The sequence below is a fragment of the Bubalus kerabau genome, chromosome 5, assembly GCF_029407905.1.
Source record: "Bubalus kerabau isolate K-KA32 ecotype Philippines breed swamp buffalo chromosome 5, PCC_UOA_SB_1v2, whole genome shotgun sequence".
NCBI lineage: Eukaryota > Metazoa > Chordata > Mammalia > Artiodactyla > Bovidae > Bubalus > Bubalus kerabau.
The window spans coordinates 9,389,405-9,513,978 of NC_073628.1; the positions used below are offsets into that span (position 1 = coordinate 9,389,405).

General features: G+C 38.9%; 2 protein-coding genes and 1 pseudogene across 2 annotated transcripts; all 3 read right to left on the bottom strand.

Annotated features, from left to right (window-relative positions):
* Nucleotides 1-10,734: 10,734 nt before the first annotated feature.
* Nucleotides 10,735-46,881, bottom strand: LOC129653607 (organic anion transporter 7-like). Its single transcript, XM_055583350.1, has 10 exons — nucleotides 46,480-46,881; nucleotides 45,089-45,192; nucleotides 33,622-33,776; nucleotides 33,352-33,520; nucleotides 29,372-29,495; nucleotides 16,660-16,775; nucleotides 15,780-15,994; nucleotides 12,465-12,573; nucleotides 11,800-12,003; nucleotides 10,735-10,892 (listed from the first exon to the last, which is right to left on the bottom strand). Exons 1-10 carry the CDS (start codon nucleotides 46,879-46,881, stop codon nucleotides 10,832-10,834), a joined length of 1,659 nt encoding a protein of 552 aa, XP_055439325.1. The 3' UTR covers nucleotides 10,735-10,831.
* A 16,703-nt stretch (nucleotides 46,882-63,584) lies between these two features.
* LOC129653608 (organic anion transporter 7) lies at nucleotides 63,585-87,761 on the bottom strand. The gene is made up of 10 exons (XM_055583352.1): nucleotides 87,360-87,761; nucleotides 86,571-86,674; nucleotides 76,900-77,054; nucleotides 76,629-76,797; nucleotides 75,292-75,415; nucleotides 67,441-67,556; nucleotides 66,558-66,772; nucleotides 65,136-65,244; nucleotides 64,253-64,456; nucleotides 63,585-63,645 (listed from the first exon to the last, which is right to left on the bottom strand). The coding sequence occupies exons 1-10, from the start codon at nucleotides 87,759-87,761 to the stop codon at nucleotides 63,585-63,587; spliced, it is 1,659 nt and encodes a 552-aa protein (XP_055439327.1).
* Nucleotides 87,762-89,214: 1,453 nt separating this feature from the next.
* LOC129654136 (solute carrier family 22 member 10-like) lies at nucleotides 89,215-111,726 on the bottom strand (annotated as a pseudogene).
* Nucleotides 111,727-124,574: the final 12,848 nt, after the last annotated feature.

Consider the following 124,574-nt stretch of genomic DNA (forward strand, 5'->3'; position numbering starts at 1 on the left):
AACCATTGTCCATCACTTTTAGTTTCTTTTTTCTCAGTTTGAGATCTGAGTTATACTCTTTTTCCTGCCTCAAGATCTTTGGTGAATCAGAGACCAGTACTTCAGGCAGCCCCCAGACCAGTTCAGTTCAGTTCAGTTCAGTCGCTTACTCATGTCCGACTCTTTGTGACCCCATGAATCACAGCATGCCAGGCCTCCTTGTCCATCACCAACTCCCGGAGTTCACTCAAACTCATGTCCATCGAGTCAGTGATGCCATCCAGCCATCTCATCCTCTGTCATCCCCTTCTCCTCCTGCCCCCAGTCCCTCCCAGCATCAGAGTCTTTTCCAATGAGTCAACTCTTCGCATGAGGTGGCCAAAGTACTGGAGTTTCAGCTTTAGCATCAGTCCTTTCAATGAACACCCAGGACTGATCTCTTTTAGGATGGGCTGGTTGGACCTCCTTGCAGTCCAAGGGACTCTCATGAGTCTTCTCCAACACCACATTTCAAAAGCATCAATTCTTTGGCACTCAGCTTTCTTCACAGTCTAATTCTCACATCCATACATGACCACTGGAAAAACCATAACCTTGACTAGACGGACCTTTGTTGGCAAAGTAATGTCTCTGCTTTTCAATATGCTGTCTAGGTTGGTCATAAGCTGGAAGCACAAGCCGGAATCAAGATTGCCGGGAGAAATATCAATAACCTCAGATATGCAGATAACACCACCCTTATGGCAGAAAGTGAAGAGAAACTAAAAAGCCTCTTGATGAAAGTGAAAGAGGAGAGTGAAAAATTTGGCTTAAAGCTCAACATTCAGAAAACGAAGATCATGGCATCCGGTCCCATCACCTCATGGGAAATAGAAGGGAAAACAGTGGAAACAGTGTCAGACTTTATTTTTGGGGGCTCCAAAATCACTGCAGATGGTGACTGCAGCCATGAAATTAAAAGACGCTTACTCCTTGGAAGGAAAGTTATGACCAACCTAGATAGCATATTCAAAAGCAGAGACATTACTTTGCCAACAAAGGTTCATCTAGTCAAGGCTATGGTTTTTCCTGTGGTCATGTATGGATGTGAGAGTTGGACTGTGAAGAAGGCTGAGCACCAAAGAATTGATGCTTTTGAACTGTGGTGTTGGAGAAGACTGTTGAGAGTCCCTTGGACTGCAAGGAGAGCCAACCAGTCCATTCTGAAGAAGATCAGCCCTGGGATTTCTTTGGAAGGAATGATGCTACAGCTGAAACTCCAGTACTTTGGCCACCTCATGCGAAGAGTTGACTCATTGGAAAAGACTCTGATGCTGGGAGGGATTGGGGGCAGGAGGAGAAGGGGACGACAGAGGATGAGATGGCTGGATGGCATCACTGACTCGATGGACGTGAGTCTGGGTGAACTCTGGGAGTTGGTGATGGACAGGGAGGCCTGGCGTGCTGCGATTCATGGGATCACAAAGAGTCGGACATGACTGAGCGACTGAACTGAGGTTGGTCATAACTTTTCTTCCAAGGAGTAAGGGTCTTTTAATTTCATGGCTGCAGTCACCATGCAGTGATTTTGGAGTCCCCCAAAATAAATTCTGACACTGTTTCCACTTTTTCCCCATCTATTTCCCATGAAGTGATGGGACCAGATGCCATGATCTTAGTTTTCTGAATGTTGAGCTTTAAGGTAACTTTTTCACTCTCCACTTTCACTTTCATCAAGAGGCTTTTTAGTTCCTCTTCACTTTCTGCCATAAGGGTGGTGTCATCTGCATATCTGAGGTTATTGATATTTCTCCTGGCAATCTTGATTCCAGCTTGTGCTTCTTCCAGCCCAGCGTTTCTCATGCTGTACTCTGCATATAAGTTAAATAAGCAGGGTGACAATATACAGCCTTGACGTACTCGTTTTCCTATTTGGAACCATTCTGTTGTTCCATGTTCAGTTCTAACTGTTGCCTCCTGACCTGCATATAGGTTTCTCAAGAGGCAGGTCAGGTGGTCTGGTATTCACATCTCTTTAAGAATCTTCCACAGTTTATTGTGATCCACACATTCAAAGGCTTTGAGCATTCAAAGTAGAAATAGATGTTTTTCTGGAACTCTCTCGCTTTTTCGATGATCCAGACCAGTTAGAACATTGCAAATAAGGTCTTCTTGTCTCTTTCCTGTTCTGCTGAAGGGATTGGAGTCTGGGATGTGGCTTCCCTCAGGTTATCACTGTGCTACCCTGGGGAAAGGATGGAGTAAATGTGAGTAAAAGTTTCTTAACCTTTTGAAAGTGCTTTTTTTCTTGATTGGTGTTCTCTTGGTTGCTGCAGTCCTTTGTTTTCCAGATCTCTTGTGAAATTATTTTATCCGGCCTCTGTAGTTTTTTTTTTTTTTTTTTCTTCTTGGAATATCTGTTAAATCTTTTGTTTTTAATTTTTATTTTTTAGAAATTAATTTATTTTAATTAGAGGCTAATTACTTTACAATATTGTATTGGTTTTGCCATACATCAACATGAATCCGCCATGGGTGAAATTAATGTTACCATTGGGGAATGAGTGCTCTGTGTTTCCTAGTTTGCCATCTTTCTCCTTCTTATTTCATATATTTTGAAAGTCTCTTATTAGATGTGTAAATGTTTGTAATTATTAGATATTCTTGCTATATTGAAACTTTTATTAATATAAAATGTTTTATTTTGCCTCTTGTAAAGTTTTTGATTTCGAGTCTATTATGTCTGTTACTGGTATAGCCAACCCAGACCCCATTTGCATTAAATATCTTTTTCCATCTTTTTGCTTTTAATCTATTCATGTCTTTGGCTCTGAAGTGACTACTATAAATATATTAACCCACTGCCTTTTTACCCTTGTGCCTTTTGCACATTCCTACTATAGTTTGTCTGTGCTTCTTTGTCTCCTGGAAGGCATTTTGCAGGTGAAAAAAAAAGTAGAAAAAGCTTGTAAGACTGATTGACTTTGTTTTACAAATCTGAAGTCTATAGGGATAACTAAAAGGTCTCAGGAAGAAGAAATGAGAGAAGAGGAAAGACTTTGAGTGTTTGAGATGGGTAGAAAATGGGGGATGTTTTGTGGCTTATGGAGGGGAAGGGTCCAGTAGGTCCTGGGGAAACAACAGACCCATAACATAGTGGCTGCATAAAGAGCAGATCAGTCAGACTGGGAGCTCCGGATTCTAGCGTCTGATGTGGTGGTGACTGGCAAAGTGGTAGTAACCAAATGCTTACAGGACCAGTACTAACAGATAAGGACAATCAGCTATCTTGTTTTTATCCCGTCACTGTGGCATTGCCTATGCCCATGAGATCTGGAAGTTCAGGTAGGGAAGGATTATAGTAATAATCCCCTAAACTAACTGACTTGTGATTGACTGCCAACCTAGAGGAACAGGGAACTTAAAATTATGTTCATCTGTATAAAATAAAGATGTGAGACCACACCTGCATCTGTTTTGTGCCCATCTTTTAAATTTCATCTGTGTATGCAGATTGCTTGGGCTTTGCAGGTTGCTCCTGCCAATGCAGAAGCTGCGGGTTCCATCCCTGGGTCGGGAAGATTCCCTGGAGGAGGGCATGGCAACCCATTCTAGTATTCTTGACTGGAGAATCCCATGGACAGAGGAGGCTGGTGGGCTACAGTCTATGGGGTTGCAGGGAGTCAGAAATGACTGATCATGCATGCATGCATGCATGCAAGTATGTAGATTGCTTATCTTGGTAGTTATTATGTGCTCAGTAAACAGCTGCTGGATTAGCAAGTTTATTTTAAAGCTCTTGATAATGATGCCAATTCTGTGTCTTTAGCACCCATCTAGTATGAATTATTTTATAATTCCACCATCAAATAATACATTTCCATTGAACTGCATTCTCACTAGCTTGACAATAAGAACACTAATTTTGGGCCATTTGAAAATATAAGTTGATATTTCATTTTAACTTGTATGTCTTCTAATTTCCAGTGGGTTTGTATAATTTTTCATACATTTATTACTCATGTGGCTTTTTTTTCTTAAAAATGATATGGTCTGGATTTTACATGTTTCTATTAACTTATTTTACTATCTTTTTGGTAGGTATTTATGACAGAATTCTATGTATTAAAAGTACACTTTGAAAATTGTTTATTTTGTCATTTGTTCTTTCATTTCTGACACCTTATAATATTTTAAAATTTTACATATACCTTGACTAAAACTTTGAATACAGAAAATTACAAAGAACAAAGTGAAAATCACTTAAAAGTCCACCATTAAAAGTTAATTGTTTTTATCATTTCGGTGAATGTTTTTCTAGCTTGCTCTGATAAATTGCTAGAATTTTGCCAAACATAGGCTTTAAATGAGTTATCATTCAGCTTGTTGTTCGTTGTTGTTCAGTCCCTAAGTCATGTCTGACTCTTTGCAACCTCATGGACTGCAGCATGCAAGGCTTTCCTGTCCTTCACTATCTCCTTGAATTTGCCCAAACTCATGTCCATTGGATCGGTGATGGCATCTGATCATTTCATCTTCTGTCACCCCCTTCTCCTACCCTCAGTCTTTTCTAGCATCAGGGTCTTTTCCAATGAGTTGACTCTTCCCATCAGGTGGCCAAAGTATTGGAGCTTGAGCTTGAGCTTCAGCATCAGTCCTTCCAATGAATATTCAGGACTGATTTCCTTTAGAATTGACTGGTTTGATCTCCTTGCTGTCCAAGGGACTTTTAAGATCTTGAGAATTATTCAACTTCAACTTATCTGTCTTTAAATTTCTGGCATTTGCTTTACTATTCAGAATATTTTTAATTCCAAGGTTTTCACAATGAGGTACCATTTCATGCCAGTCAGAATGGCTGCTATTCAAAAGTCTACAAGCAATAAATGCTGGAGAGGTTGTGGAGAAAAGGGAACTCTCTTACACCGTTGGTGGGAATGCAAACTAGTATAGCGACTATGGAGAACAGTGCGGAGATTCCTTAAAAAACTGGAAATATAACTGCCATACGACCCAGCAATCCCACTGCTGGGCATACACACTGAGGAAACCAGAATTGAAAGAGACACATGTATCCCAATGTTCCTTGCAGCACTGTTTATAATAGCCAGGACATGGAAACAACCTAGATGTCCATCAACAGACGAATGGATAGGAAAGCTGTGGTACATATGCACAACGGAGTATTACTCAGCCATTAAAAAGAATACATTTGAATCAGTTCTAATGAGGTGGGTGAAACTGGAGCCTATTATACAGAGTGAAGTAAACCTGAAAGAAAAGCACCAATACAGTATACTAACACATATATATGGAATTTAGAAAGATGGTAACAATAACCCTGTATGCAAGACAGCAAAAGAGACACAAATGTACAGAACAGTCTTTTGGACTCTGTGGGAAAGGGAGAGGGTGGGATGATTTGGGAGAATGGCATTGAAACATATATAATATCATATAAGAAACGAATCGCCAGTCCGGGTTCGATGCAGGATACAGGATGCTTGGGGCTGGTGCACTGGGGTGACCCAGAGGGATGGTATGGGGAGGGAGGAGGGAGGGGGGTTCAGGATGGGGAGCACGTGTACACCCGTGGAAGATTCATGTTGATGTATGGCAAAACCAATACAATATTGTAAAGTAAAAAAATAAAAATACTTCTGTTATTTTTAAAAAATTCCATGGTTTTGTAGCATTTTCTATTGAAAATTGTGGTTTATTGATTCCATTTAAGTTTATTAGACTCTTTTTCTGGTTTAGGGTATGGAGTTACAAAGATGGAGAAGCTCTATACAGTCAGCAAAAACAAAACAGGGAGCTGACTGTGGCTCAGATCATGAACTCCTTATTGCCAAATTCAGACTTAAATTGAAGAAAGTGGGGAAAACCACTAGACCATCAGGTATGACCTAAATCAAATCCCTTATGATTATACAGTGGAGTGAGAAATAGATTTAAGGGACTAGATCTGATACAGTGCCTGATGAACTATGGACGGAGGTTCGTGACATTGTACAGGAAACAGGGATCAAGACCATCCCCATGGAAAAGAAATGCAAAAAAGCAAAATGGCTGTCTGAGGAGGCCTTACAAATAGCTGTGAAAAGAAGAGAAGTTAAAAGCAAAGGAGAAAAGGAAAGATATAAACATCTGAATGCAGAGTTCCAAAGAATAGCAAGGAGAGATAAGAAAGCCTTCTTCAATGATCAATGCAAAGAAATAGAGGGAAACAATGGAATGGGAAAGGCTAGAGATCTCTTCAAGAAAATTAGATTGCTTCCATGTCCTGGCTATTATAAACAGTGCTGCAATGAACATTGGGGTACACGTGTCTCTTTCAATTCTGGTTTCCTCGGTGTGTATGCCCAGCAGTAAGAGGGATGGTACGGGGAGGGAGGAGGGAGGGAGTTTCAGGATGGGGAACATGTGTATACGTGTGGCGGATTCGTGTTGATGTATGGCAAAAACAATACAATATTGTAAAGTAATAAAAAAATTTTTAAAAAGTGAAAAAAATAAAATGCAAAAAAAAAAACAAGGAAAAAGAAAATTAGAGATACCAAGGGAATATTTCATGCAAAGATGGGCTTGATAAAGGACAGAAATGATATGGACCTAACAGAAGCAGAAGATATTAAGAAGAGGTGGCTAGAATACACAGAAGAACTACACAAAAAAGATATTTATGACCCAGATAATCACGATGGTGTGATCATTCACCTAGAGCCAGACATCTGGAATGTGAAGTCAAGTGGGCCTTAGGAAGCATCACTATGAACAAAGCTAGTGGATTCCTCTGATAATGAGTGATGTTGAGCATCTTTTCATGTGTTTGTTAGCCATCTGTATGTCTTCTTTGGAGAAATGTTTATTTAGTTCTTTGGCCCATTTTTTTATTGGGTCATTTATTTTTCTGAAATTGAGCTGCAGGAGTTGCTTGTATATTTTTGAGATTAGTTGTTTGTCGGTTGCTTCATTTGCTATTATTTTCTCCCATTCTGAAGGCTGTCTTTTCACCTTGCTTATAGTTTCCTTTGTTGTGCAGAAGCTTTTAAGTTTAATTAGGTCCCATTTGTTTATTTTTGCTTTTATTTCTAATATTCTGGGAGGTGGGTCATAGAGGATCCTGCTGTGATGTATGTCGGAGAGTGTTTTGCCTATGTTCTCCTCTAGGAGTTTTATAGTTTCTGGTCTTATGCTTAGATCTTTAATCCATTTTGAATTTACTTTTGTGTATGGTGTTAGAAATTGTTCTAGTTTCATTCTTTTACAAGTGGTTGACCAGTTTCCCCAGCACCACTTGTTAAAGAGATTGTCTTTAATCCATTGTGTATTCTTGCTTCCTTTGTCAAAGATAAGGTGTCCATAGGTGCGTGGATTTATGTCTGGGCTTTCTATTTTGTTCCATTGATCTATATTTCTGTCTTTGTGCCAGTACCATACTGTCTTGATAACTGTGGCTTTGTAGTAGAGCCTGAAGTCAGGCAGGTTGATTCCTCCAGTTCCATTCTTCTTTCTCAAGATTGCTTTGGCTATTCGAGGTTTTTTGTATTTCCATACAAATTGTGAAATTATTTGTTCTAGCTCTGTGAAAAATACCATTGGTAGCTTGATAGGGATTGCATTGAATCTATAGTTTGCTTTGGTAATTCTTAAAGAGACTATCAGAACACCTGACCTGCCTCCTGAGAAACCTGTATGCAGGTCAAGGAGCAACAGTTAGAACCAGACATGGAACAACAGACTGGTTCCAAATAGGAAAAGGAGTACATCAAGGCTGTATATTGTCATCCTGCTTATTTAACTTATATGCAGAGTACATCATGTGAAATACTGGGCTGGATGAAGTACAAGCTGGAATCAAGATTGCCGGGAGAAGTATCAATAACTTCAGATATACAGATGACACCACACTTATGGCAGAAAGCGAAGAGGAATTAAAGAGCCTCTTGATGAAGATGAAAGAGGAGAGTGAAAAAACTGGCATAAAAATCAACATTCAAAAAACTAAGATCTTGGCATCCATTCCCTTTACTTCATATAATTTGCAAAGTCCAAGTTTTTCACGTCTTCATTCTGTCTTATTCCTTTTTTGCTATTACAAATGAAATTGTTTTCTTAGTTTCTGTCTTGGATAGTTCATTATCAGTGTATTGAAATGCAACTGATTTTTGCTTATTGAATTTGTATCCAGCAATGTTACTGCATTTGTTTATTAGTTCTCACAGTTTCTTTTTTTTTTTATTGTGAAGTCTTTAGGGTCTTCTACAAATAAAATCATAGTCATTGAAATCATACTAATTTTTTTCTGCAAGCACAGTGAAATAGAACTATAAATCAATAATATGAGGAAAACTGGAAAATTCATAAATATGTGGAAATTTAACCAAATACTCTTGAACAACCAGTGGGCCAAAAAATAAATCAAAAAGGAAATTAGTTAATATCTTGAGACAAACAAAAATGAAAGTGCAAGGTATCTAAACTATGGTATGCAGCAAAGTAGTACTAAGAGGGAAATTTATAGTAATAAGTGCCTTCACTAAAAAGAAGAAATATCTCAAATTAAAAAAAGTTTAAAAACAAAATAAAATTAAAAAAAAAAAGAGTCTTCTCCAAAAAAAAGAAAAAAAATCTTAACTTCACACTTCAAGAAACTAGAAAAAGAAGAAACTGAGCCTAAATTAACAGGAGGAAGGAAACATTAAAGATTAGAGCAGAAATAAATGAACTAGCAGACACAGTTTAAAAAACCCAAAACTAAGTAATGTTTTGGAAAAAAATAAAACCGATATTTTTTCACTAATGCAAAAAAGAGGAGACAAATAAATGAAATTAGAAGCGAAAGAGAAGAGACATTACCACTCATGCCAGAGAAATTAAAAAGCTCATAGGACACTACTATGAACAATTATACATCAACTAATTGGGTAACCTATAAGATATAAATTCCTAGAATCTGGAAGAAATAAAAAAATTCTGAACAGACCAATAATGAGGAAGTAAATTAAATCATTAATTTAAAACCTCCCAACAAAGAAAATGGTGCATGTGCCCTCAGTTGTGTCCAACTCTTTGCAACCCCATGGACCCCTCTGTCCATGGAATTTCCCAGGCAAGAATACTGGAGCGGGTTGCCCTTTTCCACTCCAGGGAATTTTCCTGACCCAGGGATTAAATTTGCATCTCCTGTATTGACAGGCAAGTTCCTTATCAGCTGAACCACCCAAGCCTCGGTGCCAGACTTCTCGGATGGCTCAGTGGTAAAGAATCCACTTGTCAACGTGGAAGACTCAGGAGACACGGGTCAGATCCCTGGGTCAGGAAGATCCCTTGGAGGAGATCCCGCTCCAGCATTCTTGCCTGAAAAATCCCATGGACAGAGGAGCCTGGAGGGCTAGAGGCCAAAGGGTTGCAAAGAGTTGGACATGACTGAGCACATACGCACTTTGTTATAACAAAGAAAAGCTCAGGACTAGATGGTTTCACAGATGCATTCTACCAGACACTTAAAGAATTAACACAAGTTCTCAAAACTCTATCAGAAATTGAAGAAGAGGGAACACTCCCAAATTAATATTTTGAGGCTAGCATTATCCTGATACCAAAGTTAAAGATACTATTAATACAAGAAAAGAATGTTATAGGCCAGTATTCCTGATGAATGTAGACACAAAAATTCCCAACAAAATGTTAGAAAATAATTTGACAGCTTGTTAAAAGGGTTATACATCATGACCATGTGGGATTTACCCCTGATATGTAAGGATGGTTCAACACATCAGGTCAATAATGTGACATGCCACATTAACAGAATGAGGGATAAAAATCAAATGATCATCTCAATGAATGCAGAAAAGAATTTCACAAAAATGACACCCTTTTGTGATAAAACACTAATAAACAGGAATAGAAGGAAATTGCCTGAACATACTAAAGGCTATCTGTGAGAAGCCTACAGCTAGCATTGTACTTAAAAGGGGAAACTGAAAGTGTTTCCTTTAATACGAGGAATAGGGCAAGAATGTCCACTCTTGACACTTCTATTCAACATAGCACTGGAAGTCCCAGCTGGAGTAATTAGGTAAGAAAATGAGATAAAAGTCATTCAAAACAGAAAGAAAGCAGTATAATCATCTCTCTTGTTTATTTGTTCCATTTAACTTTATTCAGGTAGATTTTTCTGCTTTACTATGTGATCAAATTATTAGCAACTTCTAACCACATGGTTAATGTTATTTTTTTTTTTTTGCACAACAGTCTATTTCCTCTAGTGACTTATGCCCAAATTATGATATATTAAATGTTAAAATACTATGGTCTGTTTCTGGATTTCTTTTTATTTGAAAATGCATCTGCTATTACTATTTTTTTGGTTTACTATTATAGTTTACAAAATTAAAGACTTGCACATGCTTCTCCACTTAACAAGCAGCTCAATCCACTCTATAATCCTCTTTTTCTGAATCATCTTGTCTACTATTAATTTCTAAATATATTTGGAACAAGTTTTAATATATCAAAAAATATAGGTTTTTTAAAAATTGTAATTCTTCTACCAGTTATTCTACCAAGTAACTGCAAAATACACTAGTGCTTTTAAGACTAATAATTTTACTATCTAGAAGCATACTAGGTTTCTACCATTGCATAAACATTTTAATATAAATATTTTTATAGTTCTATTTTCTTTCATACCTCTTACAATGATTGGTTGTAGGTATTGAATATTTAGCAATTAGTACAACAATAGTAAATGGATCTATGTTTTTATCATACAGTTTGTTTTATTTATTCTTCACATTTTGTTAATATTTAGGAAAGACACCAATTTTTTCTTCCTCTTTGATTAACAGTTCATTCCTGGAATCCCTTAACACTGTGTCACTTTCATGAAAGTATCTTCCTGCTTTGTTTTTCTTGAGCTTTTTTCCCTAGGACAAATACAAATAAATCAGTAAGCAAACACAAAAAATAAAAAGACATGGAAGAAGCCTATATGCCCTACATGTTTATTTTTTTAGAATAAGCTAATCTTTTGTCTACCAGCTTGGCTGAAAACTGTGACCTCAGCCCTGAGAGTTGGAATGAATCTTGTGAAGAAAAAGACCAAACTCCCAGAGCAAACTTTGGGAAGGCAGCCTCAATAGTTTCTACTTTTACTTTTGGACACCATTGCATTGGTCAAAAGTTTTTGGAAAAGGCAAATGGAACACAGAAAGTCATAGAATCCTTTCCCAGTCATCACTTTAAAATCCCAATATTTACTACTCTTCTTCTCTCTTTTTGTAACATTTCATTTCCAGGGAAAGTCAGATGGTCCAAATCTCACAGGCAACACAGTAGGACTCTTTCCCCCGAGATACATTGCCATCTGTGGGAGGGGAGGGGCTCTGGTCTTCTTGGTCTCCCTCAGGTCTTCAGTGACCTGGGCAGGTCACAGACCTACAGACACCAACAATCTCAGAGAGCTTACTGCCCTCTCTGGGCTGAGGTCTGCCAGGGTCTGAGGGATGAGAATCCGGTGTTTGGATCAGTGCATGTTTGTGAAACACCTTCAGGGGTGTGTATGTCACACCAGGGCATCTAATTTTGGCTTCTTCACCACTAAACCTACTGGTGCATACTGATGTTGGTCTGGGTGATCCAGGGAAGCTTGGGGGAGTCTGAGGTCACTGTGGGGAGGGATGAGACTCTAGCTAAACCAAAGGCATGGATCACCTGGAAATAGCTTAGATCTTAGTTTGTTTGGGGGACAGTGTCTCAACTCATGTTTTGCCCTCCTCATCACAGACCCTGAGTGCACAGCTCCCCCAAGGGACACTTAGAGGGTGTACTCACTCATTTTCCACATCCTGGATGGAATCAGGCAGAGGCTTATTCCTGGTTTCAGGAAGGAGTGGGACAACAAGACCAGCGAGGATGGGTAAGACTCCATAGATGATCCAGGGCAGGTGAGGGGAATACACCGTTAGAATCATCAAGAGGGGAGCCAAGGCTGCCCCAGTATTAGCAGCAATTCCCATGATTCCCACAGATGTTACCCTTGGGGTATAAACAATAATACAAGAAAGTCAAGTACAAGTCTACAATATAATTTGTGATTTATTATTTTGCTTTGATTATGGGAGATAGCATAGCAGTAGACATATGCTGACGACATATGCTTGCTTTTGAAATTTTCTGTTAGTCATAAGCGATTTTTTCAAATTCAAGTACATTAAGTGCATTAAAAAACAGTTTGATCATTAAAAAGATACCATTACTCATGCCATCTATCCTTTGTGTGGTTCAGAAGACTCTATAAGATGATGCATTTAAGGGCATCACCCAGTGCCCAACAAAGTCTGCTTTAAATAAATTTGCTTATAAATTGCTGGTGTTTTGTAATTATAATTGATTGCTTTGATAACTAACCAATCTTCTTTTCTTCCTTCAATAAATGTCAGTTAACTCAGAAAGGTCTGTTTTGATCCTGAAAGAGTATCCACGAGATTTCAGTATACCTGAGCACAGTAGGGATCAATTCACTTCCATGGCAAAAATTACTGGCAAATGTGGCAAAAGAAACTCCTGTTGCTAATGCTGCCAAAGCCATACGCACGGCCTGCATTTCTGGAGAGAGAAAGACCAGTGAGGCTCATGAAATCTGAGCTGAAGCAATTGCATTCCTGTAATTACAAATGGAGAAGATCTGAATGGAGGTGTTTGCAAGTATACATTGCAGAGAAGCTGCACAGGGGTTGAAAATGTGCAGTGTCTAATAGGCTGAGAAATGTGACTTATCTACTTTTTAGGACTCATGATGAATAAAAGGGTCTGGGTTATTTCATCAATTCTCCTTGAATGTCTGAGATTTGCAGAAGAGGAAAAAGAAGGTGAGACCAGCAGGTGTTCTCTGGCACTAATTCTGTTCTGTGTCTGCTCTGGCCTTGAGGTAGAATGTAGAACTCTTGTTGGCAGTTTCTGAGGGGCATGATCATCACTTAAATCCTCATGAGTTTGAAACATTAGTGCATATGCAATATTTACAAGGGACTTATATTGCAGAAGAATATAATAAAAGGGCAGGGCTGCTATGTTAATGAACAATTTGAAGAGCAACTAGATTTAGAATAATGTTAGAAAATCAGGAGTAAGGACCTTCACAAAGGAAAGAATGCTAGCCCTCAGGAAACACTGAAGGCAAGGTTCAGTCAGTTTCCACCCAGTTACAGAAAATCTCACAAGAATATTGCAACATTGGAGTGATGTTGATTGTAAGGCAGCAAACTTGCTCTGCTGATGCTGTTCAAGATGAAGAGAGGAGCAAGACTAAAAACAGAGCTACCATATGACCCAGAAATCCCACTACTGGGCATATATCCTGAGAAAACCACGTGTATAACCATGGCGGATGCATGTTGATGTATGGCAAAACCAATATAATATTGTAAAGTTAAAAAAATAATAATAAAAAAAAATAAAAGCACATCTACTCCAATTTGATTGCAGCACTGTTAACAATAGCTAGAACGTAAAAGCAACCTAAATGTCCATCAGCAGACAAATGAATTGATAAAGAAGAGGTGGTACATATATACAAGGGAATATTATTCAGCCATAAAAAGGAATGAAGTTGGACCCTTTGTAGTGATGTAGCTGATCCTGGAGTCTGTCATACAGAGTGAAGTTAGTCAGAAAGAGAAAAACAAGTACTGTATATTAATGCATATGTATGGAATCTAGGAGAAGACTCTTGAGAGTCCCTTGGACGGCAAGGAGATCCAACCAGTCCATTCTAAAGGAGATCAGCCCTGGGTGTTCTTTGGAAGGAATGATGCTAAAGCTGAAACTCCGGTACTTTGGCCACCTCATGCGAAGAGTTGACACATTGGAAAAGACTCTGATGCTGGGAGGAATTGGGGGCAGGAGGAAAAGGGGACAACAGAGGATGAGATGGCTGGATGCATCACTGACTCGATGGACGTGAGTCTGAGTGAACTCCGGGAGTTGGTGATGGACAGGAATGCCTGGTGTGCTGCAATTCATGGGGTCGCAAAGAGTCAGACACGACTGAGTGACTAAACTGAACTGATGGAATCTAGGATTAACATATATATACACTACCACGTGTAAAATAGCTAGCTAGTCAGAAGTTGCTGTATAGCACAGGAAACTCAGCTCAGTGCCCTGTGATGAGGTAGATGGGTGGGATGGGGGTGGGTAGGAGGGAGCTCCAAAAAGGAGGGGATCTCTGTATACACATAGCTGATTCACTTTTTTCGTACAGCAGAAACTAACACAATATTGTAAAACAGTTATGTTCCAATAATAATAATAATAAAAAGATGAGGAGTGGAACCTGCTAGTCAAGTATCATGTAAAATATATAACTGCACACTGGGAGTCACGTGAAGCATGGTGACCATCTGGGTTCCCCTATTTATTACACATGATTGCTTAATTCAGTGAAATTGAATCTAAGAGAGGCACTTAACTACAGTGACTTGTTCCTAATGGATATTTCTTCTCTGCCTGAAGATAAGAAATTTTTGTTTTCTTGAGGTCAAGACCACACCCCTAAACCAGAGTTGGAGAATGTATATACATTCTGGAGACAGAATCATGGAATAAAATGTCATGCTTCACTGCATGAAGCAGGGCACTCAAAGCCGGTACTCTGGGACAACCCAGAGGGATGGGGTAGAGAAGGAGGTGGGAGGGGGGTTCAGGAAGAGGGACACATGTATACCTGAGGCTGATTCATATTGATGTATGGCAAAAACCATCAAAATATTGTAAAGTAATTATCCTCCAATTAAGAAAAATAAGTTAATTTAAAAAAGAGAGAGAGAGCCTGAAGAGAGAAAGTGACAGTTTCGTGTCCTTGCACGAGATGCAGTCACAAGGTCTAGACCCTCCAGGTTGTTGTTGTTTAGTCGTTAAGTCGTGTCCAACTCTTTGAGATCTCATGGACAGTAGCTCACCAGGCTCCATGGGGGTCTCCAGGCAAGAATACTGGAGTAGGTTGCCATTTCCTTCTCCTGGAGATCTTCCCAACCTAGGGATTGAACCCACGTCTCCTGCATTGCAAGCAGATTCTTTACTGCTGAGCCACCAGGGAAGCTCCTAGACCCTTCATACTTACTATAAAAAGGCAGGGCTTCCCTAGCCATCCAGGGGTTAAGATTCCGCACTTCCACTGCAGGGGGCCTGGGTTCGTTCCCTGGTCAGGGAGCTAAGACCCCTGCATGCTGCACCAAATGGCCAAAAACAAGCAAGCAAGCAAACGCCCAAATGAAGCATGACTGGGCAAAGCCAAGTGATCAAATGCTATCTTAGAGAAACTGCCAGTAATACATGGTATCAGTTTCCAGATACTTCTTGGACATGATATCAGAGCCAACCTTGACGGGTCTTTGGCCCTTTTCCCAGCAACTTAATAGTAGAATATGTACTAAAAACACCTGGGGCTTCCTAGGTGGCGCTAGTGGTAAAGAACCCGCCTGTCAATGCAGGAGAGGCAAGAAACGCAGGTTCAAACCCTGAATCAGAAAGATCCCCTAGAGGAGGGCATTGCAATCCACTCCAGTATTCTTGCCTAGAGAATCCCATGGACAGAGGATCCTGCTGGGGTACAGTCCATAGGGTCACAAAGAGTCAGACAAGACTGAAGTGACTTAGCATGCACATGTACTAAAACTCCAGATTGGTTTCGGGGAATCGTTAGAACCCAATCTCCATTTTCTTCTTGCTTGAAATAGGTGTGACCAGTACAATTCATGAGAAATGAGGGCGGGGAAGACATTTTCTTTCTTGAATATTTGGCCTTTTCTTACCTTCAGACACACATGTGATGGTTAGAGTGGAGACTGCCAGCAGAAATATGAAAAGCATCTGGGTTATTCGACGGCCCAGGTGATTCAGTGCCAAAAGAGCGGCGTAATTAGCTGGGATGGTGACTATCCCAAAGAGAATCTGGAACATGAAAATATTACTCCCCAAGTGCTGGAGGTGGAGAGTCAGGCCAAAATGGGTCAGCACGTTTGCAAATCTGTGGTGAACAAAGGTGAAAGACACATAAGTTTAGACTATAGGCCCTACAAATCACAATAATATTGGCCCAGACAGGCAGTGTTGGCGATAAACTATTAAGGAATGGTCTATTTTGTGAAATATTTCCTTGAAAGATTATCACTTTAAAATTATCTAAAATGATTGTATGATGATGGAGGTCACAATTATTATTACACTTTCGGGGAGAGAGTTTTGCTGTAGAGGAGATATGATGGAGCCTTCTAGAATTTTAGCTTTTTTTCTATACCTTGATCTGGGTGATGGCTATCTATATATGGAATTGTTCATTGAATAGCATATATTTGTTCATTTTACTATTTGTAGTTTTACTTTAATTAAAATTAGAACAAGTGAAGAAACTTATAGCCAAGATACTCATAGCCAATCATGTGCCATGATGGACATTCTCAGCATCTGCAGTGATGAGCCTGGTAGGGTGGTGTGACAAACAGAACTCCTCATTGTATAATTACTTCTGTGCTTGCCTTTTCATAACTTTTCACTTTTAGCCAAACATAGCACCATATTCTTCCTCATACTTTGTCTCAAATCTGTCCCTCTAGCGTGTTATAGATGTTGAAATAACAAATACAATCACATCTCCACTATTTTAACATCCCTCATGTACTGTGTGAAGCCCACCTCACAAAGGACAGGAGACAGATCCTTTTACGCAGGTTGGGTGTGCGGAACAAGTCAAGCACAGAAGGTTTGGTCTCTGCTGCCTCCAGCTCCTCCTGCATGGCGGATCTCAGGACCTTCAACAAAACAAACTGTTCAGTGGTCACACAATTGTAGGCTTTGTGGGGTTCCCAACAGAGGACCAGGTAGATGACTTCCCTTTGTTTCTACTGGAAAATACAGACACTGAATATGTAATGACAGGTGTACAGTGTTATGAATGGAGAATCATGGAGTTAAAGGGAAATTGTGTAGTAACAATGGCATTTTGGCATGACACTCAATTTGCCTGCTGGGAATCAAAAGGGGTGTCAAGATTGTAGATTTAGGTCAGGAAGGCACTAATTGAAGAAAAGTTACTTGAATTTAGGTCCAAAGCTTCATTTTTATGAGAGGATCCTGAAAGTCTGGCAACCTGAGCTTGGTTCTCAGTTGGCTGCTCTTGGTAGAAAAAACATTTTTTTCAGGAAGGAGACTAATTCTCCTGACAGCCTTAACTTTGGTCCATGAGTCAGCCTCTTTAAGGGAAATCCTAGCATGTTGCGTCTTCATGAATGAAATGCCTGGCATTAAATCTAAGGACAGAATCAGAGGAGATCTTGGAGTAGTAGATTTTACGCCCAGACTTTATTACCTGGTGTTATACAATGGCTCTGCCATTTGACAGGTATGTACCTTGAGAAGTTAATTGAATATCTTTTAGCCTCAGTGTCCTTGTCATTTAAAAGAAGAATAAGCAGATGAATAAATCAGAGAATCAGGATTAGGATATTAGGAGAATAAAAAATAATGCCTTTATCACAAAGATTTGTAGTCACAAATGTGCGTATCAGCTTACATCTTGTACAGCTGTGACCTTTATTAACTTATTAAGTAAACTTTTTATTTATTAATTTTTAATTGAAATACAGTTGATTTATAATATCATGTTAGTTTTGGGCTTACAGCAAAGTGATCCATATATATATTATGCATATAATCATATGTATAAAAATTTTGAGGTTATTTTTATAATGGGTGTTATAAAATACTTAATATTATTCCCTGTGTTATAAAGTATACAGTAAACCCTTGCTGATTACCTATTTCATATATATTAGTGTTAGTGTTAGTTGCTCAGTTTGTGTCTGACTCTTTGAAACCCCATGGACTGTAGTCCACCAGGCTCCTCTGCTCATGGGATTCTCTAGGCAAGAATACTGGAGTGGGTTGCCATTCCCTTCTCCAGGAGATCTTCCCAACCCAGAGATCTAACCCAGCTCTCCTGCATTGCAGGCAGATTTTTCACTGCCTGAGTCATCAGGGGAGCCCATATATAATAGTGTGTATTTATTAATTCTATGCTCATAATTTACACCCCCCCACCTCACCTTTCCCCTTTGGTAACCATAAGTTTGTTTTCTATGTCTGTGAATCTGTTTTCTAAATAGATTCATTTGTATTATATATACAATATTGTAAAGTAATTAGCCTCTAATTAAAATAAATAAATTTAAATTAAAAAATGTTTAAAAAAACAGAATTTATGTATAAGTGATAAGTAGTTTGTCTTTCTCTCAGTTACTTCATTTAGTATGCTATTTTCAGGGTCCATACATGTTGCTACAAATGGCAATATTTCATTACTTATGCCAATATTCCATTGTGTATATCCCACATCTTTATTCATTCATAGGATGTAAGTGTATTAGTCACTAGTTGTGTCTGACTCTTTGCAATCCCATGGGCTGTACTCCTCTGTCTATGGCATTCTCCAGCCAAGAATACTGGAGTGGGTAGCCATTCCTTTCTCCTGGGGATCTTCCCAACCCAGGGATCAAACCCAGGTCTCCTGCATTGCAGGTAGATTTTTTACCATCTGAGCCACCAGGGAAGCATTCATTGGATACCATTATCATTAGGTGTAGTCACCATGCTGTACATTAGAGCCCCAGACTTATATCTGAAGGTTTTTACATTTTGACCTATGTCTCCCCATTTCTCCTTTTCTCCAGCCCCTTGCAGCCACTATTCTGTTCTGTGTTTCTAAGAAACTGATTTTTTCTTTTTTTAAGATTGCACATGTAAGTAATATCATAAAATATTTGTCTTGCTTATTTCCCTTAGCATAATGCCCTCCAGGTTAATTCATGTTGCTGCAAATGGAAAGATTTCCTTATATTTTTAAAAGTCAGAATAATATTCCATTGCATATGTCTGTGTATCTCACACTTTCTTTACTCATTTAACTTTTGAAGGACATCTAGACTATTTCTAAATTTTGTCTATTGTGAAAACTGCTAAATTAATATGGATGTGAAGATTTCCCTTCAAGATACTGATTTCATTTCCTTTGGATATACACCCAGAAGTAGAATTGCTGGGTCATATGGTAGTTCAATTTTTTAATTTTTTGAGAAATTACCATAGCATTTTCCACAATGGCTGTACCAATTTACATTCCCATCAACAAGTGTGTAAGGATCTCCTTTTTCAACATCCTTGTGAACATTTATTATCTCTTATCTTTTTGACAATAGGTGTGAGATAATACTTCATTGTGGTTTTAGTTTGCATATCCCTAAATTATGCTGAGCACCTTTTTACATACCTATTGGCCATTTGTTTCTTCTTTAGAAAAATGTCTATTCAGATCCTTTGCTCATTTAAAATTGAATTATTTGCTTTTTTGATAAAAGTTAATAGTTTCTTTATATTTTTTGAATATTAACCCCTAATCAGATATATGGTTTGACACTTATTTTTTAATATAAATTTATTTATTGTAATTGGAGGCTAATTACTTTACAATATTGTAGTGGTTTTGCCATACATTAGTTTCTCCCAAGTTGTACATTGCCTTTTCAAACCATTGTTTTCTCAGTTGTGCAGAGGCTCTTTAGTTGATGCCGTCTTACCTTTTTATTTTTGCTTTTGTTGCTTATGCTTTTGGTGTCTTATTCAGTAAACATTGCCAAGACTCATGTCAAGAAGCTTTTTTCGTGTTTCTACCCACCCCCGCACCTCCCCACCTCAGGAGTTTTATGCTTTTCAGTTCAGCTCAGTTCAGTCGCTCAGTTATGTCTGACTCCTCATGACCCCATAAATCGCAGCACGCCAGGCCTCCCTGTCCATCACCAACTCTCGGAGTCCACCCAAACCCATGTCCATCGAGTCGGTGATGTCATCCAGCCATCTCATCCTCTGTCGTCCCCTTCTCCTCCTGCCCTCAATCTTTCCCAGCATCAGGGTCTTTTCAAATGAGTCAGCTCTTTACATCAGGTGGCCAAAGTATTGGAGTTTCAGCTTCAACATCAGTCCTTCCATTGAACACCCAGGACTGATCTCCTTTAGGATGGACTGGTTGGATCTCCTTGCAGTTCAAGGGACTCTCAAGACACTTCTCCAACACCACAGTTCAAAAGCATCAATTCCTCAGCATTCAGCTTTCTTTATTGTCCAACTCTCACATCCATACATGACCAGTGGAAAAACCATAGCCTTGACTAGATGGACCTTTGTTGGCAAAGTAATCTCTCTGCTTTTTAATATGCTGTCTAGGTTGGTCGTAACTTTCCTTCTAAGGAGTAAGTTTCTTTTAATTTCATGGCTGCAATCACCATCTGCAGTGATTTTGGAGCCCAGAAAAAGAAAGGCAGCCACTGTTTCCACTGTTTCCTCATCTATTTGCCATGAAGTGATGGGACCAGATGCCATGATCTTAGTTTTCTGAATGTTGAACTTTAAGCCCACTTTTTTTTTTTTCACTCTCCTCTTTCACTTTCACCAAGAGACCCTTTAGTTCTTCATTTTCTGCCATAAAGGTGGTGTCATCTGCATATCTGAGGTTATTGATATTTCTCTCGGCAATCTTGATGCCAGCTTGTGCTTCTTCCAGCCCAGCATTTCTCATGATGTACTCTGCATATAAGTTAAAAAAGCAGGGTGACAATATACAGCCTTGACATACTCCTTTTCCTATTTGGAACCGGTCTGTTGTTCCATGTCCAGTTCTAACTGTTGCTTCCTGACCTGCATACAGGTTTCTCAAGAGGTAGGTCAGGTGGTCTGGTATTCCCATCTCTTTCATAATTTTCCACAGTTTATTGTGATCTACACAGTCAAAGGCTTTGGCATAGTCAATAAAGCAGAAATAAATGTTCTTCTGGAACTCTCTTGCTTTTTCCATAATCCAGTGGATGCTGGCAATTTGATCTCTGGTTCCTCTGCCTTTTCTAAATCGAACTTGAACATCTGGAAGTTCATGGTTCACATATTGCTGAAGCCTGACTTGGAGAATTTTGAGCATTACTTTACTAGCATGTGAGATGAGTACAATTGTGTGGTAGTTTGAGCATTCTTTGGCATTGCCGTTCTTTGGATTGGAATGAAAACTGACCTTTTCCAGTTCTGTGGCCACTGATGAGTTTTCCAATTTGCTGGTATATTGAGTGCAACACTTTCACAGCATCATCTTTCAGGATTTGAAAGAGCTCAACTGGAATTCCATCACCTCCCTAGCTTTGTTCGTAGTGATGCTTTCTAAGGCCCACTTGACTTCACATTCCAGGATGTCTGGCTCTAGGTGAGTGATCACACCATCATGATTATCTGGGTCGTGAAAATCTTTTTTTGTATAGTTCTTCTGTGTATTCTTGCCATCTCTTCTTAATATCTTCTGCTTCTGTTAGGTCCCTCCCATTTCTGTCCTTTATTGAGCCTATCTTTGCATAAAATGTTCCCTTGGTATCTCTAATATGCTTTTAGGATTTACCTTTAAGTCTTTAATGTATTTGAAGTTAATTTTTCTGAGTTGTGTGAGACTGGGACTCAGTTTCATCCTTTTGCATATGAATATCCAATTGCCCCAATGCTATTTATTGGAGAGATTATTCTTTCCTCATTGTGTGTTCCTTATTAAAATCTTGTTGAACATTTATGTATGGGTTTGTATCTGGGCTTTCTATCTGATCCACCATTCTTTGTGCCTGTTTTTATGCCAGCACCATACTGTTTTGATTATTATAATTTTGTGATATAGTTTGAAATCAGGATGTGTGATACCTCCAGCTTTGTTCTTCTTTTTCAGGATTGCTTTGGCTATTCAGGGTCTTTTGTGGTACCGTACAAGTTTTAGGATAGTTTTTTTCTACTTCAAAGAAAAATGCATTTGAATTTTGATAGAGATTGCTTGGGGAGAGATTGTATATTACTTGGGGGTAGTATGGATCTTTCACAATGTTAATTACTCCAGGCCAATACATGGAATATCTTTCCATTTATTTGTGTCTTCAGTTTCTTTCATTAATATTTATAGTTTTCTGTATACAGAAAAATTGAACCTCCTTGCTTAAATTATTCCAAAATATTTTATTGTTTTTTTTTTTACTATTGTAAATGGGGTTGCTTTCCTAATTTCTGTTTCATATAGTTGGTTATTAGTGCATAGAAATATAATTAATTTTTAACATTGATTTTTTAATCCTTCAACTTTACTGAATTTGCTTATCAGTTCTAACAGGCTTTTTATATGGAGTCGTTAGGATTTTCTATAGTATAAACTTAATAGACAGAAACTTCAATTAAATAGAATCAAGAGATTAGAAGGGGGAGCTTCCATGTCTTGTGATAGTAGTAGAGCCCAATAGGAAGAAGAAAGACTCCTTTTCTTTCCTGGCAAGGACAAACCAATGAAGCCATGGACTCTCTGTTAACTATAAAAGATCTCCTAACTGCTTTTTACTCCCTATAAAGGTGTTTTCTTTCCCTTGCCATGCAGGAACTTGCACATGGCTCACCATGGTTGCAAGCCCTGAAATGCAATTCTCTATTGATCCTGAATAAACCCATCTTCACTGGAGAGATACCTAGCAGTCTGTTTGTTTCATATCAACAATGTGCATAATCTGCAAGCAGAATTGATTTTACTTCTTCCTTTCTGACCTGGATGGCTTTATTTATTTATTTTTTGCCTAATTGTTATGGTGAGGATTTCAAACTATGTTGAATAGAAATGATGAGTGTGGGCATCTTGTTCTTGATCTTAAAGAAAGGCTTTTAACTTTTCACCATTGAGTATGATGTTAGCTATGGGCTTGTCATATATGGCCTTTATTATATTTAGGTACATTGCCTCTATACCTGATTTTTTGAGAATTTCTGTCATGAAAGGATATTTAATTCTGTGGAATTTTGATCACAACAGTGACTGGGGTTCCTGGGGAAAGTTCTCACCACAGTGACAGTGTCAGCCTTGGAGAAGAAGCACAGTATCTAGGACTCAAGGTATCTCTGACATCTGATCAGCATAGGTGAAGCTTATCTGAGTCCTTAGAAGCAAAGTCTGTAAAAGTCCATGAGGGTTGAGGCTTGCAGAAGTATTCTGCTCTCCATTTCCTCATAGGGTAAGATCCCTGCATGGGGACTCCTCCTGTCACCAAGCTACTCTGGATTGGAGCACAGGGTGATGCAGGTAAAATGTTTCCTGCACTTCTTCTATGCAGATATCCTTTTGACTTTTGTGTTTCTGCTCTTTTGTCCTTGTAGTCCAGCCTTTTTCCAGAGCTGTTATTGTCAGTTGGTAGTTGTTTATTTTGGGCTTCCCTGGTGTCTCAGTGTAAAGAATCTGCCTGTCAGTGCAGGGGATGTGGATCAGGAAGATCCCCTGGGGAAGGAAATGGCAACCCACTCCAGTGTTCTTGCCTGGGAAATCCTACAGACAGACAGAGAGGCCTGGTGGGTTATAGCCCATGGGGTTGCAAAACAGTTGTACACAACTTAGTGGCTAAACAACAACAACAAGCTGTTTAATTATTGTTTTTAAGGGAGAGACAAGTGTTGGCCCATCCTAGCCCTTCATCCTGCTGATGATACTCTGCTGCTAGATATTTAAAGTCATGTCTATTATTCCAATTGGTGAGGAGATACACCTCATCCAAGATAAGGAGCAATGGCTGTGCTTTGCTGGAACAGCCGTGAAGAGATGCCCCACGCCCAAGGTAAGAGAAACCCAAGTAAGATGGTAGGTGTTGCAAGAGGGCATCAGAGGGCAGACACACTGAAACCATACTCACAGAAAACTAGTCATTCTAATCACACTAGGACCACAGCCTTGTCTAACTCAATGAAACTAAGCCATGCCCGTGGGGCAACCCAAGACGGGCGGGTCATGGTGGAGAAATTTGACAGAATGTGGTCCACTGGAGAAGGGAATGGCAAACCACTTCAGTATTCTTGCCTTGAGAACCCCATGAACAGTATGAAAAGGCAAAATGATAGGATACTGAAAGAGAAACTCCCCAGGTCAGTAGTTGCCCAATATGCTACTGGAGATCAGTGGAGAAATAACTCCAGAAAGAATGAAGGGATGGAGCCAAAGCAAAAACAATACCCAGCTGTGGATGTGACTGGTGATAGAAGCAAGGTCCGATGCTGTAAAGAGCAATATTGCATAGGAACCTGGAATGTCAGGTCCATGAATCAAGGCAAATTGGAAGTGGTCAAACAAGAGATGGCAAGAGTGAATGTCGACAGTCTAGGAATCAGCGAACTGAAATGGACTGGAATGGGTGAATTTAACTCAGATGACCATTATATCTACTACTGCGGGCAGGAATCCCTCAGAAGAAATGGAGTGGCCATCATGGTCAACAAAAGAGTCCGAAATGCAGTACTTAGATGCAATCTCAAAAACGACAGAATGATCTCTGTTCGTTTCCAAGGCAAACCATTCAACATCACAGTAATCCAAGTCTATGCCCCAACCAGTAATGCTGAAGAAGCAGAAGTTGAACGGTTCTATGAAGACCTACAAGACCTTTTAGAACTAACACCCAAAAAAGATGTCCTTTTCATTATAGGGGACTGGAATGCAAAAGTAGGAAGTCAAGAAACACCTGGAGTAACAGGCAAATTTGGCCTTGGAATACGGAATGAAGCAGGGCAAAGACTAATAGAGTTTTGCCAAGAAAATGCACTGGTAATAACAAACAACCTCTTCCAACAACACAAGAGAAGACTCTATGCATAGACATCACCAGATGGTCAACACCGAAATCAGATTGATTATATTCTTTGCAGCCAAAGATGGAGAAGCTCTATACAGTCAGCAAAAACAAGACCAGGAGCTGACTGTGGCTCAGACCATGAACTCCTTATTGCCAAATTCAGACTTAAATTGAAGAAAGTAGGGAAAACCACTAGACCATTCAGGTATGACCTACATCAAATCCCTTATGATTATACAGTGGAAGTGAGAAATAGATGTAAGGGCCTAGATCTGATAGATAGAGTGCCTGATGAACTGTGGAATGAGGTTCATGACATTGTACAGGAGACAGGGATCAAGACCATTCCCATAGAAAAGAAATGCAAAAAAGCAAAATGTCTGTCTGGAGAGGCCTTATAAATAGCTGTGAAAAGAAGAGAAGCGAAAAGTAAAGGAGAAAAGGAAAGATATAAATATCTGAATGCAGAGTTCCAAAGAATAGCAAGAAGAGATAAGAAAGCCTTCTTCAGCAATCAATGCAAAGAAATAGAGGAAAACAACAGAATGGGAAAGACTAGGGATCTCTTCAAGAAAATCAGAGATACCAAAGGAACATTTCATGCAAAGATGAGCTTGATAAAGGACAGAAATGGTATGGACCTAACAGAAGCAGAAGATATTAAGAAGAGATGGCAAGAATACACAGAAGAACTGTACAAAAAAGATCTTCACGACCCATATAATCACAATGGTGTGATCACTGACCTAGAGCCAGACATCCTGGAATGTGAAGTCAAGTGGGCCTTAGAAAGCATCACTACAAACAAAGCTAGTGGAGGTGATGGAATTCCAGTTGAGCTCTTTCAAATCCTGAAAGATAATGCTGTGAAAGTGCTGCACTCAATATGCCAGCAAATTTGGAAAACTCAGCAGTGGCCACAGGACTGGAAAAGGTCAGTTTTCATTCCAATCCCAAAGAAAGGCAATGCCAAAGAATGCTCAAACTACCGCACAATTGCACTCATCTCACACGCTAGTAAAGTAATGCTCAAAGTTCTCCAAGCCAGGCTTCAGCAATACGTGAACCGTGAACTTCCTGATGTTCAAGCTGGTTTTAGAAAAGGTAGAGGAACCAGAGATCAAATTGCCAACATCCACTGGATCATGGAAAAAGCAAAAGAGCTCCAGAAAAGCATCTATTTCTGCTTTATTGACTATGCCAAAGCCTTTGACTGTGTGGATCACAATAAACTGTGGAAAATTCTTTAAGCGATGGAAATACCAGACCACCTGATCTGCCTCTTGAGAAATTTGTATGCAGGTCAGGAAGCAACAGTTAGAACTGGACATGGAACAACAGACTGGTTCCAAATAGGAAAAAGAGTTCATCTAGGCTGTATATTTGTCACCCTGTTTATTTAACTTATATGCAGAGTACATCATGAGAAACGCTGGACTGGAAGAAACATAAGCTGGAATCAAGATTGCTGGGAGAAATATCAATAACCTCAGATATGCAGATGACACCACCTTTATGGCAGAAAGTGAAGAGAAACTAAAAAGCCTCTTGATGATAGTGAAAGTGGAGAGTGAAAAAGTTGCCTTAAAGCTCAACATTCAGAAAACGAAGATCATGGCATCCGGTCCTATCACTTCATGGGAAATAGATGGGGAAACAGTGGAAACAGTGTCAGACTTCATTTTTCTGGGCTCCAAAATCACTACAGATGGTGACTGCAGCCATGAAATTAAAAGACGCTTACTCCTTGGAAGGAAAGTTATAACCAACCTAGATAGCATATTCAAAAGCAGAGACATTACTTTGCGAACAAAGGTTCGTCTAGTCAAGGCTATGGTTTTTCCTGTGGTCATGTATGGATGTGAGAGTTGGACTGTGAAGAAGGCCGAGCACCGAAGAATTGATGCTTTTGAACTGTGGTGTTGGAGAAGACTCTTGAGAGTCCCTTGGACTGCAAGGAGATCCAACCAGTCCATTCTGAAGGAGATCAGCCCTGGGATTTCTTTGGAAGGAATGATGCTAAAGCTGAAGCTCCAGTGTTTTGGCCACCTCATGCGAAGAGTTGATTCATTGGAAAAGACTCTGATGCTGGGAGGGATTGGGGGCAGGAGGAGAAGGGGACGACAGAGGATGAGATGGCTGGATGGCATCACTGACTCGATGGATGTGAGTCTGGGTGAATTCCGGGAGTTGGTGATGGACAGGGAGGCCTGGCGTGCTGCGATTCATGGGGTCGCAAAGAGTCGGACACGACTGAGCGACTGATCTGATCTGATTATTCCAATTTTCACTGGAGTGAAAAACAAAGATTTTGCTTTCTGTCTTTTTGCGAACTTAAAATTGTATCTAAGTTGTATGTGTTTTGGGGAAAAGAAATTTATTATATACTGGGCTCTCAGACATTCAAGACTGGAATAATCAATAATGCATATATGTGAAATATAGAAAAATGGTACAGGTAAACTTATTTGCAGGGCAGGAATACAGACGCAGATGTAGAAGACAGACACATGTACTCAGTAGAGGAAGGGGAGGATGGATGAATTGGGAGATTAGGATTGACATATATACACTACCATGTATAAAATAGATAGCTGCATGGCACAGGGTGCCTGTGATGATCTGGATGGGTGGGAAGGATGGAAGGTGGGAGAGAGGTCCAAGAGGGAGGGTATATATGTATACATATAGCTGGTTCACTTCATTGTACAGCAGAAACTAACACAACATTGTAAAACAATTATGCTTCTGTTAAAAGATAAAATGATATTTGAGTGGATATAAGTGGAACAAATTTAAGTTATGATTGAAATGGGTGTGTCAGGCAATTCATCAGATGAAGTTAAAACAAGATTAAGATCACAAATTTCTAAATTATTTTTACAAAATAAAAAAAATCAAATTAAACAATACTGAGCAGTCATTCATGCAGTGAATCCATTTTGTAAACCAAGTTTCAGTTGTTCCTCTTGTGCAAAACTCCCTTTCTTCCCCTGGCACTGAGGTGATTGTCAGCTGCCTTTCACTTTAATAATACTTTATTCTTGTCTTACTTCCTGCTTGTATCACTTGTTTATGTTATGTGCCTGGCCCTTGTAAGATCAAATCTTTCATTCTCTGTACTGGGCCAAACTGGTAGGCAAAATGTTAGATTTGGGCTTGACTATAAAGATAGTTCCTCAGAAATAAGTTAGTACAATTTAATTTTGTATGAGATAGGGTTATATCAATGCCGTTTTAAAAGAACCATAGGTCAATACCAATTTAGAGGTTTTCTTTTTTATTTCAGAAGCATGTACCAACATATTCTCCATCATGTCAAGGACCCTCAGGGGTATTATCCCCGTGTAATGGCTTCATAATGGGAGAAACTTTGATTTCTTCCCAGGTGGCTCAGTGGTAAAGAACCCAGCTGCTAATGCAGGAGATGTAAGAGACACACCTTCAATCCCTGGGTCAGGAAGATCTCCTGGAGAAGGAAATGGCAACCCACTCTGGTATTCTTGCCAGGAATATCTCATGGACAGAGGAACGTGACAGGCTACAGTCCATGGAGTTGCAAAAAGTCAGACACAACTGAGCATGCTTTGATTCCTTTCCCCCATCTTCAGTCAAATCTTAACTCTCAGAAGCATTTTGCTTCTCCTTATTCAAATCTCTTTTAAAAAGAGCCTCTGCTTTCTTTTGGGAGTATAAAACTTTTCATTAGATATGTCATTGAATATGCTTCCAAAAATATTGCATTTCTCTTCCTGAACCAGCTAATTATTATTTTTTTTCCAATAAAATAAAGGTAGACTCTTTTTTTCAGGGTCTTCAGTAGAAATCTTTCTATCCCCTATCATTGCAAACATTAGACTTAAAAATATCTGTTACTTTCCCCCTCATATCTATATGAAAGATTCTGGAAGGCTGGAATCCTGGCTTATTCTGTTATTCATGACCAAGTAACATGTCTCACACACTGTAATCTTTTGATAAGTATTTTATGTATGTGCATGATATGATGAATGAGTCACCTAATTGTCCACAATGTTTTACCTACCTAGGAAGAAAAATAAAAAAGAAAATCACTTCTTTGAGGCAAACCTATTCAGTTTTACTCTTGGGTCTTGAGGTAAGCCGACTGTCACTTTCACAAACCAGAGATTTGTATTGTTGTGTTCACTGTTATATTTCCAGGGATAGAACCAAACTTGCCATAGGTAAGCATTCAGTAGATTGCCTGGATCAAAGTGTTTGTGAGTGAATGAACAGAAATATGAAGTTCCGTACGCTCTATTCTGCACAGTCATGGAACACTCCTTCTAGTCTTGTTGCCCTGAAGAAAGGCTATCAGAACATTGAACTGGAAAGAAAAAATTAGTTTTGGTTACTTTCTCTTACCAAGTTAATGTGTGACCAATGCTCAGTCTTTCCAGTTGTTAATAATTAGCAATCTTTTCCTCTGTTAAGTAAAATATCTGTGTCTACTTTTAGCAGCAACGTGTTCTCTGCCAATGCTAACACAAACAATGTTGATACTTGTTGAGAAACAGGACAGTGAGGTAAGAAGCCTCATAACCACCACTGTGATCTTGCTTTCCCTTCCTCTTATGGATACGAATGATATATATGACATATAAATAATATAAAGAATAACATATATGTTTTTCTTGCATTTTGTAACTAACTCCCAGCCTCCTCACCTCCATGGTTAGGGTATCTCCAGCAATCTTCCTTCCATTTCTGTGGGCTGCTTTTTGAAGTTCTTTTAAGCCCTTTTTGGGTTTGTCTATAGTAATCAACCACCGAGCAGATTCTATCAGCCACCTAAAAAAGAAGAGTAGGACAAAAGTGTAGTCAACTCTCATTTGTCCTTTTTGCACATAGCCTTTTTCCAGAGATGCCTTTCCCCTCCAGTCTGATGTCTACCACTTGTTGGATTATACCCAAATTTATAAACTTACATTCTCTTGTGCCATAACTAGGGAAAAATGAGATGACCTCTCTGTGTGGTTTACCTTCACTATTGAGATTGCAGGCTGGAGTCATATTGACTCCCTTCTCAACCAGAGGCAAATTTACCAGGGAGCTCATGAAGCTGAAACATGAGGGATCCTTACTTGTACAGGCCTTTGCCAAGGTTCTTGTAAGGGCATAAGAAATGTCTCTTCATAATGTGTCATTTTTCTAAAATAAGGGCCCTTAAGTGATTTATGTATGCCAAAGGCTCACACAGATTGGAATCACTCCTGCTCCTACCAGTTATGATGGAATCTGGCTACATAAGCGAGTTACTTATAGCTGCCTTGATTTTATCATCTGTGTAACAAGGAGGCAGTCCCGCATACTCTGCAGAACCGTCATGAGGGTGTAGTGACATAATGGATGAGCCTGCAGAGACTACATCCTCTAGTCTAAATGAACTCGCCTCACTATATTATTAATATATCTGTAATCATTTCTCTGAGGGAGAGTCATTTTCAGACAATAATCTTCTTCTGAACAGCCTTCTTAGGGAGAGCGGTGTAATTGCCATTCATATATATGGAATTTAGAAAGATGGTAACAAGAACCCTAAGTCTTTTCAAAGAGAAGGGCAAAGTTGTGCATGCTGTTCAGTCACCAAGTTGTGTTTGCCTCTTTGTGACCCCATGGACCGCAGCACACCAGGCCTCCCTGTCCCCCTCCATCTCCTGGACTTTGCCCAAGTTCATGTTCATTGCATTGGTGATGCCATACAACCATCTCATCCTCTGTAATTCTCTTCTCCTTCTGTCTTCAATCTTTCCCAGCATCAGCGGCTTTTCCAATGAGTCAGCTGTTTGCATCAGGTGGCCAGAGAATTGGAGTTTCAGCTTCAGCATCAGTCCTTCCAATGAGTATTCAGGGTTGATTTCCTTTAAGATTGATTGGTTTGATCTCCTTGCTGTCCAAGGGACTCTCAGAGTGTGCATAGAACAAATGATAAAAACCATCCAATCTGAGCTATTTCAAATCCTAAAAGATGATGCTGTGAAAGTGTTGCACTCAATATGCCAGCAAATTTGGAAAACTCAGCAGTGGCCATAGGACTGGAAAAGGTCAGTTTTCATTCCAATCCCAAAGAAAGGCAATGCCAAAGAATGCTCAAACTACCACACAATTGCACTCATCTCACACACTAATAAAGCAATGCTCAAAATTCTCCAAGCCAGGCTTTAGCAATACATGAACCGTGAACTTCCAGATGTTCAAGCTGCTTTTAGAAAAGGTAGAGGAACCAGAGATCAAATTGCCAACATCTGCTGGATCATTGAAAAAGCAAGAGAGTTCCAGAAGAACATATATTTCTGCTTTATTGACTATGCCAAAGTCTTTGACTGTGTGGATCACCACAAACTGTGGTGAAATTTGTGGATCACCACAAATTTCAGAAAATTCTGAAAGAGATGGGAATACCAGACCATCTGCCTCTTAAAAAACCTGTATGCAGTTCAGGAAGCAACAGTTAGAACTGGACATGGGCCAACAGACTGATTCCAAATAGGAAAAGGAGTACATCAAGGCTGTATATTGTCACCCTGCTTATTTAACTTATATGCAGGGTACATCATGAGAAATGCTGGGCTGGAAGAAGCACAAGCTGGAATCAAGATTGCCGGGAGAAATATCAGTAACCTCAGATACTCAGATGACACCACACTTATGGCAGAAAGTGAAGAAGAATTACAGGGCCTCTTGAAAGTGAAAGAGGAGAGTGAAAAAGTTGGCTTAAAGCTCAACATTCAGAAAACTAAGGTTATAGCATCCGATCCAATCACTTCAAGGCAAATAGATGGGGAAACAGTGGAAACAGTGGCTGACTTTATTTTTGGGAGCTTCAAAATCACTGCAGATGGTGACCCGCAGCCTTGAAATTAAAAGACGCTTACTCCTTGGAAGGAAAGTTATGACCAACCTAGGCGGCACATTAAAAAGCAGAGATATTACTTTGCCAACAAAGGTCCATCTAATTAAGGCTATGGTTTTTCCAGTGGTCATGTATGGATGTGAGAGTTGGACTATAAAGAAAGCTGAGCACTGAAGAATTGATACTTTTGAACTGTGGTGTTGGAGAAGACTCTTGAGAGTCCCTTGGACTGAAAGGAGATCTAACCAGTCTATCCTAAAGGAGATCAGTCCTGAGAGTTCAATGGAAGGACTGATGCTGAAGCTGAAACCCCAGTTCTTTGGCCACCTGATGCAAAGAGCTGACTCATTTGAAAAGACCCTGATGCTGGGAAAGATTGAGGGCAGGAGGAGAAGGGGACAACAGAGGATGAGATGGTTGGATGGCATCACCAACTCCTTGGACATGAGTTTGAGCAGACTCCAGGAGTTGGTGATAGACACGGAGGCCTGGCGTGCTGTGGTCCTTGGGGTCGAGAAAAGTCGGACACAACTGAGTGACTGAACTGAACTGAACTGATCCGATCTGACTTAATTTAAACTAGAGGAACCATGCTGCTTTTTCTTTACGAAGTTGTGGAGGTGAATTTGCTTCCCATTCCTCTCTCCAATATCAGTTAAAAAAATGAAAAATGTCCATATCTTCTGTATCACATAATTTTTTTGCAAAGCCATACCTATAATCACAGATTGTAATGGAGGCTAGCTCACCTTCAGATATTTTTCTCTGTAGGGATAATATTTTTGTATCAATTCTGTTTGCTTCATACTTCTTAAGTCTTATTAGTAAGGATGCTGCTGCTGAGTCACTTCAGTCATGTCTGACTCTGTGCGACCCCATAGACGGCAGCCCATCAGGCTCCGCCATCCCTGGGATTCTCCAGGCAAGAACACTGGAGCGGGTTGCCATTTCCTTCTCCAATGCATGAAAGTGAAAAGTGAAAGGGAAGTTGCTCAGTCGTGTCTGGCCCTCAGCGACCCCATGGACTGCAGCCTACCAGGCTCCTCCGCCCATGGGATTTTCCAGGCAAGAGTACTGGAGTGGGGTGCCATTGCCTTCTCCAATTAGTAAGGATGATAAGACCTAAAAAGAATTCCCAGAAGAAAATTCATTGCTGTTGTCTGTCTTTAGGGCTGCTGGTTTTAGCATGTAAAAATAGTGTGCCTAATTAAATTTGAACTTCAAGTAAAAAAGGTAAATTTTTAATTAGAACTATGCCCCATGCAATATTTTAGATAAAAAATTATTTTTTGCTTGTTTGAAATTTTAATACAATGGGATTTCTTGTGTTTTATTCAGTAGCAAACAAAAATACAGAACCCAGTTAGAAATTTCATATAAATCATGAACAATTTTCAGTATAATTATGTATCTTACAATATTTGGGATATAATTTCACAAAAATATTAGCTGGTTATCTTAAATTCAAATTTCGTTGAATGTCCTTAATTTTATCTGGCAACTCTACCTGTTTTGCTTCTCGAATTGTACATAGGGCACATATAAGGAGAGTACATACTCAGGTATGAAGAGAAGTGAAAGTTACCCAGTCATGTCCGACTCTTTCCGACCCCATGGACTGTAGCCTACTAGGCTCTTGTCCATGGAATTTTCGAGGCAAGAATACTGGAATGGGTTGCCATTTCCTTCTTCAATACTTCAATAGACCAGGACCAAACAGAATTCTTGTATCTGATTCCATGTACATTCTCACCCCAGACTCTCACAAGACAAAGGAGGAAAGAAGGTTCATACCTTGAGGCCAGAAACAAAACAAAGAGTGGTACAGACATCACTAGCTGGAGAGTGTGCCAGTCTCGAATGGCAAAAGCCAGGCCTCCAAGGATTGTCTGTCCCAGACTAGTGGCAGCCATCAACAGTGTTGTTGCCATAGCTTGGAATCGGGGCTCTGTCCATTCCAGTGCTGAAAGAAAACACAAGCGGAAATTTTATTCAAATAAACATGGAATTTCAAGGTCAGAGTTAAGACTTGGAAAACACCGAAGATACAAAGCATTGACTTACTGAGCAAAACATTATTTGTCAGGAGACATGTAGCAGACATTCCAGCCAAGAAACGTAGTGAGCAGTAAATCAGGAAATTGGGGGCAATGACTGTAAAGGTATCAACAATGGCAAGCTGGAGGAAACACAACCTGATTATAAACTTCCTCCCAAACCTGAGAAAGAAAGCACCAAATTAGGCTATAGGAACAATAACAACCTCTTGTAAAAACTAGCAAAAAGAAAGCACTTGGAATCCTTAGAAAGTCAAAGTGAAGTTGCTCAGTCGTGTCCGACTCTTTGCGACCCCATGGACTGTAGCCCACCAGGCTCCTCCAGCCATGGGATTCTCCAGGCAAGAGTACTGGAGTGGGTTGCCATTTCCTTCTCCAGGGGATCATCCCAACCCAGGGATCAAACCCGGGTCTCCCACATTGCAGGCAGATGCAATGAATCCTTAAAGCATCAACAATAAATGGCAGATCTGAGAAGCAAACTTCCCGTGTGTAAACAGAAACTGAATGTATCAAAGCCTCTTCTCTATTCTGTTACTAGTATTGGGTTGACACCAATTCAAACCATATAGGCAGGTTGCAATATTTTGGAATTTTAAAATATTATAATTGTCCCTTCTACTAACACATGCCTTTAGCATAGGGATTCTGTATAAAACCTACACTCAGGGAATCTAAAGTTGTACTTGCTAATTTAGGCTCACACAGTTTACAACAGAACTTATTTGAAAACAACACCTGTGGAATAAATCCATCACAGTGGCTGATGGGTTGCATACGAGACCCTCCTTGCTGACTTTGGGTTTGTTGGCTTTGGGCAACAGGTTTCCTTCTAAAACAATATAGAAGACAGTCATGACAGAAGCAGAGGGACTTAGAAAATTCTGAGAGGAATTTGATAAGATGGAGAAGGAAGAAACACAGAAGCAAATATTTTAAAAGAGGGATTTAAAGAGGCAGCCCCCCAAGTCCCAGGCAGCAGGGCAGCCACCTTGATCCGTGCAGCTGCAGCACAGCAGCTCCCAGAGCCGCTATAGTTCTACGTTAGGATGGACACAACAGAGAAGGGATGAAAATTTGGGCTGCTACTGGGCAGAACTGTGAATGCCTGCATGGGAGGTACATAAGTTCACTGTGATCACACAGGCCCCACTTGCTATAGGACTCAATTCCTTTGGCACAAAGCTTGCACTTAAGGGCAATGGAGCCTTATGGAATCTGACCCTTAGGGCTTCTATTCCAACAACTGGGGATCAGATCCCACCCCTGACAGGGCTATGACAGTCACGGAGCAAAGAGGAGGATCTACCCAACATTCAGTGCAGGCTGTGAACCTTGCAACATCAATTACACCTCCTATCAAGGGCAAAATGACCAGCACACTCTGAGGAAAGATGTGGTAGGCATCCGTACCCAAAACAGCCCTTGCACCAATAATATTAGAGGGCTGCTACCAATGCAGCCTTCACTTGGTGGAGCTGCAGGGAGACTACTGGACCGTCCTCACAGCTGGAATTGGCACACCCCACTCAGCTGGTACCTGCTCATTCCCCCACAGGTGAAGGTCTTTCTCCAACAAATCTAGTCTATAAAGTTTGGAAGAGGTAATTGTTCCGAGAAATGTGCATATATCAATGCAACACTATAAGAAACATAAAAGATCAAGGAAACAGGACACCAACAAAGAAACAGAATAGTTTTACAGCAACTGACCTCTAATAAGTGGATGTCTTTGAACTGCTTCATGAAGAATTCAAGCAAACTGTCTTAAGGAAACTCAATGAGCTACAAGAGAATGCAGGTTGGGAATTCAATGACATTAAGAAAATAATACATGAACAAAATGAGAAGTTGAACAGAGAGCTAGAAATGATAAATATGAACCAAATTCTACAGCTGAAGAATACAATAAGTGAAACAATATACAGAGCACCAACAAAAGATGTATAAAATGGAGGAAAAATCTGTGAACTCAAGGACAAGTCATTTGAAATTTTCCAATCAGAGAAGAACAAATAAAAAGTATTAAAAAGAGTAGAGAATGCCTGTTGGATTATGAACACCAACAAATAAAACACTATTCTCATTATGGAAGTCCCAAAAGAAGAAGAGAAACAGAAAGACAAATTAAGAGAAGGGCAAAATAAAATACTGAGCAAATAGTAACAATCTGAAGGCAGAAATAGACAGCAGTGCAATAATAGCAGGGGACTTCAATACCACTTTCAACAGTGGAAAATGGAAATGTAAAAACAATAGGAAATAATGGCTTGAACTATATTTTTTTTCTCCCAGTCTTTCCCTCCTTCCCACCCTTCCCCACTGGAAACCATAAGTTCATTCTCTAAGTCAGTGTTTTGTGAACAAGTTCATTTGTATCATTTTTTTTTTAAGATTCTGCATATTCAGTTCAGTTCAGTTCAGTCACTCAGTCGTGTCCAGCTCTTTGCAACCCCATGAATCACAGCATGCCAGGCCTCCCTGTCCATCACCAACTCCCGGAGTTCACCCAAACTCTTGTGCATCGAATTGGTGACACCATCCAGCCATCTCATCCTCTGTCATCCCCTTCTCCTCCTGCCCCCAATCCTTCCCAGCATTAGGGTCTTTTCCAATGAGTCAACTCTTCGCATGAGGTGGCCAAAGTATTGGAGTTTCACCCTCAGCATCAGTCCTTCCAATGAACACCCAGGACTGATTTCCTTTAGGATGGACTGGTTGGATCTCCTTTCAGTCCAAGGGACTCTCAAGAGTCTTCTCCAACACCACAGTTCGAAAGCATCAATTCTTTGGCACTCAGCTTTCTTCACAGTCCAACTCTCACATCCATACAAGACCACTGGAAAAACCATAGCCTTGACTAGACAGACCTTTGTTGGCAAAGTAATATCTCTGCTTTTTAATATGCTATCTAAGTTGGTCATAACTTTCTTTCCAAGGAGTAAGTTTCTTTTAATTTCATGGCTGCAATCACCATCTGCAGTGATTTTGGAGCCCAGAAAAAGAAAGGCAGCCACTGTTTCCACTGTTTCCCCATCTATTTGCTATGAAGGGATTGGACCAGATGCCATGATCTTAGTTTTCTGAATGTTGAGCTTTAAGTCCACTTTTTCACTCTCCTTTTTCACTTTCACCAAGAGGCCCTTTAGTTCTTCTTCACTTTCTACCATAAGGGTGGTGTCATCTGCATGTCTGAGGTTATTGATCTTTCTCCCGGCAATCTTGATTCCAGCTTGTGCTTCTTCCAGCCCAGTGTTTCTCATTATGTACTCTGCATAAAAGTTAAACCAGCAGGGTGACAATATACAGCCTTGACCTACTCCTTTTCCTATTTGGAATCAGTCTATTGGCCCATGTCCAGATCTAACTGTTGCTTCCTGACCTGCATACAGTTTTCTCAAGAGAATGTCAGGTGGTCTGGTATTCCCATCTCTTTCAGAATTTTCCACAGTTTATTGTGATTCACACAGTCAAAGTCTTTGCCATAGTCAATAAAGCAGAAATAGATGTTTTTCTGGAACTCTCTTGCTTTTTCGATGATCCAGCGGATGTTGGCAATTTGATCTCTGGTTCCTCTGCCTTTTCTAAAAGCAGCTTGAACATCTGGAAGTTCACGGTTCATGTATTGCTGAAGCCTGGCTTGAAGGGTTTTGAGCATTACTTTACTAGTGTATGAGATGAGTGCAATTGTGCAGTAGCTTGAGCATTCTTTGGCATTGCCTTTCTTTGGGATTGGAATGAAAACTGACCTTTTCCGGTCCTGTGGCCACTGCTGAGTTTTCCAAATTTGCTGACATATTGAGTGCAGCACTTTCACAGCATCATCTTTTAGGATTTGAAATGCTCAACTGGAATTCCATCACCTCCACTAGCTTTGTTCATAGTGATGCTTCCTAAGGCCCACCTGACTTCATATTCCAGGATGTCCGGCTCTAGGTGAGTGTGAGTTATCACACCATCCTGATTATCTGGGTCGTGAAGATCTTTTTTTGTACAGTTCTTCTGTATATTCTTGCCACCTTTGTCTCCTTAGGTAGGATTGTTTCTTTAATTTCTTTTTCTGTTCTTTTGTTGTTAGCATATAGAAGTGCAACAGATTTCTGTGTATTAATTTTGTATCCTACAACTTTACTGAATTTGTTGATGAGCTCTAGTAGTTTTCTGGTAGCATCTTTAAAATTTTCTATGCATAGAAATCATGTCATCTACAAACAAACATCACGATCCAAAACCTATGGGATGTGGAAAAAGCAGTTCTAAGAGGGAAGTTTATAGCAATACAATCTTGCTTAAGTGAGCAAGAAAAATCACAAATTAACAACCTAGCCTTACACCTAAAGCAACTAGAGAAAGAAGAAGAACAACAACAAAAAAATCCAAAGATAGTAGAAGGAAAGAATCATAAAAGATTAGAGAAGTAAATAAAATAGAATTGAAGAAAACAATAGCAAAGATAAAACTAAGAGCTGGTTCAAAAAGATAAGCAAAATTGATAAGCCTTTCACTGGGCTCATCAAAAAAAATGAGAGAGGACTCAAATCAATAAAATTATAAATGAAAAAGAAGTTACAATGGACACCACAAAAATACAAAAGTTCATAAAAGACTGCTACAAACAACTACATGCCAATAAAATGGACAACCTGGAAGAAATGGATAAATTCTTAGACAGGAGTAGTCTCCTAAAAATAAACCAGGAAGAAATAGAAAATATGAAGTACACTTTAGATTAAAGGAACTTAATAAATATGTAGAACATCCCATGTAACAATTGCAGAATATACATACTTCTCAAGTGCACATAAAAGATAGATAATAAATTAGGTCGTGAAATAAGCTTTAACAAATTTAAGAAGATTTAAATCATATCTGGAAGAGTGAAGGACAGGGAAGCCTGGTGTGCTACAGTCCATGGGGTCTCAGAGTCGGATATGACTTAGCAACTGAACAACAACAAAATCATATCGAGAATCTTTTCCAACCACTTTGTAAATTGGAAGTTATTTATTATAAAATTTGAAATTAATAACAAAAGGAAACTGAAAATTCACAAACATGATGAAATTAAACAGCACTCTCCAGGACAATCGATGGATCAAAGAAGAAATCAAAAGAGAAGCAAAAATATGATACCCAGGAAAATGGAAGTACAACATAAAAAACCTCATGGAATGCAGCAAAAGCATTTAAAAACAATTTTTAACACAGTTTATAACATTAAATTCCGATGTTAAAAAAGAGGGAACTCAAATTAGCACCCCAACTTTACACCTCAAGGAACTAGGAAACTAAACCTAAAGCTAGCAGAGGAAGGAAATAACAAAGATCAGAGCAGAGATAAATAAAATAGAGATTAGATGTACGGCAAAACCAATACAATATTGTAAAGTAATTAACCTCCAATTAAAATAAATACATTTATATTAAAAAAATAAAATAGAGATTAGAAAATATAAAATATCAATGAAGCAGAGTTTTTTTTTTTAATTAACATAAGTGACAAACTATTAGCTAGACTGACAAAAAACTAGACTTCTTCATTGAGAAGACTCAAATGAATAAAATCAGAATGAGAGGAAACATTAAAACTGATACCACAGAAATACAAAGGATTATAAGCAAGTACTACAAATAATTATATGCTAACAAATTGGATGGCCTTTAAGGAATGGATAAATTCCAGAAACATACAACCTACTAAGAACCAATCACAAAGCAACAAAATATTAGCAAGCTTAATTTAATGGTACACTTAAAGAATCATACACCCTGATAAAGTGGGAGGAACTAAAGAGCCTCTTGATGAAAGTGAAAGAGGAGAGTGAAAACACTGGCTTAAAATTGAACATTCAAAAAACTAAGATGTATCCAGTCCCATCACTTCATGACAAATAGATGGGGAAACAATGGAAACAGTGGCAGACTTTATTTTCTTGAGCTCCAAAATCACTGCAGATGGTGATTATAACCATGAAATCAAAAGATGCTTGCTCCTTGGAAGAAAAGCTATGACAAACCTAGACAGCATATTAAAAAGCAGAAACATTACTTCACTGACAAATGTGCATCTAGTCAAAGCTACGGTTTTTCCAGTAGTATGGATGTGAGAGCTGGACCATAAAGAAAGCTGAGCACCTAAGAATTGATGCTTTTGAACTGTGGTGTTGGAGAAGATCTTGAGAATCCCTTGGACAGCGAGGAGATCAAACCTGTCAATCTTAAAGGAAATCAGTCCTGAATATTGATTGGAAGGATTGATGCTGAAGCTGAAGCTCCAATACTTTGGCCACCTGATGTGAAGAACTGACTCATTGGAAAAGACCCTGGTGCTGGGAAAGATTGAAAGCAGGAGGAGAAGGGGATGCAGAAAATGAGATGGTTGGATGCCATCACTGGCTCGATGGACATGAGTTTGAGCAAGCTCTGGGAGTTGATGATGGACAGGTAAGCCTGGCATGCTGCAGTCCATGGGGTTACAAACAGTTGGACACAACTGAGTGACTGAACTGAACTGAACTGATAAAGTGGAAAGTGGGATTTATCCCTGGGATGCAAGAATAGTTCAACATATACAATCATTAATGTTATACATCACTTTAACAGAAAGAAGGATAAAAATAGTATGACCAATTCAATAGATACAGGTAATGTAGTTTTATGCATATGTCAAAACATCATGTTGTACACTTTAAATATATATAGTTGTATCTGTCAATTATAACTCAATAAGAATATTGATCTCTGCATTTTCTCATGACATTTTCACAGATGCCTGGGTTACAGGTTTGTTGAAAGTGAATGCTCTGATTCTGAACTGTTTTCTAATTTACATTTATTATGATATATTCCAATTTCATAGGGGCTTCCTTCAAGCTCAGTTGGTAAAGAATCCACCTGCAATGCAGGAGACCCCAGTTTGATTCCTGAGTTGGGAAGATCCGCTGGAGAAGGGATAGGCTACCCACTTCAGTATTCTTGGGCTCCCCTTGTGGCTCAGCTGGTAAAGAATCTGCCTGCAATGTGGGAGACCTGGGTTCGACTCCTGGGTTGGGAAGATCCTCAGGAGAAGGGAAAGGCTACCCACTCCAGTATTCTGGCCTGGAGAATTCCATGGGCTGTATAGTCTATGGGGTCACAAGAGTTGGACATGACTGAGCTTCACTAATTCCAATTTTATAGTTTTTAGCTGAGCAACAGTTACCATTATGCAGATGGATGATAAAACTCTCCTCAGTTCTCCAATATGTCTGTGGGAGACATACTTCAGTGGTGGCAATGATTGTCTATTTCAGAAGAAGTACTATTACAGGACTTAAAGATATTGAAACAGCAGTTATTGGATTAATTGTATGGTTGTCAAAGTTATCTTTAGAGAACTGCTTTTGCAAAATCAAGATCAAAATTATGGCATACTTTTTCAATAGACCACCAATGACACATTGCTCTGTACCCATATGTTTAGTTTAATAGGATTTATACCCATCACACATGGGCAGCTATGATGTGATGACCATTCTCTGAGCATCCATAACCATTCAGCTAACAGATCTTAGGAAAAAATCAATACAATACTCATGGCCAAGGCTAAAAACACTTTTAGCCATACGATGTCTGCAAAGAAGTGGAATCCCATGTCATGGAACATCTTTCTGTTCCCATAGATAGCTGGTAATTTCCAAATTAACATGTTATGGCATTCCCTCTCTAAATTCTGTCCAGAAACGCTTCCAGGTCTGATGGAGATGGTGCTTTTGTATCTTGTATGCAGAACTTAGTGTTGACAAAATGACACTTAGCACACTGGTTAATTCTCCATTTGTGTATCTATATCCCTGGGGCGATTACATAAGTCCCACAATATTGTAATTGTAATTCAGTTCAGTTCAGTCGCTCAGTTGTGTCCGACTCTTTGCAACCCTATGGACCACAGCACGCCAGGCCTCCCTGTCCATCACCAACTCCCAGAGATTACCCAAACTCATGTCCATTGACTCAGTGATGCCATCCAACCATCTCATCCTCTGTCATCCCCTTCTCCTCCCGCCTTCAATCTTTCCCAGCATCAGGGTCTTTTCAAATGAGTCAGCTCCTCCCATCAGGTGGCCAAAGTATTGGAGTTTCAGCATCAGTCCTTCCAATGAGCACCCAGGACTGATCTCCTTTAGGATGGACTGGTTGGATCTCCTTGCAGTCCAAGGGACTCTCAAGAGTCTTCTCCAACACCACAGTTCAAAAGCATCAATTCTTCAGCACTCAGCTTTCTTCATAGTCCAACTCTCACATCCATACATGACCACTGGAAAAACCATAGCCTTGACTAAATGGACCTTTGTTGACAAAGTAATGTTTCTGCTTTTTAATATGCTGTCTAGGTTGGGCATAACTTTCCTTCCAAGGAGTAAGCGTCTTTTGATTTCATGGCTGCAATCACCATCTGCAGTGATTTTGGAGCCCAGAAAAATAAAGTCTGACACTGTTTCCACTGTTTTCCCGTCTATTTCCCATGAAGTGATGGGACAGGATGCCATGATCTTAGTTTTCTGAATGTTGAGCTTTAAGCCCACTTTTTCACTCTCCTCTTTCACTTTCATCAAGAGGCTCTTTAGTTCTTCACTTTCTGCCATAAGGGTGGTGTCATCTGCATATCTGAGGTTATTGATATTTCTCCCGGCAATCTTGATTCCAGCTTGTGCTTCCTCCAGCCCAGCTTTTCTCATGATGTACTCTGCATATAAGTTAAATAAGCAGGGTGACAATATACAGCCTTGACGTACTCATTTTCCTATTTGGAATCAGTCTGTTGGCCCCTGTCCATTTCTAACTGTTGCTTCCTGACCTGCATACAAATTTTTCAAGAGGCAGGTCAGGTGGTCTGGTATTCCCATCTCTTTCAGAATTTTCCACAGTTTATTGTGATTCACACAGTCAAATGCTTTGGCATAGTCAATAAAGCAGAAATAGATGTTTTTCTGGACTCTCTTGCTTTTTCAATGATCCAGTGGATGTTGGCAATTTGATCTCTGGTTCCTCTCCCTGTCCTAAATCCAGCTTGAACATCTGGAATTTCACAGTTCACATATTGCTGAAGCTTGGCTTCAGCAGGAGGATTATTTATTTAAATTTTATTTTATTTTTAAACTTTACAATATTGTATTAGCTCCGCCAAACATCGAAATGAATCCGCCATAGATACACCCGTGCCCCCCATCCTGAACCTCCCTCCCTCCCCCCTCCCCACACCCTCCCCCTGGGTCGTCCCAGTGCACCAGCCCCAAGCATCCAGTATCGTGCATCGAACCTGGACTGGTGACTCGTTTCATACATGATATTATACATGTTTCAATGCCATTCTCCCAAATCTCCCCACCGTCTCCCTCTCCCGCAGAGTCCATAAGACTGATCTATACATCAGTGTCTCTTTTGCTGTCTCGTACACAGGGTTGAGCATTACTTTGCTAGCGTGTGAGATGAATGCAATTGTGTGGTAGTTTGAGCATTCTTTGGCATTGCCTTTCTTTGGGATTGGAATGAAAACTGACCTTTTCCAGTCCTGTGGCTACTGCTGAGCTTTCCAAATGTGCTGGTATATTGAGTGCAGCACTTTCACAGCATCATCTTTTAGGGTTTGAAATAGCTCAACTGGAATTCCATCACCTCCACTAGCTTTGTTCATAGTGATACTTCCTAAGGCCCACTTGACTTCACATTCCAGGATGTCTTGTTTTAGGTGAGTGATCACACCATCGTGACTATCTGGGTCATGAAGATTTTTTTTGTATAGTTCTTCTGTGTATTCTTGCCACCTCTTTTTAATATCTTCTGCTTCTGTTAGGTCCATACCATTTCTGTTCTTTTACTGAGCCTATCTTTGCATGAAATGTTCCCTTGGTATCTCCAATTTTCTTGAAGAGATCTCTAGTCTTTCCCATTCTGTTGTTTTCCTCTGTTTATTTGCATTGATCACTGAGGAAGGCTCTCTTATCTCTCTTTGCTATTTTTTGGAACTCTGCATTCAAATGGGTATATCTTTCCTTTTCTCCTTTGCCTTTTACTTTTCTTCTTTTCACAACTACTTATAAGGCCTCCTCAGACAGCCATTTCATTTTTTCACTTTTCTTTTTCTTGGGGATGGTCTTGATCCCTGTCTCCTGTAGAAGGTCACAAACCTCCATCCATAGTTCATCGGGTACTCTGTCCATCAGATCTAGTCCCTTAAATCTATTTCTCACTTCCACTGTATAATCATAAGGGATTTGACTTAGGTCATACCTGAATGTCTAGTGGTTTTGCCTACTTTTCTCAATTTGGCAATAAGTAGTTCATGATCTGAGCCACAGTCAGCTCCCAGTCTTGTTTTTGCTGACTGTATAGAGCTTCCCCATCTTTGGCTGTAAAGAATATAATCAATGTGACTTCGGCATTAGCCATCTGGTGATGTCCATGTGTAGAGTCTTCTTTTGTGTTGTTGGAAGAGGGTGTTTGCTATGACCAGTGCATTCTCTTGGCAGAACTCTATGAGCCTTTGCCCTGCTTCATTATGTACTCCAAGGCCAAATTTGCCTGTTACTCCAGGTGTTTCTTGACTTCCTACTTTTGCATTCCCGTCCCCTGTAATGAAAAGAATATCCTTTTTGGATGTTAGTTCTTAAAGGTCTTGTAGGTCTTCATAGAACTGTTAAACTTCAGCATCTTCAGCATTACTGGCCAGGGCATAGACTTGGATTACTGTGATATTGAATGGTTGCCTTGGAAAAAAAAACAGAGATCATTCTGTCGTCTTTGAGATTGCATCCAAGTATTGCATTTTGGACTCTTTTGTTGACTATGATGGCTACTCCATTTCTTCTAAGGGATTCTTGCCCATAGTAGCAGATATAATGGTCATGTGAGTTAAAATCACCCATTCCAGTCCATTTTAGTTCCCTGATTCCTAAAATGTCAATGTTCACTCTTGCCATCTCCTGTTTGACCACTTCCAATTTGCCTTGATTCATGGACCTAACATTCCAGGTTCCTATGCAATATTGTTGTTTATAGCATTGGACCTTGCTTCTATCACCAGTCACATCCACAACTGGGTGTTGTTTTTGCTTTGGCTCCATATCTTCATTCTTTCTCAAGTTAGTTCTCCACTGATCTCCAGTAGCATATTGGGCACCTACCAACCTGGGGAGTTCGTCTTTCAGTGTCCTATATTTTTGCCTTTTCATACTGTTCATGGGGTTCTCAAGGCAAGAATACTGAAGTATTTGTAATACTGAAGTAATTGTAATAAGTATTCTCTTTTTGTTGTAATTTTCTGAGTATTTAACTATATGGACACAATGATTATTCAAAATTAAATAAAACACTTCTCAATTGTTATGATTGATGCTTCATAAAACTAAGTTGAAATATATATTTCTTAATGAAAGAATAATTCATAAGCTGAAAGTACTTGAGAATAAAGAAAGCTATGATTGAGAGATACTCACCTGTCTGATAAATAACCATATATGATGCCTCCCACCAGAATTCCACTCATGACTAGGAATTTAGCCACTGAGATCAGTGACTCAGATTTACATACCAGGTCCCACTGAAAGAGAAGGACACCATCACTGCAGAGCTTCACAGCAGCTTAAAATCTCATTACCATATGTAAATAGCTAGTGGGAAGCAGCTATATAACACGGGGAGCTCAACCCAGTGCTCTGTGACAACCTAGAGGGGTAGGATGTGGGTGTGGGAGGGAGGTTCAAGAGGGAGTGGCATATGTATACTTAGGGTTTATTCTATTGTTGTATGGCAGAAACCAACACAACTTTGTAAAGCAATTATCCTCTGATTAAAAATAAACTTAAACAATCTCTCAGTGGAAATCTGGTCAAAACTTCTTAACATAACTTGCAAAGTTCAATATTTTGGGCCTTTATCACCCTCTTCAGCTTCTTTTTTTTCTGCATTAGTTCAGGTCTCATTTAAACAAAGCTTCCTTAGGGAAGTGTACTCTAAATCTGTTGGTTTTAGTAATCTCCAGTTTACATCAGACTAAGTAGTTCTCAGTCTTGGCCACAGAGAGAACTCATTTGAGGAGATGTAAAATTTTACTGATTAGAACTTTATAGTAGATGTAATATGACTGGTCGGAGAAGGCAATGGCACCCCACTCCAGTACTCTTGCCTGGAAAATCCCATGGACTGAGCAGCCTGGTAGGCTGCAGTCCATGGGTCGCTAGGAGTTGGACACGACTGAGTGACTTCACTTTCTCTTTTCACCTTCATGCATTGGAGAAGGAAATGGCAACCCACTCCAGTGTTCTTGCCTGGAGAATCCCAGGGATGGCGGAGCCTGGTGGGCTGCCTGCCGTCTATGGGGTCGCACAGAATCGGACACGACTGAAGTGACTTAGCAGCAGCAGCAGCAGCAGCAATATGACTGCTCCAGAATGTAGTCTGGGAATGGAGTTTTTCATCAGTCTAGTAAATATTTGTAATATACAACCAAATGATGAGCATTACTGACCTGGTATAACATTTTAAACACATTACATAAATTACTTGTTTAGACTGTGGTCATCCCAAGAATAAAAGTACTATAATAGAAGGGTTCATTTCTATTTTGGAGTTTGTTAGACGGTGGAGCCTGGTAGTCTGCTGTCTATGGGGTCGCACAGAGTCAGACATGACTGAAGCGACTTAGCAGCAGCAGCAGGCTCATTAAATATGTAGGTGCCTGGCATTTAATAGAGAGGCAATTAATATTTCCTGAAAGGATGAAGAATGAACACCTACCTAGTGACTAAAGGCTAGAAGCATGTTAATTATTCTGTTACCCCTAAACACTCAGATCATGTACTCACAAGAGGTAAATGGGGCCTCTTACCTCAGTTACAATGGTGGAGGAGAAGGAACTTCGATCATACATCCAGCCGTCCACACAGGGCTCTGTGCCCAGGTCAGTCATGTTGCGGAAGGTCCCATTCAGATAAAGGAGCTGCCACTGGGGGCGGCTGAAGCGACGACACTTCTCTGGCCTCAGGTTTGAGTCCAGTGGGATGGAGATTCTCAGGAGGGCATCAGGGCTGAGGGTCCCAGTGTCATTAGCAGAGTCAGTGTCATTGTCCAAGATGTGGACCCAGCAGCGATGATCAGGGATGGCTGCAGTGAAGTTCTCCAGTAGGATGTGAGGGTACACTATGAGGCTAGAGATACAAAAGAAAACCATCTGAAGGATCTGGAATCTCCCTAGGCCTCCAACTTGATCCAGAAGGTCCTGAAAGGCCATCAAGGCTGAGCAGGTGGTCCTCAAAAGGAGGCAAAATGACTATCTAGAAAAGCTCAAGGGAAAAAATATTTCCAGCTGCAATGTCACACTAAGTGTGTGTTGATCCTGGCCACACTTTCTCCTCAACTGGCTCTTCCATCAGGATAGTGGAAGCTGTTTCTCTGTGTTGTTTTAAGGTCAGGTAAGTAATTAGCGATTTATTAGAGATCAATAATTTGCTGAGTAACTCTAGCCATTGATGATCACATCTGTTACATGTTTACTTTGTAAAAATTCTTCCAGCAAGATCCAAAGTAGCACTGAACTTTGACTTGTAGATTCTCTAGTAAATAAACTAAAATAACCTTCTATATTGGATGCACAGTCCTTTTTCAAAGTGTAATATGTGAGACTCAAATGTTAAGTGCTTTATGACTTTTTGTGTGTGAAAAGAAGTGAAAGTAGATTTTTGCTCAGTTAGTACTAAATCTTTATTAAAAGAGTTAATGAAAATAATCCTGCATTAAATTAAAACAAGTAAAATATGATGAAATCCTTCTCTTCCAGTAACTGCTTCAGTTCAAATCAGATCAATGAAAATCAACACAATGAAAATTGTTGTTGTTCAGTTGCTAAGTCATGTCCAACACTGAGACCCCTCGGATTGCAGCACACCAGGCATCACTTTCCTTCACCATCTCCCAGAGTTTGCTCAGATTCATGTTCATTGAGTTGGTGATGCTATCCAACCATCTTATCCTGTTGTCCTCTTCTTCTTTTGCCTTCAGTCTTTCCCAGCATCACAGTCTTTTCCAATGAGTCAGCTCGTCACATCAGGTGGCCAAAGTATTGGAGCTTTAGCATCAGTCCTTGATACAGGGTGCTTGGGGCTGGTGCACTGGGTCGACCCAGACGGATGGAATGGGGAGGGAGGTGGGAGAGGGGTTCAGGATGGGGAACACATATGCACCCATGGCAGATTCATGTCAGTGTATGGCAAAACCAATACAATATTGTAAAGTAATTCAGTTCAGTTCAGTTCAGTCACTAAGTCGTGTCCGACTCTGCAACCCCATGAATCGCAGCACGCCAGGCCTCCCTGTCCATCACCAACTCCCAGGGTTCAGACTCACGTCCATCGAGTCAGTGATGCCATCCAGCCATCTCATCTTCTATTGTCCCTTTCTCCTCCTGCCCCCAATCCCTCCCAGTATCAGAGTCTTTTCCAATGAGTCAACTCTTCGCATGAGGTGGCCAAAGTATTGGAGTTTCAGCTTTAGCATCATTCCTTCCAAAGAAATCCCAGGGCTGATCTCCTTCAGAATGGACTGGTTGGATGTCCTTGCAGTCCAAGGGACTCTCAAGAGTCTTCTCCAACACCACAGTTCAAAAGCATCAATTCTTTGGCGCTCAGCTTTCTTCACAGTGCAACTCTCACATCCATACATGACCACTGGAAAAACCATAGCCTTGATTAGACGGACCTTTGTTGGTAAAGTAATGTCTCTGCCTTTCAATATGCTATCTAGGTTGGTCATAACTTTCCTTCCAAGGAGTAAGTGTCTTTTAATTTCATGGCTGCAGTCACCATCTGCAGAGATTTTGGAGCCCCCCAAAATAAAGTCTGACACTGTTTCCCCATCTATTTCCCATGAAGTGATGGGACCAGATAGTAATTAGCCTCCAATAAATAAATTAATTAATTTAAAAAAAAGAATATTCAGGGTTGATTTCCTTTAGGATTGGCTGGTTTGATCTCCTTGTAGTCCAAGGGACTCTCAAGAGTCTTCTACAGCACCGTGATTCAAAAGCATAAATTCTTGGGCTTCATTTATGATCCAGCTCTCACGTCTGTAAATGATTACTGGATAAACCATAGCTTTGACTATATGGACCTTTGTTGGCAAAGTGATTTTTTTGAAATGGGGGGAGAGTGGGCAATGATGGAGGGTAGAGGGCTATAACAATGGCAAGTTCTTATAGAGGTTTATTTATTTAGCTTGTTTACTCATACAGATAGCATTTGTAAGGATCTTTTCTGTGCTAGTTTAAGGAACTATAACTCCATGGCATTTATAATCCAGTGAGTACAGGAGAAATAAATAACTAATTATATTCTCATGTCATAAGATACATATATGGCAGATGCACAAAATGCTATGGAATAATTGAAGAGAATAAAGTGGAATAAAATATCACCTTGAATAGCATTAAATATTTTTTAAAATCTAAATATAATTGTTAAAACAAGCAAAATACATAGAAGTAAATATGAAAAGATTGTAAATAAAATTTCTTGCTTCTTTAAAGGAAAGATGCTTGCTCCTTGGAAGGAAAGCTATGACAAACTTAGTCCGTTAAAAAGTAGAGACATCACTTTCACAATTTTACTGCTGTGCAGTAAAGTACACAAAAGCACAACCACTTGTAAAGGATGTACATATTTGACAATGTATGCCAGACAGATGAACAAACTATGTGGTTGGACATGCAAATGCACACTTGCATCGTTGCAAGTTCTCAACTTGAAGGTTTGTATGTAGGGGATTCACTGTACACAGAACATTTCATCCCAAAGCAGCAGAATACACATTCTTTTCAAGTATATGGGTAATATTATTCAGCATATCACATGCTAAGCTGCAAGAAAAATCTTGATAAATTTAAGAAATTTCAAGTCATATCAAACAGTTCTATGTGAATAAAAAAATCAACTAAAAGAGGAAACTGTACAATATACAAACATATGAGGGCTAGCAATGTGATTACTAAACAGCCAAGGGGTCACTGAAGAAATCAAAGAGGAAATAAAGAAGCACCTGGAGGTATGTTCCTTCTATTCCTGCTTTCTGGAGAGTTTTTAATCATAAATGGATGTTGAGCTTTGTCAAAGGCTTTCTCTGCATCTATTGAGATAATCATATGGCTTTTTTTTTTAATTTTATTTTATTTTTAAACTTTACATAACTGTATTAGTTTTGCCAAATATCAAAATGAATCCGCCACAGGTATACATGTGTTCCCCATCCTGAACCCTCCTCCCTCCTCCCTCCCCATTCCATCCCTCTGGGTCGTCCCAGTGCACCAGCCCCAAGCATCCAGTATCGTGCATCGAACCTGGACTGGCTTTTACTTTGCAATTTGTTAATGTGGTGTATTACATTGATTGATTTTCAGATGTTGAAGAATCCTTGCATCCCTGGCATAAAGCCCACTTGGTCATGGTGTATGATCATTTTAATGCGTTGTTGGATTCTGACTGCTAGAATTTTGTTAAGGATTTTTGCATCTATGTTCATCAGTGATATTGGCGTGTAGTTTTCTTTTTTTTTGTGGCATCTTTGTCAGGTTTTAGTATTAGGATGATGGTGGCCTCATAGCATGAGTTTGGAAGTTTACCTTCTTCTGTAATTTTCTGGAAGAGTTTGAGTAGGATAGGTGTTAGCTCTTCTCTAAATTTTTGGTAGAATTCAGCTGTGAAGCTGTCTGGACCTGGGCTTTTGTTTGCTGGAAGATTTCTGATTACAGTTTCAATTTCCATGCTTGTGATGGGTCTATTAATATTTTCTATTTCTTCTTGGTTCAGTTTTGGAAAGTTGTACTTTTCTAAGAATTTGTCCATTTCTTCCACATTGTCCATTTTATTGGCATTTTATTGCTGATAGTAGTCTCTTATGATCCTTTGTATTTCTGTGTTGTCTGTTGTAATTTCTCCATTTTCATTTCTAATTTTATTGATTTGATTTTTCTCCCTTTGTTTCTTGATGAGTTTGGCTAATGGTTTCTCAATTTTATTTATCCTTTCAAAGAACCAGCTTTTGGTTTTGTTGATTTTTGCTATGGTAAGCTATATATGACAAACCCACAGCAAACATTATCCTTAATGGTGAAAAATTGAAAGCATTTCCCCTAAAGTCAGGAACAAGACAAGGGTGCTCACTTTCACCATTACTATTCAACATAGTTTTGGAAGTTTTGGCCACAGCAGAGCAGAAAAAGAAATAAAAGGAATCCAAATTGGAAAAGAAGAATTAAAACTCTCACTGTTTGCAGATGACATGATCCTCTACATAGAAAACCCTAAAGACTCCACCAGAAAATTATTAGAGCTAATCAATGAATATAGTTGCAGGATATAAAATCAACACACAGAAATCCCTTGCATTCCTATACACTAATAATGAGAAAGTAGAAAGAGAAATTAAGGAAACAATTCCATTCACCACTGCAACAAAAAGAATAAAATACTTAGGAATATATCTACCTAAAGAAACTAAATACCTATATATAGAAAACTATAAAACACTGGTGAAAGAAATCAAAGAGGACACTAATAGATGGAGAAATATACTATGTTCATGGATCAGAAAAATCAATATAGTGAAAATGAGTATACTACCCAAAGCAATTTATAGATTCAATGCAATCCCTATCAAGCTCCCAACAGTATTTTTCACAGAGCTAGAACAAATAATTTCACAATTTGTATGGAAATACAAAAAACCTCGAATAGCCAAAGCAATCTTGAGAAAGAAGAATGGAACTGGAGGAATCAACCTGCCTGACTTCAGGCTCTACTACAAAGCCACAGTCATCAAGACAGTATGGTACTGGCACAAAGACAGAAATATAGATCAATGGAACAAAATAGAAAGCCCAGAGATAAATCCACGCACCTATGGACACCTTATCTTTGACAAAGGAGGCAAGAATATACAATGGATTAAAGACAATCTCTTTAACAAGTGGTGCTGGGAAAACTGGTCAACCACTGTAAAAGAATGAAATTAGAACACTTTCTAACACCATACACAAAAATAAACTCAAAATGGATTAAAGATCTAAACGTAAGACCAGAAACTATAAAACTCCTAGAGGAGAACGTAGGCAAAACACTCTCCGACATACATCACAGCAGGATCCTCTATGACCCACCTCCCAGAATATTGGAAATAAAAGCAAAAATAAGCAAATGGGACCTAATTAAACTTAAAAGCTTCTGCACAACAAAGGAAACTATAAGCAAGGTGAAAAGACAGCCTTCAGAATGGGAGAAAATAATAGCAAATGAAGCAACTGACAAACAACTAACCTCAAAAATATACAAGCAATTCCTGCAGCTCGATTCCAGAAAAATAAACAACCCAATCAAAAAATGGGCCAAAGAACTAAATAGACATTTCTCCAAAGAAAATAAACAGATGGCTAACAAACACATGAAAAGATGCTCAACATCACTCAGTATCAGAGAAATGCAAATCAAAACCACAATGAGGTACCATTTCCCGCCAGTCAGAATAGTTGTGATCCAAAAGTCTACAAGAAATAAATGCTGGAGAGGGTGTGGAGAAAAGGGAACCCTCTTACGCTGTTGATGGGAATGCAAACTAGTACAGCCACTATGGAGAACAGTGTGGAGATTCCTTAAAAAACTGGAAATAGAACTGCCTTCAGTTCAGTTCAGTTCAGTCACTCAGTCATGTCCAACTCTTTGCAACCCCATGAATTGCAGCACGCCAGGCCTCCCTGTCCATCACCAACTCCCGGAGTTCACCCAGACTCACGTCCATCGAGTCAGTGATGCCATCCAGCCATCTCATCCTCTGTCGTCCCCTTCTCCTCCTGCCCCCAATCCCTCCCAGCATCAGAGTCTTTTCCAATGAGTCAACTCTTCGCATGAGGTGGCCAAAGGACTGGAGTTTCAGCTTTAGCATCATTCCTTCCAAAGAAATCCCAGGGCTGATCTCCTTCAGAATGGACTGGTTGGATCTCCTTGTAGTCCAAGAGACTCTCAAGAGTCTTCTCCAACACCACAGTTCAAAAGCATCAATTCTTCGGCACTCAGCCTTCTTCACAGTCCAACTCTCACATCCATACATGACCACAGGAAAAACCATAGCCTTGACTAGACGGACCTTTGTTGGCAAAGTAATGTCTCTGCTTTTGAATATACTATCTACGGTGGTTATAACTTTCCTTCCAAGGAGTAAGCGTCTTTTAATTTCATGGCTGCAGTCACCATCTGCAGTGACTTTGGAGCCCCCCAAAATAAAGTCTGACACTGTTTCCACTGTTTCCCCATCTATTTCCCATGAAGTGTTGGGAATGTTGAGCTTTAAGCCAACTTTTTCACTCTCCACTTTCACTTTCATCAAGAGGCTTTGTAGTTCCTCTTCACTTTCTGCCATAAGGGTGGTGTCATCTGCATATCTGAGGTTATTGATATTTCTCCTGGCAATCTTGATTCCAGCTTATGTTTCTTCCAGCCCAGCATTTCTCATGATGTACTCTGCATATAAGTTGAATAAGCAGGGTGACAATATACAGCCTTGACGTACTCCTTTTCCTATTTGGAATCAGTCTGTTGTCCCATGTCCAGTTCTAACTGTTGCTTCCTGACCTGCATATAGGTTTCTCAAGAGGCAGGTCAGGTGGTCTGGTATTCCCATCTCTTTCAGAATTTTCCACAGTTTATTGTGATCCACACAGTCAAAGGCTTTGGCATAGTCAATAAAGCAGAAATAGATGTTTTTCTGGAACTCTCTTGCTTTTTCCATGATCCAGCAGATGTTGGCAATTTGATCTCTGGTTCCTCTGCCTTTTCTAAAACCATCTTGAACATCAGAAGTTCACGGTTCACATATTGCTGAAGCCTGGCTTGGAGAATTTTGAGTATTACTTTACTAGCGTGTGAGATGAGAACTGCCTTATGACCCAGCAATCCCACTGCTGGGCATACACACCGAGGAATCCAGAACTGAAAGAGACACATGTACCCCAATGTTCATCGCAGCACTGTTTATAATAGCCAGGACATGGAAGCAACCTAGATGTCCATCAGGAGATGAATGGATAAGAAAGCAGTGGTACATATACACAATGGAGTATTACTCAGCCATTAAAAAGAATACATTTGAATCAGTTTTAATGAGGTGGATGAAACTGGAGCCTATTATACAGAGTGAAGTAAGCCAGAAAGAAAAACACCAATACAGTATACTAATGCATATATATGGAATTTAGAAAGATGGTAACAATAACAGCGAAAGAGACACAGATGTATAGAACAGTCTTTTGGACTCTGTGAGAGAGGGAGAGGGTGGGATGATTTGGGAGAATGGCATTGAAACATGTATAATATCATATATGAAATGAATCGCCAGTCCAGGTTCGATGCATAATACTGGGTGCTTGGGGCTGGTGTACTGAGACGACCCAGAGGAATGGTACCTGGAGGGAGGAGGGAGGAGGGTTCAGGATGGGGAACAGGTGTATACCCGTGGAGGATTCATGTTGATGTATGGAAAAACCAATATAATATTGTAAAGTAATTAACCTCCAATTAAAATAAATAAATTTATATTAAAAAAAGACCAAGCATAGCCAAATAAGTTAAAAAAATTAAAAGATTAAAAAAAAAGTGCCTTGAGACAAATGAAAATAGAGACATAATGATAAAGAATCTATGGGGTCCAGATCTGATGCATGAGACAGGGTGCTCAGGGCTGGTGCACTGGGATGACCCTGAGGGATGGGATGGGGAGGGAGGTGGTGGGGGGGAAGGTTCGGGATGGGGAACACATGTACACCCATGGCTGATTCATGTCAACGTATGGCAAAACCCACTACAATATTGTAAAGTAATTAGCCTCCAATTAAAATAAATAAATTAAAAATATATATGGGATGCAACAAAGGCAGTTCTAAGAGGAAGATTATAACAATACAAGTCTACTTAAAGAAACAAGAAAAATCTCAAATAAATAATCTAACCTTACACCTAAAGAAACTGGGAAATAAGAATGAATAAAACACAAAGTTAAGTAGAAGGAAAGAAAGAAGAAAAATCAGAGCAGCAAAAATGAAGCAGAGACTTAATTTTTATAAGTAAATCCCCAAACAATGGAATAGATCAATAAAACTAGGAAATGATTTTGAAAATAGAAGAAAATGGACAAACCTTTAACTGGATTAATCAAGAAAAAAAGTTCAAATAAATAAAATCAGAAATGAAAGAAGAGAAATTATAAAAGACACCGCAGAAGCAAAGGATCATAGGAGATTATGTGCCAATGAATGCACAACATTTAGAAATGGATAAATTCCTAGAAAGGTACTATTTTCCAAGACTGAATCAAGAAGAAATGTCCACAAAACAAATGTCCAGGATCAGACAGCTTCACAGGGTAATTCTATCAAACATTTGAAGAAGACAATAGCTATACTTTCAAAATTTCCAAAAAAATTGAAGTAGAAGAAAAACTCCCAAACTTATTCATTAAAACTAGCATCACCCTGATACCAAAACCAGACAAAGATACTCAGTTCAGTTCACTCACTCAGTTTTGTCTGACTCTTAGCAACCCCATGGACTACAGCATGCCAAGCTTCTCTGTCCATCATCAACTCCCTGAGGTTGCTCAAACTCATGTCCATGGAGTCAGTGATGCCATCCAACCATGTCACCCCCTGTCATCCCTTTCTCCTACTGCCTTCAATCTTTCCCAGCATCAAGTGGCCAAAGTATGGGAACTTCAGCGTCAGTCCTTCCAATGAATATTCAGGACTGATTTCCTTTAGGATTGATGGATTTGATCTCCTTGCAGTCCAAGGGACTCTCTAGAGTTTTCTCCAACACCATAGTTCAAAAGCATCAATTCTTTGGCACTTAGCTTTCTTTATGGTCCAACTCTCACATCCATATAGACTACTGGAAAAACCATAACTTTGACTATATGGACCTTTGGTGGCAAAGTAATGTCTCTGCTTTTTAATATGCTGTCTAGATTTGTCAAAGATACTCACACACACACAAATACAAATTGATATCACTGGTGAACATAGATCCAAAAATCATCAACAAAATATTAGAAAAATAAATTTTAAAGTACTTCAAAATAAATATACGCCATGTCAAGTGGGATTTAGCTCAAGGATACAAGCGTGGTTCAATAGTCACAAATGAATCCATGTGATATGCCACATTAACAAATTGAAGAATAAAAAAAATCATCTTTCTAAATTCCATATATATGTGTTAGTATACTGTATTGGTGTTTTTCTTTGTGGCTTACTTCACTCTGTATAATAGGCTCCAGTTTCATCCATCTCATTAGAACTGATTCAAATGTATTCTTTTTAATGGCTGAGTAATACTCCATGACCCAGAGGGATGGTATGGGGAGGGAGGAGGGAGGAGGGTTCAGGATGGGGAACACGTGTATACCTGTGGTGGATTCATGTTGATATATGGCAAAACCAATACAATATTGTAAAGTTAAAAAATAAAATAAATAAATAAAATGAAAAAAAAATCAAATCATATGATCAAGTCCATAGATGCAGAAAAAGCTTTTGGCAAAATTCAACATCCATTTATGATAAAGTCATCATACTTAGTGAAGTACTAAAAACATTTTAAGACTGGGATCAAGAAAGGATACTCACTTTTGCCACTTTTATTAAACATAGTATTGGAAGTCCTGGCCATAGAAAAAAAAGAAAAAAAATGTATATTACTAACTCTAGGATAATGACTATAAGGTAATTTTAAAGAGACATGTACCTGATAGGGGTCTTCCCAGGATGTGCTAGTGGTAAAGAACATGCCTGCCAATACAGGAGATGGAAGAAGAAAAAAAAAAAAAAAAGAAAACAGAAAACAATTCAAAGGATCCTTACCGAAAAGGACAGGGTAAAACTGTCACTATTTGCAGATGACATAAAACTATATATAAAATCCCGAGGTGATGATTTATAAAACATAACAACTGATAAACTAATTTTGTAAAGTTGTAGGATGCAAAATTAATATACAGAAATCCGTTGCATTTCTATAAATTAAAAATCTGTTAGAAAGAAAAATTAAGAAAACAATCACCTTAAACATTGCATCAAAAGAAAATTTAGCTAGGTGAGAGTTGTATTTGGAAAACATAAGACATCACATCATGCTAATCTCTGGCTTCCCAGGTGGCTCAGTGGTAAAGAATCTGCCTGTCAAGCAGGAGACATGGGTTCGATCCCTGGGTTGGGAAGATCCCCTGGAAAAAGAAATGGCAACCCATTCCAGTATTCTTGCCTGGGAAATCTCATGGATATAGAAACCTGGTGGACCAGTCTATGGGTTTGCAAAGAGTTGGACATGACTGAACAACTAGATAACATTAAAGACATTAGTGAAAGAAATTGAAGAAGATACAAACAAATGAAAAGACACTCATCTACAACACAAGCCACAAGATTCTATATTTGTCTCTATATTTACCTTTGTCAGGGATTTTGGACTTTTACGTGGTTTTGTGTTGGTGCTTATTGTCCCTTTGCTTCAACTTATAGGACTCCTTTAAGCATTTCATATAGGTCTGATCCAGTGATGATAAACTTCTTCATTTTTTGTTTGGGAAAGTCTTTCTTCTTTTTTTTAAAGGATAGTTTTGCTGGATAAAGTATTCTTGATTCACAGTGTTGTTTTCATTGATTTTTTTTTTTTGATCATGTTTTTATTATTTTTTTCTTTTCTTTGCCTCTATTTTATTTTTTTTAATTTTATTTTTTAACTTTACAATATTGTATTGGTTTTGCCATATATTGACATGAATCCACCACAGGTATACACGTGTTCCCCATCCTGAACCCTTCTCCCTCCTCCCTCCCCGTACCATTCCTCTGGGTCATCCCAGTGCACCAACCCCAAGCATCCAGTATCGTGCATCGAACCTGGACTGGTGACTCATTTCATATATGATATACCTTCATTGATTTTTATCATTCCACTTCCTTCTAGACTGCAAGATCTCTGTTGAAAACCTGCTGATAATCTAATAGGCACTCTCTTGTGCATAACAAGTTGTTTCTCTCTTGTTGCTTTCAAGATTCTCTCTTTGTTTGTGGCTTTTGATGATATGATTATAATGTACCTCAGGATAGGTCTCTTTAGGCCTATCTCAATTGGAGTTCCAACTTGACTTTCTATTTGTCTCCCTGGACTTGGGGATTTTTGGCTATTATTTCTTCAGATTGCTTCTCTGCCCCTTTCTCTCCTATTTTGTGACTCCCATAATGTTCATGTTGTTCCACTTGAATGTGTTCCATAAGTCCTTTTAGCTCTCTACATTTTTCTTCATTGGTTCTTCTTTTTGATCCTCTGCTCTGGTAATTTCAAAAGTTCAGTCTTCAGGTTGGTTGATTCTGTCTTCTGCCTGGGCAAGTCTGTTGTGTAGTCCTTCCCGTAAAATTCTCAATTTAGTTTTTCTATTTTTTGGTTCCAGAATTTGTCTGGTTTTCATTCATAGTTTACACCTCTGTTGATAGTGTCATTTTGTTCACACATTTCTCACCCCCCCCCACCATTTTGTTTCATTGTCTGTGCTCTCTTTAAGTCACTGAGCATTCTTATCATGGTAATTTTACATTTTTTGGCAATTCATGTATTTCTATTTCTTTTAGGTTCAGTTTCTGGAGATTTAGTGGTTCATTTAAATGTGTCATGATAGCCTGTTTCATTGAATATTTTGTTATTTTTCTTATTGAGATTTTTTAAATATATATAAATTTATTTATTTTAATTGGAGGTTAATTATTTTACAATATTGTATTGGTTTTGCCATACATCAATATAATTTTTAACATCTGAAGAATCAGCTAGCTCTTCCAAACTCTGTAATCTGGTTTCATACAGGGAAGACTTTAACAAAGCCTGGCTAGAGATTCTGGAGACCTCTCAAGCCTTTTCTAGATATATGTCCTCTCTGACTTTTGTGTCTAATCTCCAGTTTGAAGAAGCTGGCTGATTTTTACTCAGGACTTCTCCCCATTGTAGTATTGAGGCTAGCAGGTGCTGTGGTAAATCACTGTCGGGGTCTCCTTCTAGTGTCTGTTTATGGTATTGCATATCCTGGTGCAAGGTTTGTGTCTGTATTTTCAGAGACACCCTCTTCAACCTGGCATCCATTCCTGTTTATATTGATAATCTCTCCAGAAACCTGTTGTAAATCAGTTGAACTTACAATATTTTAATTTCTTCTCCAGAAAGAAGATAGAATTTGGTGATTTCTAGTCAAATGCCCCTCAGTGTGAGGTGTACAGATGGGCTCTGATCAGAGAGGGTGGAAAGTGTTAGGAATTCCCTACTGGTTGACGATGTTGGCTTCATGCTCATCTGGGGTGCATGAATATTTTAATTGGATTCTGGATTTCTCACAGAAGTATTTTGTAATTTTGTTGTCAAATCTGTGGGGAAGGAAGGTCTAGGGCTTCTTTTTCTGCCATCTTGCTAAGATGTTGCTAATGTAATTTTGTGGGTTGGAACTTTTGGGCCATCAAGTAGTAGTGATTGATACTGCTGAATGTGTCGTGACACTAGATATATTATATATGTGTAGTACTTTGGTTGTTGTAAAGGATGTTACCAATAGGTGTAACATTGAAGGATGTACCTCTCCTTAACCAAGGACCCAAAGAATAGATGTATGCATTAAGTCATACTCTTGTTGTGGCCCATCTATCTATATTTCCCAGAGGCATGATATGTTTCTTTTATTATTACCACAGGTTATCTAAAATGGAAAAATAAACACTATATCTAGGAAGTAAAACATATTGATAGATGACAAATGGCAGCTCTGTAGTTGAGATATCCTCATATAAGAGTTTTTAACTCCTACAGAGCATGCTGTGCTATAAGAGGCTAATGGTGACTTAGCCTCTTAACCTCTGTCTTGTGATCAACAGCAGCTCATGGACTCTGAACAAAATAGATTCTGGGGAACAAGGCTCAACTAATGTCTCTGAGTTTTCTGAAAAGAAAGATTATGTGTCCATGGGATGGTTAAAAATCAACCAACTAACCAACCAACCCCAGCTTTACTAAACTGCATGAGTGGTGACACAGACAAGCTCTCTAGTTTTCACACATTTCCTTTTCTCAGGTCCATCATAAGACCATATTCCATTCAATAACTTTGAGAAAATATAGAGTCAATAACTTGTTAGCAAGGATACTGGTGGAAACCTCTTTCAGCAGAGATTTCCATGCCATGTCTTTACATGAATCACCTGCTGTCCTATTATAGCTGCACTGGCTTTATGTACCACGCTCGTTTAGAAACGTTTGACTAGACTTCATGATGCTATTTCTGAATAATTAATAGACATGTTTTATATAAAAATTGTCAAAAATTATATACAGCCTCAGCCTCATGGCTTAGAAGGGTATGGTTGAAGGGTCTCTATTAAGGGGTAGTTGATATCTATATCCAGGAAGATCTAATATTACAATAGGAGAGAGGATTTGCCATACAGCATTTCCTCACTTGATTTTAAATGTCGCTAGTTCTCTGAATTCTATTTTTCCTTTTATAAAACTCCTTTTGAGATATATGACAAAATACAGAGTAAATGAAACATGTTCACTGATAATCCTGTTTTAAGACAACAACAATTTGGAAAAACTGATGAGGTTTTTGAAGAATCAGCCTGCAGCTTTGTGTTAAACTGAAAGGATACTTGCCCAACCCTCGCACTCCAATTTTCTATACTTGTGCTTACAGTACTTCTCCACCATAACACACATCACTCTACTGTTTGTATTATGGAGCATTTGCTGGGCCACAACTGTGGATGGTAGCATCAAAGACCATGAAGGGGATTTCCTTGGTGGTCCAGTGGTTAAGAATCCACCTTGCAATGCAGGGGGCACAGGTTCAATCCCTGGTCAGCAAACTAAGATACCCACATGCTGCAGAACAACAAAATCTGTGCACTGTTACTACTGAGCCCACACACTCAGGAAACCCCATGCCAGAACTAGAGTCTGTGCACAGCAATGAAGATGCCATGTGCTGCAACTAAGACCTGATGCAGCCAAATAAATAAGTAAATATTAAAAAAAAAAAAAAAACCCATGAGGACCTGTGGGGCTTTCTCTGCCACAAAACATCATATTTTGTGGACTGGCAGTCAGTCTTTGGGGTGATGCACAATAGATGCTGTCTGGTCTTTCTCATGATGGGATATCAAACATTTCATTAGAAAGAAGAATGGATAAACCGATGACATTCATCATTGATAGTTCCCTGGCATTCCTTTCTCTCTCGCTTCTTGCAGGTTGTCATTTCTGTTTCTCAGTCTCTTGGAAGTTATTGGCAGGAGAAAAATAAAAGAAGATTGTAAGATTGATTGATTCGATTGAGTGTGTTTCAAAAGCTAAAGCCCATGGGGTAACTAGAGGGTGTATGTAGAAGAGCTAATAAGAGAAAGAAGTTGAGTGTCTGGGAAGTCTGAGAATGAAGGAATGTTTGTAGATCTTGGGGGAGCAAGAACCCAGTCCTGAGCCCTGGCAACACTGCATGGAAACTGAAGACCCCTATGTCTATAGCTGTATAAGAAGCTATGCTGTCAGATGAGAAGCTCCAGATTCCAACATCTCATTATGGTGTGAATGGTAAAGTTGCTGCACCCGAGTGTCCCTTGGGCCAGTAGTAACCTGGTAATTTCTTTGAACAGACGACTGATAACCAGTGCAGTCCTCCGTGTAACCACCTTATCACCTTGCCACTGTATATACTCCTAGAAGCTAGATAGCTCTGGTGTGGAAGACTTATGGAAATAACTTCCCAAAGTAACTGATTTGCAATTTTTCACCAGCCTGGAGGGAATGAGGACTTTAAAATAAATCTTTTTTGATCATATAAAATAAAAATAAGATGCCACAGGAGTACACATGGACTAATATCTATCACATGTAGATTAATATCTGCTAATATCTAATTTTTTTTAATTTCCTCTGTGTATCCAAGGTTCTTAGCACACTGTTTAATGACTTACATGCTGAATAAATTATTGCTGAATCAACGAAACATTTTTAAAGCTACTTATAATGACACCATTCTGTTTTACACAAATGCATGGCACATGTTATTTTCTAATTCAACCATCAATTTACAAATTTTCATTTACATTCTTTTGGAAAATAAAAGTTGGTATTTTATTTAGTTTGTATGTCTTTAAATTCCAGTGGTTTTGTACATTTTCATAAATTTATTACTCATAGGGTTTTTTCTTTTGAAAAGTATATGTTCTTGCCTTTTGACCATCTAATATTGAATTACATATTCTTTCCATGATTATTAGAATCCCACATATTAATACATAATCATTTTGAAAATTGTTATTTGGTCTTTTTTCAGTTTATTTTTGATGACTGTACAATATTTTTAAATATTGCATTATCCTTTTAAAACTTAGAATACAGAAACTGATAAAGAAAGTAAAATATCCTAAAGGTACTTTATCATTTTGGTGAATATTAATATTTTTCTAGATTTATCCCATAAGTTTTTAGAGTTTTGTCCAATAGAGGTTTTAAATGAGTATTTAGTCAAATATACCTATATTTAAACTGCTGGTATTTGTTTTTACTAATCAGAAAATTTTCTTAATCCTAAGATATTGTACCCACATTTTCTATTGAATAATGTGACTTAATTGTTCCATTCATCATTTTAAACATGTGGAGTACTTTTTCTTTTTTCTTTTTTTTTTTTGATTTTTTTTAAATTTTATTTTATTTTTAAACTTTACAGTATTGTATTAGTTTTGCCAAATATCGAAATGAATCTGCCACAGGTATACCTGTATTCCCCATCCTGAACCCTCCTCCTTCCTCCCTCCTCCCTCCCCATATCCTCCCTCCCCATATCCTCCCTCTGGGTCGTCCCAGTGCACCAGCCCCAAGCATCCAGTATCATGCATTGAACCTGGACTGGCTACTCGTTTCATACATGATATTATACATGTTTCAATGTCATTCTCCCAAATCTCCCCACCCTCTCCCTCTCCCACAGAGTACTTTTTCAAATTGCTGCTGCTGCTGCGTCGCTTCAGTCGTGTCCGACCCTGTGCGACCCCATAGACGACAGCCCACCAGGCTCCCCCGTCCCTGGGATTCTCCAGGCAAGAACACTGGAGTGGGTTGCCATTTCCTTCTCCAATGCATGAAAGTAAAAAGTGAAAGTGAAGGCGCTCAGTCGTGTCTGACTCTTGGCGACCCCATGGACTGCAGCCCACCAGGCTCCTCTGCCCATGGGATTTTCCAGGCAAGAGTACTGGAGTGAGGTAATTATTAGTCATTTATTTCCAAAGTTAGTTAATGATACTTATTACATAATCATTTATTTCCATCAGTGATTTATGCTGTTCCAATTTCCAAATTTCAAGTGTTCTACATGCCACAAGCCTATTCTGGATGTCTTTTGAGTTGTAAATGCATTTGCATTTCATTTCAGCATGTACTGCCCCAAATACTTGCACCACCTTCCCTCCATTAACTTCATTTTTTTGAATCTTGCCTATTATTAACCTGTAGATAAATTTGTAACTATTTTTCAAGTTGTTCCCCTAATAATTATTCCATCAATGACTGTGCCATTAATTGGAACAGAATCAATGGGTTTTAATGCTGTTCTGTCTCTCTATCCAGAAACATACATGTTTTATTATGATTCCTTTAAAAGCATCATGACTTTCCTCAAACTTCATATTATGATCAGTCATAGGTATTTTGTATGTAGTTATTTAGAACTGCAATTGTAAATGAGGTCCATTTTCCTATTACATGTTTTTATTTATTTGTTTTCCAAATTTTACCAATATTTGTGAATGACCCCAATTTTTCTTGTTTATCTTGCTCTTTGATTAGCAGATAGTGCCTGGAATGGAATTCCTTAAAATTGTGTCACTTTCGTGAAAGTACCTTCTGGCTTTGCTTTTCTTGAGTCTTTTCTCCTAGAGCAAATACAATGAAAACAACAAAAGAACAAGATTAAAAAACATGGAAAAGGCACCTATGCCTTAAATTCTTTAGAGAAAATGGATTGTATTGGTCTGTGACCCCTTCTCCTAAGATATATTGTCATCTTAGAGAGAGAAGGGGCTCCTGCCCTCTCTTTGGTCTCCCTCGGGGACCTGCTTCAGTGACCACGGCAGGTCACAGACCTACATACACCAGTAATCTCAGAAAGCTTACTGCCCTCACTGGGCTGAGGGCTGCCAGGGCCTGAGGGGTGAGAATCTGATGTTTAAGTCTGTGCATGTTTGTAAAACACCTTCAGGGGTTGTTTATGTTACACTAGGGCACCTAATTTTGACTTCTTCCTCACTAAACCTACTGGTGCCTACTGGTGCTGGTCTGGGTGATCCAGGGAGTCTCGGGGAAGTCTGAGGTCACTGTGAGGACGGATGAAGCTGTAGCTAAAGAGAAGGCACTGACCACCTAGAGACATCTAGATGTAAGCCTTCCCCTGGGGACAATGACCTTGTATGGTGCCTTGGCCTCCTTAACACAGACCTGTATCACATAGCAACTCTAAGGGACAAGCAGGGGTTTACTCACTCCTTTTCTACTTCCTGGATGGAGTCAGGCAGAGGCTTATTCCTGGTTTCAGGTAGAAGTGGGACAACAAGGCCACCAAGGATGGAGCAGACTCCATAGATGATCCAGGGCAGGTGGGGGGAATACACTGTTAAGATCATCAAGAGGGGAGCCAGGGCTGCCCCAATATTAGAAGCAAGTCCCAAGAATCCTGAAGCTGTTACCCTTGGAGTGAAAACAACAATACAAAAATAATCTGGTATAAATTCATACATGTAATATGAGATTTATTATTTTGCTTTGATTATGGGAGACCACATGGGGTTCCTAGGTGGAGTTAGAAGTAAAAAACCTGCCAGTGTAAGGGACTCAGGTTCAATCCCTGAGTTGGGAAGATCCCCTGGAGAAGGGCATGGCAACCCATCAGTATTCTTCCTTGGAGAATCCTGTAGGCAGAGCAGCCCAGTGGACTATAGTCCATAGGGTCACAAAGAGTCAGGCATGACTGAAGCAACTTAGCACGCCTGCAGGCATGGGAGACATCACAGCAGTATTTAGATACATGAAGACTAATGAGGTATTTTTACATTTAAAATATACTCTTATTTGCTCACAAATTTTTTCAAGTGCACGTGTTTTTTAAAAAGTCTTTGTCATTTACAAATACTCTTACCCACAGCACCTTAATGGTTCAGCAGGTTATGGGAGATGGTACATTAAAGGGCTTAACATGCCTAACAAAATTGAGATTTTGATTAAAATTTTGGCTCTAATTTTTATTATTAATACTACTATAATCAATGCTTTTGATAATGATTCAGATTAGTTTTCTTCCTTCTATAAGTCTTAATTAGCTGGGAAAGGTCTGTTTTGACTCTGCTAGAGCTTCCATGAGCTTGTGTACCTGAGAACGGTGGGCATTAGTTCATTTCCATGGGCAAAGGAACACATGAGAGTCACAGAAGAAACCGCTATTCCCAAAGTTGACACAGCCATACGCAGGGTCTGCATTTCTGGAGAAGAAGATCAGTGAGACTCAGGAAATCTGAGCTGAAGAAATCAACATCCCCCAAATTATAAGTGAAAAAGACACAGTTGGAAACATTTGCATGTGTTAAATACATGGTAGAGAAAATGCATGTAATGGAAAATGTGCAGAGACTAATAGCTGAGAAATGTGACTTATCTGTATATTACAGCCTAAATGAGAATTTAAAAACCTGAGTATTTGAATCAACTGTATCTGCATATCAGAGATCTTAGAAGTTTCCTAAAGATAGAGGGGGTGACAAAATCAAAATCCCAGAAAAGGTTTGTTTCATTTATTCTGTCCAGTGTCTCCTCTGTCTTTCATGTATAACATAGGACTATCATATGAGCAATTACTGACAGATGTTCAGACTCATCAATATCCTTTAAAACTTGTGTGTTTACACAATATTGACATAGGGCTAGTAATGCAGTTAAGAATCATAAAAGAATGGGGCTCATGTTAATGGATAAGCTGGAAAATTGCCTTATCTAGAATAATATTTTAAGATTCAAGAATAAGGATCTGTTTTAGGGAAAAAATGGACTTTGGAAACCTCTGGAAAGATGTTGCAGACAGTCAGTTTTCTATCCCATTAAAAAAAAAAATGAAAGTGTTACAACGTTGGAGTGGGCTCTGTTGAAAGGCAGCACATTTGCATTGAAGCTGATATTCAAGATGGGATCCTGTATAAATGCCACTGCACTGGGAGTTACCTGCAGCATGGTGACCATCTGGCTTCCCCTATTCATTGCATATGGTCATTTAATTTAGTAACATGGATTTTAAGAGAGGCTCTTAACAGCTTAATGCATTTTCCCCTATTCTACACATCTACTATGCTTGAAGGGAAGGGATTAAAAATACCTTGGAGTCAAGATGACAACCTGGAACCAGGTTGAAGTTATGGTGACCTAATTCTGGACACATGAGTGGATACATAGAGTCAGGTAGTAAAGTGTCACTGACACTGTTGTGATAGGAAAGAGACCAGACAGAGGAAGTGGCAGTATTGTGTCGTCATATGAGATACAATTTGATTGGCCAGAGGGTAAGTGATCAATTGCTGTCCCAGGTACCAATTACCAAATACATATCAGATATGATGAAGACAACTCGTTGTCTGAACTGTCTGAACTATTTTGCAGCCACTTAATGGCAGAATCTATCCTAAATCCTCAGAATGGTTTTGGAGAATCCTTAGAACCTAGCCTTCACTTCCTACTGGCTTCAGATTCTGTCTTCAAATACCCGGGGTAAGACATTTTCTTATTTCAACCTGTGCTCTTTTCTCACCTTGAGGCACAAATGTGATGGCCAGAATGGAGATTCCAAGAAGAAACAGGAAGAGTGTCTGGCTTACTTGACGGCCCAGGTGATTCAGCGCCAAAAAAGCAACACAATTGGCTGGGAGGTTGACTGCGCCAAAAAGAACTTGGAACAGGAAAACATTGCTCCCCATATACTGGAGGTGGAGAATCAGACCAAAAAATGACATGAAGTTTGCAAATCTGTGGTGAACAAAGATGAACAACATTTACCATAAGGTTTGTCTTACAAATGATGATCCAAACTATTAACCAAGCAGCCAGCAGTTGGTTTTAAAGTATAAAAACATGATAGGTTTTAGGAAATATTTCCTCACACAGTGATGATTTTAAAACTATAAGATAGTTATATATTTGGAGCTCCTAATTATTGTTATGTTTTGGAGGAGGATTTGGAGTATTTTTGTGGAGGACACATGATGGAACCTTCCAGGGCTTTAGAGTTTTTCTGTATCTTTATCTGGGTGATGGTTGCATATTTACATATGGAAATATTCATCAGGCTATATATTCTTCTTCATTTTATGGTTTGTAATTTTACCTTAATTAAAATGAAAACAAACAAGTGAAGAGAGTTAAAGCCAACATTGTATCATGAGAATGTCTGAAGTTCTTAGCCTCTGTTTCCAGTGATGAACTTGGTAGGGTGATATGCTAAACAGAACTCTATGTTGTATACCTAGCTCTGGGTCAGTCTTTTCATAGCCCTTTGACTATTCAACACAGTAGTTATCATTATGGCTTTCTCTCTGTTTTATCTCAGATCTGTTCCCACCATGTTGCTCTTTTGATAAGGAATAGATTCATGTCATCACTATTTTAACATCTCTCACGCACTGTGTGAAGCCCACCTTACAAAGGACAGGAGACAGATCCTTTTACGCAGGTTGGGTGTGCGGAACAAGTCAAACACAGAAGATTTGGTCTGTGCTGCCTCCAGCTCCTCCTGCATGGCGGATCTCAGGACCTTTAACAACAACAAACTGTTCAGTTGTCATACAGTGGTCGGCATTGTGAGGCCCCCAACAGAGGACAAGATAGACGTCTTCCCTTTCTGTCTACTGCAAAATGTAGTCATTGAAAATGTAACGATGGGTGTAAAAGTGATATGAATAGAGAATTGCTGAGTTAAAAGGGACTGAAGGAAATTATGTAGCAACAAAAATATTTAAACACAGGATTTGAGAGGGCTGCAGGGCATTGGAAAGGGATTATATGTCAGATATGCAGATAAGAAAGGGAATCAAATCAGGCTTACTTGGATAATGGTCCAAAGCTCCATTTGTGCCAGATGGGCATGAAAGACCTGGAAACTAAGCTTGGCTATCAGCTGGCTGTCCCTTGCAGAAAACCTGTTTATCTCAGGGAAAAGAACATTTCCTGAGATTCTTTGTTTTGGTTCTTTGTTTAGTCACTTTTTGGGGAATTCCTGGCACATTGTGCCTCCATGAATGAGATGCCTAGAGTTAAATCTGAGGATGAAATCAGGAGAGATCTTGGAGTAGAGTGATTTATATTCAGAACTGGTTCTAATATGGAGTTACTTAATAGTCCTGCGATATGCTAGGTATATACCTTGAGAAATGTAATTAAATATTTATAAAACTCAATTCACATCAACAGCTCAATGAACATGAATTTGAGAAACTCCAGGAGATAGTGGAGGACAGAGAAGCCTGGAGTGCCACAGTCCATGGAGTTACAAAGAGTTGGACATGACTTAGTGACCGAACAACTACAACAACAAAAAGAACAAGTAGAGGAATCAGAGTAGGAGAAGAGTAGGTGGAGAAAAATAATAGCATTTCTCTCACAAGGATTTCCAGGGCCATACATGAGGCTATAAATGTGCATATGGAATTGTATCCAATTTATCTCAGATACCTATTTATTAGTTATTCAAACAATATAGTCTTAATTCTTATCCCACCTCTACAAATGAAAAAATACCATAAAGTCCATTGGAATAATTTCATGAGGAATTCAGAGAAGTGAAAGCCCACCATAACTGAGGGCCTACAAATGCAATAAGATCCTTTCAGTTATAACCTGAGTAGTGAAAATATTGGACTTAGGCTTTTAGAAGAGAGGAGTCAGGATTGCATCTTGGATGATAATGTAAATTTAGTTCAGTTCAGTTACCCAGTCGTGTCTGACTCTTTGCAACTCCATGGACTGCAGCAGGTCAGGCTTCCCTGTCCATTACCAACTCCTGAAGCTTGCTCAAACTCATGTCCATTAAGTTGATGATGCCATCCAACCATCTCATCCTCTGTCGTCCTTTTCTCCTCCTGCTTTTAATTTTTCCCAGGATCAGGGTCTTTTCCAAAGGGTCAGTTCTTTGCATCAGGTGGCCAAAATATTGGAGTTTCAGTTTCAGCACCAGTCCTTCCAATGACTATTCAGGACTGATTTCCTTTAGGATGGACTGGTTGGATCTCCTTGCAGTCCAAGGGACTCTCAAGAGTCTTCTCCAACACCCAGTTCAAAAGCATCAATTCTTTGGCGCTCAGCTCCCTTTATAGTCCAACTTTCACATCCATACATGACTGCTGGAAAAACTGTAACTTTGACTAGATGGAACTTTGTTGACAAAGTGATGTCTCTGCTTTTTAATATGCTGTCTAGCTTGGTCATAGCTTTTCTTCCAAGGAGCAAGTGTCTTTTAATTTCACGGCTATAGTCACCATCTGCAGTGATTTTGGAGCCCAAGCAAATAGTCTGTCACTGCTTCCATTTTTTCCACTTATTTGCCATGAAATGATGGGACCAAATGCCATGATCTTAGTTTTCTGAATGTTGAGCTTTAAGCCAAATTTTTCACTCTCCTCTTTCACTTTCATCAGGAGGCTCTTTAGTTCTTCTTCACTTTGTGCCATAAGGGTGGTGTCATCTGCATATCTGAGTCATTGATATTTCTCCTGGCAATCTTGATCCCAGCTTGTGCTTCATCCAGCCCGGCATTTCACATGATGTACTCTGCATATAAGTTAAATAAGCAGGGTGACAATATACAGCCTTGATGTACTCCCTTCCCAATTTGGAACCAGTCCGTTGTTCCATGTCTGGTTATAACTGTTGCTCCTTTACCTGCATACAGATTTCTCAAAGGGCAGGTAAGGTGGTTTGGTATTCCCATCTCTTTCAGGATTTTCAACAGTTTGTTGTGGTCCACACAGTCAAAGGCTTTGGCAGTCAATAAAGCAGAAATAGATCTTTTCCTGGAACTCTCCTGCTTTTTCAATGATCCAGCAAATGTTGGCAATTCAATCTCCAGCCTCTTCTAAATATTCATACCACTCATAACACTATCCTGGGTTAAAATGCATGAAACAGCCCCTGTTTGAACCCTTGCCCAGTTGTGTCCTGGAATCAGTGTGAAAATTCATAAAAGCCCTTTGTTAAATTTTTAGATAGTTTGTTAAGCAGTTACCATCCTGTTGGTGGCTTGAAACTGACTATGGTGGTAATAGTCACATCACAGAAATTGATCAGCACCACAAATCTGAGACCTATGGCTTTTTTTTCTTCCTGTAACTAAAGTGTTAAACATTTTCCAGCACACCCTGGCTTGACCCCCCCTGTAAGTTCTCTGCTATCTGTAAGAGAATCGCTTTACATTTCCTGTTGTTCAGTCACTCAGTTGTGTCCTACTCTTTGTGACTCCATGGACTGCAGCACTCGAGGTTTCCCTGCCCTCCACCATTTCCCAGAGCTTGTTCAAACTCATGTCCATTGAGTCAGTGATGCCGTCCAACCATTTCATCCTCTGTCGTCCCCTTCTCCTCCTGCCTTCAATCTTTCCCAGCATCAGAGTCTTTTCTAATGAGTCTGCTCTTTGCATCAGATGGCCAAAGTAGTGGAGTTTCAGCTTCATCATCAGTCCTTCCAATGAGTATTCAGGATTGATTTCCTTTAGGATTGACTGGTTTGATCTCCTTGCAGTCCAAGGGACTCTCAAGAGTCTTTTCCAACACCACAGTTCAAAAACATCAACTGGGTAATGGTGTATGATCTTTTTAATTGTTGAATTTGGTTTTCTAACATCTTGTTGATGATTTTTTCAGCTATACTCTTCAGGAATGTTGGCCTATATTTTTTTCTTTTCTTTTCTTATGGTATCTTTGTCTCATTTTGGTGTCAGGATCATACTGGCCTGACAAAATGAATTTAGAAGGTTTTTCCATTTCTAAAGTTTAAGAACAGAATAGACTTTAAATGAATGGATGAAAAAAGACATTCCATGAAAATAATAACCAAAATAGAGCAGGGATAGTCACCTTGTATAGATAAAATAGACTTTAATCAAAAACTGTCACAAGAGACCAAGAAGGTAATTTATAATGGCAAAAGGATCAATCTAACACAAATATATGACATATAAGCTACAAAGACTGAACTGAGAAGAACTATAAAGCCTCAATAGATGAATAACTAATAAACAGCATGAGGCAGTAATTAAAAATTCCAGAAATAAAATCTTAATATTATATAGCATTACAGATGAATTCTACCAAACATTTAAAGAATTAATATGAATCTTCTCAAACTCTTCCAAAAAATAGAAGATAGAAATCCTTATAAATTAATTTTGTCAGGCCACTATGATCCTAACAGCAAAGTGAGATAAAGAAACTATAAGGAAAGAAAAGAAAAAAAAAAAATACAGGCCAACATTCCTGAAGAATATGGTCAAAAAAATAAGCAACAAGATGTTAGCAAACCAAATTTAACAGCATATTAAAAAGATCATACACCATTACCCAGTGGGCTTTATTCCTGGGATGCAAGGATGGTTCAGTACAAGCAAATAAATGTGATACACCAAAGTAGCAAAATGAAGGTTAAAGATCATACGATTCTCACAATAAACGCTGAAAACACATTTGACAAAATTCAACACACTTCCATGGCAAAAATTCTCAACAAATTAAGTACTGAAGGAACTTCCATTAAAGGCCATGTATGAAAAGCCCACAGCTAGCATCATACTCTATGATGAAAAGCTGAAAAATTTTCCTCTAAGATCTGGAACTAGACAAGGATTGCACTTCAGTTCAACATAGAATTGGAAGTTCTGGCCAGAACAATTAGATAAGAAAAAAATAAGGCATCCAAATCAGAAAGAAAGAAGTAAAATGATCTTTTTTTTAGACAACACGATCTTATTTGTAGAAAAACCTAAACACATATCCAAAAAGTTGTTAAAAGTGAACTCAGTTAATTTGCAGGATAAAAAATTAACATATAAAATCAGTTGTATTTCTATACACCAGCCACAAGCTATCTAAAAATAACATTAGGAAGACAGTCTTATTTGCAATATCATCAAAAACAATAAAGCATTTAGGGATAAACTTAACCAAGGAGGTGAAAGACTGGCATATTGAAAACATTGAAGAAAGAAATTAAGGCAGATACAAGAAACTTAAAAGACATCCATGCTCATGGATTAAACAAATTAGTATTGTTAAGATGTCCATACAACACAAAGCAATATGCAGATTCAATAAATCCCTGTCAAAATCCCATTGACATTCTCTACAGAAATAGAAAAAAAACCCCTAAAATTCATATGGAAATACAGAAGACCCCGCTGACAGTCAAAGCATTTTTGAACAGAAACAAAGCTGGAAGCATCACATATTCTTGTTTCAAAATATATAACAAAGCCACAGTTATCAAGAGAATGATACTGGCATAAAGACATATAGACCAAAAGAACAGAATAGAGAGCCCAGCAACAGACTCATGCATATACAGACAATTGATTTCTGACAATTGTGCCAAGAATTCACAATGGGGACAAGATTGTCTTTAATAAATAGTGTTTATTAAAATTGGATATCTACATGCAAAAAATGAAATTGGAAACTTACCTTACACTATGCACCTGTGGGTGATTCATGTCAATGTACGGCAAAAGCCACCACAATATTGTGAAGAAATTATCCTCCAATTAAAATAAAGTAAGTTAAGAAAATAAAAAATCAACTTAAATAGATTAAAGACTAAAAACCTAAAGTATAAAATTGCTAAAGGAAATATAGGAGAGAAGCTTGTTGACATTGGTCTTGGCAATGATTTTTTGGTTCTGACACCAAAAGCACAGATAATAAGCAAAAATAGACAAATGGTACTATATCAAACTGAAAAGCCTTTACACAGCTAGGAAATAATTGACAAAATTAAAAAGCACCTGCAGACTGGAAGCAAATATTTGTGAGCCATGTGTCTTATAGAGGGTTAATATCCAGAGTATATAGGAAACTCCTACAACTCAGTAGTGAAAAACCCAAATAATTCAATTAAAGTTCTGTCTAGTCAAAGCTATGGTTTTTCCAGTAGTCATGTCTGGATGTGAGAGTTGCATTATAAAGAAGGCTGAACAATGAATAACTAATGCTTTAGAAGATGCTGGATATATGGTAAAACCAATACAATATTGTAAAGTTAAAAAATAAAATAAAAAATATGCTGGAGATGACTCTTGATGAGTCCCTTGGACAGTAAGGAGATCAAACTAGTCAACCCTAAAGGAAATCAACCCTAAATTTTCATTGGAAGGACTGATGCTGAAGCTCCAATACGTTGGCCACCTGATGTGAACAGCCGACTTATTGGAAAAGACCCTGATGCTGGAAAAGATTGAAAGCAGGAGGACAAGGGTACGGCAGAGGATGAGATGGTTGGATGGCATCACCAACTCAATGGGCATGAGTTTGAGCAAACTCCAGGAGATAGTGAAGGACAGGGGAGCCTGGCCTGCTGCAGTCAATGGGCTCGAAAAGAGCTGGACATGACTTTGCAACTGAGTGACAACAAAAAATGGGCATACAAACTAAATAGACATTTCTGCAAAGACCACATACAAATGGCCAACAGGTACATTAAAAAGTGCTTGACATCACTAATTGTTAGGGAAAGGCAAATCAAAATTACGAGTTACCACTGCACACCAGTTAGAATGGTTATTATATAAAAAGTAATAAGTATTGGTGAAGATGTGGCGAACAGGGTACCCTTGTACACTGTTGCTGGGAATGTGAAATGCTGTGGCCACTATGGAAACAGTAGGGAGCTTCCTCAAAAAATTGAGACCAAAACTAGCATATTATCCTGTAATCCTTCTTCTGGATATACATTCAGAGGAATTGAAATCAGGATCTTGAAGAGATATCTGCCCTCATATGTTCATTGGATCATTATTCCCAATAGCTAAGATATGGAAACAAATGTCCATTCATGGATGAATAGAAAAGGAACGTGCCATCTATATATATATGCAAAATGGTATATTATTCAGCAATAAAAGTAAAGAAATTTTTCCATTTGCCACAGTGCGATTAACCTAGAGGATATTACACTACAAAAAATAAGCCATGTGCAAAAGAACAAATACTACAAGATACCACTTATACAAGGAATCTAAAATAGTCAAACTCAAAGAAGCAGAGAGTTTCTGAATAGTGCTTGCCAGGTGCTGGGGGATGTGAGAAATGGGACAATATTTATCATAGAGTACAAAGTTTAAGTTGAGCAAGATAAATCAATCCTAAAGGAATCTATAGCATTGTGTCTAGGGTTATAATACTGTACTGTGCACTCAAAATTTGCTGTGGTGGGAGGTCTTATATTGTGTTATCACAAAAAATAATAAATAAAGAAGGACAGAGAAAGTTTTAGGAGACAATGGATATGTTTATTGTATAAACTGTGGTGATGATATTCAGATGTATACTAACTTGCAAATCCATCAAATTGTACATTAAATAGGTACAGCTCTTTGTATGTTAAAACCTCAATAAAGTGATTTCAAAAAATTCATCAGATGTGCCAATGAGTGAACTTGCAGACATGTTTTATTGTTCTTGTTTGACTGTCTAGCCCCTAACCTTCTCTTTTTCCTATTAACAAGGGCTGATGATTTCTCCTTGTCTCTATTAGCATTCTTTCCATTCTCTTATCATTGCAAACAAAAAAAAGTTAATAATGGCTTCCCTCATAACTCAGTTGGTAAAGAATCCACCTGCAATGCAGGAGACCCTGGTTCAATTCCTGGGTTGGGAAGATCTGCTGGAGAAGGGATAGACTACCAACTCCAGTATTCTTGGGCTTCCCCAGTGGCTCAGCTGGTAAAGAATCTGCCTGCAATGTGGAAGACCTGGCTTCAGTCCCTGGGTTGGGAAGATCCCCTGGAGAAAGGCAAGACTATCCACTCCAGAATTCTGGCCTGAAGAATTCCAGGGACTGTACAGTCCGTGGGGTCGCAAAGAGTTGGATACGACTGTTTTTCACTTTCACATGCTCTTTTCTGCATGGTCACTAAGCTGCCCTTCTACCTGACTTACCATCTTGACAAAAAAGCCATTGGAATGTTAATTGGAAAGAAATGGATTAGGTTGTTTGTTTGTTTGTTTGTTTTTTACTTTCTCTAACACAAAGGGTGACCAATACACAGTCTTTACAATCATACATACTAAGTGCTTTCTGTCTCTGTTGAGTGAAATATCTGTGTTCAGTCCCTTCCCCATCATCATGCTCTCTCTTAATATTCACTCAAACAATGTGGGCAGCTATTGAAGACGAGGACAATGAGCTAAGTAGACCCCAACCACACCTATATTCCCACCCTTTATTCACTTGGACACCGACTAGGGTGTATGTCAGGTCACGTCTTCCCAATCCCCTCTCCTGTTCACCTCCATGGTTAGGGCGTCTCCAGCATTCTTCCTTCCATTCCTGTGGGCAGCTTTCTTAAGTTCCCTTAAGCCCTCCTCGGGTCTGTTGGTGATAATCAGCCACCGAGCAGACTCTGCCAGCCACCTGATCAAAGAAGAGAACAGAGGTGCAACCAACTCTCATTTCCTCATTTTTTCACATACCTTTTTTTTCCTGAAATACCTTTCCCCTTCCATCTAATACCTACCTCTTGTTTTGTTACACCAGAAAATATAATGTATATTCTCTTGTACCATAACTAGCGGCTTCCCTGATAGTTCAGTTGATAAAGAACCCACCTGCAATGCAGGACAGCCCGGTTTGATTCCTGGGTTGAGAAGATCCTCTGGATAGACTACCCACTCCAGGATTCTTGGGCTTCCCTTGAGGTTCAGCTGGTAAAGAATCCACCTGCAATTCGGGAGACCTGTGTTCAATCCCTGGGTTGGGAAGATCCCCTGGAGAAGGAAAAGACTATCCACTCCAGTATTCTGGCCTGGAGAATTCCATGGACTGTATAGTCCATGGAGTCTCAAAGAGTCAGACATGACTGAGCGACTTTCACTTTCACCATAACTAGGAAACGCTGCATGCAGACACGTTTACTGCCAGAATATAGACTTGGAGTCATAGTGTTCCCTTCCTATGATTCAGAGGGATAGTATCAGTTTTAGCAAATAAAATAGTGTGTTTAGTTAAATTTGAATTTAGATTAACAGTGAATACGAGTAAACCTTGAGTACCACTATGTCCCATGCTGTATTTTGTGCATACACTAAAAAGTATTTGCTGTTTATTTGAAATTTTACTTTAACGAGACGCTGTATTTTTATCAGGTTAGTAAATAAAAATACAGAAAAGTATTGAAAGTGTTAGATTTTAGTTGTGCCCAACTCTTTGCGACCTTTGGACTGTAGCCCTCCAGGCTCCTCTGTCCATGAAATTCTCCAGGCAAAAATATTGGAGTGGGTAGCCATTCCCTTCTCCAGGGGATATTCCTGTTCTAGGGATCAAACCCGGGTCTCTTGCATTGCAGGCAGATTATTTACCATCTGAGCCACCAGGGAATCACTCAGGCTCCATTCAGTATTTGGGGTTACTATATAAAAATTTCGTGTTTTATCTAAAATTCACATTTACCTGAATGTCCTTGATATTATCTTGTAACACTAACTGTTCTACTTCTTTAATTGTACACAGGGCACAAGTTAGTTAAGCATGTGTTCAAATATTGACTAAAACCAATCAGAATTCTTGCATCCTAACTCCATGTACCTTGCATCTAGGGTCTTCTCAGATAAAGAAAGAAATTTTATACCTTGAGGAAAGAAAGAAGACAAATAATGGTACAGAAAACACCAGCTGAAGGGTGTGCCAGTCTCGAATGGCAAAAGCGAGTCCTCCCAGGATGATCTGGCCCAAGCAAGCGGCACAGATCGACAGGGTCATTCCCATGACTTGGAATCGGGGCACTGTCCATTCTACAACTGAAAGAAAACACAAGCAGGCTCTTGACTTCAGACAAAGTTAGAATTCAAAAGTCAAATTGAAGGCTTGGAAAATGTCAAAGACCCAAAGTTTTGACTTACTAAGAACAGTACAATTTGTCAGGATGGTCATGGTAGAAAACCCAGCCAAGAAGCGTAGCGAGCAGTAAATGAGGTAGGTGGGAGCAAAGGCTGCGCTGGTGTCAGTAATGGCAAGCTGGAGCAAACAGCATCTGAAAATTAACCTCCTCCCAAACCTGAGAAATGGAAACAGGTTAGATACAGTAGTAGTAACAACAGTATAGTAGAAATGAAAAAAAAATAAAAAGAATACACACTTTGAAACTTAGGGGATGTTTTCTAATTTTCTTATTTTTATTTTCTTTTTTAAAAATTTCTGCTTTTCTTCCTCCTACCTTGTTTTTTTTTTATTAAATTAAATGTATTTATTTTAATTGGAGGCTAATTACTTTACAATATTGTGGTGGTTTTTGCCATACATTGACATGAATCAGCCATGGATGTACGTGTGTCTCACCATCCTGAACCCCCCTCCCACCTCCCTCCCCACCCCATCTCTCTGGGTTGTCCCAGAGCACCAGCTTTGAGTGCCCTGCTTCATGCATCAAACACACTGGTCATCTATTTTACATATGGTAATATACATGTTTCAATGCTATTCTCTTAAATTATCCCACCTTTGTCTTCCCCCACAGAGTCCAAAAGTCTGTTCTTTATATCTGTGTCTCTTTTGCAGTCTTGTATATAGGGTCATCATTACCATCTTTTTAAATTCCATATATATGCGCTAATATACTGTATTGGTGTTTCCCTTTCTGGCTTACTTCACTCTGCATAATAGGCTCCAGTTTCATCCACCTCAATAGAACTGACTCAAATGTGTTCTTTTTTATAGCTGAGCAATATTCCATTGAGTATATGTACCACAACTTCCTTATCCATTTGTCTGCCGATGGACATCTAGGTTGCTTCCATGTCCTAGCTTTGTAAACAGTGCTGCAATGAAATTTTGTTGAGATATAATTGAAATACAGCACCGGACAAGTTTAAGGTATACAGGATAATGATTTGCCTCATGTCATGAAATGATTATCACAATAAATTTAGTGAACATTCATCATCCCCTATAGATGCAAATTTAAAGAAAGGGAAAAATTTTTTTCTGTGTGATGAGAACTCAGGATTTATTGTCTTAACAGCTTTCATATATAACATGCAGCCATGTTAATTATATTCATCATGTTATACATTGCATCCCTAGTACTTATAACCGAAAGTTTCTACCTTTTGACTGCTTTCATCCAATTTCCCCTCTTCTCATGTCTGCCTCTGGTAATAAAGTTTTCTGTGAGTTTGTTTGCTTTTGGAGTCTAACTGACCTACAATACTAGGTTAGTTCCTATTACACAACATAGTGATTCAGTATTTCTATACATATCAAAATGATCACCATGGTAAGACAAGTTTGTCACCATACAAAGATATTACATAGTTAATGACTGTGCTCCCCACACTGTACATTTCATATCCTTGACTCATTTATTGCACACCTGGAAGTTTAAACCTCTTAGTCTCCCTCATCATTTTTCCCCCACATCCCTGTCCCTCTAAAACCACCTGATTGTTCTCTTTATCCATAACTGTTTCTGTTTTGTTCATCGTTTTCTTTTTATATTCTACATATTAGTGAAGTTGGCATTTGGCTTTGTCTGAATTGTTTCACTCAGCATAATACCCACTAGGTCCATCCATGTTGCCACAAATGGCAAGATATCATTCTTTTTCATGGCTGAGCAATATTCCATTTTAGGGCTTCCCAGGTGGCACAGTGGTAAAGAATCTGCCTGCCAATGCAGAAGCTGCAAGAGATGTGGGTTTGATTCCTGGGTTGGGAAGATCTCCTGGAGCAGGAAAAGGTAAGCCATTCCAGTATTATTACCTGGAAAATTCCATGGACAGAGGCCTGGAGAGCTACAGTCCATGGGTTTGCAAAGAGTCAGACATGTTTTCTCAATACTGGTTCCTGAGGAGGGCCATCTATTTCCATTGTATATTCTTTAATTGTCCATAGACATGTGATGAGTTTGTTTCTGGGCTTTCTATTGGGTCCTATTGATCTGTGTGTCTGATTTTGAGCTCATATAAAACTTTGATTACTGCACCTTTGTAGTATAGTTTGTTTTATTTATTTATTTATTATTACTTTTTTTTTTTACTTTACAATATTGTATTGGTTTTGCCATACATCAACATGGTCCACCACAGGTGTACATGTGTAGTGTAGTTTGAAATCAGAAAGCATGATACTCCAGCTTTGCTCTTCTTTCTCAGGATTGCTTTGGCTGTTGGGGGGTCTTTCATGCTTCCATATAAGTTTTAGAATTATTTATTCTAGTTCTGTGAGAAATAACTTTGGTAATTTGATAGGGAGTGCATTGATTTTGGGCATCACCTTGGGCAGTATGTTCATTTTAGCAATATTTATTCTCTAATCCTTGAGGACAGTTTATCTTTCCTCTTTTGTTGTTGTTTTCCATTTCTTTCATCAATGACTAATAGTTTTCCAAGTACAGATATTGTACCCCTTCATTTGGGCTTATTCTTAGGATTTTTATTCTTTTTGATGCAACTGTAAATGGGATTGTTTTCTTAATTTTTCTTTCTGATTGTTAGTGTATACATTATTAGTATATAGAAATATAACAGATTTCTGTAAATTAATTTTATATCCTGCTGCTGCTGCTGCTAAGTCGCTTCAGTTATTTCCGACTCTGTGCGACCCCATAGATGGCAGCCCACCAGGCTCCCCTGTCCCTGGGATTCTCCAAGCAAGAACACTGGAGTGGGTTTGCCATTTCCTTCTCCAATGCATGAAAGTGAAAAGTGAAAGTGAAGTCACTCAGTCGTGTCCGACTCTTCACGACCCCATGGACTGCAGCCTACCAGACTCCTCCGTCCATGGGATTTTCCAGGCAAGAGTACTGGAGGGGGATGCCATTGCCTTCTCCTTATATCCTGCAACTTTGCCAAATTCATTGATGGGTTCTAGTAGCTTTTTGGTAGCATCTTTAGGATTTTCTGTTTATGGTGTCATATTATTTAAAAACAGTGACAGTTTTACTTCTTCCTTTACAATTTGGATTCCTTTTCTTTTTTTTTTTTAATTTGATTGTTGTGGCTAGGACTTCCAGTACTATGTAAATAAAAGTGAATAAAAGAGGTGAGGGAGGGTGTCCTTGTCTTGATTCTAATATTACTGGAAATGCTATCAATTTTTCACCATTGAGTATGATGTTAGTTAACTGTGGGCTTGTCACATATGGCCTTTAGTGTGTTGAGATATGTAACTTCTTTGTTGAGGGCTTTTATCATAAATAAATGTTGAATTTTTTCAAGGTTTTTCTGCATCTATCAAGATGATCATATGATTTTCATTCTTCAGTTTGTTAATGTGTTTTATTACACTGATTGATTTGCAGATACTGAACAACTGTTGCATCCCTACCCTGGGATAAATTCCACTTGACCATGGTGTATGATCCTTTTAATGTATTATTGATTTTTTTGCTCTGATATTTATTATTTTTTTCTTTCTGCTAACTTTGAGTTTTGTTTGTTCTTCTTTTAAGTTCTTGAGGTGTAAGGTTTGGTTATTATTTGAGATTTTTCTTGTTTTCTGAGGTAGACTTGTATAAATTTCCTCTTGGTACTGCTTTTGCTGATTCCCATAGATTTTGGACTGCTGTGTTTTCAGTTTCACTTGTCTCTAGGTATTTTTTTTAAATTTCTTCTTTGATTTACTCAGTGAACCATTAGTTGTTTAGTGGCCTTTGTTTAACCTCAATATCCTTGTGTTTTTGGCAGTTTTTTTTCTTATAGTGGATTTCCAGTCTCGTAGTATTGTGGTCAAAAAAGATGCCTGATAGGATTTCAATTTTTTTTAATTTACTAACACTGGTTTTGTAACCTCTCATATGACTTATCCTGGATAATGTTACATGTGTACTTGAAAAGAATGTGTATTCTGTTTTTTGATGAGCTAATCTATATATACATATGTGTATATATATACATATGTGTATATATATTAAGACCATCTGGTTTAATGTGCCATTTAATGCTGTTACTGATTTTCTGTCTGGATGATCTCTCCATTGGTATAATCAAGGTGCCGAAGTCCCCTATTATTACTGTGTCATTTCAATTTCTCCCTTTATGTCTGTTAATATTTGCTTTACGTATTTAGGTGCTCCTAATTTGGTGTTTTTTAAAAAACTTAATTTTTTAGAGGAGTTTTAGGTTGACTGCAACAATGAAAGGAAGATACAGAGATTTCTCAATATACCCTGCCCCTACTCATGCAGTGTCCCTACCTGTTTGCACCAATGGACACATTTGATGCAACTAATGAACCTACAATGATATGTCATTATTTTCCAAGGTTCATTAGGAATACATTAAGATGCACTCTTGCTATTGTACATTCTATGGGTTTTGACAAATATGTAATGACATGTGCCCACTGTTACAGTGTCATAAAGAGTAGTTTCACTGCCCTAAAATACCTCTGTGTTCTGCCTGTTCTTTTATTTTCCTCCTGTGCGTGCTGTGTGCTTGGTTGCTCAGTCGTGTCTGACTCTGAGACCCCATGGACTGTAGCCTGCCAGGCTCCTCTGTTCATGGGGACTCTCCAGGCAAGAATACTGGAGTGGGTTGCCATGCCTTCCTCCAGTGGATCTTGCCAACCCAGGGATCGAGCTCAGGTCTCCCACATTGCAGGCAGTCTCTTTACCATTTGAGCCACCAGGGAAGCCCTATTTTCCTCCTATCTACCACTTATCATTTTGCTGTTTCCATAGTTTTATCTTTTCCAGAATGTTATGTAGTTGGAATCATACAGTATGTAGACTTTCCAGATTAGGTTCTTTCACTTTGCAGTATATCTCTAAAGTTCTTCCATATCTTTTCATGGCTTGATAGTTCATTTCCTTTTAGCATTGAATAAGATCCTATGGCTTGATGTACCACAATTTGCTAAAATAAATGCATTTATTCATGCTTTCATCTTCTAAGTTTTGGCTTAGGAGATATGAATAAGGCTGCTATGAACATCCCTGGGTAGGTTTTGTGTGGACATAACTTTTTAGCTCCTTGGTAATTACCAAGGAGTATGATTCCTAGATTATTTGGCAAGAATGTGCTCAATTTTGTAAGAAACTGTCAACATGTTTTCAAAAGTGGCTATATTATTTTACATTCCCATCAGCAATGAATAAGAGAGAGTGCCTGCTGCTCTACATCTTTGCATTTGATGTGTATCTATCTATCTATATATATATATATATATTATATATATATATAATAGGTATGTAGTAGTATATCATTGTTTTAGTTTGTATTTCCCTAAAGACATATGCTGTGGAGCATCTTTTCATATGTTTATTTGCCATCTGTACAACTTCTTTGGAGATGTCGTTCAAATTTTCTGACTATATTATATATTTTTTTAATTTAAATTTATTTATTTTAATTGGAGGCTAATTACTTTACAATACTGTATTGGTTTTCCATACATCAACATGAATCCGCCACGGGTGTACACATGTTCCCCATCCTGAATCCCCCTCCCACCTCCCACCCCGTACCATCCCTCTGGGTCATCCTAGTGTACCAGCCCCAAGCATCCTGTATCCTGCATCAAACCCGGACTGGCAATTCATTTCTTATATGATAGTATACATGTTTCAATGCCATTCTCCCAAATCATCCCACCCTCTCCCTTTCCCACAGAGTCCAGAAGACTGTTCTATACATCTGTGTCTCTTTTGCTGTCTCGCATACAGGGTTATCATTACCATCTTTCTAAATTCCATGTATATGTGTTAGTATACTGTATTGGTGTTTTTCTTTCTGGCTTACTTCACTCTGTATAATAGGCTCCAGTTTCACCCACCTCATTAGAACTGATTCAAATGTATTCTTTTTAAGGGCTGAGTAATACTCCATTGTGTATATGTACCACCACTTTCTTATCCATTCATCTGCTGATGGACATCTAGGATGCTTCCATGTCCTGGCTATTATAAACAGTGCTGCGATGAACATTGGGGTACACGTGTCTCTTTCAATTCTGGCTTCCTTGGTGTGTATGCCCAGCAGTGGGATTGCTGGGTCATAAGGCAGTTCTATTTCCAGTTTTTTAAGGAATCTCCACACTGTTCTTCATAGTAGCTGTACTAGTTTGCATTCCCACCAACAGTGTAAGAGGGTTCCCTTTTCTCCACACCCTCTCCAGCATTTATTGCTTGTAGACTTTTGGATTGCAGCCATTCTGACTGGTGTGAAATGGTACCTCATTGTGATTTTGATTTGCATTTCTCTGATAGTGAGTGATGTTGAGCATCTTTTCATGTGTTTGTTAGCTATCTGTATGTCTTCTTTGGAGAAATGTCTATTTAGTTCTTTGGCCCCCTTTTTGATTAGGTCGTTTATTTGTCTGGAATTGAGCTGCAGGAGTTTCTTGTATATTTTTGAGATTAGTTGTTTGTCAGTTGCTTCATTTGCTATTATTTTCTCCCATTCTGAAGGCTGTCTTTTCACCTTGCTTATAGTTTCTTTTGTTGTGCAGAAGTTTTTAATTTTAATTAGGTCCCATTTGTTTATTTTTGCTTTTATTTCCAATATTCTGGGAGGTGGGTCATATTTTAATTAGAATGTTCATTTTTCTTTTTTTAAGAGTTCTTTGTTTACATATGGCTATGGCTGATTCATGTTGATATATGGCAGAAATCAACACAATGTTGTAAAGCAACCATCCTCCAATTAAAAACAGATAAATAAATTTCAAAAAGAGTTCTTTGTGTATTTTGGTTAACTATTCTTTTTCAGGTGTCTTTTGCAAGTATATTTTCCCAGTTTGTGGTTTGTCTTCTCATTCTTTTGGTTATATTTCTTTTTGTGCTGTGTGTGCTAAGTCACTCAGTCATGTCTGACTCTTTGCGATCCCATGGACTGTAGCCCTCCAGATTCCTCTGTCCATGGGGATTCTCTAGGCAAGAATACTGGAGTGGGTTGCCGTGCCCTTCTCTAAGGGATCTTCCCAACCCAGGGATTGAACCCAGGTCTCCCACACTGCAAGTGGTTCTTTACCATCTGAGCCACTAGGGAAGCTTCATATTTCTTTTTAGTTGTAGTATAATACATAAAATATGATTGGCTATTTTAACCGCTTTTGATTACATAGGTCACTCACTGGTATTACATTCATGATGTTAGGCAACCATCATCACTCTCTACTGCCAAAACTTTTCAAAATCCTCAGGAGAAACTTTGTACCCATTAAGCAATAACTCCTCATTCCTTTTTCTTCCCAGCTTCTGGTATCTCTAATCTGCATTTTTCTTCATGAATTTTCCTAGTCTATATATTTTAGGTAAGTGGGATCATAAGCATTTGTTATATTTTGTCTGTCATTTTAGTTTACATGTTTTCATGGTCCTACAAGTTTTAGGATGATATACAGAACTTTATTTCTTTTTATGGCTGTACATATCACATTTTACCCATTTATCTGTTGATGGATATGTGTAGTTTTCACCTTTTGGCTATTGTGAATAATGTTGCAATGACATTGTTTTATAAGCTATTTGTTTGAGTCCCTGTTTTCAACTCTTCTGATTTTATACCTAGCAATGAAATTGTTAAGTCATGTGGTTTCTCTAAATTTAATTTTTTGAAGATGCCAAAAGTATTTGTCATAGTGGTGGTACCAATTTACCTCCCCATCAACAATGTACAAGATTCCAGTTTTTCTACGTCCTTGTGAAAGCATGCTATTTTCCATTTTTTTGGATTATAGCAATCCTAGTACATGTGAAGTGGCATTTTATTGTGGTTTGACTTATAGTTTTAAAATGACATCATGTTGAGCATCTTTTTATATGCTTATGCCCTATATATATAACTTTATAAAAGAAATGTATATTCAAGTCTTTTGCTTATTTAAAAATTGAGTTCCTTGTCTTTTTGTTGTTGAGTTGTAAGATATATAGTCTTATCCAGTTTTTATATAGTCTGGATATTAAACCTTATTCCATTGGTCTATTCACCTATCTTTATTCTTTATATATGATTTACAAATATTTTCTCCCATTAGACACGTTATCTTTTCACTTTATGGATAATACCCTTTGATGTGCTGAAGTTTTTAATTTTGATGAAAGCCCACCTATTTATATCTTCTTTTGTTACTCACACTTTTAATGTTATATCTAAGAATCCATTGTCAAACCCAAAGTCAAGAAGATTTACCCCTGTTTTCTTCTAAGAGTTTTATGGTTTTAGTTCTTTTATTAAAGTTGCGAATCCATTTTGTGTTAATATTTGCTTGGTTTTAGGTTTACTTGCATCTTTCGCATGTGTATGTCTAATTGGCACTGCTCTGTTTGTTGAACAGGGCGTATTTTACCCATTAAACGGGCTTGAAACTTTTTCAAAAATCAGTCAGCATAGATATATTGTTTAATTTTTATTTCTGCAAGGTAAACAGTTCTGTGTAATTGAGCTGTTAGAAATGAACTCTCCAACTCTGAACACTTTTATACACTATGTATAATCTAACAGTTCTGTATTACTGAATGGATCAGTGGAATAGGGCTTCATATCCAGACTTCCCTTGTGGCTCAGCTGGTAATGAATCTGCCCGCAATGTGGGAGACCTGGGTTCAATCCCTGGGTTGGGAAGATCCCCTGGAGAAGGGAAAGTCTACCCACTCCAGTATTCTGGCCTGGAGAATTCCATGGATTACACAGTCCATGGGGTCGCAAAGAGTCAGACATGACTGAGCGACTTTCACTTTCACTTTCATATGTGTTACAGAACTATTAGAAATGAACACTGTGACTCTGAACACTTTTATAAGGTACCTTTTTAAATAAGGTATCTTACCTTTAAAAAAAAAAAAGATCATACACTCAGAATTCATGATTTTCAGCTGAGATAATAGATGACATTACGCTAGTAGATGGTAAGGAGCACCTTAATTCCCCATACCCTTTAGAGAAGACAGACTTGGGTGCTTGGTGGAATTGGTTGGGTTGGCTGATTCAGAAGTGTACTGTCAGGTACAGGATACTTCCATTTCTAAGACCACAGATTGTGACAGAAGTTGTCATTAGATTAATTCCCCTACAAGGTTGAAATTTTTATGTTTACTGTAGTGTTTTAGAAAAATAAAAATCAAGGCCACTGAAATATTTTTTTTATACACCACCAAGATACAATGCTATGTATAACACAGGTTTCATAGGAATGTCTACCAGCATATTTGAGAAATAAGGACATGATAACCATACTCTAAAAATCCACAAGCATGCAGATAAGAGAGGTTAGGAGGGACTGAACACAGGTTGAATCTCAGGACGTGAAACATGTTCCTCTCTGTTCCCATAGGAACCTCTTTTCTTAATCTTTATAAGCTATGATGTGGCACCTCTGCTCCAAACCTCATCCTAAAACTGCTCCCATGTCTGATGGAGATGCTGTTTCTGTATCCCATATGCAATGCTCACAGCTGATAAAATAGCACTTACCACACTGACAGCAATTCTCCATTTGTGTGTGTTTCTAGATCCCTGGGGACTAAGGAAGCCCCAGGACAGTGTAATTTGCAATAAATGTTTCTTAATGGAAGAATACTTATGAGTTCTTGAAAATACCTGAGTAAAGACAGCTGTGATTCAGAGACACTCACCTGTCTGATAAATGGCCATATACGATGCTTCCCACCAGCATTCCAGCCATGAATAAGAATTTGGCCATTGATTTTAGTGACTGAGATTCACATACCAGGTCCCACTGGAAGAGAAAGAAAGCAGCAAAGGAGCGCTCCACGATTTATAAACTCTCAGTGGAAACCTGATTGAAGCAGTTTAAACAATTCACATGGTTGTTTATTTTATCCCCTTTTCCCTCTCCAGCTTCCTTTTTTACATTAGCTGATTTTTACTATTCAAGTCTCAGCTTAAATATAACTTCTTTTAGGAAGCCTTCTCTAAAGCTGTTAGATTTAACAATGCCTTGTTTTGTTCCATATTAAGTGGTCCTCAATCTTGGCCATAGTGTGCAATATTTGAGGGCCTTAAAAAGTTTCCTGATGCCAGAATTTCATCACAGATCTTCTTATATGGCTGCTTTAGGATACAGTGCTTGGAGGTTTCCATCAATATCTCTGATATTTCTAATTTACAAGCAAGGCTGACCATTAATGATCTTTTAAACACATCACATAAATTACTTTCTTAACCTTTGGTCTTTCTAACAATAAAAGCCATATAATAGCAAGGTCACATCTGTTTTTGAGTTCATTAAACTTATTAAATATATAGGTGTTTGGCATTCAATAAAGAAGTAATTAATATTTGCTGAAAGATTGAAGAATGAGCACCTAATAGTGACTAAAAAGGCTAGAAACTTATTCGTTACTCAGTTACCCTTAAAGACTCAGACCATATGCTCACAAGACATAAATGAGGCCTCTTACCTCAGCCACGATAGTGGAGGTGAAGATGCTTTGGTCATATACCCAGCCGTCCACACAGGGCTCTGTGTCCAGGTCAGTCATGTTGGGGAAGGTCCTGTTCAGGTTAAGGAGCTGCCACTGGGGGCGGCTGAAGCGACGACACTTCTCTGGCCTCAGGTTTGAGTCCAGTGGGATGGAGATTCTCAGGAGGGCATCAGGGCTGAGGGTCCCAGTGTCGTTAGCAGAGTCAGTGTCATTGTTGAGAATGTGGACCCAGCATTGATGACCAGGGACAGCTGCAGTGAAGTTCTCCAGTAGGATATGAGGGTAGGTGATGAGGCTGGAGATACAAAGTAAAAGCATCTGAAGGATCTGGAATCGCCCCAGGCCTCCAACGTGATCCAGGAGGTCCTGAAAGGCCATCGAGGCTGAGCAGTGATCCCCAAGAGGAAGCAAAATGACTATTTAGAGGAGTTCAAAGAGAGGAAAACTTTCACTATGTCACACACTAAGTGTGTATTGATCCTGATCTCAATGTTAGCTCAGTGGGTCCTGGGTCACCTCCACAGTAAGGGCATGGAAGCCAGTTCCCCAGCTTGTTTGGGGATCAGGTTGGTAACTGTTTTCTTTAACGTCACAGAGAAATACTTTGCTGAGATGCTTCCAGCAATTGACAAAACTGTTTAAAGGTCTACTCTGTGAAAATTCTTTTTGTCAGCAGTGCCCCAAAGTGGCATTGGACTTTGAGCTCCACATCTGTAAATAAAATAAAATAAACCTGCTGCATGGTTTGCAGTCTGTTTCGGAACATGTCATTTGTCAGACTCGAAAGTGACATTTTTTTTTTTTTTCTGTAAAAAGTACTGAAAGTAGGTGTTTTGCTTGTTTTTTTTAATTATTATTATTATTTTTTACTTTACAATATTGTATTGGTTTTGCCATACATTGACATGAATCCACCATGGGTGTGCACATGTTCCCCATCCTGAAGCCCCCTCCCACCTCCCTCCCCATACCATCCCTCTGGGTCATCCCAGTGCACCAGCCCCAAGCATCCTGTATCCTGTATCGAACTTGGACTGGCAATTCGTTTCTTATATGATATTATACATGTTTCAATGCCATTCTCCCAATTCATCCCACCCTCTCCCTTTCCCACAGAGTCCAAGACTGTTCTATACATCTGTGTCTCTTTTGCTGTCTCGCATACAGGGTTATCATTACCATCTTTCTAAATTCCATATACATGCATTAGTATACTGTATGATGTTTTTCTTTCTGGCTTACTTCACTCTGTATAATAGGCTCCAGTTTCACCCACCTCATTAGAACTGATTCAAATGTATTCTTTTTAATGGCTGAGTAATACTCCATTGTGTATATGTACCACAGCTTTCTTGTCCATTCATCTGCTGATGGACATCTAGGTTGCTTCCACGTCCTGGATACATCAGAGATGGGGAAGTAGACCAGTCCTCAAAGCTGGTAATTAAGAGCCCAAACAGAGGGAGTGACCCTACTGTGTCCTCACCTGGGGTATAATTGCAAGGCCGCACCCCTCTATGTTATTAGCAGTGTGAATGGACAAAAGGCAACTGAATATCAACTGTCCTAGAGGAAGTGTGAGGATGAAATGGTACCAGTTTACAGATATTTTAGGATATGATGAAGATAAATATATGTCTAAGCTACCCCTTACTGACCTTTGGCTCTACCCCCAACAACTTACTAGCAGAATTTCTCATCAGTTTGGCTTGTGGGAATACTTAGCCCTTAATTAGGACCTCTCTTTTCTACTGGCTTCAGATAAGTGTGACCAATATAACCTCTGAAGGATGAGAAAAAGACACTTTCTTTCCCCAGAGTCCAGTCTTCTTTAACGTTGGGGCACAAAGGTGTTGGGGAAAAGGGTAAGTCCCACCAGGAACATGAACAGTGTCTGGGTTGGTCAACGGCCCATATGATTCAGTGGTAAAAATTCAAGGCTTCAGGCTGAGACAGTTACAAAGATTACCTGGAACAGGAAAATATTGCTCCCGAAGAGCTGTAGATTCATAAAGATGCCAAACAAAGGTATTGTGCATCCTAAGCTGTAGTGAACAGAAAAGGGAAGACACAAACCATAGGATTTAGAGCCCAGCTTTAGAGCTGCAGTCTATGATTGTATTGACCCAGGCAGTCAATGGTCAAGCCTAAAGGATAAAGACCCAGCCTGTACAATATGTCATTTTAAGGTTGTAATTATAAAGCTACCAAAAATAATTATATGACAATAGTGAAGATAATACTCCTGTCATTCTTTTGTCTGAGTCACTTAGTATAGAGTTGGCAGTGAAACGAAAGCATAACTTGATCAAGTCACTATATTGGATGGTGTATAGAAGCTGGATATAGAAGGGTAAAACTTAGAGAAGGATTTCTTTCTTAAGAGTTGTCAGTATGCTCTGAGTCCTCCCTTTCCTTCACCAACCTCAGTACTATAAACAATTTCCTTTTTCTCAACTAGTGGTTGAAGCAGCAAAAATACTACTGTGTCCCCTTAACCTGGGAGCACAGTGTCTGGTACCTAACACAATTCTAGGGAATTTAAGTTCATGTCTGATTTCTTAGGGCCAAGAGAAATGTAAGAATTCAGGCAAACAAGCATGCATCAACTACACGATATGAAAGGGAATCAAAAGTTCCCACTGGGGATCTACAATTTACTCAGGAAAGAGCTAAGGGAAAGGAATCCACTTTAAAGATCTGCTACACCCAGAGAGAGCTAGACTTAGACATTTCAATGGAAGAAACACACAGATCACAGCAATCCCAAGAAAGTAAGTCCTTTCTTGACCATTATCTCTACTTTTTTCCCCCTATTCTTATTGTCTAGAGTAAAGAAATCTTAAGCTGATTGTCTAGATTAAGAAACCTATGTCTATAGCCCAGTGGGTAGATAAAAGATTGAAAAAGCACAATGCAGTTAAATGCAGAATTTGTCTGCTAGGATATGCCTAGGAAGAGGTAAATTGTATAATTCAGTAGTTAATTTTTTAAACTTGGCATTGGCTCTATATTGTCCTGTATGGGATTAAACACACACACACACACACACACACACACTTCAAAAATTCAGAATTAAATATAAAAATTTCCCTCTGTACATCCGGGTCTCTTTTGCTGTCTCGCATACAGGGTTATCGTTACCATCTTTCTAAACTCCATATATATGTGTTAGAATACTGTATTGGTGTTTTTCTTTCTGGCTTACTTCACTCTGTATAATAGGCTCCAGTTTCATCCACCTCATTGGAACTGATTCAAATGTATTTTTTTAATGGCTGAGTAATACTCCATTGTGTATATATACCACAGCTTTCTTGGCATTAAAACATGTATAATATCATAAAAGAAATTAATCGCCAGTCCAGATTCGATGCAGGATGCAGGAAGCTTGGGGCTGGTGCACTGGGATGACCCAGAGGGATGGTATGGGGAGGGAGGTGGGAGGGGGGTTCAGGATGGGGAACACATGTACACCCATGGCGGATTCATGTTGATGTATGGCAAAACCAATACAATATTTAAAGTAAATAATAATAATAATAAAAATTTTTAAAATTTCCCTCTGATCTCAAAATAAGTACTTATATCCCAAGAGATAATGTACATGATTTGGGGTGCTAACACCCCAAATTGGAAACAGAAGTCCACCAACATTGAAGTACATAAAGAAATTGTAGTGTATTCATGTAGTGGACACTAAAGCACTAGGGAAGAGAACAACCTACTGTTACATGCAATAGAATGGGTGAATATTCATGAGTAAGCATGAGGAGAGAGGGCCTGTCACAGAACCCTTTATCAATTTACACTACTCAACGGCCAAGATCAACAAATACTCATCTATAGTGAAGGAGATCAGAATAGTTATTAATTTTTATTTTGCACAGGAAAGGGAAGTGAGGAGAGAAGAGTCAGGCAGTGGTGGTGGTTATTGCTGTATGGGGTAACTTGAGGGGAACCCCTGTGGAAATAGGATCTTTCTATCTTGATCTGCAGGTTGGTTACAGTTTTACATTTAGAAATAGTCATTGATTTGTATATACTCATGATCTCATCCTCCTTCGTGGATCACAGCCTTGTTGTGGTGAAGGAACTTACGTAACTCAATGAAGCTATGATCCATGCCATGCAGGGCCACACATGATGGATGGGTCATAGTGAAGAGTTTTGACAATACATGGTCCACTGGAGGAGGAAATAGCAAACCACTCCAGTATTCTTGCCGTGAGAATACCATAAACAATATGAAAAGGCAAAAAGGTTTGACACCAGAAGTTGAGTTCCCCTGGTTGGAAGGTGTCAAATATGCTACTGGGGAAGAGTGAGTGAAGGACAATTACTCATAGCTCCAGAAAGAATGAAGCATCTGGGCCAAAGTGGAAACAACACTCAGTTGTTGGTGTGTCTGGTGGTGAAAGTAAAGTCTGATGCTGAAAAGAACAATATTGCATAGGAGCCTGGATGGTTAGGTCGAAGGATCAAGGTAAATTGAACGTGGTCAAGCAGAAGATGGCAAGAGTGAAGATCGACATCTTAGTAACCAGTGAACTAAAATGGATGGGAATGGGTGAATTTAATTCATATTACCATTATATCAACTACGGCGTGCAAGAATCCCTTAGAAGAAATGGAGTAGCCTTCAGAGTCAACAAGAGTCTGAAAAACATACTTTGGTGCAATCTCAAAAATGATAGAATGATCTCAGTTCACTTCCAAGGCAAATCATTCAACATTATACTAATCCAAGTCTATGCCTTAACCTCTGATGCCAACGAAGCTGAAGTTGACTGGTTCTGTGAAGACCTACAATATCTTCTAGAGCTAAAACCTAAACGATGTCCTTTTCATCATCGGGGATTTGAATGCAAAAGTAGGAGGTAAAGAGACACCAGTAATAACAGGCAAGTTTGGCCTTGGAGTACAAAATGAAGCAGGGCAAAGGCTAACAGAGTTTTGTCGATGGAACATGCTAGTCCTACCACATACCATTTTCCAACAACCCAAGATAAAATGATGCTACACAGAGACATACCAGATAGTCAATACCAAAATCATATTGATTATGTTCTCTGCAGCTGAAGATGGAGAAGCTCTATAAAGTCAGCAAAAATAAGACCTAGAGCTGACTGAGGCTCAGATCATCAGCTCCTTATTGCAAAAGTCAGACTTAAATCAAATAAAATAGGGAAAATCAATAGGCATTTCAGGTATGACCTGAATCAAATCTCTTATGATTATGCAATGGAGGTAACAAATAGGTGCAATGGATTAGGTCTGTAGACAGAGTGCCTGAAGAACTATGAACAGAACTTAATAACATTGTACAGGAGGAAGTGAATAAAAATCATTCCAAAGGGGAAAAAAAATACAAGAAGACAAAGTCGTTGTCTTAGGAGGCCTTACAAATAGCTGAGAAAAGAAAAGTAAAAGGCAAGGAAGAACGGAAAAGATATACCAGACTTAATGCAGAGTTACAGAGAATATCAAAGAGAGATAAAGACTTCTTAAGTGAACAATGCAAAGAAAAGAGGAAAACAATAGAGATCTTTTTAAGAAAACTGGAGATATCAAGGGAGCATTTCATGCAAGGATGGGCATGATAAAGGGCAAGGAAAGAAACAGCAAGGACCTGAAAGAAGCAGAAGAGATTAAGAAGAAATCGCAAGAATACACAGAGGAACCATACAAAAAAGGTCTTAATGACCCAGATAACTGCAATGGTGTGGTCTTTTATGTAGAGCCAAACATTCTGGAGTGTGAGGCCAAGTGGGCCTTAGGAAGCATCACTATGAACAAAGCTAGTGGAGGTGATAGAATTTCAGCAAAGCTATTTCAAATCCTAAAAGATGATGCTGTTAAAGTGCTGCACTCAATATGTCAGCAAATTTGGAAAACTCAGCAGTGGCCACAGGACTGGAAAAGGTCAGTTTTCATTCCAATTCCAATGAAAAGCAGTACCAAAAATGTTCAAACTACCACATAATTGTGCTCACTTCACATGCTAGTGAGGTTATGTTAAAAATCCTTCAAGCTAGGCTTTAGCAGCACATGAACCAAGAATGTACAGATGTACCATCTGGGTTTCAAAGAGGCAGAGATCAATTGCCAACATTTGGTTGATTATGGAGGAAGCAAGGGAGTTCCAGAAAAACATCTACCTCTGCTTCATTGATTAGGCTAAAGCCTTTGACTGTGGGGATCACAACAAACTGTGGAAAATTCTTACAGAGATGAGAGTACCAGATCACTTTACCTGTCTCTTAAGAAACCTGTACACAGGTCAAGAAGCAACAGTTAGAACTGGACATGGAAAAATGGATTGGTTCCAAATTGGGAAAGGAGTACGACAAGGTTGTATATTGCCACCCTGCTTATTTAACTTATATGCAGCATACATTATGTGAATTGCAGTGCTGGATGAATCACAAACTGGAATCATGGTTGCCTGAAGAAATACTGACAACCTCAGATATGCAGATGATACCATTCTAATGGCAGAAATTGAGGAGGAACTAAAGAGAGTCTTGACGAGGGTAAAGAGGAGAGTGAAAAAGCTGGCTTGAAACTCAACATGAAACAAACTAAGATGACATCTGGTCCCATCACGTCATGGCAAATAGAAAGATAAAAATGGAAGCAGTGACAGATTTTCTTTTCTTGGGCTCCAAAATCACTGCGGATGGTGAAATCAAAAGATGTTTGCTCCCTGGAAGGAAAGCTATGACAAACCCATACAGCATATTAAAAGCAGAGACATCATTTTGCCGACATTAGGTTTATATGATCAAAGCTATGGTTTTTCCAGTGATGATATACAGATGTGACAGTTGGAACATAAAGAAAGCTGAACATTGAAAAATGGATGCTTTTCAATTGTGGTGCTAGAGAAGACTTTTGAGAGTCCATTGAACTCCAAGGAGATCAAACGAGACAGTTCTAAAGGAAATCAACCCTGAATATTCACTGAAAGGACCGTTGATGAAGCTCCAATACTTTGGCCACCTGATGTGGAGAGTCAACTCATTGGAAAAGACCCTAATGCTGGGAAAGACTGAAGGTAAAAGGAGAGGGGGATGACAGAGAGTGAAATGGTTAGATAGCATCACTGACTCAATGGACATGAATTTTAGCAAACTCCAAGAGCTAGTGGAGAACAAAAGAGCCTGGAGTGCTGCAGTCCATGGGGTCACAAAGAGTTGGACACAATTTAGCAACTGAACAACAACAATTTGATCTTTTCATATTACAGTTTGCAAAGTTTTCTCCTATTTTGGTCAATACTGAAATCAGACTGATTATATTCTTTGCAGCCAAAGATGGAGAAGCTCTATACAGTCAGCAAAAACAAGACTGGGAGCTGACTGTGGTTCAGATCATGAACTCCTTATTGCCAATTCAGACTTAAATTGAAGAAAATAGGAAAAACCACTAGACCATTCAGGTATGACCTACATCAAATCCCTTATGATTATACAGTGGAAATAACAAACAGATTTCAGGGATTAGATGGGATAGACAGAGTGCTTGAAGAACTATGAACAGAGGTTCATGACATTGTAGAGGAGGCAGTGATCCAGACCACCCCCAAGAAAAAGAAATGTAAAAAGGCAAAATGGTTGTCTGAGGAGGTCTTACAAATAGCTGAGAAAAGAAGAGAGGCAAAAGGCAAAGGAGAAAAGCAAAGATATACCCCTTTGAATGCAGAGTTCCAAAGAACAGCAATGAGAGATAAGAAAGTCTTCCTCAGTGATCAATGCAAAGAAATAGAGGAAACAATAGACAGGGAAAGACTAGAGATCTCTTCAAGAGAATTAGAGATGCCAAGGGAACATTTGATGTAAAGATAGGCACAATAAAGAACAGAAATGGTATGGACCTAACAGAAGCAGAAGATATTAAAAAGAGGTGGCAAGAATACAGAGAAGAGCTATACAAAAAAGATATTTATGACCCAGATATCCACAATGATGTGATCACTCACTCACCTTGAGCCAGACATTCTGCAATGTGAAGTTAAGTGGGCCTTAGGAAGCATCACTATTAAGAAAGCTAGTGGAGGTGATGGAATTCCAGTTGGGCTATTTCAAATCCTAAAAGATGATGCTGTTAAGGTACTGCACTCAATATGCCAGAAAATTTGGAAAACTCAGCAGTGGCCAAAGTGGAAAAGGTTAGTTTTCATTCCAATCCCAAAGAAAGGAAATGCCAGGGGAGGAGCCAAGATGGCGGAGGAGTAGGACGGGGAGAACACTTTCTCCCCCACAAATTCATCAAAAGAGCATTTAAACGTCGAGTAAATTCCACAAAACAACTTCTGAATGCCGGCAGAGGACATCAGGCACCCAGAAAAGCAGCCCAACTCTTCGAAAGGAGGTAGGAAAAAATATAAAAGACAAAAAAAGAGACAAAAGAGGGAGGGACGGAGTTCCGTCCCGGGAAGGGAGTCTTAAAAAGAGAGAAGTTTCCAAACACCAGGAAACCCTCTCACTGCCGAATCTGTGCCGAGCTTTGGAAGCACAGAGGGCAACATAAAAGGGAGGGGAAAAAAAAATAAACAATTAAAAATCGCGGATTGTGAGCCCTACGGTAACTCCCCCAGCGGAGAAGCAGCGCAGAGGCCTGCACACGGCATTAGCAAGCGGGGGCTGGGCAGGGAAGTGCGGCGCGGGCTGTGTCCCTTAGAGTAAGAATCGGGCCGAATGTCCTGAGCGCTATCTGAGCGAAATAATTTGAGCTAGCAAACCAGACTGTGGGATATCTACCACGCGAAAAGCCAGCCCTAACCTAAGACACCACCAGGCCCGCGCACAGAACAAAGGACTGAACAGAGATAGCCGGCTGCAGACCTTCCCCTTCCGGTGACAGGCAGCCAGAGCCGGAAGGGGGCAATCGCAGCCCCAGAGAGACACTATCTATAAAACTGTAAGCAGGCTTCTTTGCTAACTAAAACTTCTTGGGGGTCTGGACGGTCAACAGCTGCCTGAGAAGGTGCGCCGGTTTTACACCCAGATAACCGAGTGGCGGGGAGGCGATAAGTCGCAGCATTGGCGCCCGCCAAACACCTCATCACCTGAGCTGCTTGGATCTGGGAAGAACACAAAACGCAGGCCCAACCGAGTCTGCGCCTCTGAGGACTACCCGAGTGCCTGAACCTGAGCGGCTTGGACCTGGGAGCTCAGCCCAGGGCCGGCCTCTGATTGTTCCCGGGGGAACAACCTAGAGTCCAAGCAGTGTGGGCAGGGAGGCTACACGCGCAGTGAGCGGGGGCAGACCCAGTGTGGCTGAGGCACTGAGAGCGCACGCCAGTGTTATCTGTTTGCAGCATCCCTCCCTCCCTCCCCACAGCGCGGCTGAACAAGTGAGCCTAAATTAAAAAAAAAAAAATAGTGTCCTCAACCATCCCCTTTGTGTCAGGGCGGGAATCAGACACTGAAGAGACCAGCAAACAGAAGAAGCTATAACAGAGGGAAACGCCTTGGAAGCTACAGGCCATAGATTAAAACCCTGTGGTTACTACGGATTACCTAGGAAGGGGCCTATAGATCTTGAGAAATATAAGTCGGACTAAGGAACTGCCAAAAATGAACTGAACCCACAATACTCACAACAAAACCAGAGAAAGACCTAGATATATTTTTACTATTTTTACGATCAATCTTTCTTTCTTTTTTTTTTAATTAAAAAAATTTTTTTAAGTCCTCTATTGTCCTTTAATTTTCACTTTTATAACTATTACTTTGCAAAAAAAAAAAAAAGAAAGGAAATGCCAAAGAATGCACAAACTACTGCATGATTGCACTCATCTCACACACTAGCAAAGTAATGCTCAAAATTCTCCAAGCCAGGCTTCAACAGTACATAAACTGTGGACTTCCAGATGTTCAATCTGGATTTAGAAAAGGCAGAGGAACCAGAGATCAAATTGCCAACATCCGTTGGATCATGGAAAAAGCAAGAGAGTTACAGAAAAACATCTACTTCTGCTTTATTGACTATGCCAAAGCCTTTGACTGTGTGAATCACAACAAACTGTGGAAAATTCTGAAAGAGATGGGAATACCAGATCACCTGACCTGCCTCCTGAGAAATCTGTATGCGAATCAGGAAGCAACAGTTAGAACTGGACATGGAACAACACACTGGTTCCAAATCGGGAGAGGAGTATGTCAAAGCTGTATATTGTTACCCTGCTTGTTTAATTTATATGCAAGGTACCTCATGTGAAATGCTGGGCTGGATGAAGCACAAGCTGGAATCAAGATTGCCAGGAGAAATGTCAATGACTCAGATACGCAGATGATACCACCCTTATGGCAGAAAGTGCAAAAGAACTAAAAAGCCTCATGATGAAAGTGAAAGAGGAGAGTGTAAAAGTTGGCTTAGAACTCAACATTCAAAAAACTAAGATCATGGCATCCGGTCCCATCACTTCTTGGCAAATAGATGGGAAAACAGTGGAAACAGTGAGAGACTTTATTTTGGGGGACTCCAAAGTCACTGCAGATGGTGACTGAAGCCATGAAGTTAAAAGACGCTTGCTCCCTGGAAGAAAATCTATGACCAATCTGCACAGAATATTAAAAAACAGAGATATCACTTTGCCAACAAAGGTCCATCTAGTCAAAGCTATGGTTTTTCCAGGAGTCATGTATGGATGTGAGTTGGACTATAAAGAAAGCTGAGTGCCAAAGAATTGATGCTTTTGAACTGTGGTGTTGGAGAAGACTCTTGAGAGTCCCTTGGACTGCAAGGAGATCAAACTAGTCAATCCTAAAAGGAATCAGTCCTGAATATTCATTGGAAGGACTGATGCTGAAGCTGAAACTCCAATACTTTGGCCACCTAATGGGAAGAACTGACTCATTGGATAAGACCCTGATGCTGGGAAAGATTGAAGGCAGGAGGAGAAGGGGACAGCAGAGGATGAGATGGTTGGATGGCATCATTGACTCAATGTACATGATTTTGAGCAAGCTCCAGGAGCTTGGTGATTGACAGGGAAGCCTGGTGTGCTACAGTCCATGGGGTTGCAAAAAGTCAGACACGACTGAGCAACTGAAGTGAACTGATGTGCCAAAATCTGTACTGTGATGGATTACATATGGAGTACATTCATCTCCAGTGAAGAGACTGACAGTGTGATACAACCTAACTGTTCATCATATAATCAGTTCCATGTGAGTCTTATTTGGTGTGTTTTCCTCATCATTTACCTTTAAATATGCCCCCCTCTCTCACAACACATTATAATCTTTGACATAAATGGCTTCATGTCCCCACTCTTTGAATGTTGTCAGCCCACCTGACAAGGAGCAGGAGACACATCCTTTTACACAGGTTAGGTGTGCAGAACAAGTGAAAAACAGTAGTTTTAGTCTGTGCTGCCTCCACATCCTCCTGCATGGTCACTGTCAAACCCTTCAATAACAACAAACACGTATCACTTGTCAGCATAGTGCCAGGCATTGTGAAAAGCACAGGTACCCAACAGGACAAGAAAGATGTGCTCCCTTTTTTCGTAGTGTAGCATATTACACATGCAATCGCCAGTGTGAATGTGATATGAAGAAAGATGCAGGGAGTTAAAGGAGACCCCAGGAAATTAGACAGAAGCAATGATATTTTGAAAATGAGGCCATAGAGCCGGGCAGGGATCCATGAGAGCACATACGCTGTAGATTCAGATCAGGAAATGAGCTAAATCACAAAGTCCTTGTACAGTGCTCAAAGCTTCTTTTCATGATATAGCCATGAAAGATAAGGGAACTGAGCTTGCATTCTCAACTAACTGCCCTTTTTAGAAAAGCAGCTTGTCTATCTCAATAAGGAGAAGGCAGGTGTCAGTTTATTTCTTCCCTCCAACCCAGTAACCACTTTCCCTTTCCTGCTCACCTTAATGTTCAGGGTTTCTTCAGCATTCTTCATTTCATGTCCGTGTGAAACTTTCTTAATTTTCATTAAGCCCTCATCTGGTTTATTTGTGACAATCAGCCACTGAGCAGATTCAACCAACAACCTGATTAAAGAAGGGCTCACAAGTGCAGTCAGCTCTCCCTTGCTTATTTGTCACCTGATTATTGGCAACAGATACTTTTTGCTTTTCATCTATATCTAGAACTTCAGTTGTTGGATTAGGAAAGAAATTATGTTCTTTTATACAAATACAAGGAAATACTCGAATGACTATTGTGGGCATTCCACCTGAAAGGTATAGCACACGCAGTCTCATACAGACTTGGGAGTCAAATTTCCCCTGTGCTTAATCAGCAGATTTTCCAAGAAGCTTATGAGGCTTAAGCTTGAGAGTCTTCCACATGCATAATTCCCTTTCAAAGTTTGTCTTAGGTTCTATCAAATTTGTCCTCACAGTATGTATTTATAAAATATTCTTTTTTTAAAAGCCCCCCAATTATGTAAGCTTAAAGCCCAACAACATGTGCAAGTACTCCAGCCATGAACTGCTCTTAGTAACCTGTTGTTAGTCGCTAAGTACACAGATGAGCCACTAATTTAAATTAGTTTCAGTTTTCTCATCAATACAGTGGAGAAAGTAACGCCACCATCCTTGTGGGCCTGTTATGAGACTAGAATGAGATAACGGTTGTGTCTGGCATGGATTGCACTTTCCTCTCTCCCTAAACTCCTCTCAGTGTATTAAATCTATAGTCATTTCTTTATGATTGATGAAATCTGATTCTCCCTAGACTGGTTTTAAGTGTAAAGATGAAGCATAAATAAATGATAAAATTATCTAAGAGGGTAGGGACTGCTGAACATATGATGTAAAGTACCTAAACTGCATGCCAGTTTTATTACTGGAAAAAACTATGCTCCTATTATGTCAGCTAACTATATGGATAAATTTGTTGCCTCTTCCTTTTATCCAATTTCACCTACAAAAATGAAAATAAAAACTTTGCCATAATGTGATTCATTCCAAAGCCAAAAATATTAAAGGTGCTTACTTTTTAAATATTTGAGTGCATTTTACATTAAGGAAAATAACACTAAAATAACTCTATGACTGCTACACAGAGTAAGATACATGAAGAAGGATGGCAGAAAATACTTAGATTTCTCTGGAAGAAAAGTCATTGTCACTCCCTGTTGTGCTTTTCAAATCTCAGTTTGCACAGAGTGAACAGATGAGAGACATGGGTTTTAGTTCCAAACAATTAGATATGATCCCTGGAGTAAGACTACTCTGATTCAATATGCATTTTCATCTCAGGTTCCCATAAGACCGAGTGAGAGAGAAGGCTCATACCTTGAGGACAGAAAGAAGACAAAGAAAGGTCTTTGTCTGCTGCAGGGTGTGCCACTCTCAAAAGACAAAAGCCAGTCCTCCCAGCATCATCTGTCCGATACTAAAGGTACAGGATAACAGTGTCATTACTATGGGTTTTGACTGGGAACTTATCCACTCTATAACTGAAAGAAACCCAATTGAGATACTAATGTCAGATAAAGGTGAAATTTCAAGGTCAAATTCAAGACTTGGAAAATGGATTTAGATCACAGTTGTGGACTTACCAAGCATGTTGTTATTTGCTATGATGACCACAGCAGAACAACCTGACCAGAAGCATAGTAAGAAGTCAATGAGGAAGGTGGGAGCAAAGGTTACACAGGTCCCAGAGATGGCAAGCTGGAGCAAACAGCACCTGAGAATCAACTTTCGCCCAAACCTAAGAAACAAGAGAGTCAGCTTAGATTATGGGAGTAATAGTAATACATGGTAAGAAACTCAGAAAGCAAAAGCATACTCTGAAATTTAGAGAGTGTTTTAACAAGTGATTCATGAACCTGAAATCTTGAAAAAACAAGAGCTAAATCAACACATTTCCCCAAAAGTAACACTCTTTGTCTATATAGTAGCCTAAGGATCTAAAAACTTCATTCTGTAGTCAGCAGGAGGCAATTGACATCAAGTGATATCATATTAAAGAAACCCCAGTATTGGAAATTGTAATATTACTGTATTACTCTTGATAAAAGTGAAAGAGGAGAGTGAAGAAGTTGGCTTAAAGCTCAATATTCAGAAAACTAAAACCATGGCATCTGGTCCCATCACTTCATGGGAAATAGATGGGGAAACAGTGGAAACAGTGTCAGACTTTATTTTGGGGGGCTCCAAAATCACTGCAGATGGTGATTGCAGCCATGAAATTAAAAGACGCTTACTCCTTGGAAGGAAAGTTATGACCAACCTAGATAGCATATTCAAAAGCACAGACATTACTTTGCCAACAAAGGTCCATCTAGTCAAGGCTATGGTTTTTCCAGTGGTCATGTATGGATGTAGAGTTGGACTGTGAAGAAAACTGAGAGCCGAAGAATTGATGCTTTTGAACTGTAGTGTTGGAAAAGACTCTTGAGAGTCCCTTGGACTACAAGGAGATCCAACCAGTCCATCATAAAGGAGATCAGTCCTGGGTGTTCTTTGGAAGGAATGATGCTAAAGCTGAAACTCCAATACTTTGGCCACCTCATGCAAAGAGTTGACTCTGGAAAAGACTCTGATGCTGGGAGGGATTGGGGGCAGGAGGAAAAGGGGACGACAGAGGATGAGATGGCTGGATGGCATCACCGACTCGATGCACATGGGTTTGGGTAGATTCTGGCATCACTGACTCGATGGATGTGAGTTTGGGTGAACTCCAGGAGTTGGTGATGGACAGGGAGGCCTGGGTTGCTGCAGTTCATGAGGCCGCAAAGAGTCAGACACTACTGAGCGACTGAACTGAACTGAACTGAACTGAGTATTACCGTAAACATCCATTTTACAAGTATGTGTATCTAGCAAAGTAGAGAGTCTCTAGAGTGTCTAGAACACATGGAGCTAAAAGTATACTTGAGTCTCTAAATTACAGCTGAAAAAAGAAAATGTTAGTTGCTCAGTCATGTCTGACTCTTTGCAACCCCATGGACTGTATAGACTGCTAGGTTCCTCTGTCCATGGAATTCTCCAGGCAAGAATACCGGAGTGGGTTGCCATTCCCTTCTCCAGATGATCTCCTGGACTCAGGGATCGAACCCAAGTTTCCTGCATTGCAGACAGATTCTTCAATGTCCAGGCCACTAGGGAAGTCCTGAGCCACTGCAAAGTATCATGGAACAATGCATTAAAGTTGTTAAAGCTTTATGTAAAATCACTCAATTGAATCTGGATTTTCAGTTCTCAAGCAACATGCTTTCCTAGAACAGTATGAGCTCCATAAGCCAGATAGAAGAAATTACATAATTTTTTCAGGGGAAAGATTAAAGTAAGATGGTGAATCAAGGGGAAAAGAAGGTGAAAGATGAATGAGGAAAAGGGAATTTGGTTTTCCTTGGGCATCAGGAAAAGGGGACCTTAGTGTATATGACTTGGACTACATAGGATGTGCTAATATATACACCCAGTAATAAAAACTAATGTACAAATTTTGGGATTCAGAATTCCTCTGAAAGGTTTTAAATAGAATTCTTTAAAAATTCAAATAGTCCACCAAAAAAACTGGAAAATGTAAAAACATAGGAACAAAAATAATACCAGATAAGCATTTTAGTAATCATTATTATCATCAAGATTGAAGGCAGGAGAAGGGGACAACAGAGGACGAGATGGTTGGATGACATCACTGACTCAATGGATGTGAGTTTGAGCAAACTCTGGGAGAAGGACAGGGAAGGACAGGGAAGCCTGGTGTGCTGCAGTCCACGGGGTTGCAGAGTCAACCCCATGGACTGAACAACTGAACAACAACAACAACATAATCATCAAGAAAATGGTACGGGGAGGGAGGAGGGATGAGGGTTCAGGATGGGGAACACGTGTATATCTGTGGTGGATGCATGTTGATATATGGCAAAACCAATGCAATATTGTAAAGTTAAAAAATAAAATAAAATATTAAAAAAGAAAATTATGTAGAAAAAATTAAAGTGATAGACTGAAATGAATCATAACAATAATCACATCAAACAAGTTGCTAATGACCTAAACCATCTATCACATGAGGGAGATTATCAAAGGGTTAAAAAAAGACCTAATTTTAAGTACAATAGTACTTAAAATATTGTGGGTTGAAAGTAAATTGACAGTAAAAAAAAATATTTAGTTCAAATAGTAATTATAAGATGCCTGGTGTCTTTACATTATCATCAAATAAAACAAATTTCAAAACAAAAGACATTTGCAGAAATAATGCTGAAAAGGTCAAATGTATATGAACTCAACAAAAGCTTGAAATACATGAAATAAAACTGACAGAATTAGATACAGAGTTCATATTCTGCAATCATTAGTTTATAACTCTTCATTCACCTTATTCTTCTGATACCTTAAATCTACTTTCTGCCTCCACTAATTTGCCTAGTCTTAGCTAGTTCTTGTGAATTCTGTTTCACAGTGATAGGAAGAGCTGACATCGAAGGATCAAAAAGCGACATCATTGTGAACGCTTGGCCGGGGCAAGCCAGTTATCCCTGCGGTAACTTTTTGGACACCTCCTGCTTAAAACCCCAACGGTCAGAAAGATTGTTCTTTTGTAAGTGGATGCATACGTTTGTCCTTCTGTGCCTGGTTTATTTCATTCAGCGTATTTTTTTCATAGTTTATTTATGTTGTACCAAGTACCAGAACATCATTCTATTTTCAGGATGAATAATATCCTATTGTGTATATTCACCATATTTGTTTACCCATTAATCTGCTGATGCATGCTTGGATCACCACCTTCAGGTATTATAAATAATGTTGTAATGAATACTGATGTACAGCTATCAAACTCGCTGTTTTTAATTTTTTAGAGTATATACCTAGGAATGGAATTGCTGGTTCATGTGAAAATTCTGTTTAGACTTTTTTTTTTTAATTTGTTTTTTTAATTTTTTTTTTTTTTTTAACTTTACAATATTGTATATTGTATTGGTTTTGCCATACATCAACATGAATCCGCCATGGTTGTACACATGTTCCCCATCCTGAACCCCTCTTCCACCTCCTTCCCCATACCATCCCTCTGGGTCATCCCAGTGCACCAGCCCCAAGCTTCCTGTATCCTGCATCGAACCTGGACTGGCGATTCATTTCTTATATGATATTATACATGTTTTAATGCCATTTGACAATCTGCCAAACTGTTTCCCATCTTGTTGTTGTTATTCAGTCACTAAGTTGTGTCTGACTCTGCACACCAGGCTTCCCTGTCCTTCACTATCTTCTGAAACTTGCTCAAATTCATGTCTATTGAGGATTCATCATTTTATATTTCCACTGTCATTGAATGAGGGTTTCAATTTCTCTACTTGCTCATCAACACTTACTTTTTCTGCTTTTTAAAAATTATAGCCATCCAATTAAAATAAATACATTTATATTAAAAAATAAAAAATAATAAAATTATAGCCATCCTAGTAGGTGTGATATGGTTTGCCATACAGTTTTGACTTGCATTTATTTAATAAGTGATGAGGTTGGGATCTTTTCATGTGCTTATCAACTACTTGTATATCTTCTTTATAGAAATATATTCAAGTCCTTTGCTAATTTTTAAATTGGTTTATCATTTTGTTATTGAATGGTTCATATATTCTGGATATTAAATACTTATCAGCTGTATTATTTTAAAATATTTTCACCCAACTTGTAGGTTATCTTTTATTCTCTTGATAATAACTTTTGATGCACAAGGTTTTTAATTTTGGTGAAGTCTGATTAAGCTATTTTTCTTTTGTTGTTTGTGATCTGCATGTCTAAGAATCCATTACCAAATACAAGGTTATGAAGATTCACTTCTATGCTTCCTTTAAGAGTTTTAAAGTTTTAACTCTTACACATAGGTTATTAATTCACTCAACTTTTGCATATAGAGTGAGAGAAGAGTAAACTTTTTTTTTTATTATTTCATATGGGCATTTAGGGGCTTATTAGGTGGCACTAGTGGTAAAAAAAAAAAATGCATGCCTATGCAGGAGACATTAAGAAACGCAGGTTCAATCCCTAGGTTGGGAAGACCCTCTGGAGAAGGGCACAGCAACCTACTCCACTGTTCTTGCCTGGAGAATCCCATGGACATAGGAGCCTGGAGGGCTACAGTCCAGAGGGTCGCAAAGAGTCGGACATGACTGAAGTGAATTTGCAGGTGTGAACATGGATATTTAGCGGTTCAATACCATTTCCTGAAAACATTTTTCTTTTCCATGCTGAGTGATCTTGGCACACTTGACAAAAGTCAGTTGGCTCTAAATGTACAATTTCATTTCTGGACTGAGTTCCTTTTTGTTGGTTTGTGCCTCTCCTCTATCCTTATGCCAGTACTGTAATATTTGGTTACGGCAGTTTTGTAGTAGTTTTGAAACCAAAAAGTGTGGGTCCTCTGAATTTATCCTTCTTTTTAACATTGTTTGGCTCTTTGGAGCTCCAAATTCGTATGAACTTAAAGTTCAGCTTTTCCATTTCTACAGAAAACAATGTTGGAATTTTGATAGGGATTTCACTGAAACTCTTGATTGCATTAAGTAGATTGACTAGTGGCCAACATTAAGTCTTCCTACAGCATTAACACGGGATTCCTTTCCATTTGTTTAGGGCTTTTCTATTTCTTTCAGCAAGGCTTTATAGTTTACAGTATACAAATCTTTTACCTCTTAGATTAATTTTATTGATAGGTAGTTTATTCTTTTAGAAGATATTGTAAGTGTAATAACTTTCTCAATTTCATTTTCTGCTTGTTCATTGTGGTTATATAATTGTGTGTTTTTCTTGTACCCTACAACTTTGTTGAATTCGTTCATGAACTCTAATAGCTGTCTTGTGCATTCTTTGGAATTTTAAATTTGTATAATCATGTCATCTACAAATATAGGTAGACTAAAGTTTTTCTTTTCAATTTGGATATATTTAATTTCTCTTTCTTATCTAATTAATTAGATTCTTCAATACAATGTTGATTAGCAACAGTGAAAGCAGACATCCTTGACTTGCTCCCGAAGTTATTGTGAAAGTTTTCCTTTCACCATTGAGCTTAATGTTAGTTGTAGTTTTTTTCTTAAATACCCTTTAACTTGTTGGGTTCCCTTTTATTCTTAGTAGTCTTATTTTTATCATGAAAGAGTGCTAGGTTTTATAAAATGCTGAATTGTACATTTTATAAAATGTATCAATTGAAATTATGCTTTCTTTTTCTATTAAAGTGCTATATTACATTGATTGATTTTCTTATGATGAACTACCTTTGCATTCCTGGGATAAATCCTATTTGTTCATGGTATACAACTTTTTAAATATGCAGTTGGATTCAGTCTGCTAGCATTTTGCTGCAGATTTTCTGTTCATAAAGGATGTTGCTCTGTTGTTTTCTTGTGATGTCATTATCTGTCTTTGATATCAGAGCAGCACTGGTCCCATAGAGTGAGTTAGGGAGCTTTCCTCCTCTTCTGTTTCATGGAAAAGTTCAAGAAGAATTGGTGTTCATGTTGGGTTGGTCAAAGGGTCATTCATTTCTCCCCCATAAGATGGCCCTAGCAGTACTTAGTTGTCTTTAACTTCATTCAAAATAATTTTGTTACCTGATATTCTGACAGCTGCCATAGCAATGTGCATTTTAAAAACTTATCAAAGTTGGTGAATTTTTGTGTAGCCATTTTAATATTGAAGATGAAAGAGAAAAAGCAACATTTTCAGCATTGTTGCTTGTTATTGTCCCCAGTCACATCCAACTCTTTGTGACCCCGTGGTCTGTAGCCCATCAGGCTCCTCTGCCCATGGAATTCTGTAGGCAAGAATACTGGAGTGGGTTGCCACTTCCTACTCCAGGGGATCTTCCCACCCCAAGGATTTAAGCCATGTTTCTTGTGTCTTCTGCATTGGCAGGTGGATTCTTTATCACTGAGCCACCAGGGAAGCCAACTTATTAACAATTAAAAGCAAATGGGTTGAATTTTCCCATCAAAAGAGAGAGTCACTAAATGGATTCTTTAGAAAAGGACTGAACTATATTCTCCTTACAAGAGGCTCACTTCAGCTTTAAAGACATACATAGGCTCAAAGTGATGGGACAGGAAAGGATACTCTATACAGGGTACAATTAAATGAGAATTTTTTTGTCTGATACTTATATCAGACAAAATAGACTCCAACCAAAAATGGTAAGAAGACACAAAAAAGTGCATTACATAATGATAAAGGAACCATTTATCAAGATGATATATCAGTAATAAATAATTATGCAACTAACACCAGAGCACCTCAATATATTAAGCAAATACTAACATACGTGAAAGGAGAAATAGACAGAAATACAATAATATTGGTGGACCTCATTACTTTGTTTTCAACAATGTTTAGCCAGATTAAGAAAGTTAGAGAGAAGACTCAAATAAAAAATTAAAAATGAAAGAGGAGACACAGGGTTATAAGGTACTAACTCAAATATTTCTGTGTTTTAATAAAATAAATAAACCTTTAATAAAATAAAATAAAACCTTTAATAAAAAAAGGCTAACCTATAAGAAATGGATAAGTTCCTAGACACATACAATCTACCAAGACTGAATCATAAAGAAATGGAAAAATCTGAACAGACCAATAATAACTAAGGAGATTAAATCAGTAATATAAATCACCCCTTCTCACAAAAAAAAAAAAAAGAAAGAAAGAAAGAAAAACAATGCAAAACCTGGACAAGAGGTTTCACAGGTGAATTCTACCAAACATTTAAAAATGAATCAAACCAGTTCCTTTCAAACACTTCCAAAAAATTTGAAGAGGAGGAAACACTCTCAAACTGATTTTAGAAATCCACCACTTTTCTGATTCCAAAGTCAGATAAGGACACTCCAAGAAAACTGCAGACCAACATCTCTGCTGAATACAGATGCAAAACATTCTCAACAAAATATTAGTAAACCAAATTCAATAGCACACTAAAAGGATCATAAAACATGATCAAGTGGAATTCACCCCCAGGATGTAAGGATTACTTAAGATATGTGAATCAATAAATGTGAAAAACCACATAATGGAATGAAAGGTAAATTAGTATGATCATCTCAAGAGATACAGACAAAATCCTACATCCTTTAGTGATAAAAATAATTAATTGGGTATAGAAGAAATGTACTTCAACATAATAAAGGCCATACATGACAAATCCTCAGCTAATATCATAATGCTGACAGGTTGAAGGATTTTCCTCTAAGCTTAGGAAAAAAAAAGGGTGCCCACTCACACAGGTCACATTTAACATAATATTGTAAGTTGTAATCAGAGAAAGCAGGCAAGAAAAAGCCATAGAAGTTGGAAAGGAAGAATTAAGTTCTCTCTGTTTGCAGATGCTATCATCCTATACACAGAAAATTCTAAAGACTCAACCAAAAATTTGTTATAACTAGTCTACAAATTCGGTGAAGTTACAGGATACAAAATCAACATACAGAAATCAATTGCATTTCTATACACTAGCAATGAAATATGTGAAAAAAGTATTAAAGAGAACAATTCCACTCACAGTAGCATCAAAAGGCACTTTATTGTGAATTATCATAAAGGCTTTGGTCAGAATACTGTCAACTCTTTTGTGAATTACATTTGGGGTAATTGCATACAAAGTTCACAATTTTCAGGTGAAAGATAAAATGGCATTAGGCTTATGGATGGTAAGGGATACTTTAAGTCTCTCATTTCTCCTGTGAAAGACTTGAGTCTGACATCATTGTCTCTTACTTCAGGATGGACACTGCTGGCACAGGATAACCCAAACTTATCACACCACAAATTGTGACTCCTGAGGTCTATAGATTAATTACCTTATACTAAGAAAATATGTGATTGCATGAATACTTAATACAAGGCTTATATAAGCTGGGCATACACACCGAGGAAACCAGAATTGAAAGAGACACGTGTACCCCAATGTTCATCGCAGCACTGTTTATAATAGCCAGGACATGGAAGCAACTTAGATGTCCATCAGCAGATGAATGGATAAGAACACTGTAGTACATATACACAATGGAGTATTACTCAGCCATTAAAAAGAATACATTTGAATCAGTTCTAATGAGGTGGATGAAACTGGAGCCTATTATACAGAGTGAAGTAAGCCAGAAAGAAAAACACCAATACAGTATACTAACGCATATATATGGAATTTAGAAAGATGGTAACGACAACCCTGTATGCGAGACAGCAAAAGAGACACAGATGTATAGGACAGTCTTTTGGACTCTGTGGGAGAGGCGGGGGGGGAGATGATTTGGGAGAATGGCAGTAAAACATGTATAATACCATATAAGAAATGAATCGCCAGTCCAGGTTCAATGCAGGATACAGGAAGCTTGGGGCTGGTGCACTGGGATGACCCAGAGGGATGGTATGGGGAGGGAGGTGGGAGGGGGGTTTGGGATGGGGAACACATGTACACCCATGATGGATGCATGTTGATGTATGGCAAAACCAATACAATATTGTAAAGTAAAAAAAAAAATAATAATAATATAATTTAAAAATTAAAGAGAAAAATAAAAGCAAGATAAACATCCAGGTTACAACCACAATTATTTTACAATTCCAGTATTACCTGACTATGCACCAGGTTTTATAGAAATGCCTACCAGTTATGGTGGGGCAACCAAGACATGATGACCAATGTGGGAACCCATAAGCATTTAGCTCATTGAGTCCAGTAGGGACTTAACACAAAAATCATGGCAAAGGCCAGCAGTGCTGTTCTCTATATCTGTGTTTTTAAAGAAGCTGGACCTCCTGTCTTGAAGCACCTTCCTTTCTGTTCCCATAGATAACTCTTCCTCATATTTCTGGAGGAAGTGTTATGATACTTACCCTCTAAATACTGTTCTGGAATATACCCCAAATCTTGTGGAGATAATATTTCTGTGTCCAGTACACAGAGCTCTGTGGCAACAAAATGTCATTCATCACAATGAGTTGAATTCTGCATTTCCATCCATAGCTCCCTGGGAACCAAGGCAACTCACCCCAGAGGAAGGGCAGCTATGATGTGGAGACACTCACCTGTCTGAGAGCTGGCCATTTATGAGGCCTCCCCACCAGCATTCCAGCCATGACTAGGGATTGAACCACTGATTTCTGTGACTGATGATCACATACAAAGTCCCACTGGAAGAGAAGAAAACCAGCACAAAGGAGCTTCACAGCATCTCATAATCCCTCAATGTGCCCTTCATGAACACATTCTGTTTTTTTTTTTTACTATGTTTATTCATCTATATCATTCAAGTCTCAGTTTAAGCATGGCTTTTCTAGAATTTCTCAACCAAGTCTTCTAGGTTATAACAGGATCCGTCTTTATATTCACTTAGCACTGCATACCCTAGAGGTCCTTAACCTTTGCCACACATTGAAAACATTGAGTTTTTTCTTTTTAACTTTACAATATTGTATTGGTTTTGCCATATATCAACATGAATCTGCCACAGGTATACATGTGTTCCCCATCCTGAACCCTCCTCCCTCCTCCCTCCCTGTACCATCCTTCTGGGTCGTCCCAGTGTAAGGAAACATTGAGTTTTTTTAAAAATATTGAAGTCTAGATTTCACATCTAGAGTGAAATATACTCCAGTCTGTTTCTCTGACAAGTAACCAGGGTATTGAAATATGTTCTAATAAAAAATAATATTTCCAATTTGCAACTAGATTGAGAACAAGTGGGTAAGAATAATTTTTCACAAGTAATTACTTGTCTAATCACCAGTCTTTATACTAAAGGTAAAGCTTTGTGATATTAGAATTCATATCCAGTTGGTTGATTTCACTGTCCTCAATTTTAAGTGCTTGGCTTTTAAAAAGGTAAGCAATCATTATTGCTGAAAGAATGAAAGACAGGTGGTTACACTAATACTAACCACTTGAACAGTATTTATGCTGTTATTCTAAACACCCAGACCATGTACTCACAATAGTAAATGAGGCTTTACCTCAGTCATGATGGTGGAGGAGAACAAGCAGCAATCATACACCCAGCCATCCACACAGGGCTCTGTGTACAAGTCACTCATGTCGGGAAAGATCCCATTTAGGAGCTGCCACTGTGGGTGGAGGAAGCGATGACATTTCTCTGGCTTCAAGTTAGAATCCAAGGGGATGGAAATTCTCAGGAGGACATCAAGGCTGAGGGTCCCAGTGTCATTATCAGAGACAGTGGCATTAGTGAGGATGTGGACCCAGCAGCGATGCCCTGGAACAGCTGCAGTGAAGTTCTCCAGCAGTATATGGCATGCTATCATCATGAGAGAAGGCAAGGCTAAAAGCATCTGAAGGATCTGGAATTTCCCCAGGCCACCAATTTCATCCTGGAGCTTCTCAAAGGGCAAAGGTGATATTCAAGAGAAGCTACAATGACTTTACAGAGACAAGTTCAGGGGCACAAAAAGTTTCCTTATATTAATTCAAACTATCTACGTGACCTCACACCAGTTTCTCATTAATGAGTCCTGTCACCTTACTTACAACAGAGTAGTTTTCCCAGTCCTTTTGTTATCAGGATATAATACTCTTCTTTTTTTAAAGTAAAGTTATAGAGATAATTATTTACCAAAATACTTTCCATTGTTGACAATGAAATCCGTTTAAAGGTTTACTCTCTGAATGTGCTTGTCCTCAGTGGTTATGTAAAATCAGCATTGGACTTTGACATGAACATGGTCTCTAAATAATCTAAGATAAGCCTGCTACACAGTCTTCAGTATTTCTAGAAAGTGGAATTCGAGAGACATGGAAGTAAATTGCTTTATGATTTTTCTGTGGAAAGAATAGGAAACAAATGTTTTCTTATTTAATACTGAATTTGATTAAAATAATTAACAAAACACAGCTCTACTAGTTTTAAGTAGCTGATATATTGTGCTTCAGTTTAAATTACACAAAAAACTCACAATAATTTTAAGTTCTTTGAAATATAGGTACAGGGGAAAGGCAGTGGTAAACTCATGTGAGTTTATTTTCTTGGATTTATTTATTGGTTTACATAATATATTATTGGTTTACATAATATATGGACTTCATGATGGCTCAGACAGAAAGACTCTGCCTGCAATGCAGGAGACCTGGTTCAATCCCTGGGTTGGGAATATCCCTTGGAGAAGGGAATGGCAACCGACTCCAACATTCTTGCCTGGAGAATTCCATGGACAGAGGAGCCTGGCAGGCTACAGCCTGGTATGGGGTCACAGAGTCGGACACAACTGAGCAACTAACACTTTACATAATGTATTAAGTATAATTTATGTGCAGTTGTTCAGAATACTGATGAACCTATCCTTTTATCACTATGAAACTGGCCTAGTTACCTCTGGTAATACTCTTTGATTTCAAGTATATATTTTCTCATTTTCATATAGTCATCCAAGTTTCTTATATTTAGCGTTCGCAAGCTATAACTGTCCAATTCTTTACATACTTTATTAAAATGTTTAATGAGATAACTGTAGAGTCACATACAGCAGCAAGAAATAATGTAATGAGAAATTGTCTGCACAGTACCCATTTTACCCCATAGAAATATTTGCAAAAGTATAGTATATATTAGTACTAATTTATTGATAGTGATACAATGCACTAACCTTATTCAGACTTCCCCAGTCAGCTTTACCTGTACATTTGTGTGTGTGTGGCGGGGGGAGGTACTTGGTACCATATAGCTTATCACCTGTTTGGCTTTGTGCATCCACCACCACAGTCAAGATACTAGAGATCCATCTCTACTGATATGCATATATATGTGTCCCTCTTGAGTATATAAATATACTCACCTCACACCTGCTCCTGTCTTTCCCTTTGCTATCTTTGGCAATTACTAATCTGTTTTCCACTTTAAAAATCTGTCATTAAAATATTGTTATATATGAATAAAAATATGGGGAAGTGAAGCCATTAGGATTGTGACATAGGTCATTCCTATCTGAGTCCTTCTCCATAGATTAGCTAGCAACTATCCTCAGACAAGTCATCGCTGTGAACATTCCAGAACTTGAGGACAAAGATGAAGCAATCTCTGAAGGACAAAGAGAGAGAAAAAACACTTAAGAAGAAGGACAAGAGGAGTGACTACACTCTGACCACATTATTCCTCCCCCCAGCCCAACACAGCACCACACCAAGAGGGCCCCCTTGAGCTTACAGTTTCTCTAGCAAGAAAAAAAGGATCCAAGTGGACATTCATCTGCCATAGAATTATGAGATGCTTCCCAGGAGGCCCAGTCAGGTCTGACCTTGTGGGAATCACTAGGGGAATTCCCAGGCTTAATCACTGGGAATCAAATTGAGATGAAGAAGTGGGCAGAGCTCACAGTAACCAGCATTCAAGTTTTGGTGGGCTGCATTTCTGCTTGCCACGGAATCCAAGTAAAGAGCCCAGCCAGTGGTTCTGTTCATCTGCAGAACTGAGCTGGTAGCCAAAGAGCTCAGTTGGAAATTCTACCTTATTTGGATTTCCAGCCTACAAGCCATACTAGGCATGGTGCTGGCTTATGGCCCTGCCTGAGCAGGGAAGCAAATTCACAAGTCTGCCTAACTTCTGAGTATAGCTTCCATTTCCACCCAATCAGGAACCCTGCCCAGAGAAGCCACAGTACCCATCTGTGGACAGGAAGTCAAGCCAGAAGTTCTGCTCTACTTTTAAGAATAATTTCTGAACCCATATAACCAAGCACCTTGAACAGTGATCCTCAGAGCCCAATTATGGTACTACCAAGCTGCAAAGCCTAGAAAACAGCTTCACCTTGTATCACAACCCAGCCTATGACCCTGCCTGATCACTGAACATAGTCTGCAGCCTTATTCATCCCTCTTCCAAAAACCTCACCCAAGTGTAGAACATAGCCTGAAGCCCCACACAACAAGGAAGGTTGTACAGTGACCTTCCCTGCTGAAGCAGACCTTTAAAGTCTAGAAGAGGAGACTGTTTGCTCATAGCATAGATGCCAATACAAGGAATCAAGGATCACAGAAAATCAAATGGACATTAAACCACCAAAGGAATTAAAGCTGCAGGAACTGACCTAAAAGAAATGGAGATCTATTAACTGTTTGACAAAGAATTCAGAATAATCCTTTTTAAAAATTTCAATGAACTACAATAACATACACACAGACAGTTAAACTGAATTACAAAAACAGTGAATGAGCAAAATGAAAAATTCAATATAGAAGTGAGAATAACCCCCAAATAAAAATAAACACATATCCTAGAGCTAAAGAATACAACTGAACTAAAGAATTTAATAGAGACCTTCTATATAAGACTAAACATTGCAGAAGAAAGAAACAGTGAACCAGAAGATGGGTCATTTGAAATTATCCAGTCAGAGGAGAAAAAAAGAAAACAAGAATGAAAAAGAGTGAATAGAAGCCGTGGGACTTATGGGACAGCACAAAGAAAACAATACATGCTTATGAAAATCCAAGAAGGGAAAGAGAAAGGGACAGAAAACTAATTTCAAGAAAAAAATGTCTTAAAAATTCCCAAGCATGGGAAAATAAATGAACATCAGATTCATGGGACCCAGACCCCAAATAAATTAAACCTGAAAGGCATTTACACTGAGACACATATTATTAAATTGTCAGAAGGCAAACACAAAGAAAAAAGTTTGAAAGCACCAGCAGAAAAGTGGCTTTAACTTAAAAGAGAGTTCCCATAACATTATGATCAGATTTTTTTTAATTTTCTTTCCAATTTTTTTGGATCACTTTATTAAGGCAGGATTGATTGGATTTTCAAATGTGAGTCCCCACCTTAGAGAACCAAGCCTGTCAATTTAGCCAGCAATGATTTTTGTCTCCCCCCGCCCCATTAAAAAATGTCATTTCCGATGTTGACAAACTCTGCTGGTGACTTGTCTTCAATGGATCACTTTTTAGACAATGAAATATCAATTCCTTGGCCTCCTGTTGATTCCTCTTTAGTGGCAAACAAAGCTGTCACCGAAAGGCTGCCTGGAGCTGGGTAGCTGACAGGATTTGCCAAGGCTGATGGACACTCAGCTGATTCTTTTCTGTATGCAGATTGTGTGCTGTCATGATAGAATGCAGATTTTTAAAAATTTATTGAAATGTAGTTGATTTACAATGTGGTGTTAATTTCTGTTATACAGCAGAGTGATTCAGCTGTATATATTTTTTCTCATTATGCTTTATTATATGATAATTTATTTTTACATCCAGGTGGGCCATATGCCTTGTGTACTTCCCAGATCCAAGCTGCTCAGGTTTCCAGGTGCTCTGTGAGGGCACAGTCCCAGGTGGGCCATGTGTCTCCTCAGAGGAGCTCGTCTCAGACTGTGACACTCCTGGCAATACAATATAAAGCCCAGAAATAAATCATTTACAAATAGACTCAACTAACATGTGACAAGTGTTAGTTGCTGTCATGTCTGACTCTTTGTGACCCCGTGGACTATAGCCAACCAGGCTCCTCTGTCCGTGGAATTCCCCAGGCAAGAATACTGGAGTGGGTTGCCATTTCCTTCTCCAGGGGATCTTCCCAACCCAGGGATTGAACTCTGCATTGCAAGGAGGAGATGTAAGAGATGAGGATTTGATCCCTGGGTCAGTAAGATCCCTTGGAGGAGGGCAGGCAACCCATTCCACTATTCTTGCCTGGGGAATCCCATGGACAGAGAAGCCTGGTGGGCTAGAGTCTGTAGAGGCACAAAGAGTCAGACACAACTGAAGCGACTTAGCATGCAAGCAATATTTGACAAAGGAGCTGAGAATATTTATTGGAGAAAACATAGTCTCTTCAGTAAATAGTGCTGGAAAACTGGATATTCATGTGTGAAAGAAAGAAACTGGACCCCTCTGTTATAGCACTTACAAAAAATAATACTCAAAATGGGTTAAGAACTTAAACACACAACCTGAAAATGTGTAACTCCTAGAAGAAGACATAGGAGGAAAGCATTTTGACATTGGTCTTGGCAATGAGTTTACTGATGATACCGGACTACAAGCCATATAAGCAAAACTAAACAAGTGGGACTGTATCAAATTAGAAAGCTACTACACATTAAAGAAATGATCCATAAATTAAATAGAAACTGTGGTATGACAGAAAATATTTTCAATTTACACATCTGATAAGAAATTAACATCCAAAATACTTAAGAAACACACATATTTTAATAGCAAAAAAAAAAAAAATCCTACCAATATAAACAAAGCACGTGAATAGACATTTCTCCAAGGGAGATATTCAAAAGGCAAACAGATAAATGAAAGCATTTCAATATCACGAATTAACAGGGAAATGTGAACCCAAACTACAGTGAGATACTACCTCACATCTGTTAAAACGATTATCATATAATCATTAAAGAATAAGTGATAACAAGTGCTGGTAAGCATGAGGACAAAAATGAAAGGCGTGTAGACTGCTGGTGGCAAAGTAAGTTGGAACAACCACTATAGAAAACAATATGGAAAGTCCTCTAAATGCTAATAATATAACTATCATAAGATCTAGCATTCCTACTTCTGGACACAAAATTGAAAGAAATGAAGTCACCGTCTTAAAGAGATATCTGCACCTCATCTCCAGTGTACATTACAGTACTATTTACAATACTCAAGACACGGAAACAGCCTAGCAGTCTGTCAATGGATGGATAAAGAATATGTGCTTTACATATCAAGTTCTCATCACAGAAAATTGTAGCTATGTGAGGTGTTGTATGTGGTAACTAAGGTTATTTTATTAATTATTTCACAATACATACATATATTTAATTATTATGCTGTACATCTTAAACTTACACAATGTTAATGTAAGACATATCTCTTACATTATCTCATGAAGCTGAAAATTGTAATTTTAACCAAATGATAATATTGTGTGTAATATTTTGAAGTTGGCTTTCATACAAATCAACATTATACAGATATTCATTGAATTTGCTATCAATAGCTTATTTCTTTCTGCTGCTGAATACATGAAATGTAGATACGAATGTTAGTTTAATCCATCACCTGATGAAAGCCATCTAGATAGTTTTTCGGTTTTGTATTTGTTTGTTCACAATTGAGATATAATAGATAAATAAAATTTATAAGATTAAGATATACTATGTGTTAATTTAATACATTGTATATTGCAATATGATCACCAACATAGTGTTAATTAACACTTTATTCATGTCACAAAATTATCATTTCCTTTCTGTGGTGAGAACAATTAAGATCTAGGCTGTTACTAAGTTTGAAATTTATAATGTAGTATTATGGACCGGTTGCTCAGTGGTTAAGAACCCATCTGCCAATGCAGGAGACCCAAGAGATGCCAATTTGATCCCTGGGTCGGGAGGATCCCCTGGAGAAGGAATTAGCAACCCACTCCAGTATTCTTGCCTGGGAAATCCCACGTACAGAGGAACCTGGCAGGCTATAGTCCATGGGGTCACAAAGAGTTGGACACAAACACCAATCATGGACTATGAAAATCACTATCTGTGCATTACACCTCCAGAACTTATTTATCTGCTAGTTGCAAGTTTATACCATTAAAATTTTCACGAACTCCCCCAACTTCCAGCCCCAATAACCACCGTTCTACTCCGTTTCCACGAGTTTGACGGGTCTAGATCTGACATCTGTTATATACAGAATGTGTCATTCTCTGACATCTCATTTAGCACAGTGTTTTCAAGGCCCATCCATGTTGTCACTAACAGTAAGATTTCCTTTCCTGGTGGGTAAACAATATTTTATCATATATATTAGATGTATGCAACGGACATGTGTGTGTGTATATATACATGGTTATCCATCACCAAGTGGTTGACATTTAGATGGTTTCCATATCCTGGAGATTGTAAATAGTGCTTCAATAAATGGGAGTGCAGTTATCTTTTTAATTTCCTCTTTTCATTTCCTTTGGATGTATGCCAAGAGCAAGATCACTGGATCATATGGCAATTCTATTTTTAATTTTCAGAGGAAACTCCTTGCTGTTTTCCATAGTGACTGTACTAATTTACATTGCCATGGAGAGTGTACAAAAGTTGGCCCTTGTCCACATCCTCACCAGCACTTACTATCTCATGTCTTCCTGATGATAGCTGTTAACTAAAAATCAAATCAAAGGGGAAATAAAGAATTTTATTTGAGCCAAATAGAGGATTATAATCTCAGAGACAGTCTTTAGAAAGCTGAGAAGTGTTTCACTTGTTAGAAGTCAAAGGCACAGTCCTATACACTTTTGAGACAAAGGATCATACATGAAAATGACACAGACATTTTATGAAGTTCACAAAAAGTATCTAGTTCAGATCTGCACATTTGAAGTGAGAAGCAGGTCTCCATGATTCCTTACAGAATTAGGCAAACAGAAGTTAATCTTCTAAAGGGTTGATGACATTGGAAGGAAAAGAAAAAAGAACACTGATGTTTATGATCAAACAGATTTTATCACCTTTCTGGAGGTCTGGTTAATGTATAATGCAGAAGCACATTGCACTATGGTTTGCAAATATTTTCCCATCTGTACTGTGTAACATTACTTAGCAGTAAACAGGAATACGATAGTGATACAAAGAAAAGCAGGCATGACTTTCATATACACTATACTGAGCAAAAGCCAAATGCAAAAAAAATAATTAGTCTGTAATTATATTTATGTAATATTATAGAATAAGCAAAAGTAATACCTACTGAAATATATAGTGGAGGAGAGATGAGGACTACGGGACAATTCTGACTAAAGAATGAACACAAAAGGTCTTTCTAGGGTGATGGAATTAATCTGCCTGTTTATAGAATTGTGGCTGATACTGATATATGAATTTATCCAAATACACTGAATTTTTTTTCTACTCCATACAATCCTGAACGTGCCCAATCTCATCAAATACATTGAATTTTGAACTTAGAATTCACACATGTGACCATGTGTGAATTTTATCTAATAAGGAACCATGAACAATAATAAAGTGATGTATATTGAAGTAATAACTACAAACATCTAGAGGGTGGTTTCTAATAAAATATTATTCTGGAGGGACAAATATGTGTCTTCTTAGTTACTAGTGTGTTACAGTTTGTAATTTTGATAGTAGTTAATAGCTACTATTATTATTATTTTTAATAATAATTTTTAAAAATACATATACACACGTTTTATATACTTTTTTTTGAAGATAGTGAAGGAAAGGGAAGCCTGACATGCTGCAGGCCATGGAGTTGCAAAAAGGCTATAAAAAGTTAGATAAGGTTAGAGAGGTAAAGAGACAGAGGAGGCTAGATCTAATATTGAAGGTAAGAGTGTTGAATTTCATTCTGCATGAGATGGAAGCCACAAGAGATATTTGAGCTGAGATCTGGCATCACATGAAAAATTTTAAAAGACTTCATTGAAAAATGAAGTGTGAATTGGAGAAGGGAGAATAGTCCAGATGAGAAATGAGAGTGAATTAGACTTGATAAGTAATAGTGCAGGTCGTTAAGGGCAGTCAGATTTTGAATGCCACTTGAAGAAGGTGGCTCAGACAGTAAAGAATCTGCCTGGAATGTGGGAGACCCAGGCTTGATTCCTAGGTTGGGAAGATACCCTGGAGAAGGGAATGGCAACCCACTCCAGTATTTTTCCCTGGAGAATCCCATGGACAGAGTAGCTTGGCGGGCTACGGTCCACGGGGTCACAAAAGAATCAGACATGACTGAGCAATGAACACACAAACATTTGGATGTGAAAATACAGAAAATATTAGGATTTTAAGAAATTTGGTGGGGCCGAATGTATTATGTGTATGTCTGTGTGCTCAGTAGCTCAGTCGTGTCCTACTCTTTGCAAACCCATGGACTGTAGCTTGCCAGGCTCCTATGTCCATGGAATTCTCCAGGCAAGAATACTAGAATGGTTTGCCATTTCCTTCTTCAGGGGATCTTCCAGGGGAGGGAGTCAAAAGGGGTGGCCTTACAGATGTCTCCTGCCACCTGCTGACACCCAGGCATTATGAGACTTTACACTGGGCTTCCAGGGAAGGGAGGGCTGGAACTTGGCTCAAGCAGAAACCAGACCAGACCAGAACAGAATCAGAATTAGTTCTCTGACAACCAAAGGTGATCAGGCTCTGACCTTCATCTCAGGCTGAGGCCCTTTGACCAGACTCGTGGGTCCAGGACCAGGGCACTAGAAAAAATGGTAGGATAGAAAGGATTAAGAAGATGAAAGAGAGAAGGAAGGGGAGAAAGATCAGTAAAGCCTCTTGTTCCTTACCCAATCAGGGCACTCTAGGGAGTCATCTCCATTAGGAGGAGACCAAGGACAAAAGGATCCCAGTTGCATCCACTGGGCCTGGTCTATGGGCAGGTAAGCCCATTGTTGAGTATCCCAAGTGGTTAGGATGTCAGTTGCAGGAAAGAAGAGTCCCCACCTGAGTCACCATTTGCTGTAGGAAGGGGAACCCCTTTTCCAGGGCCCGAAAGTAGGCTCTTATCTAACACTTGGAAATGAATTGTCTAAGGAGACACACAAACTGACAAAGCAAGAGGCTCTGTTGGGAAGGGGCAGCCGGGGGGAGAGTGGTATGATAAGGGAACCCAGGAGAACTGCTCTATGGAATGCATTTTGTCTGTGTGTTAGTTGCTTAGTCATGTCCAACTCTTTGGGACCCCATGGACTGTGGCCCACCAGGCTCTTCTGTCCATGGGATTCCCAGGCAAGAATACTGGAGTGAGTTGCCATTTCCTTCTCCAGGGGAACTTCCTGACCCAGGGATTGAACTCAGATCTCCTGCATTGCAGGCAGATTCTTTACCATCTGAGCTATAGGGAAGTCCTCCTGGGACTGAATAATTGAATGTATTATAGGAATGGTTAAAAATATAAATAGATGAGAAGAAAATGAGAAAGAACTTTTTTCTGTGAAAGAAATCCTGCCTAAGGACAGTCTTTGGATTCAACCTTCTGTTATCTTAAAATGTTAATTATGGGAGTAGACCTGGTCTTTACAAGGATGTATGTTGCCTGAGGACAGTGTTATCTTAAAATGTAAATTATGGGAGTAGGTCTGATGAGGTCTTTACACCCTCCAGACATTCTTTGGATTATATAACCTCATTGTTAACACTAGCAAGCGGGTACTCTTTCTGCCCCCTTCGATGCCTATGTCAGAAGCTTTCTCTATCTCCTTTATACTTTAATAAAACTTTATTACACACACACACACAAAAAAGAAATCAGAGAATAAGGCAGTAGCTGAAGAAGGAAGTGGGTTCATCAGAAGTTTATTCTGTTTTCTGTTTAAATTGGAATACCTCACTCCCTGTTTGTACATCAGGAGCCTGATAATTCTTAGATAAAGCTTATCTCATGATACAGAATTCTTCTATGTCCTGTATTTCCTCTGATTCCACTGATTTAGTAGAATATGTCTTTAGGATGAAGGCAGCATCTTTCTGGGGCATCTTTCTTGGGAAGCATTTTGAGGAGGCCTCAATTTTCAGAGCAGTCTTGCCTAATAGAAGTTTCTTATATTGTCTAGGTGCAGTCTGTCTCCACTAAGCAAACATAGATATGAACTCTGGTTTTGCCCCTTTATGCTGTTGAAGGCTTTCAATGAGATCAAATCAATGAAGTGAGCTGTAGCATATCAATGAAAAGGTCTTTTTGCATGTGTGGTAAGGTACTTTGATACTTTCCTCTTTATCTTTTTGTATCAACTGTCAGGTTTTCCTTTCTGATTACCGTAATTCTTGCATAAAATTTTTTCGAGTTTGGACAGTTTATTTTAACCTGATAACAATTAATTTGAATTGCATGCAAAAACTCTATGAATTTACTTGCCACAAACACATAGGCATGTGCTATTGGTGTCCGAATGTACATTTTCTTATTCTATATTTATAAAAAATTTATGGTCATGAATTTTTAATACTTTTGTATTTAACTTTTATGTCGAGGCTGAAAGGTAATTTACATACCACCATCCCAGTGTTATATTATTACTTGTCTTTACATTTACCTTTACCAGTGAGACTTGTCCTTTCTTATGTGTCTGTGTTGCTGCTTAGCATTATTTCTTTGCAACTTGAAGAGCTACCTGAACTTCTCTGAAACGATTATTTCGAATTCTTTGTCAGGCAGTTCATAGATATTCATTTCTTTAGGGTCAGTTCCTGGAGCTGTATTTTGTTTCTTTGGTTGTATCATATTTCTCCAAGTCTTCATGATCCTTGTAACCTTGTATTTTTGAAGAAGCAGTCACCCTTTCCAGTCATTAGACTGGCTTTGGCAGGGAAAGTTTTACACCAGTCACCTTGGCCAGAAACTCTGGACAGGCCAGTTGTCAGGGACCCTGGGTGGGCTGCCTGGTGAGGTCCACGGGCAGAGCCTGATGTCAGAATCCACAGACAGGCTTTCTCTTTCTTTCTGCCATGAAAGGACTTTTAGGCCAAAGGGATTTTTCTCAGCCCTGCTTGTGCTTTGTTGAGAGGAGAGTGACAGGAGGAAAGTGAAGCTTTTCTCCTTTCAAATGAGTCTTTTCTCATTTTTGTGCTGCACCAGGCTGATGAAACCTCTTGCCTGAATTCCGAGTATCTTAAAAAGGAACTTTCATCCATGGCTTTCATCCATGGGCAGTTGTTAAATTGGTGTTTCCATGGAATAGGAATGCTGGGGCATCCTCTTCTGCCATCTTTCTGATGCTGATCTTTTTTATCGTTTGGTCTTTCATGCCATGTTTAAGAAACCATTGACTAACCAAAATCATGAATATGTAATCCTATATTTTATTCTGAAAATTCACAGTCTTAGTTCTTATATTCAAGTCCAGGATTCATTTTGAAATTTGTTTGTTTATGGTCTTGTCTGACTCTTTGTGACTCCATGTACTATAGCCCACCACACTCTTCTGTCCACGGGATTTTCCAGGCAAGAATACTGGAGTGGGTAGCCATTCCCTTCTCCAGGAGATCTTCCTAATCCAGGAATCGAATCCCAGTCTCCCGCACTGCAGGCAGATTCCTTACCATTTGAGCCACCCAGAAAGCCCCATGGTATATGATAGAGGTCCTAAAACCTTATGTGTATGTATATCTTTTTCTTTAAGCATTATCTATGAAAAGTGCCTTTCTCTCACTGATTTTTCTGGTCCCCTTCATTAAAAATCAGTTGGCCATAACTTTAGGGTTTATTTCTGTTCTTTCAATTTTATTCCTTTATGTCAAATTCTGTTCTAATGCCTGAATCACACTGTACTATCAGTTCAGTTCAGTCGCTCATTCGTGTTCGACTCTGCGACCCCATGAATTACAGCATGCCAGGCCTCCCTGTCCATCACCAACTCCCAGAGTTCACCCAAACTCATGTCCATCGAGTCGGTGATGCCATCCAGCCATCTCATCCTCTGTCGTCCCCTTCTCCTTCTGCCCCCAATCCCTCCCACCATCAGAGTCTTTTCCAATGAGTCAACTCTTCTCATCAGGTGGCCAAAGTATTGGAGTTTCAGCTTTAGCATCAGTCCTTCCATTGAACACCCAGGACTGATCTCTTTTAGAATGGACTGGTTAGATCTCCTTGCAGTCCAAGGGACTCTCATGAGTCTTCTCCAACACCACAGTTCAAAAGCATCAATTCTTTGATCCTCAGCTTTCTTTACAGTCCAACTCTCACATCCATACATGACCACTGGAAAAACCATAGCCTTGATGAGACGGACCTTTGTTGGCAAAGTAATGTCTCTGCTTTTTAATATGCTATCTAGGTTGGTCATAACTTTCCTTCCAAAGAGTAAGCGTCTTTTAATTTCATGGCTGCAATCACCATCTGCAGGGATTTGGGAGCCCCCAAAATAAAGTCTGACACTGTTTCCACTGTTTCCACTTCATTTCCCATGAAGTGATGGGACAAGATGCTATGATCTTAGTTTCTGAATGTTGAGCTTTAAGCCAGCTTTTTCACTCTCCACTTTCACTTTCATCAAGAGGCTTTTTAGTTCCTCTTCACTTTCTGCCATAAGGGTGGTGTCATCTGCATATCTGAGGTTATTGATATTTCTCCCAGCAATCTTGATTCCAGCTTGTGCTTCTTCCAGTCCAGCGTTTCTCATGATGTACCCTGCATATAAGTTAACTAAGCAGGGTGACAGTATACAGCCTTGATGTACTCCTTTTCATATTTGGATCCAGTCTGCTATTCCATGTCCAGTTCTAACTGTTGCTTTCTGACC

Excerpts from the sequence above, each read along its gene's own strand:
- LOC129653607 (XM_055583350.1), bottom strand. The coding sequence starts at position 46,881 with ATGGCCTTTCAGGACCTTCTGGATCAAGTTGGAGGCCTAGGGAGATTC. Across the intron at positions 16,776-29,371 it reads GAGATACCCTAACCATGGAG|GTCCTGAGATCCGCCATGCA; the intron begins GTGAGGAGGCTG and ends GTTTTGTTGAAG. Across the intron at positions 10,893-11,799 it reads ATCCAGGATGTGGAAAATGA|GGAAAAAAGCTCAAGAAAAA; the intron begins GTGAGTACACCC and ends TATTTGTCCTAG.
- LOC129653608 (XM_055583352.1), bottom strand. The coding sequence starts at position 87,761 with ATGGCCTTTCAGGACCTCCTGGATCACGTTGGAGGCCTGGGGCGATTC. Across the intron at positions 75,416-76,628 it reads GTCTTCTTTCTTTCCTCAAG|GTGGCTGGCAGAGTCTGCTC; the intron begins GTATAAAATTTC and ends TTCTTTGATCAG. Across the intron at positions 64,457-65,135 it reads CTAATGCCCACCGTTCTCAG|GGTAACAGCTTCAGGATTCT; the intron begins GTACACAAGCTC and ends TTTCACTCCAAG.